A 117051-nucleotide genomic window follows, 5' to 3' on the forward strand; every position below is an offset into this window, starting at 1 on the left:
ATCTAAAACTATATTAGTGGCGCAACAATAAAGCTGCTAGCACATTTGCAAAGCTAAGCAGGGTCTGGTACGGTTACAAATCAGATGGGAGGGGGGCTGCATGTTGAGATTCATGCAATGCAAGGGGGTTGGGCTAGATGACTCTCAGGGTCCCTTCCAACTTTACAATTCTATGGTTCTATTATAGCTCCATATGATCGCACAAGTCACAAGTGGGAAACAATACGAACAGACGTACAGGGGGCCCAAACAAGAATGCAACTCAGTAGTTCTTCCAAATGAAGTCATACTTGGCAGGACTAAGCAGTTTATCATGTGTTTGTTCATGTCATATGAAGGCCAGTGAAATCTGCTGAGGATGCTTTGCCCCTGGTAGCCCTAAGATCACGCATCTGTTTTTCCTGGGTGATGAGAAACAAGGCTATTTTGCACCACACATCTCAAGCAAAGGTCAAAGCATCTTTCCAGCTTTGAGAAATATTTAGACAGGTCACGACCAAGAGGAATAATAGTAGAGGTTTCAGCAGAAACTCAGAATTTCCCCCATAGAACATAATAAACAAAAATTTGGATCCTTAAAAGGGCAGCAATATATAACATTATATATTCATATATTTTGCTTTGCTATATAACAGAAGCTTCAGACACTCTTTTAGATCAGCAGTCCCCAGCCTGTGAGCTGGGACCCAGAATGCAAACCTGCCTGATTAACTGGGATATCAATGAAAGTACAGGCTGCAGAACTGTGCCAGAAAGGGAATCCCTGGGCTGGCTTATGCAAACCAACTTTTGCAGGCCTAGCAAAGAGCAAATCTGTTAACATTACAAAATGGGTTGATAGTATGGAAGATGATAAGAATTAAAAATATTTCTTTCTTACCTGCACTGATGATAGTCGTTGTTTGGATGGCGGACTTTTATCCATGTCCGCAGTCACACAATCAATCAATCAATCAGTAGCTGAACCGGGTTCCACACAGTCACAAAAACAAATTAACCAAAACAAAAATGCAAAATAAATTGCAAAAAGTGCCAAACTTGATCTGTTCTGGAAGTCCGTTTGACTTACGAAATGTTTGAAAACCAAGGCACAACTTCTGATTGGCGCAGGTGGCCCGGAAACAATAGCCAACAGCGACATTGGACGTTCTGCTGAGCAGGCAGACATTGGGATTTTTACTGCACCTCCCCCAGTAACCTTTATTATGCCTATTTTGTTTAGATTAATTATGTGGAAGCCACTCATTGTGCTTTCCAATGTGTGCCCACCTGCCTATTTTAAGTTTTTAGTTTTGTAAAGTTTCCTAACGTCTCCAACATGTTGACCATGAAAAACTGGTACTATAAACACAAGAGACAAAGACCATTTTAACTCAGTGGGATTTTACTTCAGGATTTTACTTCAGGCTTGCTCTGTAATTCACAAATCTGTGATGTCCTGATGAGGTTGAAGACTAATTTAAAGGTTCTCATTCTTACTGCTGTTTGACCAACTTTAATCTCTGAACTTGTGCAATGGTCTTTTGGAAAGCTAACACAGGATCCAATTGTTGTGACAACTTGTCATCATTAAGATCTAGTTCAAAATGGCCCACAATTAAAATCTGATTTGAGAGTAACATGCGGGATTATTCATGTGTGTGTAAATAAATGATAAAACTGCCTACAGTTTGCAAGGACCCTTGACAGCAGACATTAAATTTAGCCCGCCCAGATCACATTTTTATTTCCTGTGAAATGGTCTGTAAAAGCTTCCATCTCCTTACTATACTAAGCTGTGTGCTCTTCAGGGAGTGGTGCTAATGTTAGGAATTCATCAGTTTGATTCCCCCACTGAACAAAATGAAGTCATCACTTGGTAAACTTCGGATTTTGAAAGTAAACTGTGTAGCAGTTCTCTGAATCAGTTCCAAGTACCTAATCCACATTACAGTGGACTGGAAATCAATCTGTCCTGGATTGCTGCATTGTGTTGTGACCTGGAATCGCAGCCTGTAATAGTCGCCCCAGGACTGTCCCATTTACAGCGGCTTTATTCTTTACTTCGCTGAAGGCTTGAGCAGCTATTGGACTTTATTCTTGCAAAAGCTGGTTCTGTTGTGTAGTTAGTGACAGGATTCAGCCTCTTCTGACACTGTTCATTACTGAACAGGCCTGACTTTTCAGAGAGAGAGAGAGAGAGAGAGAGAGAGAGAGAGAGAGAGAGAGAGAGAGAGAGAGAGAGAGAGAGAGAGGGAGGGAGAGGGAGGGAGGGAGAGAGAGAGAGATTTTTTAAAAAAAGCAAAAGAAAAGGGCCCTCTCAGTGGCTGCTCCCAGATTCTGGGACTCATAGCTGCCAAGTTATCCCTTTTTTAAAGGGATTTTCCCTTATGCTGAATAGGCTTCCTCGCGAGAAAAGGGGAAACTTGGCAGCTATGCTGGGACTCCCTCCCTGGAAAAGCTAGACTGGCTCCTTCCTTGCTGTACTTCTGCCGGCAGGCTTTTGGGAAGTGACTGCTTTTAATGAAAGGGCTGGTGCCGTGCTATTTTTTATATTGCAATTATTTGTATGTTTCAAACAGGTTTTATATATGTCTATACTCTTAATTCTATTAAGGTTTGTTGTTAGTGATTTTTGATTGTATCTGTAAGCTGCCTTGAGTCCCATCAGGGGAAAAGGCAAAGTATAGATAAATATATAACAACAACAACAACAACAACAACTCACACGAAACTTTCTACAGCGATCTGTTCATGTAGGTGCTGCGGCAAAATATACAAATAAACCTCTGAGAACTCTGGCAAGTGGCCATAGACATGGACAAGAATGGGGTAGAGGGCGCTGGGAGAAAAATAGCCTGTAAAAAAAAGAGGAAGAGAAACGAGACATTGCTAACACCACATAAACATGTGACCTGCAACAAACTTTGCTGTGGTGCTGGTGTGTGTGGGTTACATGAGCCTATTATAGGAAAAAGGAGAGGAGATGGAGATGTTTGGGGTTGGTGGTACTTACCGTTGTTCCTTTAGGTGTTTGCGGTGCCTGTTCAATGCCAGAGAAATGTGGGGATCGATGACCCACACCAGGGCCGGATTTAGGTATGATGAGGCCCTAAGCCAGGCACCCCCAAACTTGGCCCTCCAGATGTTTTTGGGACTACAACTCCCATCATCCCTAGCTAACAGGACCAGTGGTCAGGGATTATGGGAATTGTAGTCCCAAAACATCAGGAGGGCCAGGTTTGGGGGTGCCTGCCCTAAGCTACTGAAGGTAATGGGGCCCTTTGTATGTCCAGCTGTCCTTTGTCAACAACAAATTGTCGCTGTTTTTTTGTGCTGAAAATATGCTATATGGTAATTTATGGACCTAATAGGTATCTAAGGGACCCAGGTGGCGCTGTGGGTTAAATCACTGAGCCTAGGGCTTGCTGATCAGAAGGTCGGCGGTTCGAATCCCTGTGACGGGGTGAGCTCCCGTTGCTTGGTCCCAGCTCCTGCCAACCTAGCAGTTCGAAAGCACGTCAGAATGCAAGTAGATAAATAGGAACCGCTACAGCGGGAAGGTAAACGGCGTTTCCATGTGCTGCTCTGGTTTGCCAGAAGCGGCTTTGTCATGCTGGCCACATGACCTGGCAGCTATACGCTGGCTCCCTCGGCCAATAATGCGAGATGAGCGCGCAACCCCAGAGTCGGTCAAGACTGGACCTAATGGTCAGGGGTCCCTTTACCTTTACGTATCTAAAGCCATAATAGGATCAAAATAAATAAATTATGTATTACATGAAATCAATCAGTAGGCATAAGACTCATACCCTTAGTCTATGCTGCCCGATCACCAGTCTACAAGCACTCTTTAATATTAGATAACAGGTACAACAGCTTGACCTACATTCAACTCTGCTGCCCTGCAGCCTGCAGCTGCATGCTACATATTGCCATGAAACCAGTCCATGCAGAATGTAGGCACCCTATACAGTCGTACCTCGGTTTACGAACCGCTCGGGTTGCGAACAGTTCGGGTTACGAACTCCGCAAACCCGGAAGTGTTTTCGGCGCGCGTGCGTCCCGCGCATGCGCAGAAGCGGCGCTCGGTTTGCGACCTTTTCGGGTTACGAACTGCGACCCAGAACGGATCGCGTTCGTAACCCGAGGTACTACTGTATATAGAAATGAGCAAACCAGTGATATTTTAGGGAGCAGGCTAGCAGGCGGGGGCCCATTACTTACATCATAGGAGCCAACACAAGACAAAACACTGCTGCTGTATGTAGGTTTTATTTTGATTTTTTTTTAATATTATATTTTGGAAATGTACATCCAGGTTCTTTTTTTCCCTTTAATTTTTTTTGGGGCCCCGAAGAGAGTGGGGCGCTAAGCTATAGCTTGTTTAGCTTATACGTAAATCCAGCACTGACCCACACCCTTGTAGTGCTGATGTGATTGTGTGGCCTGTCTACAACATCCAAGCTCGGACACTGGTGGGTGGGTAGATAAGGCCCCACCAAACACCCCCCCTTTCTATTGCACATTTGTGATTATTTGTGCTCTTGATGTTTTCACGGTTGGCATGTGTGGCCCTGCTTTATGTACTGCAAAGGTTTCGGGGGCAGCCATACTGTACACAACCTGTAACTTCTTGGTGAAATCCTGTAACTTTTCATACAACAAATGTTTTTAGGGCCGGGGGGTGGTTGTTCCGCTTTTGTTGTATTGCAGCCCTTCCGGACAAGCAGTGACGTGGTAGCATCAGGGAACAAAGCAGAATAAATCCAACACTATTATTAAGGAAATGTTGCAGAATACACCCAGAATAAAACACCCTAAACGACCTCAGTCCAGTATACCTGAAGGAGCGTCTCCTCCACCCCCATCATTCTGCCCGGACACTGAGATCCACCTATAAGGGCCTTCTGGCGGTTCCCTCGCTGCGAGAAACCAAGTTACAGGGAACCAGGCAGAGGGCCTTCTCGGTGGTGGCACCCGCCCTGTGGAACGCCCTCCCACCAGATGTCAAAGAGAAAAACATCTGCCAGACTTTTAGAAGACATCTGACGGCAGCCCTGTTTAGGGAAGCTTTTAATGTTTAATAGACCATTGTATTTTAATATTTTGTTGGAAGCCGCCCAGAGTGGCTGGGGAAACCCAGCCAGATGGGCTGGGTATAAATAATAAATTATTATTATTATTAATATTATTATTAGTCTGGAGAGGTCCAAAGGCAGGAGCATGGCCACCACAACCGCCTTCCTGTTCACTGGTCCTGCTAGCTAAGGATCATGGGAGTTGTAGGCCAAAAACATCTGGAGTGCCAAGGTTGAGGAAGCCTGGACCAGAGCATGCCAGGCACTCCTGTCTTCCACTGCCTCCCGCAGTTTGGACAAACTCATGTTAGTAGTAGTTACAGATAGGTAGCCGTGTTGGTCTGAGTCGAAGCAAAATAAAAAAATTCCTTCAGTAGCACCTTAAAGACCAACTAAGTTGCATGCACACAAAAGCTCATACCAAAATAAAAACTTAGTTGGTCTTTAAGGTGCTACTGAAGGAATTTTTTTTTATCATGTTCGTAGCTTCGAGAACACTGTCCAACATCTTGTCCTCTGTCATCCCCTTCTCCTTGTGCCCTCAAGGAATGGAAAATTAGCTTGCTTTAATAGGCTAAAAGACAAATTGGAGGACAGTGCCTTCAACGTGTCAAATTTCCACATATCGGGACTGTGACTTGGGGAAGAGAGTTGGTCTTGATAATATTTTGGATGCATTGCAGTCTGGTGATTTTATAATAGGTCCGTGGGAGGGGGGGGGAGTTTCCACTGTGGCAAATTGGGAAGCAGATTATCGCAGGAGGAGGGAGCGGGGGCGACCCCAAAAGATGGAGGGTTGCAGCTCTCGAGTTGCATATTAAATATAATAAATCGGGGGTGACCAATCATCCTAAAATGCAGGATTGCAAAATATTGGAGCGGGAGGGGGAAGCCTTATTATTATTATTTGCAAGACATCTAGTCCAATAATTTTGGGGCTGAGTGGAGGTAGACCTGATAAACGCCGTGCAGTCCCAGGCAGCCTATGCCATCTCCGCTTTTGCAAACTGCAAACTCCTTGCGTTCCATGCATAACAAGACAAAACATGCAACCGCGCAGCAGCATCGCGCCCATTTAAAAGTGCCCGAGTGCAGCTGGGAGGAAAGGAGGTGTCTTTTAAAAGTGAGGAGTGGCGGCTGCGGTGGGAAGAAATGCTCTCGATTTTAAAGGTGGGCAGAGGGAAAGAGGTTGCAAGAAGGGCTCGGGGAAGAACAGGAACCAGAGCCTCTCCCTCCTTTCCTCCTCTCCGTCCCCCTCCGCCTCACTTGCAACGTGTTGCAATTCCTCTTAGCGCACATCCAGCTTGCCAAACCGCGGAAAAAGTTTGGAAGTCTTGGAGAAAGCTACTCTCTCGCTCCCCCCCATTTCCCTTCCGCCCACAACTGGCTGGGCAGCCTGTGGGGTTCGTGACGCAGCGTCTGAATTCTTAGAAGGCAGGGGAGGGGCGCTTTTTTCCCTTTTTTTTTTTGGAGGGGGGCGCATTCCTTGTCTCTCCCATCTCCTTGTCTCTTTACCCTCCCATCACCTTCGGAACAGGAGGAGGGGGAGAAAAGGACACTGAGTCAGCACGGAGAGAGAGAGAGAGTGCGCAAGGACGCAAAGCAGGAGAAGAGGAGAGGGAGATCAGTCCCAGCCCCCCACCCCACCCCACCGCTATGAAACTTCCCAGCCCCCCCTCTTCGCCACGGCCTCGCTTGCTGAGATGCGCCCTGGGCATCCTTCTGACCATTGAGCTCGGACTCTGCGCTCTTCTCCCAGGTAGGGCTGAGTTGGCCAAATGTGTTTGTTTTTACTCCTTTCCAAACTTGCAGCGTCTTTTGAGGAGGGCGGGAGGTTGGGGGTGGTGGTGAAAGGAGGTACTTGTAGATCTGCCTCTTTAAAAAAAAAGAGGGGGGGTCGGCTCCTCACAAAGTTAGCATGCACTCTTCTCTCCCCCCACCCCGATTTCACTCCCCCCGTTTTGGGCAGTTGTTGGGGCATTTGGGGGGGGGCGTGTATGCGAGCTTGCGTTTTGCAAACGGAGGAGGAGAATCCTGAATGGAACCAGATGTGGTTTGGAATTGCGAAGGGAGGAGGAGATGGAAGGGGCTGTTTTTGAAAGAAACGGGAGGGGGGCACACACTTGCACACCTCCCCATCAGCAAAAAAAAGATGATTTTCTCTAGTTGCAAGATCTGATCCCTGCTGCATTTTGAAATTAATGCTCTTGTTTCTGCGCCCCTGAAGTTTGGGAATTTTATTCTTTCACCAACTAGTTCTGCTTTGCAACCCTCCAGGCTTTTTGCATGTGTCCAGCCGTAATAAAAACCCCAACACACCACTTCATACCACCGGATTTTCCCAGAGGAATCAGTGTTTCCAAAAGTTAGAGCGAGTGCATTTTCCAAGCTGTGCATTTTCCATGCTGGCGTGCGTTGGTCTCCCCAATTGTGCCTCCGAGGAGGATAGCGATTTGGCCAGCAAGAACAGTGATAGGGACGAGAAATAAACTAATGAGAGGCATTTGTTGGTCCCCAGAGCTTTGTCAAAAGCTCGGTGTATTTGCCTCGCAAGCACACTGGCCTTGCAAGTTGGCCAGATCTCCAAAACTTGCTCCAGTGTCTGGACCGGTCAATTGTGCCAGACAGTGACATTTAAAGAAATAAATAAAATCCCTGCTTTTTGCTCCAGTTTCCATGCAGTCTGCAACCAAAGGATTAACAAAAACAAACAAACTTTGCAGCGTGATAAATTTCTAAAAGAACCCCATTGTGGCTTACAGAGAGAGAGAAATGCAGTTTAAAGTAAATCAGGAAGCCGCTGGGAAATGGGGGGGGGAACAGGAAGCTGTTGGGAAAAGGGTCAGGAATGAAGCAGTGTGGGGTCGGTGGTTTGTCTCAGTTTTGGGTGGGAAGTTAGAGCAAAAGATGCAATGATTGAATGGGACCAGCTTATATATGGCTAACTGCATAGGCTAATTTGGGTAGGAGATTGCCCACAATCACGTGCTCTTCTTTGTCTCCTCCCACCCAGCGGCTTGCGCACCTCTGCAGCCAGCCAGGTAACTGTACCTGCTCAACACTCGCAGAAACTTGTATTCCTGCCTCAGCCCCTGGGAAATGGGGAGCAGGGGGAATAGGCCACCCCAGTCTCGCAGTACGGCTGCTCCAATCAAATGTATAGCTCTGCTGCCTGCAGCTCCTTTTACAAGTAAAAACCAACCGGGGTAGATGGGAATTGTAGACGAAAACATCTGGAGGGCACCAGCTTGGAGGAGGCTGGTAAAACAAAGAATGCAAAGAGATGCCATAAAGTAGTTTGTTCCCTAATACGTTGGACTCGGATGTGGGAGACCTGTAGTCATAACTCATATTAAATGCCGTTGTTGCTTAGCAAGTGAAAGAAGCTGAAATGAAATTAAGAGCCAAGAGGTGCACAGAATGTGAAATGATGCGTTTTAAAAACACTGCAGGCTGCATACATTCCATACATTTAAAGCGCACTTAAAACACACGACTTCCCCCAAAGAATCCTGGGAACTGCAGTTCTTTAAGGGTGCTGGGAATTTCAGTTCCGTGGCAGGTAAATGACAGTTCCCGTAATTATTTGGGGGAAGTAATATGCTTTCAATGTATGGTGTGAACACAGCACAGTGTAAAAGGAAGACAGGTTCTAAGGCTTCTCGCTCTTGAGCTTTAAGATATATTAATGGACTTCTTTTGGAGCACTTGCATATTTCTAAAGGTAAAGGGACCCCTGACCATTTGGTCCAGTCGTGACCGACTCTAGGGTTGCGGCGCTCATCTCGCATTATTGGCCGAGGGAGCTAGCGTGCAGCTTCCAGGTCATGTGGCCAGCATGACAAAGCCGCTTCTGGCGAACCAGAGCAGCGCATGGAAACGCCATTTACCTTCCCACTGTATTTATCTATTTATTTATCTACTTGCACTTTGATGTGCTTTCGAACTGCTAGGTTGGCAGGAGCTGGGACCAAACAACGGGAGCTCACCCCGTTGCAGGGATTTGAACCGCCGACCTTCTGATCAGCAAGCTCTAGGCTCTGTGGTTTAAAAGCTGCATAACTATGTGGTACCTACTGTGGGTGGCCTGTTGCTTTTGAAGGCCGCTCTTTCAATGAGAAGTGAACTGTTGGCGTAACTCAGTCGTCCATAGGCCAACTGGCGTCCAACTGTTTTCCTAATTTAATGTGCTCAAAGATAGTTTCTTTCCGATTATTGAAAGCATCACTTCTGCCTACAATGTTGGATGGAGTGGAAGGATTTAGAAGCAAAGCTGTGAGATCTCTTAAAAAACCAACATGACAATTCTGAGTCTTATTTATTTATTTGAACAAAGAGAAGTAATGTGTGGGATGGGAGTCAGTAGCCTCTGCTAACCTCTAGGTTAGATTACTGCAATGTGTTATACATGGGGCTGCCTCTGAATACTGTTCTGAAACACCATCCAGGTTGCTCACCGGGGCAAGGAAGTTTGAGCGTATAATGTCATCCCTGGCCCGACTGCACTGCCTCTCCCCGATGCTTTTTAACATCTGCATGCGCCCCCTCGCCCAGTTTGTCCGGAGTTTGGGTTGCCACCTGCATGCTGATGGCACCCAACTTTATCTGTTGATGGACGGCCATCCTGACTCTGCCCCAGACACACTGACCAGGTGCTTGGAAGCTGTGGCTGGACGGCTAAATCTTTCTTTTCTTTCTTTTTTTTTTTTAAAGTTTTTATTGAGGATTTTCTTGGTTTACAAAGGTAATGCAGTCTCATATTTTTTTTTCCATTGTTATACATCAATCTTGCTTGTTGAGACATTAGGAGGAAGGGGGGTAGAGGTGGGTGGGGTGGGTGGGTGGGGTGGGATGCCTATGTTTCTGTTTTCCTAGATATATGTAGGCGTTCAGTGTCAGCGTTGTTTGTGCGGGTTCTCTGTTGTTCGCTTGTACTCCTTTGTTGCCGAGAGAGGATGGGGGTTGGCGTAGGGTGTGGTTGTTCATTTTTGGATGGCTGTGGTGGTCTTTGGTTTCTTGTGTGAGTGGGTTGGGTGGGTGTTTTGGTTAGTTTAACCATATTGATTTGAATGCTGACGGTGGATTTTTGTCATTATCCTGTTGGGCTGTGTAAGTGATGAAGGGGAACCATACTGGGGTGAATGTGTCTTCTTCTGTTTGTCCCCGTGCTAGTTTCAGCTTACTGGTTAGTTTTTCTAGTAGGGCCGTTTCCCATACTACTTGATACCATTGGTCCATGTTTGCTCCTGACAGGTCTTTCCAGTGTCTGGTTATGATGTTTCTGGTTGCTGACAATAGGTGGGTTATGAGTTCTTTGTAATCTGCGTGGGCGTTGTTGTCTTGAAAGATGTTTAATAAGGCCAGTTCTGGGGTGATTTCTAGTACTTGCTTGGTTATCTTACAAATTTCTCTTATGGTTATTGTCCAGAATGATTGGATTTTGGGGCATTCCCACCACATGTGGAGGTATGTTCCTGTGGAGGTGCACCCTCTCCAGCATTTTGGTGGGGTTCCTGGGTGTATTAGTGCTAGTTTTCTTGGGGTTAGGTACCACCTGTAGGTTAGTTTCATGGAGAGTTCTTTTCTTTTTGTTGATATGGATTTGAAGGGGGGTTTAGACCACATTTTGGTCCACTGGGTGGGGTTTATTTCATATCCTATGTCATCCTCCCATTGTTGTTTGATAGCGTTTAGGGGGTTCGTGGGGCTTTTGAGTAGTATTTTGTATATTGCGGATACCAGTCCTTTGCCGTGTCCCTTTGTCGTTAGTAGGAGGTTTTCAAATGTTGTAGGGAGTCTGGTTGCCGCTGATTTTATTGCTGGATTGTTTAGGAGTGTATGGATTTGGTTTTGTGCCAACCAGGGTATTTGGGTGTCTTCTAGTTTGGTTTGTATTTCTTGTGCTGACAGGGGTTTGTTGTTTTTATAGAAGTCGGTTAGGCGATATAGGCCTTTGGTTTGCCAGGTTTTTATTTGGAGGTTTTGTGCTGCATGGTGGAATACTGGGTGGTAGGTCAGGGGAATTAGTGGGGACGGGGTTGGGCACAGTTTGCCTATTTCTGTTTTCCATGCTCTGAACATGGTTTGTGTGTACCTGGTAAGCTTTGTGGGGATTTTCCTTATTTTGTTTGGGAGGAGTGGGTATGCCGTGGTGCTGATATTTTCGATTGTCTCCCTCTCAAGGTGTGTCCATTGTTTTGTCTCATCTTCTAGTATATATGGGATTATATGTCGTATTTGGTTGGCACTGTAATATGCTTGTATGTTGGGGATCCCCCAACCTCCTTCTGAGGTGGGGAGGTGCAGGTATTTGGTGCTTACTCTTGGTTTTTTGTGTGAGAAGATAAAGGAGTGTAGTTTTCGTTGCCATCTTTGAAGCTGGGTTGGGGGTATCCAGATTGGGAGGGTTTGGAATAGGTAGGTTAGTTTCGGGAGGGTGATCATTTTGATCGTGGCTATCTTGTCTGAGAGGGTGAAGTTCATGCTGCTCCATCTCTTTAGGTCTTTGTTTATTTGTTGCCACAGGGGTTTGTAGTTGTGTAGGTATAATTTGTTGAGGTTTTTGGTTATTTGTACCCCTAGATATCTAAATTTGGTATGACAGAGTTTTATCTTGGTGGTGTTGGTGAGTTTTCTTTGAATATGTGGGGGGGTGTTGAAGCACATGGCTTCTGATTTTGTAAAGTTTACTCGTAGTCCCGACACTGTTGCGAAAGTGTTGAGTTCTCTGATTAGGGAAGTTGCAGTGTTTAAGGGATCTGGTGTTGTGACCATTAGGTCGTCAGCGAATAGCCCTAGTTTGTAGGTTCTGCCTTTTATTTCCATTCCCTTGATGTCTGGGGCTGCTCGAATACGTATTGCTAGGGGTTCCAGAGCCAGGATAAAGAGGAAAGGTGACAGTGGGCATCCTTGCTTTGTGCCTCTTTGGATTACTATGGTATTTGAGTCCATGTTATTGATTCTGCATTTTGCTGAGGCTTGGGAGTATATTTGCTTTAGAGTTTGTAGGAAATTGGGGCCGAATCTCATGCTATTTAGTACTTCTAGTAGGTATTTCCACTCTAAGCAGTCGAACGCTTTGAGGATGTCTAGTGACATGATTGTTAGTGGGAGTTTAGTTGCCTTGCTATGTTCAATCAGGTTCAGTAGTTTCCTGATAGGGTCTGTAATGTTGCGACCGGGGACGAAGCCAGTCTGGTCTGGGGCTATTAGTTTGGATAGGAATGTTTTTAGGCGGTTGGCCAAGATTGATGTGAATATCTTGTAGTCTTGGTTTATTAGTGAGATCGGGCGGTATGATTCTGCTTTGAGGCTGTCCTTCAGGGGTTTTGGGATGGAGATTATTTTGGAGTGTGTCCAGGTTTGGGGGATGGATTTTCCTTTCATGATGTCGTTAAATAGGCGTGTCATGTACGGCATTAGGGGTTCTTTGAATTTCTTATAGAATTCTGTTGTGAAGCCGTCTGGACCTGGGGCTTTGTGTGGTTTCAGGTTTTTGAGGACTGTGTCTATTTCTTCTGGGGTGATAGGGCTGTCCATGAATTCCTGTTCTTCCTCGGTTAAGGTAGGCATGGTCAGTCCTGCTAGGAATTGTCTGATTTCCTTCTCTGATGGGTTATGGGAGGTGTATAGGATGGAGTAGAATTCTGCAAATTCTGAAGTTATTTCTTTAGGGGAGAATGTTATGTTGCCATCTTTTTTGGTGATGCAGTGTATTCTTGTTTTGAGTGCTTTTTTCCTACATCTGTTCGCTAATAGTCTGGAGTTTTTCCCCCCGTGTTCGTAGAAGCGTTGCTTAGAGTATAAGATGTTGATCATTGTTTTATTGATTTCTAGGGAGTCTATTTCTCTTCTTTTTTGTTCTATAAGTTTAAGTATTTTTTTAGAACCTGTTTGTTTGTAGCGAGATGAGAGAATGTTGATGTCTTGTTCTATCTTATTGATTTTTGAAGAGGTTTGTTTTTTGAGGAGTGCTTTTTCTTTTATGCACACTCCTCTGGTGACCGCTTTCATTGCGTCCCATAAGAGGGGGGTTGATGTATTGTCTACATCGTTTTCCTTGAAGTAGTCCTGGAGAGTTTTTGTGAGCCTCTCTCTAATTTCTTTGTTTGTAGTTAGGATGGGACTGAAGGACCATGATGGGGTGGTTTGCGTTCCCTCTCCTATTCTAATAGTGGCTTCTACTGGGGCGTGGTCTGTGATTTTGATGTTGCCTATGTTTGTTGATTCTACTAGAGGGATCAGGCCCTGTGTGAGCAGAATGCTGTCCAGTCTGGACCTTGTGCCATGGCGTCCAGATTGGAATGTATGAGTGGTGTCTCCTGGGTTTTTTGCACCCCAAATGTCATAGAGACCCCTGTTTTTTAGCATTTTTAGTAATTTATAAGAGTCCCTATTTATTGGGGGAGTTTTTTTGAGGAGGTTTGCCCGTGAGGTTGTAGGGTGAGTGTCTTTCAGGGATATGCCTTTCATATTTAGGTTGAGGTCACCTCCCAGGATTGCTTCCCCTTCCGTGAAGGAGAGGAATTTGTTTAGTGTCTTTTGGAAGAAGTCTAGTTGTTTCGAATTTGGGGCGTATATAGAGCCTATTGTCAGTTTAGTTTTGCCGTCTAGTGCCCCTTTGACAAAGATGAATCTGCCTCTTTTGTCCTTTAGGATTGTTGTGGCTTTAAAGTTTAGGTCTCTACTGAGTATCACTGCTACCCCTCGGGCTTTTCCTGAGCCGTTTGCCACCCACTGTTGACTGAAGCGGGGGTCGTTCAGGAGTTTGCTCCCTTTGGGTGGATTGTGTATTTCTTGTAGAAAGGTGATGTGTGGTTTCATGGAGTTTATGTATGTGGTGATGCGTTTTCTTTTGATGGGGTTTCCCAACCCCCTCACATTTAGTGTAATTGCTTTTAAGTTAGCCATCTTGCTTCTCTGTTGTGTAGGGTGATTACTTGCCAACCCGTCCGGGTCGTCCTGCCTCTCTCCTTGTGTTGTTTGGAGAACCACTGGAGTTGCGCTGACCTAGGGTGTGTTGGGTAGGGGAATAGTGGGGTTGGAGTTAGATTTGGGTTGAGGGGTGGAGGGTAGGTTGTAGAGGGTTTCCTATATGTAGTCATATAGGCGTTTGTTGGGGGAGTTTTGGACCTTTTGGCGATTAGCCGGTTGGTCCTGGGTCTCAGCTGGTGTGTGGGGGCATGTACAAGAACAAGCCGGCCCCCTTGTCTTTTGTGAAGGGAGGTGTCCAGCGAGACGATTTGAGGCGTCTTTGTGACGCCAATGACTTGTATGAGGTTCAAAGGCGATGTTGCCCGTGAAAACAGCAACATCTTTTGGGGTGTGTGTGTATTGGTACGCTCTAGTGCCACCGTTTTGTAGGTTAGGTATCAAATTTTGCCTGATTTTGGGTTGTGTTTTGAACGTTGTACGGGTTGGTTTTTCCTAGTGTGACTGAGGGGGGTAATGAGGGTGTGGGTTGTCGGGTGGTGGGAATGTAGTCGGGGTTGTCTGGACTGGTGTTGGGGGGTTTTCTGTGGGGATGTGGTGTTAGTGGGGGGGGGTGCTGTTGTTAGCTAATTTTGTAGCTTAGGGAGGGAGGGGAGAAGGGAGGGGGAATCACCAGTCCTGCGATTTGGGATGTATTCCGGTTGCTTCATTGGGTGTTGTTGTTGTTGTAGTTGTTGTTCCTCTGTGAAGAGTAGATCTGGGTGATCTTGGTCTGGTTTCTAGTGCTGACTCCTCGGCGGGGTGATTCTGTGCGTGTCCGTCTTTGGTTGTATTGATACGTCTTGTTGGGTCGCTTTCGTTGCCTTCCTTTTCGTTCCACTCTTGTCCATTTGTTTGCTGTTGTTTCATTGCCGTGGTCCTGATCCTGGCTGTTGCTTGGTGAGTCTTCCTGTTGCTCTTCCGGTGGAAGGTCAATTCCGAGGTCTTCCAGTAGTTGCTTGGCTTCTGGTACGTTGGTTGCCATGTGTTGTGTTGTGCTGGTTGTTACGATGAGGCGGAAGGGGAAGCCCCATCGGTATTTGTAACCTGCTTGCAGGATGCGCTGGGTGTATGGGCGTAAGTTTTTCCTCCGTTTTAGGGTGTCTTGTGATAGATCTTGGAAGGCCGATATGTTGTTTCCTTTGTATTGGAGGTTGTTTGAGTTTCTGAGGTTATTCCAAACCTCTTCTTTCTTCCTGTAGCGCGCAAAGCATACGATGATGTCTCTGGGGGGGGAGTCAGCTTTCGGCTTGGCTCGTAGGGCTCTGTGAGCCCTTTCCAGGTCGTGTATCTCGAGCTTCAGACCTGGGATTGTGTTTTTCAGCCAGCCTACAATTAGGTCGGCTGGACTTCTCTCTTCTGCATTTTCGGGGAAGTTGCGAAAGCGGATATTGCAGCGTCTGCTTCGATCTTCCAGGTCCGCTTGTTTGATTCTCATTTCTTCATTTTCTGTTTCCAGTTTGTTCAGTTTTTCTTTCATGAGTGTGTTTTCCTCCTGGTACTGTTCTATTATTCTCTCCTGCGATTGATTTTTGTTCTCTAGGTCTATCACTTTGGAGGTCAGCTCATTGATAAGAGCCTTCAGGGGGGTCACTGCGGTTTCTACTGCGGCTTGCAGTGCTGTTTTTAGTCTCTTTTCCATTTCTATCATTTCTTCTCTCATTTCATTTAGCGTTGCTGGGTGATCGGTTCCTTGGTGGGGTTGTGCGGCTTCGGCATGATTCGCCATCTCTTTGGTTGATGTCTCCTCGGTCTCTTTGCTGGTTTTGGTTTGGGGCTTGAGGTCTGCTTGGTTTCTTTTTGTGGTGTGATGTGTTGTGGTCAAGACTTGTGGCGTTGGTGGGTTTTGTTGTTGTTGTTGTTGAGTTGGTCAGGCGATGTTGATTGGTGGCTTTGGCAGAGCGTTTGGTTTAGGCAGCCATTTGAGTTACTTCCTGGCTGTGGCTTAGGAACTGCTTTAAGGTTTCTGTGTTCGTCTCAGTAGCGTCGCCGGGTTGGGGGGCGAGTAACTGGACTGATGGTGGTTAAAGTAGAGTGAGATGAGATGGAGGCGGAAAGAGAGTGAGGGAGAGGGAGAGAGAGGAAAAGGAGAGAGGAATAAGGAGGGGAAAAGGAACGAAGGAGGGAGGGAAGGAAGGGAGGAAGGAAGGAAAGAAAGAAGGAGGGAAAGAAAAGGAGAGGAGAAGATAGGGGTGGAAGGAAGGGAGAGGGTTTAGGCAGCGTTTTGTTGTTGTTGTTTTTAAGTTTAGTTGTTTTTTAGTTGGTTTTCCTCTTTTTTCCTCTTGGTTGGTGTAGGGGGTGGGGGAAGTGAATAAAGGAAAAGAGAGTGAAGATTATACAGGGGAAGGGAGAGGGAAGGAGAAGAGCAGGGGGACAACTGAGCAGGCAAATATGCTGTTGATATGGATAAGATCTGGATGCGGGGAGGGGGTTAGAGGAGGGAAATATGTGTATGTGGGATTAAGTAAAATGAAGTAAAGTAAGCGTTAAAAAAGATGAAAGAAGAGTCTGGATAGATAACACTTTAAAAAATGAGATGAAAATAAGGTAAAAGATAAAATAAAATGAGGGTGAGGATAGGAGTACCAATATGTAAGAGGGAAAATAGAGAGCCAGGGGACGTGGTGTCCTCCCAGGGGGTGGCTTTTTCTTGGTGCGCCAGTGGTTGCGGAGGTAGGCCTAGGCTGGGCCAGCTATTTTATGTGCCCTTCTTCTGCCTCTTTCTCCTCTTCCTCTCCTCTCCCCCCTCTCCCTCCTTCCCACTTGGTAGCTGTGGTTCTGGAGTATAGGTTTGGGTTTTCACCTGGGGGGGGGAGCAGTGCGATGGAGGCCTTGGTGGTGGTAGCAGCGACTATGGCCGTAGGGGGTAGGGGGGTTTCCGGGGGGGGGGTTCTTCCCCCTCGTTTGGCTTGTGGGTGGCGAGGGGTCCTCTTCTCCCTTTTCCCTTCCCCCCCCTCTCTCCTCTCCCTTCACCTTTCTGTTTCTTCCTCCTTGGGGTTTGATGCGGTGGCGGCGGCAGCGACGATGGGGGTGGTGTGCTCTTCTGCTTCTGGCGCGCCGGTGCCTAGCAAGGCTCCCCGTTGCGGCGGCGCAGAAGCTATTGGGTCAGGGCCTTTCTCTCCGGGGGGGGGGTCTTTCTCCTTCTTCTCCCCCTCTGGGGTGTCTGATGTAGCGGTGGCAGTGGCCGCGGCCGTGAGGCAGGCCCTCTCCGGGTCGCCACGTGGAGGGCGGTCAGAGGCCTCGGGGTCTCCGGATCTCGCCCGGTTGCTGGTCTGGAGCTCCCGACTGGAGCTCCCGTCTTCGGCCCGGCAGGCCCGCGGGGGAGCCTCAGCGGCTCTCCGCTCGATCCGCCGGGTGTCTCCGACACCCGCGCGGCTGTTGCTGGGGCCGTGGGTGATCGCGGCCGTCGCCGCGTTGGAGCTTTGTTGGGCCGCCGGCCGGGCGCCCTCAGCTTCGGTCCGGTGGGGTCGCCGGGGGGCCTCCAGCGGCTCCCCGGTTGCTCCACCAGGCTCTCCGGGCGCCCGTGCAACGGCGGCGGCTATCTCGGCGGTTTTTGAGGTCCGGGGGCTGGCCAGGCGGCACGGGCAGGCTGATTGCTCTCAGGAGCTATGCGTTGCCGTGCCGCTCGCCATCTTGGCTCGCCGGAAGTCCCGACGGCTAAATCTTTCGAAGACAGGGGTCCTTTGGCTGGGTCGGGACAACATGGAGTTGGGGGGGGGCAACTCCCATCTCTTGCAGGGGCGCAATCAGTGCCAGCGCCTTCTGTCAAGAGTCTGGGTGTAATCTTCGATGCCTCCCTTTCTATGGAGGCGCAGGTTACAGCTACAACAGAGGCGGCATTTTTCCATCTCCGCCATGCTAAGCAGTTGGTCCCTTACCTCTCTCGCCACTGTGATCCATGCGATGGTCACCTCCAGGCTTGATTATTTTAATTCACTCTATGTGGGGCTGCCCTTGAAGCTGACCCAGAAACTGAAGCTGACCCAGTCTTCGCCGCGGGATCACATTCATCCAGTGCTACACCAGCTGCACTGGCTCCCGGTGGAGTACAGGATCAGGTTTAAGGTGGTGGTTTTAACCTTTAAAGCCCTATACGGCCTAGGACCCTTGTACCTGGGTTTTGGGCGGGGTATAAATAAAAACTATTATTACCATTATTATTATTATTATTATTATTATTATTATTATTATTATTGGCTGGTCCAAGGTCACCCAGTACATTTCCTGGCTGAATGGGGTTTTGAACCTGGATTTTCCCATTCCTAGTTCAGCACTTCAACCCAGAGATAGGGAATGTGTGTGGCCCTTCCAGATGTTGCTGGACTCTAACTCCCATCAGCCCCAGCCAGCACAGCCAATGGTTGGGGATGATGAGAGTTGTAGTCCAACAACATACGCAGGACTACACATGTTCCCCCACCTCTGCTGTAACTGCTACATGACATTGGTTCTCGATAGATAGAATATTCCTTGGGCCCCTTGCTAAATTGAGATAATCTTAGTTACTTAAGAAGATAAGAACAACCTGTTGGATTGGGCTTATAATATACTAGCTGGCCCTGCACGCGTTGCTGTGCATTAGTCTATGAAATGGAGGGTAATAGCCCCCCTTCAGATCCCCCTGAGCCTCAGAGTCCCCCTGAGTCGAGGCGAGATACTGTGGAGAGGGCAGGTTTCATCCCTGTGTCTCCCTGTTCTGACCCATTACGTATCCCTGCTCCCTATTCCCCCCCCCCCAGGCAGGCCCCTACCTCCACTTGGCAATGTTGGTTATTTGGTGGGGGATTTTTTTGGGAGGGGGTTAGTGGTGCTAAATTGTAAAGTAAAAACCCCTTGCCGTGCCCCCAAGTGCGTTGCTGTGGGTTATTCCCCCCCCCCGGGCCTAGTGGGGGCCTGGCAAGGGCCTACATAAAACAGAGGCCATGCTGCAGCCTGTGATCCATGCGCTTGTCCTCTCCCCCCCCGGGGGCCTAGTGGGGGCCTGGCAGGGGCCTACATAAAACAAAGGCCGTGCTGCGACCTGTGATCTGGACGCTCACCCTCTCCCCCCCCCCCGGGCCTAGTGGGGGCCTAGCAGCCTGGCAGGACCTAGGGGGTCTGATAATGGCCGACTTGGTGGTTTCAGTTGCTTGGTTGGTGATGTCATTTGGTTTGTGGGTGTGGCTTAGATTTCACAGGAAGGGAGGGGTGGAGGAGGGTATAACGCCACTTGAGGGCGCTGTTTTACTTGGTGGAAAATCAGGTCTATACCTGCCCAGGTGTGTGATTTGAGGGATTTTTGTCCCCAACAACGCTCGGGGAGTGGCCTGGATCGTTGTGTCAAAATTTCAGGACGATTGGTCAAGCGGTTACGGAGAAAAGTGGAACATGCAGTATCACGATTTTTACATTTCTATATATATAGATATAGATTTAAGGATCTTATTCTTGTTGGTCTTTAATGTTTTTAGCAATTTGCTGCTCTTTTTTCTAGCAACCCTTAGAGCCTGCTTGAATTTTTTGTTGGCCAAAGTTTATGTTGCTTTTGTTCTCTTCATTTGGACAAGTCTGTCGTCCCCCCGTACCCCCCCCCCCGGAAGCTTTCTTGCCTCCCAAGCATTTAAGATAAAAAAAAAGTTCTGTACTGTACGGATTTGTAGGTTGCATTCAGACATGGGGATAATTGCATTAATTCTTTTCTGCTTTGAATGCTAGTGCTATGATCCTGGATGATATTGTTATAGAACTCTGATCAGCATATTACCACGTTGTGCTAAGGTGGTGGGAAAGAACTGTGTGCCGGGATTCCACCCCAAATTTCATCATGTGAAATTGCAATGCAAAATTCCCGCGGTTTCCTGGGATTCAGCTGGATTTCCCAGAAGTGGCTTTTGCGTTTTGTTGAAAGATCACGCAAAACACGAAAAATGTCAGAAGGAAACTGGAAAAAAGTGCTATCTTCTCTCCTAATTGTGAAGCAAAAATACAAAAAGCAAACAACAGCCATCACTGCTGTTTAAAATAGGGAAACCAGCATGATATTCCAGTCCGATAGTTGCGAACATTATTTTTCCAGAATTTGGAAGTTATCTCAGGACTGCAGGCAACAGAACAGAAGACTTTCTGGTTAGTCACCTCTCTGGTTCTGTGCATGGCATGTGAGCTCAGAAGAAGGCAGGCCAGTGGGGAACATACCTGAATATCAGTGATGTGGAAAGGCTTTTTGCGAAACATCTTGTAGTTGGCCAAACTAGCTATCAATATCAACATGCTGCAGTGGAACGTTGTCTGCCTATCACATTTGGGTACTGTAGGTCACACCCAACTCATACATTTCAAGCAGGGGTCAGCAAACTTTCAGCAGGCGGCCGGTCCACTGTCCCCCAGACCTTGTGGGGGGCAGGACTATATTGGGGGGGGGATTAACGAATTCCTATGCCCCCAAAATAGCCCAGAAATGCATTTTAAATAAAAGGACACATTCTACTCATGTAAATACACGCTGATTCCTGGACTGTCCGTAGACCGGATTTAGAAGATGATTGGGTCAGATCTGGCCCCCAGGCCTTAGTTTGCCTACCCATGATTTAAAGCACTGTTATGCCACGTCAAGCGTCATGGCTTCACCCAGAGAATTCTGGGAAATGGAAGTTTGTTAAGGGTGCTGAAAGTTGTTGAGAGAAATGACATTCCCCGTGACTCATCGGAGGAAGGGATGGGGTATAAATGTATGGTGTGGGCTTCAGCTTTTCCTCCATAGGAATTCCAGGATTCTCGACCCTTTCAGGCCACGCTCCACACTCCACCGTTGCAGCTTCTCTCCATGGATGTCCCTGTTGAATTTGCTCCAGTTTGTCCTCCATTTCTCCCAGGCTTTCCCTTAGTACAACCGCAGACCTGTTAAAAACTAGATTCGTGCACACTGACGGGCTTCCAGCTTGATTCAGTGCTGTAATGGCAAAGACGACACGACTCAAGGCAGGTTGAACTCAATGGGAAGGCGACCAAGAGCAGAGCTCGAGCGCTTCCTTTTATTGAAAGCTCGGGATGACAGTTAATCATTACAACGACAGTGTAACTTCTAGCCAATTACAACAGTGCAGTCCCATACAAGGTGATGTTTCCTGTAACGTCACAACCGGTCACTCCCTAAGACATCCTCCATAGCCCACGTGTTGTTTTGCCATGCCCTCTGTCCATGCTCCAAGCACATGTCACTCTGTAAACACCCCCTCCTAGTTCCCATTGTGTTGCCCTCCTTGGCTTGACCCATCTGGTTTGTCCTGATTCATCCAGTTCCGTCCAGATCCTCCTAGATCAGGGGTCCCCAGACTTACCGTGTGGCGGGCCGGAGGGCAGGGGAGTGCGCGCGCAGCGGGCCGGAGGGCGGGGGAGTGCGCGCCCGTGCGCATGCGCACACGCACACGGGCGGGAAAAAAATCGCTGAAAATCGCTTGTGCGCATGCGTATGGGCCTCCCCCGACCCGGAAGTGCACCAGAAATGACCTCTTCCGGGTCGGGAGAGGCCCATACGCATGCGCACAAAGGATTTTCGGCATTTTTTTGCCGTTTTTCTAGATCGTCGCTGCGCCGCGCGCCGTGAGAGCGGGCGGCGGCAGCGGGTGGTGGGGGTCGTCGCGGGCCGGATTGGAAGGCCGATTGGGCCGCATCAGGCCCGGGGGCCGTAGTTTGGGGACCCCTGTCCTAGATCCTTCTAGCTCTGTTGTGACCTGTTGCCCTGCTGACCTGAGCCTCTGACCTGTCCTTCTTCACGTGTTTCCCATTCTGACATTAGCCGGTTTGCCGCGCTAATGCCCACGCTCTCGGAAGATCGGTGTGGCTTGCCAGCACCAGATCTCAGTCATTCCCACACATGCCAGCGCCATTTCCTCGTGTAATCCCCACAATTCAGAATTTAATTTTAGTAGTTTGGTAGGGGCGAAAGTATCTCGCACTTGCACCCGTGTTTATGCAACCTCAGTCTTCTGTCTGCAACTGCAGCATGGATCTGCCTTGGGAGGGTGGATGGAAGGTCCCTATGGAGGCAATTGAACTTGACTGACCTTCTGGAGCAATCTGGTATGCTTTGTATAGGAAACCTTTTCTCTTTGGAAATCCAAATTGGCCACCAACAGTGGCCAGGTGTGTGGGCAGCGTTTTAAAGCACCATTTAACACCCATGAGTGTTTTTTTTTTTATAAAGGGTGTTGTTATTATTTGTGTTAAAGCTCTGAAACAGCTTGCAACAGAGGCTCTGGAGCAATGATTTTAACCCCCCCTCCCTTTAGGCTGTTTTTGCAATATAAATACACACAAACACATAACCCTCAGAGGTGCTTTATATAGTATGCAGCTTTTATTGATCTAAAGGCAGCATTTCCCCTATGGGATTTCGGGGGAAAGGGGTCTAATTAACTATAAAAATACTCCTTTTTTCTCTTTAAAACTTTGTATATTAATACGTGCCCGAAAGTGCAGTAGACCAGAGACCCATCTTTTACAGATCCTATGCCATTTTCAAGCAGTTGTCGTATTTCACCTAGATACAAGTGATATTGTTGAGTTTCTGTCATCACTAACTTATTATGTCTCCAAGTTGGCCACAGAAAAAGATTTCTGTTTTATTGGATGCAGATGATCCTACAATTCTATTCCAGAAAAAAATGGGTGTGAGGGTATTTTCTGAATATTGTTAAAAGGAAGGTAATGGTGTTTTCTAAGGTATTTAGATGAGCAGCTTGTTGAACAAGTAACAGTTTTAAATTATTTGGGAACAGATTTTCAACATTCTGAAAAGATCAACAAGAATATTGGCGTAGAAGAAGCTATTCAAATTCTCCTGCTTTTTTAAAAAAAAAACCAAACAAAAGGCCGTAACTTTATTTCTGCAGTACTTGGATAAACTTTGAGCTCAGTTACTTTATGAGATTCCGATGCTAATTTAAACCCTCTGGATGTTGTGCAGTGTAAATTCCTTTGACACGTTTCCTCTGTACCAAGTTGGGTCTCAAATCCCACTTTGCGATCCGAAGCTTCCATTCTCACACTCTCCTGGAGGAGACCATTGGCTCTGGCTGAATGGCTTGTTCCGTTTCGTTCTGCTTCATTCACTTGAAAGCAAGCTGGATGAAAGCCATCGTTTTAAGGTTATACGCTTTTGGCTTTTCAACCACATCAGTTATTAAGTTTAGGTCCGAGCAGAGTATTAGAACGTATTGAGGCGACGCCTGCTTGAAACTGGACCACAAAATAACCTTCCTGCAATGAGAAAATTGAGTCCCTGCAAAGATAGTCCTCTTGATAACAGTAGCATCTCATCTGCAGGATCTAACATATCCAAAGGACAGAACAGCCTTCTTGAGTGCACGACTGGACGTGCTTCCTTCAACAGCAGTACCTGTGTTTCTCCGAAAACAAGACACCGTCTAATATTTATTTTTTCCCCAAAAAAGCCACTATGGCTTATTTTCAGGGGATGTCTTATTTTTTCCCCTCCTTCTCCTGCCGTGGCCGGCATTGCAGCTGCACCTATTACTATGTCTTATTTTCCTTGAATGCTTAAAAATCCTGCTACGGCTTATTTTATGGCTACGTCCTATTTTCGGAGAAACAGGGTACTTGAGGGTTGTTTTAAGAGAATCCTTTCACAAAGTTGGATATAGAGTTTTCCACTTTCTCCAGGTCTCGCCACCCCCCCCCAAAAAATGCTATATTTTCTAATCTCAAAAGCGACTTCTTGGCTTGGGGTTAGGTCCACAGGATCTCTTCCTCCTAGGAAAGGAGCATCGTCTGAGAGGAGTCCTTTGCCACAGATGGAAGGAGTCCTTTTGCATTGATTCCCTTCACAGAACTACAATTCCCATAGTTGCCTGGTGCTTGGATGTGGCCATAATGTGGAACGTTGGTCGGGATCAGTGCCGGTTTACCAAATAGGCGGATTAGGCACTGGCCAATCGGCTCCACGCCTTTTAGGGGGCGCTGGGACAACGGATCAAAATAATAATTGATTTTGAAATACTGATCTTGAAAGAAAGTGACCATCAAGCTTTCTTGTCTCCTAAAATTTGTGAGGGGACCCCCCAAGATTTTGACTGCCTAGGCGCCTCCACAGGGTTTAATCCGGCACCAGTTGGGATTCTGCTCGCCGTTGACGACAGAAGAACAATGATCGGGTTGAGCCAGGAGCCAGCAGTCTGGAAGCAGCCTTAGCAATGCTGAAATTCACACTTTCAGGGTGTTGAAAAAAGAGATAGGCTAAGAACATGTTTAGACAGCATATTATGGCTCAGCGTCATACAGCCACGTCCGAAGAGCAGGAAATGCAATGGAGGAAAATAAATCCCTATCACCATTTTTTAGGCCTGCTCTGCCCTTTCAACTCCCTGCATGAGACTTGCTAGATCACAAAGGCAGGACTAGGACGTCCCGTATTTAGAGAGTATTAGGCCTATGTGCCTTTGCTGTTCCCTCAGGTAACTTGTCGTTGTGTTCCCCCCTTCTGTAAAAGGTTCTGAAACCTCAGTAGCTATAATTTTCTAAGTTCTCCTGCAAGTGGTAATTTTCTACTTTTAGCCCTTTGTCTGTTTTTAGAGTCAGCCGATCTCTCCCTTTTGGCCATAGGCACCAATTCTTTTTCTGGTCTGGACTGTTGAGTATGACCTTATGGTTTCTAAACTCATCCATACATGAGCATGGCGAAGCCTCGGGAGAGCTAACCTTTCCCAGAACCTGTCATGTCTAGTCTTTTGTTTTTCGGGGTGCTGACACCATTGCGTCCTTTTGTACCTGCACAGAAAGGGATTTTGAGAGTGAATGATTATGTATAATCTTTCTAAATCTTGACGGGTATGCCATATATATATGGCATACCTGCCAAGATTTCTCCAATGAAAATGTTGTTGTTGTTTAGTTGTTTAGTCATGTCCAACTCTTCGTGACCCCATGGACCAGAGCACGCCAGGCACTCCTGTCTTGCACTGCCTCCCACAGTTTGGTCAAACTCATGTTGGTGGCTTCGAGAACACTGTCCAACCATCTAGTCCTCTGTCGTCCCCTTCTCCTAGTGCCCTCCATCTTTCCCAACATCAGGGTCTTTTCCAGGGAGTCTTCTCTTCTCATGGGACTCTCTTCATGGGACTCTCAAGAGTCTCCTCCAGCACCATAATTCAAAAGCATCAATTCTTCGGCGATCAGCTAAAGTACACCAATGAAAATAGGGATGTCCTATTCAACAATAGCAACAGCAACAACAACAACAACAACAACAGTTCCCCTCCCATCTGACTGGGTTCTCCCAGTCACTCTGGGCAGCTTCCAACCTATATAAAAACATAATAAAACATTGAACATTTTAAAAAAAACTTCCCTGTACTGGGCTGTCTTCAGATGTCATCCGAAGGTTGTCTAGTTACTTATCTCCTTGGCCCGGTTGGTCACATAACTCCATACCCTCCAGGGTGGATAAAAATCAATGATTTTTTTGGAGAGAGAGAAAAAACAAACACAGATTTATTTTATTTAAATCAGATTTTAAAAAATTTAAATCAAATTCTTTGATTTAAATCAGATTTTTAAAATAAAATGCTTTTGGAGGAAAAATCTTTCCAAAGATGGTTTTCTATTTAAGTTACATTAGAGCCCAAAGGGTATTCATCAGGAAATAAGGATTTGTTTTAAGTTTTTCATGTGTGCTAAAACTCAGTCTAAGTTTTTTTTAATTGTTTAACCACATCAGTTAACGAACATGGATACATATGCTATAATGTTATTGTTTTAGTTAAATAAATTGTTTAAATTGTTATTAAGGAAATGATGATTTTTATCCTTCCAATAAAGTACAGCAGAAAGGTTGTCCAAATATAGGCAATAATTTCATAATTACCTGGCTTTTTATTTCTAATAGTATAACCAAATCAGTAATTTTTGAAAGAACTGTAAAAACAACTCTGAAAATTTATTATTCCAAAAATGAAACCACCTTCTGATTGTAAATACAGTGGTACCTCGCAAGACGAATGCCTCGCGCAGCGAAAAACTCGCTAGACGAAAGTGTCTTGCGATGTTTTCGGCGCTTCGCAAGACGAAGTTTTCTATGGCCACGCTTCACAAGACGAAGTTTTTCGGCTTTTTCCCCCCGCCGCGGCAACCCACGCTTCACGAGATGAAATTATCGCTAGACGAAGCGACTCACAGCACGAATTAATTTCGTCTTGCGAGGCACCACTGTATTAAGATTATATCCGCAAGAATGAGTCTTTCTGTAAAAAAGTGGTTTAAATCAAGTCTTACTGACTAGTAATTTAAATCGATTTGATTTAAATCAAATCCACCCTGATACCCTCCAACATTTCTCTGAGGAAAATAGGGACATCCTAAGGAAAAGTGGGAAATTCCGGGATCAAATCAGAAACTGCTTCTGTAAATTTGGGACTGTCCCTGGGAAACAGGAACACTTGCAGGGTTTGATATGGTTGTATCTTCTTGTGGTGTTAGTATGGCTTCCGACAGCAGGACATGGAAGTAATCGATTTCTGGTGATTCCCCTGTGGTGGGTTGGGTTCCCGAACCGTATGGAGGGGCTACAGGAGGAAAACCAGTTCCCCTCACATTCTGCTGACGGAAGTATTATGGTCATCTGAACAGCACATAGTATTCAATCTAGAAGCAGCATCTCATCAGTTGAAAATCTTAAGCCAGAAACATGGCAACATCCAGACTCCAGCTATGGCCTGGTTTCTTGAGAGGAACTTTGCTAAAGAGATCGGCTTGGTGCGAGAAGGTAATTGCAGGTTTTAATAACCGCTTGGGGTTTTAAGTAAAGCAGCATGTAAAATGCGGTTCTGCAAGAATGCACGTTTTCATATTCAGAGGTTGTTGTATACAGTACTATTCTGGTTGGCTACCCTTGCCATCTGGGGAACTGTCTCATACTTGATTCCTGCAGAGCTGTTTGCTACCAATATGGGGCTATCGAAAGCAGACCCCACCAAATCTGGGCACTATTTCACATAATGCCTGCTCTAAACCGGGTTTTCATTGCATTTCATGTATTTATCTATTAAATGGGTATACCAACCTTTCTCCAAAGATCACAGGGGAACATAAAATTACAAACAAGAACACAAAACAAACAAACAAACAAACAAACAAAAAGGCAAACCAATAACCACCACCCCCATGGACAATTTTAAAAGGCCATAGATTGTTTAATCAGCCAAAGGCCTGGTTATAGAGAAACGTTTTTGCCTGATGCCTAAAGGTACGTTGTGAAGGCCTCCGGTGAGCCTCCCTGGGGCATAGCTGCCAAGTTTTCCCTTTTCTCGCGAGGAAGCCTATTCAGCATAAGGGAATTTCCCTTTAAAAAGGGGATAACTTGGCAGCTATGCCCTGGGGAGAGCATGGTGCAAACGGGGAGCTACTGCAGAAAAGGCCCGTTCTCATGTTGTCACCCTCCGGACCTCTCATGGAGGCGGCACACAAAGAAGGGCCTCAGATGATTATCATTGCAGGGTCCAGGTCGGTTCATATAGGGAGAGGCGGCCCTTGAGAAATTGCAGTCCTGAGCCTTTTAAAGCTTTGTAGGTCAAAACCAGCACTTTGATTTGGGCTCAGAAACTTAATGGTCAGCCAGTGCAGTAAGCCCAGTGTAATATGTTCAAACTGTCTTGCCTTGGTGAGCAACCTGGCCTCTGAATTAATGGGTTGACCTGTGCTATCGGGAGGATGGTCCTGTCTGTTTCAGGGAGTTACTAACTACATGGAGGTTTATATATATATATTTGTTTTCATTTTCACAGACTCGGGGATATTCCTCATCTATAGCAGTGGTCTGCAAGGCTGCTTGGAGACTAAGGACTCTCTAGTGAAAATTTCCAGGAGCTGCAACACCAGCCTCCCAGCTCAGAAGTGGAAATGGGTTTCCCGGAACCGGCTTTTCAACGTTGGGACCATGCAGTGCTTGGGGGTCTCCTGGAAGTCTGCAAACTCCAGCGCGACAGCCCAGGCACTAGGCACCTATGAGTGCGACCGGGAATCTGTCAACATGCGGTGGAACTGCCGGAGCCTGGGTGACCAGCTCTCCCAGTATTTGAGCTCCAGGTTGGGGAACTGGTCACTGACACTATCGGAGAGGGGCGACCAGGCACGGGGAGGCCAATGGAAGATCTATGGCCACGATGAAGATTTGTGCTCCAGGCCCTATTCGGGTAAAGCCTCTATGAGAGGATTGAAACGTATTCTTTCTCCTTCTTTGCTGCTGCTGGTAGCACAGTGGTACCTGGGTAGTCGAATGGCTTGACTCCAAAACAAATCGGCTCCTGAACGCTGCAAACCCGGAAGTGAGTGTTCTGGTTTGCGAACGTTTTCCGGAAGCCAAACGTCCAACACGGCTTCCGATTGAGTGCAGGAAGCTCCTGCAGCCAATCGGAGGCCGCGCCTTGGTTTTCGAACGTTTTCTGAAGTTGAACGGATTTAATTTCGAGAACCAAGGTACCATTGTATGTGTTTCACGGGTTTGCTGTGCGAATTCAGAAGGCGGGTCTCTCAGCTGCACCACTGCTGGGTCTAGCACAGCAAAAGCAGTTCCTTCTACGTTCCGCACTGAGTTGTAGGAGTTTTCAGAGCTTAGGATTGCTCTGCAAATCATAGTTGAGTGGAGCATCAGAAATCGTAAAAATTTCCGACTGTTTGTAAAAGCCAAAGCCAATGGGGAAATGGTGCTGTGTTTATGAAAGATGGATCCTTGATTCTTTGCCTGTCTTCCGCGATTCTCACTGCGTTCCCACCATATTTTAACTGTCGCTCTTGAGTTTCATTTTGCCAAAGTCTGGGCCGTCGCCAAAGCCACCGACCACCATTCAGTCTAAATAACGCTTAACTTCAAACATCAGCCTCAGTTTGCATTGGAAACAGCTGCATAGTGAAATTGTGGTTTAAATTGCTTTAGTTTGAATCCAGGTTAAGTTGGTTGCCTTCTGGCTGTTTCCACACTGGGCCCTTGCTGTGAAATAGCTGCAATTTTACTCACTTTCAACGAGGAATCTGCAAAACATCTTAACAAAGCATCCCCCGCTTTATCTTTTCGTAAACCCCTTTGAGGCGCTTTTTTTTTTGCCCCCCACAATCAAGCGGTGTACAAATTTTACAAAATAAAATAAACATGTTTGCAGTTCATGTTTTGTTTTTATTCATAGCTCAGAAATTCTGAGTTTTTTAGCTCAATAGAACAGTTGTACATTTTCTCCAGGTTTAAATGATCCATTACATTACATTTTTGGCTGTTTTGGGACTACAACTCCCACCATCCCTAGCTAACAGGACCAGTGGTCAGGGATGATGGGAATTGTAGTCCCAAAACAGCTGGAGGGCCAAGTTTGGCCATGCCTGGGTTAGATCATATGGGCTTTGGAGATTGCTCAGCTGTTTTGTTGATTGCGTTCCAACCATTTCAGTCTCTAGGGTCTAGCTCTCCTCCTAGGAATCAGCTGTGTCACATTAAGCCTTAATACTACCTTTAAATCTGGTGTCCCCCACCCCCCACCGCCAAAAAAAGAGACTGCAGTTGAAGGCAACTGTGATTGGTAGTGAGGCAGGGAGAGAGTTTGTAATCCTTTATCCTCACACAGTGGTCCTAGAGCAGATTCTCTCTCTCTTAACTTATGGGGCTGGGGAAAGAGAGATTGCCCATTTGGCTACAGGGTATTAGAGTGGCTATTCCACTTCCAGCTTAAAGCAGAACAGTGATTGTGTGCTGCTAAATTGTCCCCGTCTGGGAGCACCCTTTGCTTTCCAGTGAGGAAAGTTAGCCATGACTAACAAAGGTTCCACTAAAATGAGCGCAGGATTAAAGTTCAACTAATTTAGCCTAAACTAAGATCATGGCCACTGGTCCCATCACCCCCTGGCAAATAGAAGGGGAAGAAATGGAGGCAGTGAGAGATTTTACTTTCTTGAGTTCCATGATCACTGCAGATGAAGCTCAACATCAAAAAAACTAAGATCATGGCCACTGGTCCCATCACCTCCTGGCAAATAGAAGGGGAAGAAATGGAGGCAGTGAGAGATTTTACTTTCTTGGGTTCCATCATCACTGCAGATGGTGACAGCAGTCACGAAATTAAAAGACGCCTGCTTCTTGGAAGAAAAGCAATGACAAACCTAAAAAGCAGAGACATCACCTTGCCGACAAAGGTCCGTATAGTTAAAGCTATGGTTTTCCCAGTAGTGATGTATGGAAGTGAGAGCTGGACCATAAAAAAGGCTGATCGCCAAAGAATTGATGCTTTTGAATTATGGTGCTGGAGGAGACTCTTGAGAGTCCCATGGACTGCAAGAAGATCAAACCTATCCATTCTGAAGGAAATAAGCCCTGAGTGCTCACTGGAAGGACAGATCCTAGAGCTGAGGCTTCAATACTTTGGCCACCTCATGAGAAGAGAAGACTCCCTGGAAAAGACCCTGATGTTGGGAAAGATGGAGGGCACAAGGAGAAGGGGACGACAGAGGACGAGATGGTTGGACAGTGTTCTCGAAGCTACAAACATGAGTCTTACCAAACTGCGGGAGGCAGTGGAAGACAGGAGTGCCTGGCGTGCTCTGGTCCATGGGGTCACAAAGAGTCAGACACGACTAAACACCTAAACAACAAAATTTAGCCTGGATGTAACCCTCTTTCACCAAACCTATGTGTGTTTTAAATTGCAGCATAAAACTGCTCTGTGATGTGGAACTGAACTGTTCTGCAAGAGGTTGCTTTTCTATCCCTCAAGGCTGCAAGGATAAGCAGAGATACATAGGCAGGTACCTGATAGAATCTAAGGAGCCAGACGGAGGACCAAATTTCCAGAGGACCAGGAGGAGTCTGGCGTTCCAGTGCTCTTTAACCTTTCTTCAAAATAAGTGCATGACAAAAATGCCCTTTTTGTTTAATTTGAGTAATTTATTTACTTCACGGAAATGAGGTGTTCTTTGGCAGAAAATTTGGGCTATGTTGATGCGGACTTTTTTGGAAGGAAAAAAAATACCATGTATTGCAAGGTGACCAAATGAACAAGAAACTCAGAACTTGGACCAGAGAGCAGTTTACGAATAGGAATGGAGTTGTAGCCCAAAACTCATAAGTCCAGTCAGTGTGTCTTTCTAAAAGGACAAATGAGCTCACAGAGGGCAAATCCTCACCACCTCTGTGTTGTTGATATATCAGGAGAGGAAGGGAGGAATCACATTTCAAAGAAGTTCTTGTTTTGCTTTGCCTCTTCCCAGTCTGCTTTTGATGTGCTAACTTTTCAGACAATGCCAAACCCCAAAACCTTGCAAACCAATTCTGGCTTGAATAGTCGGGAAGACCTTTTTTTAAGTGTCTCCTATTTTTGCCGCAGTAAACAGACGAAGCCTTTCGCTTTGGGAATTAAGGCCAACGCATGTACGTTTTCAAACCCTGTGAGAGATCAGTTTGCCTGCTGAATATTTAGAGGCTCAGATGCAAATGGTATTATTTGATGTCTTTGCTTTCTGCTAAGTTTGATGACCTTGAAGCTTTTTCAGCCAGCTGTGCTTCGGTCAGCATCCTGCCATTAACAAACAAGCCCTGTGTTCTGAACAGCCCGCTTGTTGCAGGATTTTAATGTTTGTTTTGGTAGCGCAGTGCGCGCAGATTCTCGTTGCATGTGGAAAAAATTTCATCATGTGCTCAGTGGAGCAGTCTGCCAGCCCAAATATGTGTTGGATTAATTTGAAGTCAGGTAGGGTATGCTGTGAGGGTGCACAGCTAGCCGGAGAAATTGTGGAATGGCGTGTTGAATCTTAACGTAGGGCTGCAAGAAGAAATCTTAATGTAGGGCTGCAAGAACATAGGTTGCCAAGGCCTTTGGGGTTAGATGATAAGCATTCTCTCTCTCCTTATCAAAGAAGGGCCCTCTATATGTTTTATCTCTCTCTTCTGTCCTTCTAGAAATTTACACCATTCAAGGCAACTCTCACGGGAAGCCCTGTACCATCCCTTTCAAATACGACAACCAGTGGTTCTATGACTGCACCAGCATGGGGCGTGGAGATGGTCACCTCTGGTGTGCCACCACACAGGATTACGGCAAAGATGAAAGATGGGGGTTCTGCCCCATTAAGAGTAAGTTGCTTCTATAGGGTGGGAAGTCACGGGCACTACTGATGGGTGTGTAGCAGCCAAATCACAGGTGTGAACAGATGGTTGTGCTAACTGTTCAAACAAAAACCGGTCCTCCTTTCTTAAGGCACCATGGGAGGTTTCCTTCTGCCTTCTAAGCCTTCAGGGTTTTGGTTTCCAAAACTACCCTTCTGTAAGTGTCCCGTTCCCCCCCCCCCACACACACACACACACATGCCCTGAGCAGTTGCACTGTTTTCTGTGATTCAGCCTTCCCCCTCAAGAGTTGGAGTATTGATGAATATTCCATGCTGGGACTGAAACAAGTAGCGTTCACCGTAAATACAGTGGTACCTCGACTTACGAATGCCTCGACTTCCGAAGGTTTTGACTTACAAAGTTGGCAAACCCAGAAGTATTTCCGTCGCGTGCGCGTTCTGCACCTGCGCAGAAGCGGTGCGGCGTTCTGCGCATGCGCAAAATGGATGCTTCGACATCCGAAGGTTTTGACTTATGAAGAGCGCTGCGGAACGGATCTCCTTCATAAGTCGAGGTACCACTGTAGATAAGATAGGCATGCAAGTGCTGCAGAAGTTATAGTACTGTATAGAACAGGCTTCCTCAAACTCAGCCCTCCAGATGTTTTTGGCCTACAACTCCCATGATCCCTAGCTAGCAGGACCAGTGGTCAGGGATGATGGGAATTGTAGCCTCAAAACATCTGGAGGGCCGAGGTTGAGGAAGCCTGGTTTAGAAGGACACCGTATCGTGACAAAGGGTAAACAATATACACATTAATTTGAGACTGTCCTTTACCCTCAGGGCTCAAAGTGAGCTAAATATCTTACAAATGTATATAAAATAAAACAGACATTGAATGGGTGCTTCCCAGAGTGCTCAGTTTGAAAGCTAAGGAAGGAGTGCAAGCCTATAGAAGACCGTATCGCCATTCCCAAACTGCTGTCCCATCTTCTCTTATTCCTGCTATAAAGTATAAGGTCTAGTCACTGCCTTCTCTCCCCTGCCCCCACCTCACAGGCCCTGTCACCCAACACAGAGGCTGGAAAAAGCCTTCCCTTAAACTCTGGAAAAGTGACTTGAAGTGTATAGCATGTTATTCTTTGAAGGAGAACTACCTGAAAATGAATCACAGGTGGCATTTAACTCCGAGTAGGTTTGTTAGGATGTGTAATACTGATCAGATAAGTGGTGGAAGCGGAGGGAATGTTCTTTCATATGTGGTGGACGTGTTAAAGGGTAAAAGAATATTGGGAAATGAACCGTAATGAGTTGAAAAAAATGTTTAAAAGTACTCCCCCCCCCAAAAAAAAAAACCCAGCGTCCTTTCTGTTGGGGATAATCCAGACTGAAATTCCCAGGTGTTAGAAAAGGTTATTTATGTATGCCAATACTGCGGCCTGTGTTTTGTTAGCCCCAAAATGGACAATAAGCAAGGTCCCAAACAAAGAAGAATTGCAACTAAAGTTGACAGAATATGCACAACTCGCAGACTTAACATATAGAATAAGAGAACAAGAAGGACATATGTTTAAAGAAGACTGGAAATCGTTTATTGAATATATGGGAAATAACTGTGTACAGCTGAAAACGCTGGCAGCATTAAGATAAATTCAGCAGTATAAATAAGTTATGATGGGTGTAATAATGGAATACTGAATGGTATAGTTTCTATAAAAACAATGAAGGGATTTATGATATGTAAAATGAACCGTGGAAAGAGAAGAAAGGAAGTCATTGATATCTCAGGGGGTGTAAAATGAGTATTTTAAATTGTAAAACAGAAAAATTATAAATTATAAATTTATATATATATATATAAAATCCTTCCCACCTCCCATTCCATTGTGGTCAGCAAAAGTGACATCTCGCCTTTGATAATACCAGATGGCTGCCTATAGGTTTTCTGTTGATCAGTATGCATAATGGTCACGTCAACTTGCAGTAGTCAATGCCCTTCTTCTTCTTTTGGCCTGTCCTCTTAGGTGATGACTGCGATACATTTTGGGACAGGGACCAGCTCACCAACAGCTGCTACCAGTTCAACTTCCAGTCCACCCTGTCTTGGCAGGAGGCTGGGAAGAGCTGTGAGCAGCAAGGGGCCAGCCTGCTGAGCATCACCGAGGTCCACGAACAGACTTACATCAATGGTGAGCAATGGGCACGGTGAACTGAGGGAGTCCCTGATGCCAAAAGTTTACAGGATGCCCCGACTGCCTTTCTCCCTGTGTACATGCACACCAGCAAAAGGCCGTTCCAGTCATCTTGGTTCTCCTGATCTACTTCAGTGGGTGGGAACTCGATTTGGGAAGGGGCTATAATGAGGACCGACTCTGGAAAAGTGGGCCAATCACTGTAGAACATACCGTATATGCCAGTGTATAAGGCGACTGGGCGTATAAGACGACCCCTTACTTTTCAAGTTAAAATATAGAATTTGGGATGTACTCCAGCCCTTTTTTGGCGGGGAGGGGAGGGGAGGCTGTCTTCTCCAGCACTCAAGTCTGCAGCCGGGGAAATGGTGGTTTGTTTGTTTGCTTGCTTAGTTTTTGAGAGGGGAAAAGAAGCCAGAGAGAGGAGAGGTAGAGAGGCAGAGACATCGAGGCTGGCTGAGCAAGCAAAAGGGGGAAAGAAACCATAGAGAGGAGAGAGATAGAGAGGCGGAGGCATCGGGGCTCACACAGCCAGCGAAAGACGCTGAGCAGAGCAGTGAAAGAGAGAGCGGAGAGAGAGAGAGAGACGGAGAGATCCCTTTGCTTTGCGCTGACAAAAAGAGAAGAGGCAGCAGCTTGACACCAATGAAATACACAAAACTGTGTCTCTGCGCTGATCCGGGTCGTGAAGCCATGAGGGCGCCGTTCTCCTTGGCGGGGAGCAGCCCCCTCCCCGGCACGCTTCTTTGCGTTCATATGGTCACTGCATACAGTGGGGATGCGGCCGCGGCCGTTTTTGAGCTCCCCCCACCGCATGCGGTGACCGGAGATTCTTGTACCCGGCGTATAAGACGGCCCCCCAACTTTTGAAAAGATTTTCCTGGGTTCAAAAGCCGTCTTATACGCCAGAATATACGGTATGTGCAAATGTGTTTCTGATCAGCGACTGATAAGATTGGGAGTTGCAATGCTGCGATCACTTGAGATTCTGCATCGGATTCTCTCTGTCTCTCTCTCTCTAGTACAGTCAAACCTTGGATCCCGAACGCCTCCCTTTTGGAACACCGAAAGCCTGGAAGTAAATGCTCTGGTTTTCGAACGTTTTTCGGAAGTCGCGCCTCTGTTGTCGAACATTTCGGAAGCCGAATAATGGGCTTCCGGAACAGATTACGTTCGACAACCGAGGTTTGACTGTATTGCTGCAGAAATTCAGAATCTCTGAGTATCGGAAAAGAAGGAAAGCTGGCAGGTTCTTGTTGCAAATGAGAGAGATAAGATCTGGGGGGGGAATCAGGCTCTGCTATGTGGTCAGCAGGGCAAGCATCCAAGATTTGGGGAGGTCTCCGTGGATGGAGGTTCAGTCAGGGACCAGGAAATGCTTGCGTTGCTGGATATCTTACGCTGAGAAGGTGGAGGATCTGACACCGAGACGTTCTGCCCTTTTCTTGTCTACACCAGGACTGCTAACAGGATATGGTTCTACACTCTGGATTGGGCTTAATGATCTGGACCTCAACGGGGGCTGGCAGTGGTCAGACAACTCACCCTTGAAGTTCCTTAACTGGGAGAGTGGTAAGTAAGAGAAATGCCAAGAGGATAGGTGAGATCCCAGTGAATTAACAAATGAGCCACATGGCTGGCATAGGCTGTTGGTATTTGCTGGAGACTAATTTTACGTGGGTGGCGCTGTGGTCTAAACCAGTATTTCCCAATCTTGGGGCTCCAGCTATTTTTGGACTACAAATCCCATCATCCCTGACCACTGGTCCTGCTAGTTAGGGATTATGGGGGTTGTAGTCCCAAAACAGCTAGAGACCCAAGATTGGGAAACACCGGTCTAAACCACTGAGCCTCTTGGACTTGCCGATCAGAATGATAATAATAATAATAATAATAATAATAATAATAATAATAATAATAATAATAATAATAATATATTTATACCCCGCCCATCTGGCTGAGTTTCCCCAGCCACTCTGGGCAGCTTCCAACAGAACATTAAAATGCAATAAATCTATTAAACATTAAAAGCTTCCCGAAACAGGGCTGCCTTCAAATGTCTTCTAAAAATCTGGTAGTTGTTTTTCTCTTTGACATCTGGTGGGAGGGCGTTCCACAGGGCGGGTGCCACCACCGAGAAGGCCCTCTGCCTGGTTCCCTGTAACTTGGTTTCTCATAGTGAGGGAACCGCCAGAAGGCCCTCAGCACTGGACCTCAGTGTCCGGGCAGAATGAAGGTCGGCGGTTCGAATCCCCACAAACAGGGTGAGCTCTCATTGTTGTGTCCCAGCTCCTGCCAACCTAGCAGTTCGAAAGCACGCCAAAAAGTGAAAGTAGATCAATAGGTACTGCTCTGGCGGGAAAGTAAACGGTGTTTCCATGCGCTGCTCTGGTTTCATCAGAAGCGGCTCAGTCGTGCTGGCCATATGACCTGGACAAACTGCGGGCAAACACCGGCTCCCTTGGCCAGTAAAGCGAGATGAGCACCGCAACCCCAGAGTCGTCTGTGCCTGGACTTAACTGTCAGGGGTCCTTTACCTTTACCTTTTTTAATTTTACAGACTCCTCTTTATCGAAAGCATAGATCCTTCCTGAATGAAAGCAAATGGATAAATGAACACGCAGGGAATTCTAATGTTTCCATCATATATACAGGTGAAACTTGGGAAATTAGACTATCGTTGAAAAGTGCATTTATTTCAGTAATGCAACCTAAAAGGTTAAACCAATATATGAGATTGATGCATGACATGCAAAGCAAGATATGTCAAGCCTTTATTTGTTGTAATTGTAGTTATTTGTATTTAGGTGGGTCAATTATAAATTGAATGTAATTAATGAAATGTAATAGCGATGTTTATTTTTGTATTATTGTAACTATTTGTTTTATTACTGTGGAATTTCCAAAAGAAAGCATTTGTAAAAATTCAAAGAAAAATAAAAAACAATAAGTTGCATTCCTGAAATAAATGCACTTTTCGACGATATTCTAATTTTCCGAGTTTCACCTGTACATTTAAAGCACAGGATTCTATCCAAAATCCTGAAAACGGTAGTTTGTTATGGGAATTATGGTTCAGTGAGGGCATGAGCTACCGTTCCCATGGGTTTTTTTTGGGGGGGGGAGCCATGTGTTTTAAATGTGTGTGTGCAGCCTCTGTTTTTGAGATCCAGAACTGATCTCAAGTGACATCCTCGGGCGTGGTTTTTCCTCTTGCCGCACAGCAAAGCATTCTCAAGCTGTGTTTTTCTGGGTAAATAACAGCCATAGTTGCAAAGGTTGGTGATCTCCTCCTGCCGCTCCTTGCAGATCAGCCTGACAACCCCAGTGAAGAAAACTGTGGGGTGATACGGACAGAGTCGTCGGGGGAATGGCAGAACCGTGACTGTAGCATGGCCCTGCCCTACATCTGCAAGAAGAAACCCAATGCCACTTCTAATATATACTTCTTACGTGAGTAATATAGAGAAAGCGATTGAATGGTTTGATATATATATATAGATATATAGATATAGATATAGATATAGATATATATAGATATAGATAGATATAGATATAGATAGATATAGATATAGATAGATAGATCTGAAAGCCGCCTATCTCGTGCTTGCCGTTCTGCAACCCCAACAGCCATTGGCCGAGCTGTTCTGATGTCACGGAATGTCCGTGGAACATGTGCTGACTGTTGGGAGTAGAAGTGAGTGTCGGGAACGGAATGCTGGAAAGAGCGCAGTTTCTGTGAGACAAGTGAAAGGGCAGTTTTTAACTGCGGTCTCTTTTTCAGGCTGAAGCTGAACGGAAAGAGTAGGTCTAGGGGGGGAAGCATGACTATAAAGCAGAGAGTGGGCAGAAGAAGCTTTCAAGCAGTGCTGTTGAGAGAAAGACAAAAGCCTGAGGGGGAAATGAAAGAGGGAGACATGGTGGAAAACATATTGCTGGATAAGCTTATCCACACTATACTGGCAGAGCTACCTGGACGCTCGGATAATTTCTATATAGAGTGGCTTCTTTCCGACGCTAACCCTAATGTGTCAGCGAAGGTTGCCAAATTCTGTGCTAGAGCCATAAAAATTCGGTCCAATCTAATTAGCAGTGTCCAAATATCCTCAGAACATCTTCAGGACTAGCTAAAGAGGATCCAGTGATATTAACTGCTGCAGTCTACCTCCCTAAGTAGTAATACTCCTTTAAATTAGTTTTATTTTAACCAATTGTTAAAACTTATGCTTATTGTCTATTTTTAGATATTCTTGTTTTCTTTTATTGTTTTATGTATCGCATATTTATGTGTGCTGGTCAAGAACCGTAATAATAAATCAAATCAAATCATATTGCTGGATTTAGGGGCAGGAATACATGGAGTTGGTTGGAAGGAAGTGGGCAGGCAATGTGGTTATGGAGGGAAAGTGCCAGGCAGTCCTAGAGGGTCTAAGTAAGGAGGGAGGGAGGGGAATTTTACACTTTCATTTGGATTGGATGCAGAGCCTGTAGTTAGAAGGATTTTATTAGCTCTCTGTTAGATGGAGCGTTTTGGATTCATATATTTATTTACTTTATACGATTTCTGACCTGGCCTATCCTGTAAGGTCCCATACAATCAAAACTAAATAAATGAAGGGAAAAGGTTTACAGTCGTACCTTGGAAGTCGAACGGAATTTGTTCTGGAAGTCGGTTCGACTTCCAAAACGTTTGTAAACCAAAGCACGACTTCCGATTGGCTGCAGGAAGCTCCTGCAGCCAATCGGAAGCTTCGGAATCCCCGTCGGACGTTCGGCTTCCAAAAATAGTTCGCAAACTGGAACAGACACTTCCGGGTTTGCGGCGTTCGGGAGCCAAAACGTTCGAGAACTAAGCTGTTTGAAAACCAGGGTATGACTGTACATGCAATGATAAAAAACAAGTTCCAATCAAACAGTTCCAATCAAAACTAGCACAGTATGGAAGAAGTGAGTCCTTTAAAAAAAACACCATTAATTGTCAGAGGCCAGAGTGAAAGAGGTGTGTCCCTTGCACACGACAGAAGCTAGACTGTGAAGACGCTTGCGGTAGCTAGTTTGTTTGTGGAGGGCATGTGTGAAATTTCTGCTTTCTGGGTTGCGGATCTTGGGTGTGAGCTCCTAATTAAAATATCGGCCCCACAACTTTTCCCGGATACTGCTTACTCAACGCTTTGCTTTCCCTAATTGCAGTGGAGTCTGATGTGAAGGTTGACTGTGATCCGAGCTGGCAGCCTTTTCAGACCAACTGCTACCGCTTGATCAGTGAAAAGAAGAGTTGGCCAGATGCCAAGAAGACCTGCTTGCGGAGCGAAGGAGATCTGGTCAGCATCCACACCCTCAACGAACTGGAGTTTGTTACCAAGCAAATCAAGCAAGGTAAGTGAAATATACTCGGAGTCAAGAGTGAATTTCATGCTCTTTATTCAGCTCATAGTCATCAAGGAGAAGAATAGAAGAATGGCTCTTTTCCCAAAACCATCTGCTTATATACATTATTTACACAATGGGCCTTGCGTGACTGGCTACTTCAGGGCTACACCTGTGGGCCAATCAGGTTGTGGATTGACTTCTGCCTGCAGCCTGATTGGCTGCTCCTACAGGCCAATCAGGTTGCAGATTCACTTCTACCAGACGCCTGATTGGCTGCTCCTGCAGGCCAATCAGGTTGCGGGTTCACTTCCACCTGGAGTTGGATTGGGTAGCTCCTGCGGACCAATCAGACTGCTGATTCTGAATCCTATTGTTCTAGGATTCAGCTCAGTACATAACAGTAAGCAATGCTGTGTCACAAGTGCTCTGTGTGTGTTTGCTTGTGTGTATGTGGATTATCTCTGATTTAACTTTTTTTTATGCGAGCAAAAGTTCAGTTGAATATCAAGCAGTGACTCCGCTGTAGAACCTGAGTTGCTCCTTTTATATCTGCACACACTTCCAAAATGAATCAAGCCTAGGATCAGCTGATTCTCTCTATTTCCAGGGGAAGCTGGCTGTGCAGAATGCTGATTGGCTGGCTCTAGTGACAATCACAAAGCTGCCTCCCTCCCATCTCGCCATCCAGATGTTTTGGGGACAATCTTGAAGCTATTCGCCTCGAGCACAGGGTGTTTAAAAAGGGAGTCTTTTAGAAAATCTGGATTATTATTTTTTAAGCACTGAATAAATGTTTAATAGATAAACATGCTGCGGGGTCTGGAAAAATCATTTTGAAATGTCGCAGTCTGGAGGAGCAACATCTGCAGTGGATCGAGGGGAGTGATGGTTACGGGGAGGAGCTACAGCAGGGAAATGCTCCCCTACTTCTGTAGGGAGCTATGTCTGCCTCTTCCCCAAGTTTCTAGTCCTCATGAGGATCAAGTGTTTTGCTAAATGCTTACAAACTGGAGGGAACTGGTTGGGCAAAGCAAGCCTGGGTGCATTCACTGTTAGATGAAGAGGATTTTTTTTTCTTCATTTAGTAGAAATCCCCTCTTCCCCTGCTTGTTTTGGCAGATGTCGAAGAACTCTGGATTGGCCTGAACGATCTCAAGCGACAGATGAGCTTTGAGTGGTCAGACGGCACGCCAGTGCAGTTCACATTCTGGCACCCTTTTGAGCCCAACAATTTCCGAGACAGCCTGGAGGATTGCGTGACGATCTGGGGACCGGTATGTGTAAGAGCTGGAAGGATACCCGTCACGAGAAGGGGGACATAGCTCTGAGCATACAGGATAGAACCCTCTTCGTATCTGTCGTGCAACACTTAGGAATGCAAGCTTTCATGAATTGAAGATTGCAATTGATTGGCGAAAATTATATTTGTTCACAGATTAAAATATGGCTCCTGGGCAAACACACACCTGAGCTGAGAGTTAACAAAGTTGTTGGAATTCAAAGCCTTAAAGCAGGCATTCCCAAACTGCGGCCCTCCATATGTTTTGGCCTACAACTCCCATGATCCCTAGCAAACAGGACTAGTGGTCAGGGAAGATGGGAATTGTAGTCCAAAACATCTGGAGGGCCGAAGTTTGGGGATGCCTGCCTTAAAGAATAGGCAATCTTGTGGGCCGTCATGCAATTGGGTCAGCTCCCTCATCCTTTCAATAGATTGGATGGGAAAAGACATTTAGAGATGACTCCCCTTTCCAGCTTGGCCGCAAAGCAAGTGTGTAATGCAAATGGTTTTTCTTCTAACAATAAGAGCCCGTGGACAACTAAATTGGGTAGTAGTGTCCAGGTGAAATCACAGTCAAGTGAGAATCTAGGGCCCAGAGGCTTAATTTGGCCCTAGGCTCCTCTCTGGCCCTCAGGACTGTCCTCAGGCCACACTCCCTCTTCCCAGGTCACAGCCCTCAGTGGTCCTGGAATAAACTCTGAGCATGCTCCTTGCTGGAGGATGGAGAGGGATGGATGAATGTGAAGAAACTAGTTTCAGTACTGGGCAAAGATAAAATCCACATATGTTGCGCTGCCCACGTTCCTTTCTGGGTAACCACCTAGCGATGGCATGTGGCCCCTGAACAGTTGCCCAGTTGGGAATATGGCCCTTGGGTCAAAAAAATTTTCTCCATCCGTATCCTACAATAATTATAGGTAGAGGTAAGGGATGCAGGTGGCGCTGTGGTCTAAACCACGGAGCCTCTTGGGCTTGCCGATCGGAAGGTCGGCGGTTTGAATCCCCATGACAGGGTGAGCTCCCGTTGCTCTGTCCCAGCTCCTGCCAACCCAGCAGTTCGAAAGCACGCCAGTGCAAGTAGATAAATACTTGAGGGCTTGAGGGCATCCTGATCAAGTTTGCAGATGACACCAAATTGGGAGGGGTGGTTAATACCCCAGAGGACAGGATCACACTTCAAAATGACCTTAACAGATTAGACAACTGGGCCATAGCAAACAATATGAATTTTAACAGGGAGAAATGTAAAGTACTACACTTGGGCAAAAAAATAAAATAAAGGCACAAATACAGGATGGGTGACACATGGCTTGAGAGCAGTACATGTGAAAAGGATCTAGGAGTCTTGGTAGACCACAAACTTGACATGAGTCAACAGTGTGATGCAGCAGCTTAAAAAGCCAATGCAATTCTGGGCTGCATCAATAGGAGTATTGCATCTAGATCAGGCATCCCCAAACTTCGGCCCTCCAGATGTTTTGGACTATAATTCCCATCATCCCTGACCACTGGTCCTGTTAGCTAGGGATCATGGGAGTTGTAGGCCAAAACATCTGGAGGGCCGCAGTTTGGGGATGCCTGATCTAGATCAAGGGAAGTAATAGTGAGGTCAGACCTCACCTGGAGTACTGTGTCCAGTTCTGGACACCACAGTTCAAGAAGGATATTGAAAAGCTGGAATGAGTCCAGAGGAGGGCAACCAAAATGGTCAAAGGCCTGGAAACTATGCCTTATGAGGAACGGCTTAGGGAGCTGGGTATGTTTAGCCTGGAGAAGAGAAGGTTAAGGGGTGATATGATAGCCATGTTCAAATATATAAAAGGATGTCATATAGAGGAGGGAGAAAGGTTGTTTTCTGTTGCTCCAGAGAAGCGGACACGGAGCAATGGATTCAAACTACAAGAAAGAAGATTCCACCTAAACATTAGGAAGAGCTTCCTGACAGTAAGAGCTGTTCGACAGTGGAATTTTCTGCCAAGGAGTGTGGTGGAGTCTCCTTCTTTGGAGGTCTTTAAGCAGAGGCTTGACAGCCATATGTCAAGAATGCCTTGATGGTGTTTCCTGCTTGGCAGGGGGTTGGACTGGATGGCCCTTGTGGTCTCTTCCAACTCTATGATTCTATGAAATAGGTACCACTCTGGCAGGAAGGTAAATGGTGTTTCTGTGCGCTCTGGTTTCCCTCACAGTGTCCCGTTGTGCCAAAAGTGGTTTAGTCCTGCTGGCCACACGATGCGGAAAACTGTCTGTGGACAAACACCGGCTCCCTTGGCCTGAAAGTGAGATGAGAGCCACAACCCCATAGTTACCTTTAACTGGACATAACCATCCTGGGGTCCTTTACCTTTTTTTAAAAAACAGAAGTGATAATCTTGAACATATGTTTATTTTCTTATGGAGTTTCCCCCCTTCCCACTACTTTACCTAGGAATAGCTTTTGCTGCAATTCTGATTAAGTAAAACAAGGGTAGGGAATGACACTCAGGACTGATCAGTGGAAAGTGAGGGTGTATAGGAGGAAATCAGATTGAAATGGAGGAGCAGGCAAGATGGAAGATGGAGTGTCGCTGCAGAAGAGCACAGAGATAAATAGCCTGGGTTTTTTTTAGGGGGGGCAGGGCAGGTTGGGGAAATCAAAGGCTTCTAACCTATGGAGAATTATTCCAGTAAGACAAGGCTGGGAAAGCCTTGGCCCTCCAGATGTTGTTGGACTCCAACTCCCATCTGCCCCATCCAGCATGATCAGTGGTCAAGCATGATGGTAATTGTAGTTCAGCAGTATCCAGAAGGCCGCAGGTTCTCCTCCCTGCGATAAAGGACTGAATTGGTCCTGAGGCTTTTGTGTGTGTTTTAGTTTATTTTTTAAATAGAATAAAATTTCATCAGTGCGTCCTTCAATGGACTTATTTATTTCCTGTGCTCATTTTAGGAGCTCTCTTTTGCTGGACCAAGGTGGGATTAGGGCAGAACAAACTGCAAGTAATTCTAGTGCTCAAAAAAGAACATATGGGTGGTGCCCCCACAGTTGTATAATAATTTAAATAATTTGAGTCCAGCAAGATCCGAAGGGCACTAGGTTGGAGAAAGGATGGACTGGGCATAGGCCGGAGGGCGGAAGGCTTACATTTTGGGGTTAAATGTTTTGAAACTGCTGCCTGCTGTGGGGAATTCTTTTTCTTGAGCTGGGATTTCTCTGCCTCTCTCTGTCCAGGAGGGGAGGTGGAACGACAGCCCTTGCAACCTGACGTTGCCTTCTGTGTGCAAGAAGCGGGGCCGCGTGAGCCAAGGGAGAGAAGAGGAGGACCATGGCTGCAGAAAGGTAAAGAGAGCAATGGTGGCATTGCATGCAAAGGTAACAGGGCCGAAGGCTGCAGGAAGGGGAGAAGAGGAGGTTGGGAGTTGTGGTCCAAAGGCTGCCTCTTGGGTAACAGGCCTCTACAGGTTGACATATGAGCACTTCTGGAGAGGAAAAGGATGGTGCCCAAGGCAGGTGAGGTCAGGGCCGGCGCATCCATTTAGGCGAACTAGGCAGCTGCCTAGGGCGCCAAAATGGAGGGGGCGCTGGCCAGCCTGCCTGCTGCCCACCGGTTACTGCCTGGGGCCGCCTCCACTGCGCATGTCACTGTTGAGCGGCTTCAGGCTGTTATCCCAAGGCGCGCAAGTGCCTCCGGAGAGCGGCCTGAAGCCGCTCAACAGCTGCAGTGGAGGTGGCCCCAGGCTTGCGCTCCCCGCGCGAAGCTCCGGAGGCGCGTGGGGAACGTGAGCCTGGGGCTACCTTGCCGCGCCTCTCAGCTGTTTTTTGTTTTATTTTTATTTTATTTTTTATTTTTCTATTTAATTTTTTCTATTTTTATTTTTTCTATTTTCTATTTTTCTATTTTCTATTTTCTATTTTTCTTTATTTATTATTTTATTTTCTATTTTCTTTATTTTTTATTTTTTATTTTATTAATTTGGGGGGGGGGCAGAAGGTGATCTTGCCTAGGGCGCAAAAAACCCTAGCACCGGCCCTGGGTGAGGTTTCTGACATACGAGTGACTGACGTAGAGAAGCCTCTGTGTTTTCAAATGCTGCTTTGGAAACACTCATTTGGAGCAGAATGGTGAACAAATAAGAAACCAGAAGTTCGTAAACAATGCTTTCTAAAATAAAAGCAAGATGCATGTCCTGTACTCGGCTTAAACTAAGCCATTGCCCTTTGAGAGAGACAGCACACCAGCTGCATGTTGTCTATCTAGATGTGGGCTGTCCAGATAGACTTCCTTTTTCCAGTGGAGCCCAGCTGTCCAAGGAACATCTCCTTTCCAGCTGGCCAGGGCCGGAATGTGCTCGCCTTTCTCCCTCTGCAAGAACGGTGCAAGCTGGGAAGGGGACATCGAACGTTTCTGTATTAACTGCTTTTAGCTAAGGGAATTTTGCCATTGCCAAGGGCCCTGTGGCACCAGCTGGGACGGGGCAGGAATGTTTGTCTGTGTCAGAGCAGGGTCCCAAGGTGTGAGTGTGGGGCAGGCAGCTCAAGCTGCGACTTAGTCCTGCCATGGGTCACAGAAGGGGAGGCGGAGCTGGCAGATCTAGTTCAGGGAGGGGGGTCCTGTTGCCGTCCGTGTCGTGCAAACTGACACAGCTCCACACCCGTTGTGCACACTTTTAAGCCCAGGCCTTCCTGCTTTTTGACGAGCACCTTGCAATTGATGGGCCACACCCTGCTCTTTAAAAGTAGAGGAATGTTGTTATGCCAAGCCACGTATCATGCTTATGAACCTTCAAACTCTGCATCCTGTATTTTGAGCTGATGCCCAGACCGTGTGCAGATTTTATCAATAAAGCTTTTGGACTTTCCCCGAGCTGAGAGTCCCCAAGGCTTTCGTCCGAAGGCGGGAGCAGCAAGGGGAGACACAAGAAATCTGTAAGATTCCTTAGAATGCTGTTTTTGAATTGAATTGATGTTTGGGTGTGGAGGAGGATGACAGAGAGAGGAGAAGTGGCTGAAGTTTGCAAGCATTGGTCAGTTTGTATGCTTGTTTAAATGCTCCCTTTTAAGTAAACCCACTGTTCAGCTCTGAGGGATGAGGGTAAAATACCGGCTTCCTAAAAGTTGAACCCAACTTCTTATAAACATTAAATGGCAACCTTTGGCTTTGGACAGCTGGTCCATTGACTTAGCAGATATGGGCAGGAAGTAAAGCCGCATCATTCCTCAAAAGTTGGGGTGGGAGCTCTGAATTGCTTTCTAGGATCAGAATGCATTGGGGTTGTCTGCACCTTTGAAACCACCATGTCACTAGTTGCAGTAGACACTGGGCTAGTTTCTGGGTCTTCTAGCACAGTGGTCCTCAACCTTGGGCCTCCAGATGTTTGGAGACTACAATTCCCATCATCCCTGACCACTGGTCCTGCTAGCTAGGGATCATGGGAGTTGTAGGCCAAAAACATCTGGAGGCCCAAGGTTGAGGACCACTGATCTAGCAGATGCTTCTAAAGTTTCCCTTGTAGATGCTTCCTTCGTTTTTTTGTCACCTGGCTTTTGCTTGGTTCTTTTCCATTGTGTTTGCTACCTTCCCGTTCTGCTTTAAGGGAAGTTTTGTGTGCCTTTTTAAGAGTCCGTATGGTGCCCTCCAGACGTAGCTATGCCGGCTGGAGCTGATGGAAGTTGTAGCCCAGCAACATTGGGGTGCTTTAGTTGAGATTCCTGCATTGCAGGGGGTTGGACTAGTAGAGGACTCCCAAGGGTTCCCTTCCAACTCTCAAGAATCTAACATCTGGAGGGCGCCAGGTTGGCAAAGGCTGATAAATACCAGCCAAAGGTGTGGTTCTTTGAAAGGAGAGTCATCTGAACTGCTTTGAGTAGCTCAGCTGCCATGTGGGCCATGCCTCTCTCTCTCTCTCTCTCTCTCTCTCTCTCTCTCTCTCTCTCTCTCTCTCTCTCTCTCTGTGTGTGTGTGTGTGTGTGTGTGTGTGTGTGTGAGAGAGAGAGAGAGAGAGAGAGAGAGAGAGAGCGCATTTCTTGGACTCCATGCAGAAGAAAACCCCACGTCTTGCTTCCTGGTTCGCAGTGCCTCTCTCCCCTCCCGACACAAATCACACTCCCCCCCCCCCCCCGCTCTCAAGCCTCAGGACAAGGAACTATTCTTGAATAATAATACTTCCTCTAAGTCACGAACATAGCTGAGTGTGTACACAAGTGCTTGTCAGCCCTTTGCCAAGCCCTTTGCCTAGATCTGCAAAGCTACAGAAGCAGCAAAAAGTCGTGTGCCCACATGGGAGCCCATAGGTGAAGCCTGCCAGTCCCGGGGGGGGGGCGAGGCATGGATTGTTGGGGTTCTGGGTGCAGTGTTCCCATGCCCTGCAGACTTGTATACACCTTGCGTTTTATGAATATATTTAGCCTCTTGAAAACCCCAAAGGAAAAGGATCCTGGCTGTAGAAGAAAAGACCCACCAAATACAAAGAGGGACCAGCTGCTTAGACAAAGATGCTTCCCAACTTTGTTTTACTGCCACTCACCTAGGCAGTCTGTTACAGCAGAATTTCCTTCTTCTCAAGTAGTTTTATTACGAAGTGTGAAGTGTTTTCTCCTTGACGATAAAGAGTTTCCTTGAAATGTGTCTGGAACCGTAGCTGTCAGTGCAGCAGCTGTCTTCTCCGTTCCCCTTCGTTGTTTCTGCTGCATGCTGAAAGTGTGCACCTCTTTTCCTCTGCCTTCTGACACCTTACGTCAATATAGATATATTTAGGAGGCAGCCTGTTCCTTCGATTTGCATTTGCTTCAAACCGATTTGCCTGTTGCATTTTAAACCAGTGCTTCTCGAGCTACCTGATGTGGCAGATAGATAGATAGATAGATAGATAGATAGATAGATAGATAGATAGATAGATAGATAGATAGACTTTATTTCGGCCATAGGCCCATATTTAAATACCAACACAGAATAATATACATCGTACAACAGAATAAAATGGGACAAAATAAAACAAAACAAATTGAATTAATTCCATTCATATAAATCCTGTTCATATAAATATTATAAATTTCATTTACAAGGTAGGAACAACTTAACATAACACTTAAGTTCATCAGGTCACCACTATAAATCAACCACTTGGACGGAATATAAATAATCATAAAGTAACCCATTTTTCCTCTTATAGAATAAAACTGCAATCAAATATCTGGCTACAAGGAGTGATCTGCTCGGATCGTTGTCCTGTAGCAGATATATTAACTGAGATTCCAGAGTCTCAACCAAAGTTTCTGATATTAAGGGGGATAAAAATCTGGTCCGAGGGACCATGTGCAATGGGCAACAGAATAATATATGATGAAGGGATTCTATAGTTCTGTTGTCACATGCACACAGAACTGAACTCTGACCTTTAGAAAACCTGTTATTCATAACATTGGAAGGAAGGACATTGAATTTTGTCTTAATAATGGCAAATCTATGGGCCGCGACTGATATAGATGGCAGATAAGATGGGATCTGCGGAGAGGGCACTATGCCAAGGTTCGACGGTGAACAGGTGCCGCTTCCCATTCTTATATTTTGCTGGAGGTCCATCTCCTCTAGTTTTGGCTTGAGAGTTCTTTTAGCTGTGACAAGGTCTAATTTCAACAAGTCCGATGAGGACAGTCCATAGGACACAATTTTAGTATGGATCATTTTTGCCCAAGGACTAGGAAAATCGTCTCGCCAGAGACATTGCATCAAATAGAGATTCGGAAGCCTGTGTCACAGAGACAGCCAATAGCATAGAATACGCCTCCAAAGAGTGTTTTCTAGAGATGTGATTTTTAACTCTAAGCGAATGGCTGAATTACTAACACACTGAGGCAGTTTTAGCAGACAAGAGTAAAAAGAGAAAAAGTGCAAGCCACTGGATAATAATTTATTACCTATACCCCGCCCATCTGGCTGGGTCTCCCCAGCCACTCTGGGCGGCTTCCAACAAGAGATTAAAAATACATTAAAACATCAGTCATTAAAAACTTCCCTAACAGGGTTGCCTTCAGATGTCTTCTAAATGTCAGATAGTTGTTTATCTCTTTGACATCTGATGGGAGGGCATTCCACAGGGCGGGCGCCACTACCGAGAAGGCCCTCTGCCTGGTTTCCTGTAACCTCACATCTTGCAGCGAGGGAACCACCAGAAGACCCTCAGAGCTGGACCTCAGTGTCTGGGCAGAACGATGGGGGTGGAGACGCTCCTTCAGGTATACTGGGCTGAGGTCGTTTAGGGCTTTAAAGCTCAGCACCAACACTATGAATTGTGCTCGGAAACGTACTGGGAGCCAATGTAGGTCTTTCAAGACTGGTGTTATGTGGTCTCGGCGGCCACTCCCAGTCACCAGTCTAGCTGCCACATTCTGGATTAGTTGTAGTTTCCGGGTCACCCTCAATGGTAGCCCCACGTAGTAGTCGAAGCGGGAGATAACTTCTGGACTTCTCTTTTCCTTGTCTCCCTTCTTTCCCTCCCCGTTGTCATCATTCCAGATGTTTCCTCCAGCTGTCAGAGGCTCCCAATCTGGTTGCTGGCCCGCAGAGCTCAACAAAAGCTCCAGCACCCCCTATCTTTTGTCCTAAAGCAACCAAGATGGTGTTTTTGGCAAGAGGTGAGCCCATCTGCCGGAGCTGTCTAGCGGATGCATTCCTCGCAGGCAGCATTGCGAACTTGGATGAAGGCTGGCGTCCAGCAGGTCTCTTCCTCCCCCTCCCTCTCTCCTTCCCATATATCCCTGTTCTTTTCCAGCATGGTTTTTTTTAAAAAAAAAACAACAAACCACAACATGCTGATATTTGGTTCTGTATTCTCCCAACTGGTTTCCTTCGTAACTGGGAGGATCCAGCCATAGGCCGTTTATGTTAACAGCAGAGCCCAGAAGACCAGCTCCTAACCCCCCATTAAGTAGAGTTCCCTTTCTAAATCTGCAGCCAGTTGTTGAATATATGAGCAGGAGTTTTCCGCTAGAGTAAGATGATTTGGAAGCTATGAAATCTCTTCCTTCAAAGAGCTTCAAGAAACGATTGGAAGCTGCAGTAGAAAAGACGTTGCAAGGAAGAGAATTCTCTCGTTGCACGCACTTCCGCCTCCATCTTCCCTCCCTCCCTCCCTCCCTCTTGTCATTATGGGTTGAGAAATGGTCCATAAAGGTGAAGCGGAAGAGTGTGCAAGGGAGAGAATCTTCCTCTGAACAAGAAGAGGGAGATGGTTCTCATCCTTGGGCTGCAGAATCAGCCCAGGGAGGCTGTTGGGATATCTGTGTTGAGATTGGGGATAGCTGATGTTGTGCCCTCTAGATGTTGTTGGACTACAACTCCCATTATCCCCGGCCATTGGCTGTGCTAGCTGGGGATGATGGGAGCTGGGGATCTCATAGCCGTTGTTTTTCAGCTGTGGTACTCGTACCACCCAATGTGCTGTGAAGCATCGCTGGCTGAAAAATCCTTGGGGTTAGGTGACCCTCTGGGTCCCTTGTGACTGGATAGGTCTGTGCATGGTCCAGATGTCTCCCTAGCTAAGGCGTCCTAACTGCTCTCCTGTTTCTTTCCTTCTTGCCCTGGGTCTTCTTCCTTGCTCATTTGAGCCCTTCTCCTTTTAGCCCTCCTCCTCCTCCTCCTCTTGTGGCTTGCTTGCTGCCTCCTTACGAAGGCTTCTCCCACGCTGCATGTTGGTAGTGGCGAGCCCTGTGGTTGCCTTCAAAAGGAGCTTTTTCGGATCTCTGAACGATTCCCCCTCCATCTGCCTGACGAATTTGAGCTGCCTTGGCATGAACGGCCCCTATTGTGCTCCCAGCTTAGGAGAGGCTCCAACATCAACAAACCAGAGCTATGAAAGCACTCTGCGGTGGGGTTTGAACTTCTTCCCTTTTCCCTTTTTTCTCTTGCCGAAGGAAGAGAGTTCGCTTTCCCTTCTTAGACCCTTCTGGGCACTGGTAGTTTGGGTTAGGGTGGGGGGGATTTCGCTGCCTTCCAAGCAGCTTTGATGTGTTTTTCTTCCTCCTTTCTAAACTCTGCAACTTCCTCTCCTTGTGCTGTGGCCTTGAAAACTAAGCGAGAGCCAGGCTAAGTGGAGAGGGCAGACACCGATAATGGAAACCCGTTATTGGGAAACCCATGACCCACAGGCCAGGTCCACACAAGTAGTCACTTCCTTTCTTTCCTGTAAAAAGGATGCTGCAGAAATCCAAAGGGTTGCATCCAGTGCTAATTCTGCTCCAAGCAGTCCCATTGAAGTTAATGGGCATGCCTAACTTGCACCCTTTAAATTCAGTGGGTCTACTGTGGGTGGGATGGGAAGGGACTGTGAAGCCATCTAGCCCATTTCTCAGAAAGCGCATCCTGCATGACAGTCAGGGATGGGAGAGGAATTCACTGCCTTGGTTGCCCTTCTTCCACATTTGTTTGTTTATAATAATAATAATAATAATAATAATAATAATAATAATAATAAAATTTATTATTTATACCCCGCCCATCTGGCTGGGCTTCCTCAGCCACTCTGGGCGGCTTTCAACCAAATATTAAAAACACAATACAGCATTAAACTTTAAAAAACTTCCTTAAACAGGGCTGCCTTCAGATGTCTTTTAAAAGTAAGATAGTTACTTATTGCCTTGACATCTGTTGGGAGGGCGTTCCACAGGGCTGGCGCCACTACCGAGAAGGCCCTCTGCCTGGTTCCCTGTAACCTCACTTCTCGCAGTGAGGGAACCGCCAGAAGGCTCTCGGAGCTAGACCTCAGTGTGTGTTTGTTTGTTTGTTTGCCACCCTTCATCAAAAGATAAAACACAAGTAAATAATTAAACCAAAAGAACAAAACGATAACCCCCACCTTCCCACAGAAACATTTAAAAGGCCGTAGACTATTAATCAGCCAAAGGCCTGGTTGAAAAATATAAAATGAAGGCACCAGGCAAACCTCCCTGGAGCCACTACAGAAAAGGCCCACTCTAGTTATTTTATTTATTTACTAAATTTATATATACATTTCAGTGTTGAGGATTTTATGCTCTCCTGTGATGCCCTGGTGCTTAGTTTTTAATAAAGAACAGTTTCTTATTTCCACTACATTGGGGTTCTTTGTTTTCATTGTTTGTTGTGCTTTTATTACTGTAATTTTTATCCTGGTTTGTAAGATGCTCCGGTTTCTGTTTTGAAAAGAGTGGGGTGGATGTGAATATTATTATTATTATTATTATTTTCACAGTAAGAGGTCAGGGTGCTTAGGACTGCAGCCAAAGGTGCTTTTGCTATACGGTGTGACTATTTGATATTTTCTCTTGGGATGGTAACATAAACAGTGATTTTAACAAATGCCTGCCCTCCTTTGTTGAGAGCTTAGGTTTGCATACTTGGTAGTTGTGGTCTCTTAATTAAACTGCATTGAATTTCATCTCCACCACCACAAGCATGCAGCCACCATTAGCAATGTGCTGAGCTAAGCTTCAACGGATAATACTTCTTTTCCCTTTAAAAAGCAGTCGTTGGGATGGTCTGCCAAAAGCTGGCCCACACTCAGCTCGCAGCAGTAGATGGCAAGTGGCTTGCCTTGCTAAGCCTGGATGGTGGGCTTAACAAAGCACTGTTTCGAACACAGGTTCAAATGATCATGTGGATGGGTCTAAGCAAGGAGGGAACAGAAATACAGTTGTACCTTGGAAGTCGAACGGAATCTGTTCCAGAAGTCAGTCAGACTTTCAAAACATTCGGAAACCAAAGCACAGCTTCTGATTGGATGCAGGAAGCTCCTGCAGCCAATCGGAAGCCACAGAAGCCCCGTCAAACGTTCGGGTTCCAAAAAATGTTCACAAACCGGAGCAGTCACTTCCGGGTTTGTGGCATTTGGGAGCCAAAACGTTTGAGAACTAAGCTGTTCAAAAACCAAGGTACGACTCTGCATAGAAAGTATGTGACTCCTTTCCAATTTGCAATGTCGGCACATCATTCAGGGGTAATGTTGGTTTGATAAATTTGTTCAGTGAGGCCATGTCACAAGTAAGGTGGGATGGAATGCCCAAATCTTTCTCATTTTCACATATGATCTTTCATATGTTGGGTCTGTTCCAATTCTACATCGATCTGTGAGTTTACTTTTTTATATAGAAAAATCCATACGAAAATCATATTTACATAAACCTTTTTTTTAAGCATTTATGCATTTCTAAACATATTTTATGCTGCCCTATGAATTTTTTCATCATATTTTGGAATGGCTTTTGAGCTGAGAGCTACATAGCAAAATTTGGATATGCATGAAATATGAAGAGTGATTAAATTTTGATCTGCACATCAGTCTGGGAAATGGGATCAGGCCAGGGTGTGTTGGAATTCGCAATTCTATTTTTACACTCAGCGCCCTTGAGGACTCTCACGCTGCCATCTTGACTCAACAGCAGCTTTCCCTTGGTGGAGAAAAGGTTATCTTCAGAGGCGAACTATCAAGCCATTTGACTTAGGTGTCCTTCTGGAATAATGGATCATGTGAATGAACAAAGATTGGAACTACAGTTATTCTGCCCGAGGACAGAATTCTCTCTAGTTTCATCTAAATTTGGGGGAAATGTTGAATGACATTTGCTGTTGACTTTTTATTCACAGCATCACCAATATATACTAAAAATGCTCACAACAGCAAGAGAGTTTGTGATCACACACACACACACACACAAAGACCCCAGAATGGGAAGATGGTAAGCTTTCTCTCTTTCTCAGCACTCAAGCAGAGCACCGGGAAGGAGTGACAAAAAAATTAAGACGCCCCATGGGGCCCACAATGACAGCTGTTGTGGGTGTTTTGAAGCATACTGGCCACTGCCATTTCAATCCCGCCCTCCCTGATATTGCCTGATGCTGATTTCCTGGCCTGATAGTCCTGCACAGCCTAAAAAGGCTCTTGTATCATGCTATAACCACCTAGCAAAGCAAAGTAACACTTTGGTCAGATTAAAAGTACTGTGCTAGAAATTGGCTTACTCTTTGCAATTCTCTATTTTATTTTATTTTAGCTTTTCAGATTTATACATTTCACTAATTTTACAATCGTTTAAACATTTCAGGACTTGACTTCCTTCCCCCTCTTTCTGTGGTTCCTTAAATTTATTTTAAATACCTTCTGCATATCCAAATTAACTTAATTTGCTCATTTATCCATCTGCTTAAAATATATACTCTTATAAAACTGCAGGTTATTGCAATAATCCTGCCAATGTTCTTATCTGTTTACAATTTATCTAGTTATAGGTAGGTAGCCGTGTTGGTCTGGCGTAGTCGAAACAAAATAAAAAAATTCCTTCCAGTAGCACCTTAGAGACCAACTTAGTTTGTCATTGGTATGAGCTTTCGTGTGCATGGTATCTGAAGAAGTGTGCATGCACACGAAAGCTCATACCAATGACAAACTTAGTTGGTCTCTAAGGTGCTACTGGAAGGAATTTTTTTATTTTGTTTTGACTACAATTTATCTGTAAATATTCAATAAACCATCTCCATTCTTTTATAAAAAGTTTATTGTCTTGATTTCTTATTCTCCCAGTAAGTTTTGACATTTCTGCATATTCCATAAGTTTTTGTATCCATTCTTCCTTTGCCGAGTCTTTTGCTTCTTTCCATTTGGGGGCAAGTAACATTCTTGCCTCTGTAGTCACATACATAAATAAATTTCTATACAGTTTAGGTAGTTCTGTCCCTATAATTCCCAAGAGAAAAGCTTCTGTTTTTTTGTTTTTTATACAAAGGTTATTTTAAACATCCTTTTCAATTCATTTTATATCATTTCCCAGTAAGCATTAACCTTACTACCAGACCACTACATATGATAGAAAGAACCTTCTTTCTGTTTACATTTCCAACACTTATTTGATTTAGATTTATACATTTCGTTGACGTTTTCTGTCACGTTTTCCCCAGGGTTGGAAATGGCAAACTCCATCTTGCTATTGGCTGGGAGATGACCATGTGACATACAGTGAGGCTCGGAAGGTGTGCACAGATTATTCGTCTACTCTGGTCACCATCACCAACAGGTGTGTCTTCTGTTGTAAGCCGTATGGAGTTTTTATACAACAAATGTCTTTTTAGAAAGAAAAAGAAGAAAAGAAATTGGAATGGGTTTTCAGATATTCTGCTGCAAACACATAGAGGGAAAGGCTAGGCCAGGGGTCAGCAAACTTTTTCAGCAGGGGGCCGGTCCACTGTCCCTCAGACCTTGTGGGGGCCCGGACTACCGGTATAGTTTTTTTGTTGGGCGGGAATGAACGAATTCCTATGCCCCACAAATAACCCAGAGATACATTTTAAATAAAAGCACACATTCTACTCATATAAAAACACGCTGATTCCCAGACCGTCCGCTGGCCAGATTTAGAAGGCAGTTGGTCCGGATCCGGCCCCTGGGACTTAGTTTGCCTACCCATGGGCTAGGCCAAGCACTTAACCTCTTGTTTATCTTTGGAGCTGGTTCTGCCTGGCTGCCACATGGCAAAAAGCAACAGGTTGCTACGGTAGACTGGTGACTAGGAGTGGCCACCAAGACCATATTACACCGGTCCTGAAAGACCTACATTGGCTCCCATTACCTTTTCGAGCACAATTCAAGTGTTGGTGCTGAGGTTTAAAGACCTTAAACGGCCTTGGCCCAGTATACCCGAAGGAGCGTCTCCACCCCATCGCTCAGCCCGGACACTGAGGTCCAGCTCCAAGGGCCTTCTGGCGGTTCCCTCACTGCGAGAAGTGAGGTTACAGGGAACCAGGCAGAGGGCCTTCTTGGTAGAGGCACCCGCCCTGTGGAACACCCTCCCATCAGATGTCAAAGAGATAAACAACTACCTGACATTTAGAAGACATCTGAAGGCAGCCCTGTTTAGGGAAATTTTATTTGATGTTTTATTCTGGTTTTAGTGTTCTGTAGGGAGACGTCCAGAGTGGCTGGGGAATAAATAAATTATTATTATTATTATTATTATTATTATTATTATTATTATTATTTATTATTATTATTATTTGACCGTCAACCTCTGGAGGAAAGATCATGGATTGGTGGATTTGGTGAGGAAGTGACTGACTCATTTCTTTGTCTCCCTGGCCAAGGTTTGAACAGGCCTATGTGAGCAGCCTAATTTATGGCTGGGAGGACGAATATTTCTGGACAGCTCTACAGGACATAAATGAAACGGGCTCCTTTCATTGGCTGAGCGGGGATGAAGTCACCTACACACACTGGAATCGCAACCAGCCCGGTAATAGATTTCTCTCTCTCTCTCTCTCTCTCTCTCTCTCTCTCTCTCTCTCTCTCTCTCTCTGTGTGTGTGTGTGTGTGTGTGTGTGTGTACACCTAGAGTTTGTTTACATCTTTTAAGTGGTTTAGTATGTGTCCTGATATCAGAACCAGAAAGAAGTCTTCCCTGCAATCACAGTGGGTTATGCATCCCCCCTTTTTTATTTTAAAAAAGAAGTTTTATTTTGCCTTCCCCCACAGTATGAAACAAATTTGGCTTGACTGTCTGAATTGTCTGCGCTTTCTTTTTCATTTTTGAATAAATTTTATTAGGGTTTGTAGAGAAAAATACAAAACTTAATATCAAATACCTTTTCCTTTTTTTTGTCCAAACTAAGACTTTGATCTAACAACAATAAAAACGTAAAGGGGGGGGAGGAAAGAAAGCAATGAAGAAAGAAAAAGAGAGAAATAAATAAAAATAGAAAAGAAGATAAAGAGAGAAACAATAATCCGTAAGTCAAGAAGAAACCTTGGTTTGTTGCGGTTTGTTTGGAGCTAAACAAACCATAGTTCCTGGTTCAGGTATGAGGTTAAATTAGGGATTGTGACTGGTTTCCTCACCCATTCGTGGGGAGAAGCAAAGGGGGTGTGATTTGTTCATGTACAGTAAACTCTGGTTTATAGCTTACCATGTTTCCTGCTTAGTAGGGGTTTGGACTGGATGGCCCTTGTGGTCTCTTCCAACTATGATTCTATGATGTGTGCAGCCATTATATAGTTTAGTGGTTATTGCATGATTTTGCCAAGCCAGATGGAAACCGTTTCCTTTGGCTTAATTTTTTTTCTGGCCTATTTCCCCCTTCCCATGAGCCTTTCAGGTTATAACAAAGGCGGCTGTGTTGCCTTGGCCACGGGGAGTGCCATGGGACTATGGGAAGTGAAGAACTGCACCAGTTTCAAGGCCAAATACATCTGCAGGCAGAACTTGGGAACTCCCGTGAACCCTGAGCTTCCTTCACCTCATCCCACCCCGAGCCTCACGGGAACTTGTCCAGCGGGATGGGTCACCAGCCCCAAGTTGAGGCATTGCTACAAGGTATGTACAAAACGAGGGGAGGCAGCCAGCCAGCCAGTTCATGCCCAAAACTTTTAATGGAAAGTGAATCGTATTAGCTCAAATTGGTTTTGGATTTAACATTTGTCACGGCAGTTTGGGCTTGTAATGCTCGAGTTGTGAAACGGCTCCCTTTTTTCTTGGGCAGGTGTTCACCTACGACAAACTGCAGGAGAAGAAAAACTGGATCATGGCCCATTTGTTCTGCAACGATCGGAAGGCACAACTCTTGAGCATTGGCACTTACGAGGAGGAACATTTTATAGCCAGCACACTCAACAAGATATTTGGGTGAGGATTGAGTTACAGAAGCAGGAGATGTATGCTTCTGGGTGTTGTTGTTTGTTGTTGTTGTTTAGTCGTTTAGTCGTGTCCGACTCTTCATGACCCCATGGACCATAGCACACCAGGCACTCCTGTCTTCCACTGCCTCCCGCAGTTTGGTCCATCTCGTCCTCTGTCGTCCCCTTCTCCTGGTGCCCTCAATCTTTCCCAACATCAGGGTCTTTTCCAAGGATTCTTCTCTTCTCATGAGGTGGCCAAAGTATTGGAGCCTCAGCTTCACGATCTGTCCTTCCAGTGAGCACTCAGGGCTGATTTCCTTCAGAATGGATAGGTTTGATCTTCTTGCAGTCCATGGGACTCTCAAGAGTCTCCTCCAGCACTATAATTCAAAAGCATCAATTCTTCGGCGATCAGCCTTCTTTATGGTCCAGCTCTCACTTCCATACATCACTACTGGGAAAACCATAGCTGGCAAATATATCAATGTGTACTCAGGCACACTTGAATGTCCCTTGGTATGTAAGTGCACTTTTGGTTTACATGCCTACAGTGTGATTACGTTTTATATAGACAGATAGACAGCCATCCGCCTCGTCCTTTGCTTTGATGCTTAGGCATTGTTATCTCAAAACGATACAGTTGAAACCCACATTTAAAACCCCACCTTTTTTAAAAAAAAAGGAAGATGGAAGCTGCAACAAAAAGTTCAGAGGTTCTGTTTCCTCTTGAAGCTTGTGAAGAATCATAATGTTTTTATCTGGTGGTTGTGAATGGGTGCAGATAGGGAGAGAGTGAGAGGGATCTGCTGAACTGAGAAGGAGCGTGGCTATTTACTAAAAGGGGGAAGTGGAAATGATGGGTTCAGGTTTTGCAAATAAAAAATAACCCCCTCATGGTTAATCAGCAGTCCTTGATATTTTTTTTCAGGGGGAGGCAAGCTGAACAGGGCCTAGACCAGGCATCCCCAAACTTCGGCCCTCCAGATGTTTTGGACTACAGTTCCCATCTTCCCCGACCACTGGTCCTGTTAGCTGGGGATCATGGGAGTTGTAGGCCAAAACATCTGGAGGGCCTCAGTTTGGGGGTGCCTGGCCTAGATGGTGCTCTGTGCATTTTGATTCTGAAACCTTCGCAGTTACTTAGCTTGGCCTGTCACAGCCGTGAGATGCTGCTCTTCTCCTGTCACCATGGCTACAAAATGGAGGGGGAAGTTGGTGCCTCCCGGGTGTTGCTGGACTACAACTCTCATCATCCGTGACAACTGGCCATACTGCTAGGGCTGATGGGAGTTGGGAGTCCCAACAATATCAGGAGAGCCACACACGTGCCCCAACCCTGCTATAAGCAGCTTGAATCAGTTGAGCCAAATGGGGTGGCGGGTGGGTGGAGGGTCAAACCTTGGGAGCTTTAGTCGAACATCACATCTTCACACAGTTACATTCGTGGAAGAATTGAACCCCCTACCTGACCCATCTTCTTTTCGGGTGCCTTCCAGGGCATCAGAACCTGAAATCCATGAACAGCATTGGTTTTGGATCGGCTTGAATCGCCGGGACCCTGGACTTGAGAGGAGCTGGCGATGGAGTGATGGTCTTGGGGTGAGTGATATGTTAGCAGCTCAACCTATTGAAAAGGCACTGGGAACAGAGATTTGCATGTTTGTATGTGTGTGTGTGTTTTAACAAAGTACTCCTGTTGGGAGATAAGTAAGTAAAATAGAATGCCTCTGCTGTTATTTAGAGCAGGGGTCCCCAGACTACGGCCCCCGGGCCGGATGCGGCCCAATTGGCCTCCCAATCTGGCCCGCGACGCCCCCCGCCGCCCGCTGCCACTGCCCGCTCTTGCGGCGCACTGCGCGGCGGCGCACTTCCAGATCGGGAAAAAATTGCTGAAAATCGTTTCTGCGCATGCGTATGGGCCTCTCCCGACCCAGAAGAGGTCATTTCCGGTGCACTTCTGGGTCAGGGGAGGTGCACTTCTGGGTCAGGGGAGGCCATACGCATGCGCACAAACAATTGTCGGCGATTTTTCCGGCCTGGAAGCGCGCCACCGCGCCAGTAAATGGGTGTGCGCATGCGCACTGGCGCGCACTCCCCCACCCTCCGGCCCACTGCGCGATCGGCGCGGCGGGCACCGGCCCGAAGGCGGGTAAGTCCGGGGACCCCTGATTTAGAGGGAAAAGAGGACCAGAAGTTGTGTATTGATGGAGAAATAGGAATCTGACAAAAAGTCCCAAGAGTTATTTTCTCAGAACTGTATCTGAACTGATGCCTATTCTTTGATATCTTAAAATTGTCACCTCTTCTTTATTTCAGAGATTCTTTTCTGTTTGCTCTGTCTTTGCTGATATTTTGTCGATACGGAATTCATTAGAGATGCAAATAAATAAATGCAAACTTCCAACGTTAAAAAAACAGAGTTACTTTGTCAGATGGCTTGCTGTAAATCACGGCTCTCTTTTTACTATTGTACTAAGGCTTCTTCTGTTAAGGAGCCACCATAAGAAACCCAGACCTCTCTCGATGCTTGCTTGTTGCCGAGGTAGAGGAAAATGCCTTTGAGATCACGCAGAGCACAGTGGGGAGTGCGGATTCCTTCTGGTGGGGGAGAGAGGAAAGCATTCATGTCACTGCGCTCAACTGAGTTGGATGAGCCAGTGACCTAAGGCTTCAGTTGCCTAAGCAGGACATTTAGGGATTAACTTGCCCTCCCCCCCCATCTTTCTTTGGCCTTCAGTTCTCCTACCATAACTTTGACCGCAGCAATCATGACGACGAGGACATCCGGAATTGTGTGGCGCTGGACTTGGCATCCTTGCAGTGGATGCCTCTTCAGTGCGATGCTCAACTGGACTGGATCTGCAAACTGCCCAAAGGTGACCGGGGATGGCGATGGGATGGCAGGGAAGGGAAGAGTTAGCCACAGTAAAGAACTTAGCAGTCGCCTCTTTCATGTCCACATATCTTCAAGCGCGAGATTTTGAAGGAGGATTCTTGAGGTAATGTTCAGCCAACTCAGTAATGTCCATCAAGCGGAGGAGAAGCTGCAGAGTTAAGTACCTTGCCTGGGCTTCAGGAGGGCTTTGTTTACAGCTTAATATGTTCGTGGGTCACCACAGTGTGCTATGAGTTAATTTTAATACCATTTGGCCTGCCAGGTTGAGGATTCTTTTGTGGCTGACCTCTTTGGGGGGGGGGGTTATTGGGGTTTAGTGCCTGCTTTCATTTTTGCTGCTGTTTATTTTTGCTACAGTTGATTGCATGGCTAATGTTTTGGTCTATGTTACTGTTTTGAGAAAATGCTATAAGCTGCCCTGAGCCTGGCAAATTTCTACGTGAGTGTGAGGTGTCTAAAGATCGTCGTATTAAGTGCATCTGTTTCTTGTCAGTTCCTCAAATAGGATTGTCTTCCCAAGATAACTTGGTGTCCCTACTTAATGGGTATGTCAATATTTTTAGAATGACGAAGTTTCTCAGCACCACTAGTTCATACTAAGATTACTGAACCCCCCAGGGACATTCTGTCTTCCTTCTGGCGTTTCTGTTTGACTTCCACCCCTCTCCCCACAATCTAACAACCTTTCTGATTTTTTTTCCAATTAATGTTTGATTATTTCTTTGATACATGGTTGAATGTGTATAAAGACAAGTAGCCGCATTCCAATAAACAAAGGCTGAGGGTTGCTCCTCCTTCATAACCAGCAGGGGTTGCAGTATAGAAAGGTTAGGGGGAAAATCTTACTTTCCCGAAGTAGCCTTTCTTCCTGAATCAGGAACTGAAATGAATTCTGGGCCCTTGCTCACTTGCTGATTGTGTGCTGTTGTTTAATAGGCACTGATGTGAAAGAGCCAGAGACAACCGTTCAAGGTGAGTGAATATTTTTCCCCCTGCTCATCCCATGTGGCAAAGCCTCTTTGTGCAGAGATCGCTCTGTCTCCACCCTCGCCCCACTTGTGGATGCAAAAAACGTGTGTGTGTGTGTGTGTGTGTGTGTGTGTGTGTGTGTGTGTTTTCTGGATGTGTGCAAGCTAGAGGAAACACGATGCCAACTTCCCGCCTCTGCACTGTTGGCATCATGCTTTTAGAGCGGCGGTGCTTCTCAAACTTGGGTCCCCAGGTGGACTACAACTCCCATTATCCCTAGCTAGCAGGACCAGTGGTCAGGGATGATGGGCGTTGTAGTCCCAACAGCACCTGGCGACCCAAAAAGTTTGAGAAAGGTTGTTTTAGACTAGAGACTCAGCAGCATGGTGGTCTTGTCAAGGATTGGTGGAGTGCTGCTGCCATTCTTATGTGGCACTGCCCCCCCTTGCTCTCTCAGCTGAGGCGATGTGGGGTCTGCAGTTGGGAACGTGGGCTATGTGTCCCTGGGAAAGGGAGTTCTGTTTTATCCCAAGGGCAGCCTATGTCAAAAGCAGGCAACAGAAATATCAGCTAACTGAATAGATAGAGTTGGATTCCTCTCAGCTATAGGCCTGCAGAGGTCAGGTATGTGCTGAAGAAGCCTGCACTCATGTGCCTAGCTTCATCCAGGTCTAGAATTACGATAGCTATGCTGGAGGCAGGATGGAAAAAAGGGTGACTGAACCATCTTGACTTCTGATTATCTTACTGAATAAAAGAATGTTTTTGATGTAGGAAAAAGGCAACAGGGCTCTGTGTGTGTGTGTGTGTGTTTGTGCATAATGTGATGGAGGTTTACAAAACCATGAGTGATGTGGCGAAACTGAGGTCCCATGAGGTCTGGCTAGCGCTAACTTTGGCTTTGTTTCAGTGCCGGGTTAAGACCTGGTTATTCTCTCAGGGTCTTTATGAATTGTTAATTCTGCAGCCTACCATGATGGTATTTGCAGCTCTGCATTTTAAGTCAGACGCAGTTATTTATACTTTTGGCTGCTCCTGCTATATTCGTGTAAACGTTTTGAATGAATTGTGTGCCCTGCTCAGAGATCAATGTGATGCAGAGCAGGCTATAAATATTTTCAGAAACGAATAGTGGAGGCATTCATCTCCCAGCCTCAACGCCTGGGGCACCTATTCTTGAAACTGATAGTAGTAGTAGTAGTAGTAGTAGTAATAATAATAATAATAATTATTATTATTATTATTTTATTTATACCCGCCTATCTGGCTGGGTTTCCCCAGCCACTCTGGGCAGCTTCCAACACAATACTAAAATACAATGAAACATCAAATATTAAAAACTTCCCCAAACAGGTTTAAGAAAAACAAACAGTGCTTCTTTACACAACACACCATTAACCTATGAAATTCATGACCCCAGGATGTTGAGATGGCATTTAGCATTACAGTGGTGGTACATTGGTTCTCAAACTGAAGTCCGTTCCTAATGCAAAACGGATTTATCCATTCCAGTCTTTTAAAAAACAACCCCTAAAACAGCAATTTAACATGAGTTTTACTATCTAAAGAGACCACTGATCCATAAAATGAAAGCAATAATAAATGTACTCTACTATAAAATAAATAAGACAGTATTGTAGATGATAAAAATTAAAATTGATTTTTTCCCCCTTACCTGCATTGTTTGACATCTGAAATGTTCAAAAACCAAGGCGCAGCTTCTGATTGGTGCAGGCACCCCAGAAACAATAGCCGACAGCCACCTTGGATGTTTGGCTTCTGAGAAAAGTTCGAAAACCTAAACACTTATTTCTGGGTTTTCGGCATTTGGGAACCAAGGCGTTTGAGTTCCAAGGCGTTTGAGAACCAAGGTACCTCTGTAAAAGCCTTTAAAAAAGAGATTGGATACATTCATGGAAGCTCTCCAACCTCCATGCCAGCTGGGATTGCAGCACCCATATTTCAAGTCATCTAATGTCCAGATGCTGGGATTAAGCAACAGAGCAAGAGTGGCCGTGAGTTTTTCTTGGGGCATGTGTGCTACAATGCCAGGGTGGCATTAATGAATAAAGTAGGGACTTGGGTGGCGCTGTGGTCTAAACTACTGAGCCTCTTGGGCTCACCAATCAGAAAGTTGGCGGTTCGAATCCCTGCAATGGGGTGATCCCCCGTTGCTCTGTCCCAGCTTCTGCCAACCTAGCAATTTGAAAGCATGCCAGTGCAAGTAGATAAATAGGTACTGTTGGCGTATTTAAACTGAGTAACTGCGCAACGAAAAGCATTCTGAGGAGACTGCAAACAAAGTATAATTAGGAGTTGTTTTAATTAAAGAAAAATAACAGAAGTTACATGAACTGTAAGAACATTACAGAAGCGTGACCTGCCACCCAGGGTACTGAGAGAGGTACGCAGCCCTCCTTATATACTGTATCCGATTGCTGACACGCCTTAAATCAATACAAACTTAACATCACCTGTTGTACTGCCCCACAGCTGCAAAACTAGGTCATTACATTTCCTTCTTTCTTTTAAAGTGATACATATTTCTGTGGAACAGTAATGAACCTTAAACTGTTAAACCACTCAACAGGTACCACTGTGGCAGGAAGGTAAACGGTGTTTCCGTGCGCTCTGGTTTCTGTCACGGTGTCCTGTTGCGCCAGAAGCGGCTTAGTCCTGCTGGCCACATGACCCTGAAAGCTGTCTGTGGACAAATGCCAGCTCCCTCGACCTGAAAATGAGATGAGCGCTGCAACCCCATGGTCACCTTTGACTGGACTTAAATGTCCAGGGGTCCTTTACCTTCTACCTTTTTACCTAATGAATAAACATGGTACTGTGTTAGAATCTACACAGTTTGGTCAACCTGTCTGCATAAGCAAACAGAATGCATACCTGCCAAATTCCTGCCTGAAAAATAAGGGATCAGACCTGAAGTAGCACTGCCGCCATTTTGGAACTGGGCGGAGCATGCTCAGAAACGACTTTTGATGCTGCTCTGCCCTGTTCCAAAATGGTCGCCGCACCAGAAGTCGCGCTGCAGCCATTTTGGAACTGGGCAGAGCAGCATCAAAAGTTGCTTCTGAACATGATCCACCCAGTTCCAAAATGGCCGCCGCGCCAGAATAAACCGGGGAAAAACAAAAAATATCCATTTTTGTAGGCTGGGAACAGCTGGAAAAACGGGGGTTTCCCGGGGAATACGGGATACTTGGCAGCTATGCATAGAATGTGCCTTCTGAATCTCTGTTGGAAGAGAATTAGGTTGACTAGTTAGCTGCGCTGCAGCTCTTCTGACAGGGGGCCTCTAAGGGAAATACGAGGTTTTGGTGGTATTATCTGCCTTAAGCAATCTCCCCCTGGAAAGCTCCACGTTTCCCCAGGGTCTCTTTAACACATCCCGTTTCTCCACAGCGAGCAATGAGTGGGTGAAATACCAAGATGCTGAGTACAAGTTCTTTGACCATCATTCAACTTGGGTGCAGGCTCAGAGGATCTGCACTTGGTTCCAAGCTGAGCTGGTGTCAATTCATAATCAAGCTGAGCTGGACTTCCTGGGTCAGAACTTGAAGAAGGTAGGGAGCCACCTGGAATGGCAATGGGTTTGGGCAAAAAGGAAACAGTTTTTAAAATCCCATCCAGTTGTGGCAGGGACCTTCAGGCAGGAAGGGAAGGTTGATGGGTAGTGGAGACTAAATTGGGTCTTCCCAAAGATTTAAGGAAAATTTACTAGGTGAGAAATGCAAGATGGCCTCCAACTTACAATAATCTTAATACGTTTCCCCTAAGGAATGTGCTTTTGGTGTATAAATATGAGTATTTTTGTGTCAGGGAATCCATTCTAGAAGGAAAAATATGTTAAAATTACTATTAAGTGGTTGCCGTCTTTCATTTTTTCCACTTACCAAATTTTCCTCGGAATCCTGGTACTTTGTTTCTACTGTTAATTTATAGAATCGAAGCCTGTCTGCCCCAGTTCCTTTAGATGCTTGTTATTTCCTCCCCAAACAAAAGTGAGAGCTGCATATAGAAAACAATGAAGGAATTTAACATTTTGGCCTAGCTGCAGTTAGACAGCATCAAGCTCTCAAACTTTTATACAGCGGAAGCTCACAGGGCTATTGCAAGGGTTTTAAAGGAATTACTTTTCTTTTAGTTTACGAATATATGTATATTGTTCTATCACTCAAAACATAATTGGCTAGACGTTAAATGCCTGCCTAAATAAAAAAATTTCAAGATGGTAGCAAAAGCATAGTGAACTGCTGCTTATGACCTTCTCCACTCAGTTAGTGTTTCACACAGTAATAACTAATAATATAAACAAACAAACAAACACAGGTTTGTTGTTGTATTCCAAGTGCTCTTCATTTGTTTATTTTATATATAAAAATAATTGTCTACTGCAATTTAATTAAAAGTTTCAATGCTCTTTACAATTAAATACAGTAAGAACGGAAATAAAAATAAAAACGGATAATCAGCTGTTATGGATAATTAATAGTCTCTGTATAAGCCGGGCGTCAAATAAAACTTCCCAGCAAACATTTGACAGTTAACATAGAACATGGGTAGGCAAACTAAGGCCCGGGGGCTGGATCTGGCCCAATCGCCTTCTAAATTGAGCCCGCTGATGGTCCAGGAATCAGCATGTTTTTACATGAGTAGAATGTGTGCTTTTATTTAAAAGAAGAAGAAGAGTTTGGATTTGATATCCCGCTTTATCACTACCCAAAGGAGTCTCAAAGCAGCTAACATTCTCCTTTCCCTTCCTCCCCCACAACAAACACTCTGTGAGGTGAGTGAGGCTGAGAGACTTCAGAGAAGTGTGACTAGCCCAAGGTCACCCAGCAGCTGCATGTGGAGGAGCGGAGACACAAACCCAGTTCCCCAGATTACGAGTCTACCGCTCTTAACCACTACACCACACTGGCATCTCTGGGTTATTTTTGGGGCATAGGAATTCGTTCATTTCCCCCCCCCCAAATATATATATAGTCCAGCCCCCCACAAGGTCTGAGGTTTTGGGTTGATAATCAGATGAGCCTCACCAACTCGTGGGACAACTACAGATGACCTCAGTGATTGAACTGGGATATAATAATAATAATAATAATAATAATAATAATAATAATAATAATAATAATATACTATTTATACACCACCCATTTGGCTGGGTTTCCTCAGCCACTCTGGGCGGCTTCCAACAAAATATTAAAAATACAATAAAACATCGGACATTAAAAACTTCCCTAAACAGGGCTGCCTTCAGATGTCTTCTAAAAGTCAGATAGTTGTTTATCTCCTTGCCATCTGGTGGCATTCCACAGGGCGGGCGCCACTACCAAGAAGGTCCTCTGCCTGGTTCCCTGTAACTTCACTTATTATAATGAGGGAACAGCCAGAAGGCCCTCGGAGCTGGACCTCACTGTCTGGGCTGAACAATGGGGGTGGTGATGCTCCTTCAGGTTTACTGAGCCGAGGCTGTTTAGGGCTTTAAATAATAATAATTTTAGGTGTTCAGGCGGCCCTTGCAGTACCCTGGACCTAGGTTTTTCAGTGCTGTGTAAATCAATACAAGGACCTTGAACCTGTCGTGTCACGTGTTGACGGCTATGTGTTCCCATAGCCATCGCATTCTGCACCAGCTGGAGTTGCCAGACCAGAGCCAAGGGCAGCCCCACACAATGTGCATCGTAGTGATCCAGCCTTACGGTCACCGGTGCGTTGACAGCAGTGGTTAGGCTATGTATTGTATCGCAGCAATTCTGTAGGGTAGGCAGTGGGTCCCAGCACTAAATAACTGCTATGCGCAGGCAAAAACAAAAGGTCTTGGGACTCCATGCTGGTATCGTTGCACAAAAAGGGCCTGGTGGGAGGCAATCCGAAGATTAAGGACAGTCTTTTTGTTCTCCCACCTTGACATTATTGCATATAATTCCTCCTTTGGCCAGTTTTCAAGGGGACAGGAGCAGCACTGGTGGATTGGGCTGAGCACCTATGAGAACGATGGACGATTTCGGTGAGTCTCTTTCTCTGACTATTAAGTGTCTTCTGTCCTAGAAGCATTTTTTTGGTGTGTCTTAGATTCCTGCTTGTGTTCAAAATGCAGAAACCTCCCCAATGTGTTTGTTTGCCATCTCCAGGTGGTCTGATTATTCTCTGTTGAACTTCATCTCATGGGCACCGGGAAAGCCACGGCCTATCACCAAGGACAGGAAGTGTGTATACATGACTGCTAGCCGAGGTGGGTAATGGGCATGCAGACATTGGCCTGATATTCCTAATCAACTTACAGATCAACATTCTTCCCTATGGCCCTTTGCAATCTCTATGACCAGCCACCTGATAATTCCTAAAAAATATTCCGTCCCTCCAGACGCCCATCAAACCCTGAACTTCTGGCTGATGTCCCTGAAAACATATAGGGTAGGCAGTGGAAATGTTAAGATCACTGGCATTCTAGCTTATTATTGTGATGTTTTTAAGCAGTTGCCTAGTCTTTAGAGTTATAATACAGTGGCACCTTGGTTCCCGAATGGTCCTGAACAAATCGGCTCCTGAACGCCGCAAACCCGGAAGTGAGTGTTTTGGTTTGTAATCATTTTTTGGAAGCTGAACATCCGACGCGGCTTCCACAGCTTCCGATTGAGCGCAGGAAGCTGCGGCAGCCAGTCGGAAGCCGTGCCTTGGTTTTCGAACCGTTTCGGGCGTCGAACGGACTCCTGGAACGGATTTTAAGTTTGAGAACCAAGGTTCCACTGTACATGAACACTCACCATTTAAAAAAAAAAAAACAACTATCAGACAGCTGGATAAAATAATGTTATGCCCCAAAGGGAAAGCTGACCCAAGTTTGGGGTTTTTCTGTGTTGGAATTTGTTTATACAAATTTTTGGGACAGGCTATGATGGCTGCTGTTTCTTACTGTGAGATGGCTGCTGTTTCTTACTTTTAAGAGTGCCATTGTAACCAAGCAAAATATAGAATCTGCTCTCATTCTTCTCCTCTCCCCTCTTCTGCAGAGGATTGGGGTGACCAGAAGTGTTTCACCGCTCTGCCTTACATCTGCAAGCGCACCAATATTACCACAGGCTCCTTGCCACCCCTGCCAGCGCCTACTCCTGGCAGCTGTGCCCAGGGCTGGCATGCTGTCGGCAATAAGGTACTTGGAAGTGCTTTCCCTGGCCCTGGACACCATCATTCTTGGGGAGAGGGAGGAGTCTGCCAGGAATGTTTGTGTGCCAGGTCCCCCTTGAACTGGATGGGGTGGTGGTGTGGAAATAACTTGAAATGGACAGGTGGTGGTATTTGGAAGGGCAGAAATTTGGCTGAGGGACATTCCTGGTCGAGAAAACCACTTCCCCCCTCCTGTTTGTGAATGTATGAGAGTCAGTGTGGAGGGGAGTATATTGAGTGTCACATTTAGGACTGATGAGACATGGGTTCAAATCGTTTTCCGTCAGCCTTGCTTAGAGGAGTGAGATTTCAGATAGATAGCTGTTTCATCTTGCAAGTCTGCCTGCGTGGTTGTGTGTACAGTGGTACCTCTGGTTAAGAACTTAATTCGTTCCGGAGGTCCGTTCTTAACCTGAAACTGTTCTTAACCTGAAGCACCACTTTAGCTCATGGGGCCTCCTGCTGCCGCCCATCGCCGGAGCACAATTTCTGTTCCCATCCTGAAGCAAAGTTCTTAACCCGAGGTACTATTTCTGAGTTTGTAACCTGAAGCGTTTGTAACCCGAGGTACCACTGTAGTTCGATTTCCCCTTCTCCAATATGCCTCAATATCTTTTACCTTCTTACCTCCTGGTATTGTTGCGGAGAAGGGAAACCATCTTTTTGGGAGGAAAGGACGGGATGAAATTGAAAATAAACAAAATAAATGTGAAAGTCACAGGAGGGGAAATCCCCTGCCAGAAATCTTTGCTGTTTATAAATCTCCTTTTCTGTCAACTTTATAACACAGTGCTTTAGGATTAACAGCGAAGAGCAGGTGACTTGGCAAGAGGCGAAGCGAAGGTGTGAGATTCAGGGGGGCGTGCTGGCAACCATCGCCAATTACGTTGAGCAAGGTAAGGGCCCTTTGTTCACAAGACAACTCTGTGTGTGTGTGTGTGTGTGCGCACACACGTGCGCACACAAAAACACACACACAAACACACACACACATTGCCTCGCCTCTGGGAACTGATCGGCTTTTGGCCCAGGCAAGTGTCTTCCATGAGCCGAAGAAAACCCAAGGAATATTCAGGCATTTGCCTGAACATGTGAAAGGCTAGTCTGCGGACTTATTGTCCTGAACACTGGACTGGAATGGACCCTTGGCTTGAGGGCCTTCTTGGCAGTGGCGCCCTCCCTGTGGAATGCCCTCCCTTCAGATGTCAAGGAGATAAAGAAGTAAAGAACTTTTGGAAGACATCTGAAGGCAGCCCTGTATCAGGAAGTTTTTAATGTTTGACGTTTTGTTATGTTTTTATATGTGCTGGAAGCCGCCCAGAGAGGCTGGAGCAACCGAGCCAGATGGGCGGGGTATAAATAAAACCAACATCGTATTACTGGAGTGGTTGCAAGAAAATAAGAACAGTCCATCATAATATATGGAGGATTAATAGAGAACAGAGTGCCCCTGAGAAAGGACAGAATGTATTTCCCTCACCCACTGAATAAGCATTGTCTTTCCCTCGCCCACCTTGGAGGCAGTTAGAGGGCGCTGGGACGCCTCTTTTTAGGGGAAGCACTTGATGGCAGAACTGAACTCTGGCTTTGTGGCCTCTAGTCCCTATGAAAACAAAGCTTTGCACCTTCCTTTGACTTCCTCCAGTAACGTGCCCCCCCTTCCCACTTGCAGCCTTTATAACCACTCTTCTCCCAAACGTGACCTCTGACCTGTGGATCGGCCTCCAGGATGCAAAGAAGGAGTTCCAATGGGTGGAAGCCGAGCCTGTCAGCTTTGTGAACTGGGGTCCTGGTGAGCCCTCCGGATGCGGGGCATCCACAGCTAATGAGAACCCGGTGAGCCAAACCCTGGGGAATCCCCTCACCCAGTTTTGTAGCTAGCTCTTTGGGGAGCCTCACTTTTTCGTGGGGATGCTGCGTGTTTCATAGAATTGTAGAACTGGAAAGGGATCACGAGGATCATCTAACAATGCAGGAATATGCAGCTGTCCCTTACGGGGATCGAACCTGCAACCTTGGCACTATCATCACCGTGTTCTAGCCAACCGAGCTATTCGTCTCTTTGTTTCCTATGCCAATACCTTTTCGATCAGGGTGGTCCAACACATGGCCCACAAGGCAATCTTTGGCAGCCCTCGGCAACTTCTTAAAGCAGTTTGAGTAGCCAGCTTTTTGCTGTTGCTGTGAGGCGCGTGTGGAAACAAACAGCAAAAGTGCTTGTCGTGTCTCAATCTTTGCGATGCCAAATGGGCCTCTAACATTGCCCTGGGCCACACCAACAAGGCAGTTGTGAGGTGAGTGTTTTTATCATCTGGGTAGCCCAGGACCTCCAGACACACAGCCCAGGCTTGCACCCCAGGTAGGTCACTTAGGTGCCAACACAGCGGTTTGATTTCACCCCTGGAGGCACACTCCATTGCCTCTCGAGACAGACGGATGCCAACAGTATCCTTTGATGGCATACTAGAGGCCACTGAAACATCTTGTTGCCAGTGAGTTCTGCAGAAATATTTAGTGTCTGCCCTCAACTCAGTGCTGGCGTTCTGCGCCAGCTGCAGATTTGCAACGGTTGTCAGGGGCTGCTGCGTGTAGAGGTATGTTGCAACTGCATACCCTCAAGACTGGATGGAGCCTTGCACACTGCTCTAGCTGATGGCATGCAGTGAACAGCCTTCCCACTGTTCCAGTGGGCACAGGTGAGTGACATGCTCTTGGTTCTGTCTCTTTCAGACCAACTGCGCTGTGGTTTGGCATGGCATCCCGCCCCAGTTCACTGGCCGCTGGGATGACAGGAATTGCCTGGAGGAGAAAAATGCCTTCATCTGCCAGAGGAGGAAAGGTAAGAGTGCAGGAAAGATGCAAGTGGGGAACGGGGGGTGGGGAGGGTCAGGCGCATACCCAGGGGCGTACCCAGGATCAAAACTAGGGGGGGGCAAGCCTTGGTCGTTCAGGGGCGGGGCCAAGGCATGGGAGGGGAGGGGCCACAAAGCGGGAATGTGGGCGGGGCTACAGGGCCAGCGGGCCTGATGACTCGGCGGCAGCAGCTGCAGCCGCTAAATGAACCCCCTAAACTCTCTCACACGAAATTCCCCTGCTCTGAAGACACAGCTCCCATCCATTTACGGCCTAACCACCCCCCTGAAAAACCCATTTGGGCCCTGCTTTCCCTCCTCCAGGTCCCCCCAAAGCCTTTCCAGTTCCCACCCTATATATCTGGGATGGGGAAGGGGCTCAGAGGTCTGCTAGTCCTGGGGCACCATCCCCCCGTGGCCTGGGAGGATACCGGGGACACCCCCCCCCCGCCAAGCTGAGACCCTCAAAGAAGAAGCTGCCACCGCCACCTCCCCATCGCAAGGGAACAAAAGATGGGAAAGGTGGGGTGGCGCAGCGCAGGCGAGCGAGCCCTCCTCAGCTGCGACCCTACAGCGGCGGTGGCTCCCCCGCCCTCAAACCCCTCTCTCGGCAGGGGCAGCAAGGGAGAGCGGCTGGGGGGCGCATTGGAAAGAAGGAAACAGCAGCCAATGCCTGGAGAGGGCAATGCACGCAGGGGGGGCGGAGAGCTGTGCCGCTCCCAAGGCGGCTCCTTTCCTATTGCCTGGGGTGGGGGCGGCGAGGAAGGGTCGCTGCCGCTGGGCTACTCCTGCCACCGGCAATCCAGCGCAAACGCCCCCACGCAGCTTCCTTTCAGCAGCCGCGATCACCGCCTTTGGGCGCCGCCCCCCACTCCTCCTTTGCGGGCTTCTGCTGCTTCTGCCCGCTGAGGCTGAACTGGCTCCTGTCGGTGCACTTCCTCTCCCAGCCCAGGAGGAGTCTCAGTAGCAACTGGCGGTGCGGAGGGGGAGAAAGGGGGCGATTCCCAGCCCGCGGTGCCGACGATTGCAGTGCAGCCTACCGGGAGGCAGAGCACGGCAGCGGCTGCAACCAATGCAGGGAGCCGCGTCTCCTTCACTTGCCAGCCCAGCAGAACTCTTAGGCAGGAGAGGTTGCCGCCTAGCAGGGCTTTCCATTGGGAGGCACGAAGGCTTTAGTGAGCGGGGATTGGTGCAAATGTAGGCAGGGTGGGCTGAGAGGAGGAACAGCCGCCAAGGAGCCGCGGCACCAGCAGCGTTTCCTCCCCCCCCCCCGTCAACAAGCGGGGCGCTGGGTATTTGCTTCCCTAGTCGGGCTCACGGTTTGGCCTTCTAGGGGGGCAGCTGCCCCTCCCTGCCCCATGCTGGGTACGCCCATGCGCATACCTGCCAAGTTGCTGTCAGAGAAATAAGGGACCGGGCCGGAAGTAGCAGACCGGAAGTAGCGCTGCCGCCATTTTGGAACTGGGCGGAGCATGCTCAGAAGTGACTTTTGATGCTGCTTTGCCCAGTTCCAAAATGGCCTCCGCGCCAGAAGTCGCACTGCAGCACTCCGCTCAGTTCCAAAATGGTCGCCGCGCCAGAATAAACCGGGGGGAAACAAAAAAAAATCAGTTTTTTCAGCTAGGAACAGCTGGAAAAACGGGGATTTCCTGGGGAATACGGGAGACTTGGCAGCTATGGTCAGGCGGTCTGCAGCTGTGCCTGGCACAGGGAGGATTAATGTGCCTTGGCAATTATTCAAGGTGCCACTGTTTCTCGGACCTCCCTGCAAAGAGCTGCGAGTGAGAAAGCAGCAAGAAATGGCTGGTGGTGGAAAGAAGCTCCAATATGCTTTTGAATTAAACCAATACTGCTACGTTAATGGCTCTGGGGCAGGGTGGGGTGGAAATGCAAGCTACAATTATGCCAGTTCTAAGGAGCTCTGGTCCTCTTTCTTTTCCCCCACCCCCAGATCCTGCCCTGAGCCCTTCCCCAGCAACCTTCCCCCCTGCTCCCAACTCCACCCTCTCGTACTTCAACAGCACTTACCGCATCCTGCAGAAGCCTCTCAGGTGGCAGGAAGCCATGCTCCTGTGCGAGAGCCTCAATACAAGCCTGGCGAGCATGACGGAGCCGTACACCCAGGCTTTCCTCACCCAAGCAGTGAGCAGCCTGCGAGCCCCGCTCTGGATTGGCTTGTCCAATGAGGAGGTAAGGCAGCCAGGGGGACTGGCTAAGACATACAGAGCAGTGAGAGTAAGGGAAGCAGGGCCGGCCCTGCCATTTGTCAGGGTGGTGCTCCTGCTTCAGACAGCACCACTAGATGAAGGCAGGCCTCAGTGTCCAAGTGGTATAGCAAGACCTTTTCGACATTGTTGGCCCTGGTAGGCTTTTGGGCTCTGCTTCAGGCGGCAAAGTGTCTTGGGCCAGTACTGGTGGACAGGTGGGGATCAGATTTGGGAGTGGCACAGTCGCTAGAGCCAGTAGCCAGAGCTGCAGAGGTCAAATGACCTACAATACACCCTCCTTGATGGGAGCCCACGTGTCAGGGGCTAGACTGAGGAGGAATGGTGGGGACCGCACCCCCCTTCTCATGAACCTTCCTGAGAACAGGACACTATAGATTTACGACAGTGGTTTGCAGAAGGTCATAGTTCAGAGGCTGCAGAGGGGAGAAGATGGGAAATATTGGGAGAGGAACAGCAGGAAGAAGCAGCGCCAGGGGAGAGACAGCTGACAGACTCGAGTGTCTTTGGAAAGCATTCCTGACCTCCCCCCCCTCCCAGGACAAGGCGGGCATTGAGGGCAGTAGAACAAAAAGTTCAGAGGCAGAAAACTCAGATTAGCGGACGCAGGGGTGACGTAGAACAGGAGAGATGGAGGGGGTGGGACTTTACTTGGAGCAACGCCATTATCTAGGGGAGACCGCATTCCTTTGTCTCTCTCTGTGACTATTGAATAAATTACTTGGTAAGAACTTTTATTGTTTATCTGCTTCTTGGCTGCCACCGTGGGAGGGATAGGATTCCCCGAAGCCTGACACCAAGAGTGTCAAGGTGGGACCAAGTGTAAGGCATGAGTCACTGGAAAAGGAGTGCTTTCAGAGCTGGGTCCTACTCCTGAAATGTCTTAAAATGAACTATCTGTGCGGGACACGGGATGGACGCCGAACAAATCCAGAATATTTCACAAGCCTTACAAGTGCACACCTCCTGATTGCTTGGATTTTATCTCCATCCAGTCCCGGTTACAAGCTCCCCCCTCAGAAATCTTATTCTGTCTGGTCCAACTTGGCAGGTCTTTTATTGGTTTATTGGGTTGCTTTTAGGGGAGGCGAAGCTATACGTGGTTCACAGAGGAGAGCCTTTCCTACACAAACTGGCAGGCCGGAGAACCGCAGCAGCTTGTGGGGTGTGCATACATGGATGTAGATGGGACCTGGAGGACCGCCGGCTGCGACACCAAGCTTCAAGGGGCCATCTGCAAAATGAGCACAGGTGCTGTATCTGGGAGAGAACTGTGCAGGGGCAAGGAGGGGATGCTCTAATACAGGCACCCCCAAACTTGGCCCTCCAGATGTTTTGGGACTACAACTCCCATGATCCCTGGCTAACAGGACCAGTGGTCAGGGATGATGGGAATTGTAGTCCCAAAACATCTGGAGGGCCGAGTTTGGGGGTGCCTGCTCTAGTAAGTCCTGAGCCTGAATGGAGAAAAGGCCCAGACATTTCTTCTAACCAGCTCTTCTTTTTCAGGGGCCCTTCCCCCCCACAAGTGGAGGTACAATGGGAGCTGCCCTAAATCTGTGGAGGATTCTTCCTGGATCCCCTTCCGGAATCACTGCTATGCCTTCCACATGGAAGTCGTGCTGGAGCAGAAAGAAGCTAAGAAGAGATGTCAGAAAGGTAAAGTGCTTCTAAGAAGCTCAGAGGGAGCAACCTGCGCCAGTTCCCATGCTCTAGAACATGGCTTCCAGCGCAAAGTCACGTTTTCTTTCGCTCTGGCTTTGCTCTTTGTGTCTGGTTTCTTTCCTCCTTCTTTGTGCCTAAAGCACACGCCAGCATTTGGCTTGGAAGTGGACTGCTGGAGGTTTTCTTCAGCAGCATCCACCTGCCTGCCTATTCCTCCACTTGGGACTGTGGAGCAGTTCTTGTAGGTAGGATAATAATTTCAAAAAAGCAAAGTCATTAATGCACTCATATCTTTACAGTGGTATCTCGCAAGACGAATGCCATGCAAGACGAATTATCTGATGGTGACTCGCAAGATGAATCCGTTTTGCGAAAAATTCGTCTTGCGAATCGCGGTTTCCCAAAGGAATGCAATGAAATTTAATTAATGCGTTCCTATGGGCAAAAAAAGAAATTTCAATGCGTTCCTATGGGGAACCGCGATTTGCAAGACGAATTTTTCGCAAAACAAATTGACTCGCGGAACGAACTAAATTCGTCTTGCGAGGTACCACTGTATATTTATCACACACAAGCAATTCCCGGCAACAATAATGGAACATCAGAGTAATAACCAAATACCAGAGCTGAAGGAATCTGATCACCCCTACTTTGTGCCTGTTTTAGTACAGAACAGTGTGCACACACCATTGGCAATGCGTTTCTGTAGAAATCCCAGTTGCTGCAGACATGCTCTTCTAAAGCCCTGGCACCTTTCTCCCTAGAAAGTCAGAGAACTGCTAACTCTAAGAGTCCTTTTCTTTCTCCTGCAGAGCCAGTGCTCGAGGGGAGAGCAAATGAAGTGCAGTTGATTGGCAATAAGGCAATCAGCAGAGCTTTTCTTTCCGTTTAAGGGTCCTCTTTGGTTAGAAGGTTTCGCTACAGGAGCTAGGCAGGGAAAACTTGTGTGGCCTTCAGGCACATAACATGCGGGCACCTGTGATTCTGTCAACCAAACTCAGTATCCTGAATATGAGTATTTTTGGCAAGTTTTCCATGGAAAGTTTGTCCGCAATGTGTAAGAGACCGAGGAATGAATAAGAATTACCTGCATCAAATCCCGCCTCTCATTCTTATGACACACAAAAACAGCATCCTTTCTCCAACATGAAGGACAGTAATACAGTGGTACCTCTGGTTAAGAACTTAATTCGTTCCGGAAGTCCGTTCTTAACCTGAAACTGTTCTTAACCTGAGGTACCACTTTAGCTAATGGGGCCTCCTGCTGCCGCCGCGCCGCCGGAGCACAATTTCTGTTCTCATCCTGAAGCAAAGTTCTTAACCTGAGGTACTATTTCTGGGTTAGCAGAGTTTGTAACCTGAAGTGTTTGTAACCTGAAGCGTTTGTAACCTGAGGTACCACTGTATTGGCTCACCTTACAGATCAAATGAATATATGAAAAGGGTGCTTAATTTGCATATCTTTTTTTTTATTCTGGTGACAAAATTTGAGCTTCCTTCATGTGGACGAGGGTGTCGTTCAGAGAATGCACAGTGCGAGAGGCTCTCGGCTGTACCCTTCTTGTCCAGTACAGTGGTGCCTCACTAGACGAATTTAATTCGTTCCATGGGTCTTTTCTTATAACGAAAAATTCGTCTAGCGAATCCCATAGGAATGCATTGAATTTTTTTTGATTTTTTTTTTTTTGCCCATAGGAATGCATTAATTGAATTTCAATGCATTCCTATGGGAAACCGCGATTCGCTAGACAAATTTTTCGTAAAACGAATTCGTCTAGCGAGGCAACCTCCGCTAGAAAAAACCTTTCGTTAAGCGGAAATTTCGTTAAGCAGGGCATTCGTTAAGCAAGGCACCACTGTAAAACTTTCAGGCTTGTGCATCTGTTTCTACTCTTGTTCCATCATCTCCCGCTTCCCCCACAGTTGGAGGTACTGTGCTGTCCATCCTAGACGAGATCGAGAACCTATTCGTGTGGGAGCATCTTCAGGCTTATGAGAGCCAATCCAAAGGAGCTTGGCTGGGGATGGCCTTTAACCCCAAAGGTAAGGCTGGCAATGTCTCGATTGATTGGCACATAGTTAACAGCACATTATTGTCGTAGGAAATGAAGAGCAGCGAGGAGGGAGCGTTTGGGGCAGTAAATGAAGGGTGGCGTTAATACATGAACTGAGACCAGGCATAGGCAAACTCGGCCCTCCAGATGTTTTGAGACTACAATTCCCATCATCCTTGACCACTGGTCCTGTTAGCTAGGGATGATGGGAGTTGTAGTCCCAAAACATCAGGAGGGCAGAGTTTGCCTATGCCTGACTGCGCCTGAGGAGCAGTCCAGTCTATCAGTTACCCCACATATGGATCTTGGCCAGTTTGATTCCTATTCATTAAAGTCTATAATCTGCACCCAGAGGAAACAGCAGGCGGAGAGGAGAGGGAAATGGAAGCAGTGATAAATGGGGGGGGGGATATGCAATCATATGTATTTAAAAGCATTTCTAAACATAGTAGGTGGCTTATAAAAAAAGGTAAAGGACCCCTGACAGTTAAGCCCAGTCACAGACGACTCTGGGGTTGCGGTGCTCATCTCCCTTTACAGGCCGAGGGAGCTGACGTTTGTCCACAGACAGTTTTTGCAGGTCATGTGGCCAGTAAGCCGCTTCTGGCGCAATGGAACACCGAAACCAGAGCAGCGCACAGAAACACCGTTTACCTTCCCGCCAGAGCGGTACCTATTTATCTACTTTCACTTTTTGGCATGCTTTCGAACTGCTAGGTTGGCAGGAGCTGGGACAGAGCAACAGGAGCTCACTCCGCCGCGGGGATTCGAACTGCCGACCTTCTTATCGGCAAGCCCAAGAGGCTCTGGTTTAGACCACAGCGCCAGCCGCGTCCCTTTAGGTGGCTTATATCCAGCCATTTTTGCCCAGCAGACTACACTGTAATCCGTGCAACTTGTTTCCTCTTTTGGAAAAAAGAATTTTTGATGCTTTTCTGCCATCCAGCAGAGGTGCTCCCTCCCTCTCCTCCCACCCCCCACCCCACAGCATGTTTCTCTTTCCTCTGCAGGGGGCACACTTGTCTGGCATGACAACATGGCGGTGAACTATTCTAACTGGGGGCAGGATGACACAGGACCGAGCATGCTCAGCCAAAACAGCTGCTACTGGATCCAGAGCAGTAACGGGGTGTGGCACTTAGGCTCCTGCTCCAACGTAACCATGGGAGTCATCTGCAAGACAGCCCGAGGTAAGCGGGTTGTTTTGAAGGCCTTGGAGCTAAAATGTGGGGCGAGGCCTCTAATGGTCATGGGTCAGACTTCAGCATCGGGGAATGAGAGGAGGAGTTCGTTGGGGTTTATTAATGGGTCCTCATCAGTACATTGTAAGGGCCAGTTGCAGTAAATCAAACATGATCAACAGCCAGTGAGGTGGGCTCAGAGAGACTTCAGGGGATTGACCTTACTTCTCTTTTGCTTAATTACAGAATCCTGTATATATCTTCATGCATTGAGACTTTTTCCTAGTCCACTGTTGTGGTGGTGGTTTTTGGATAATGCTGATAATTTAAAGAGAAACAGTCTTGACCAAAGACAGCCAGTGTGCTCTTTGGGAACCTGGCCCTCTTGGGGGCCGGGTGGTTTAAACAGAATATGTTACACATGGATTGTCCTCTGCAGACAGACTTTGGTTGTCCCAAAACTTTAGATAGAATGAAATCGTTTCTTGGGTCAGCTTAGGCCACTGTGGGAATCTGCAGAGTTCTATGGGTTCATGAAACTCTTCATCGGCTAGTGAAAAGCAAGGCAGCTTTCAAGTAGATAAGAGAGGGAGTTGGGTGACTTGTCTAATCTAATATTTTCCATTCTGCCTAATGAAGAGTTCTACGAAGCCTGGAAGGCATGCAAACTCTTAATCTTTCCTAAATTGGTTCAGTAAAGGTATTACTCTAAATATGTTTGATTAATGTTACTTTATGGAGAAAAATGAAGGACAAAAAGAGCTAGAAAGTAGGGTTGCTCTACCAGTGGACAAGGGGACAAGTGTGGTTAAAATTGAAAGAGAGGAAATATTACGGTATTACTTTTATTATTATTTTTATGGGTTGAAAGGGAAATGCAGCTAATGAAAGTCAAAGAATGCAACAGCAAAGCATGGAGGGGGTTGCTATGGAATGGTTTGAGCTCTCTTCAAGCAACATATGAAACAGTACTAGGAACAGGCAAATTAATGACACCCTTTCTCTCTCTCTCTCTCTCTCTCTCTCTCTCTCTGTCTCTGTCTCTGTCTGTCTCTTCCTCCTGCCACTGGCTGGCTTCTCTTTCCATGGCAGCGGAAGAAAGCAGCCTCTCCAGATCAGGTACGTACCAAACTGGAAACTGGTTGCAGTGTCTCCTTGTAGGTGAGCCTCCTGACACTCCTTTGAACACCAGTCCTGAAACAGATGGACTCCCAGTCTGTTAAACTGGTTGTAAAACCAGAGTCTTGTGCCTTTTGCACTATAGAAGGGAGTGAGAATTTGAAGCAGGAAAGCTAGACCTGCTTCAGTTGCAATGGCTGGGCACAAGTGAATTGGACAGCCCTACCTCAAACAGCCTCTCTCCTCTTTTGTGCTTGGAGCACAACCTGCCCTCTGCTACTTCTCTGCTACCTTACCTGAAGCGGGAGGGGAAGCCATTGGTGGAAGGGTCCCAATGGACCACCCCATGGCAGGAATCTCCACCAGGAATTCTCACCAGGGGAATTGTGGGGGCCTGTAACGCAGCACCATAATTCATTGTCTGAAAAGGGCCTGTAGTACCGTATGCTACTAAGGGACATTCTGCCAGGGCCTTCTGCTACCTTCCCTCCAAGGTAGGACTTGGATCTGCCTTTTGTTTTTTAAAAAAGACGAACTGCCAAGGGAGGAGCCAGCCCATCTCAGATTTGTAAGCATGCCCTTTGGGAAGTCGCAACCCCTCTTAAGACCCTGCAAATACTTGAACGGTATGTTCTCAAAACCTCAATGGTTTTGCATAGGCAATTGGTGATGTTGCTCCATCCTAGGGGTTGGCCAGGATGGACCCTGCCAATGATGCAGGCCCGAGGGGGCACAAATATATGCATCTCTCTGCCCTGGCTTGGAGTTGTCAAGGTTGCAAGGGACGGGGTGTGTGTGCTGATGCAGCTCCTGGCCAAGGGTGCAAGGGAGCCTAGGTATGCCTCTGGGTGTACACAGTATCATAGAATCATAGAGTTGGAAGGGACGCTGAGCAATGCAGGAATATGCAGCTATCCCATACGGGGATCAAACCTGCAACCTTGGCATGATCAGCACCACGCTCTAACCAACTGAGCTACCCATGCGTTCTCATATTTATAGAACTTGTATCTTGAGCAGAATTCATCATTGCAAGGGACTTTGTTTACATTTAAACTGAACTGTTAGGTAACTGGGGACCTAGTTTATTTTATTCATTAATTTTTTTCCTCCCAAAGGAGTGCAGGGTGGCAAGCAACAATTTAGATGGAGGAATGAGCAGAGCTTCTAGTAGTGAGTGGGTAGCGCTTCAGTGCTCTGCATACTTTCTTACTCCTCTCCCATGATTAGAGAAGCTGAATAAAATTTGCAAACCGAATTTAACATCTGTTTATAATATTCACCCCAGAATTTGGTTCTTTGGCACACAAAGGGGCTGTTTTTCAGCACAGACCGATCTGCAAAAGTTGTCTCTGCGGCAGAGAAATCTTAGGTGGGGATTTAGCGAGATTTCCTTCTTTTGAAACCCAAGTGGCAAGAGTTTCCCCATTTCGATGTGTCTGCTCAAAATTCCGCATCCCACTAAGCAAACTGAAACTAATCCTGCCCAGTTCCGTGCACAAAGTCTCCCCCTTGCTCTTCCCTCTCTTTTGCAGCTTTCCTGGAGAACACAAAGGCCATTGCGGTGGTTATCCTCTCCTCCTTAGCACTGTGTGCACTGATAGCAGTCGCTATCTATCTGTACAAGCGCCGGCGGACCTCGGAGCGAGGGGCGTTTGAGAGTGCCCGTTACAGCCGTACCAACTCCAACCCCAGTGAATCTGCAGAGAAGAACATTCTGGTGTCTGATATGGAGATGAATGAACAGCAAGACTAGTGTTGGAATTGGCGAGCCCGGGGTGGGGGTGGGGTGGGGAGGGACGTGAGTACCTGTCATAACATGCCATCTCAACAGCAAGCCCCCGAGGACAGCATAGGGCAACAGCAGGGTCAATAGATAGGACTGTGAACTACTAAGGAGATGTGGAGCAATACTAAAAAAAAAAAGGTCCCATTTGTATGTGACACTAGAAGAAATTCAACCTTGGCCTTGTACGTCTGCCCTTCTCAAAGAAGAGCCATGGAAGAAAAGGGAAGGTGGTTCATTTGCTGGAGAGAGAGAGCTAGAAAGCCTCATTTTGGGTGAAAAGGGAAGGTGGTTCATTTGCTGGAGAGAGTGAGCTAGAAAACCTCATTTTGGCTGAAAAGGGAAGGTGGTTCACTTGCTGGAGGGAGCGAGCTAGAAAACCTCATTTTGGATGCTGCAGACTCTGCAGCGCAGCGTCTTCTCCACATTTCCTTAGAGAATGAAATTGCAAGCATTACTTCTTCCTGGTTCTAATATTAAAACAGGGAAGGGCTTTCAGGGTTCCCCCGTGTTCTTCTTGGTAAGAACACGTCTGTCTTATTTTGGATTACTTTTTGAAGCCATAAGAGTGATGGGCTCTTGAATTCCTAGTAACGGTGGTTCGATCTTCTATTCCTCTGATGCCGAGATACCCCGAGATAAATTCTTCCCCAGCCATGCCACTACCATAGCAACCATTCTGCTGTTAAATTCTGTTGCCATATAGAGGGCCTTTCTGCGAAAACGACTGAAAGTGGTGCCACAAGCATTTTCACAGCTTCAAAACGACCTCTTGGTGACAAATGAGTAACGGGTGTGAGCTTGGGGGTGGTGAAGAAGACAGGAACGTTGCTATTTGCCTCTGCCTCTTTTAACGATGACTTTGGCTAGATATGCACTTCCTTGCAAAGCTCAAGCCTTCAAAGAATTGAACATCATTATCAGCCCTTCTACAAACTGGTGGTTTGGGGAGTTCACCAAATGGCCCTGGGGGTTGTGTCATTTCCCACTGATCACGAAACGAAACAATGCATCGAGCAGGTAAAGTGCGGGGATGAGACAACTGCATTTCAAACAGGAACAATGAGCATGAATTGTTGATTCGAGGCAAGGCCTGGTTTCCCCCCCAAGACCAAAATGTTGCGGTCTGAGCACTTAAAGAGAACGCATTGTCTCTGCAACAGAAACACTGCCCTGAACTTAAAATGAGAAACAAATGCATATTTATTGCCGAAAACAGTTTTTTTGCAGAAAGGTCCTCGGAACAACAGCATTTCTTGAGTGGAAAACTAATATACTGGCACTTGTTTTTTTAATTTTAATTTTGTTTTTGTTGTTGCCTTGCTGGATAAGAGGTATACTCTATCAAAGTGAATGTTTGACAATTATACCTTCTTTTGAGGGTATTTTGTGTCTGTGTGTAGAGGTGATGGCCAAAGGTTCTACAATTCCCCCCTTTCCCACTTAATTTTCAATCATTCTAAGCAATGCAACAAACAGGACACTAAAGTTTTCTTGCTTCCAGAATAAGTATACAACCTGGGCTTGGATAGCATATGCTAGGAGCCTAGTGAGAGACCCTGGGTGAAAGAAATGTGGAATTAAGGGTGAACAAATCGAACGGGATGCTGTGGCTGTCATTTTGTCCTTTGCTTCCAACTAAATAACTTTGGAACAGTGGCTGTGCTAAAGATGATAAAGGGAGAATGGTTCTTTTCTGCTACTCAAATAATTATGAGAATTGTTGTATATATATAAAAAAAATCTGGTAATTTTCACTTAAGCTGGATATTAAGTGTTCATAAAAATGTTTACCTTTGTCTCTTTAATCTTTAGGTACCCGGAAGCTGCCATACCAGGCCATGGTATGGGGAGTTTCTGAGACAATCTTAAGTTTTCTAGTTCCTTTTCCCTTGATGACTGCTGCTTGTTTCCCGGGCATCTTTTTGGTTTAGATAAAGATGTTCATACATATTGATTTGTGGCTAATGCTAAACAACTTCTCTGCTCAGGGGATCATTTTTCAGGGCTGAATTTGAATGACTTTGCCCTGGACTCCACCATGAGATGTGTGAAATAACAGTTCCTTCGATAATATGTAGTGTGCCTTCATCTCTCTCATAAGTAGCCACAGGCAAGCCTTGTGTGTCTGGGCAGTTAAGCTCCCAGGCAAAAGGCCGATTTCTGGGCTTGAGTGCTGGGAACCTCTCATTTTTACAAATGAAGCACCAACCCTTTTGCAGCAATATTGAACAGAGGATTCCAATGCAGACGTGAAAATGGTTCGGGGGCATGAGAACTCAGTATCCATGTTCACTGAAATGGATATTCTCTGAAACCAAAGCTTCTGCCCCAAGAATGTTGATGTGCGGTATGAGCACTTCTTCAATGTTTTGACAAAGGAATTGTCATGGAAATACCTTCTGCCAAGAAGGCAAGCCTGCTGGTCAATATATATTCAGGAATTAAGTGCAATAGCAGGCCTGAAAGGAGGGAAGGCTCTTCCCAGATTTATATGCTGCTGCTATTCCCTCAGACTCTCCCTCCGTAATTAGGACAGTACCATAGCTACCCCTAAACAACAGTCTTGACAATGTTATTTCCCTCTCTGCTTTCAAGGTGAATAAAACACAACCAGACAACTATCATTGCGTTCCGTACAAGGAGGGAAGAGGTATATCCCAAAATAATGAGAAGTTTCCTTGTTTGTTTGTTTTTTGTTTGTTTGTTTGCAATTACTGGAAAAATGCCTCAGATTAAATGCATTTCCTATCACCCTTCTGAATAATGTGAAAAGGTGCTGGAAAAGAAACTGGCAACTTTTAAAGTAATCACTTTTGCTTTTTTAAAAAAAAAGCCTTCTAGAATCTTGGAATAAAGCTTCATTTCCCCATCCGTTTCAGCAACAGCAGACTCTTCATCTTCTTCCATGGTTTTCAGTAGTCGCAAGAAGCCAAAAATCTCTCTTGCCCCTCGACATTTCATTTCTTGCTTTCTCAGAATTTACCATTCATTGTGCAGTGCGTCATTTTAATTAAAGTTGCAAAAATTCAACTTTGATTGATCCCAATTTTGGTAATGGCAGAAATTCCTCTTCAGTACCTATATTTGGACTTAAGGTGAATTTCAAGAACGTCAGTCTTGCAGTCTTTTGAGATGAGCGAAATGTGGGCTCAGCCCAATTGTTCAACTCAACTTGTCCCAAACCTTTTAGCTTTCCCATCGCCCACCTCACAAACTGCTCACATAGCCTTTAGGAGAGCAGCCAGGGAAGCTCATTCTCAGCTAAGACAATCTGAATGCTAGTGGGCTCCACCCAATGTATCAGCCACTGATTTGTATCAACATGTGGAGAAACCTCTGGAATTAAACTCTTAAAAACTCTAATGCACATGTCTAGATAGAAGACTGGAGTGGTAACATCACCAGGAAGGGAAGGAGGTTAAGCACTGCTCTCTTTTTGAAACAGAGGCAGAAAAGTTGTCTTTTGAGCTACAATTCAAAGTACTACGCTGGACCAGTTAAGCCCTTCAGTGCTAAAGCACAATGGACCAAGCAAACCTATTCTGAAAAAGAGCACACATCCGTTTGTGAAAGGGGAATGCCCTGGCTATCTGATATTCACCTGTGGGGATCTCCCTCCAAAACAACAACCTGTTCACTTACAACGTACTGATCAAATTTTTTAAGAAGAACATGGGAGGGGGTGCCTGAGGAGTGAACAAAAGATTAAATATTTTTTATTAGGGCTTGCCATTCAAAAGGAAGGCAATAATGTTATAAGACTGATCATACAACAGTACATCAATACATTTACATTTGTGTGCCATGAAATGTCCTGTGAAAAGGCTGGGCATACAACAAGTTAGTTTTAACGTACAAAACATTGCTTTTATCTCCAAGGAACCCTGACCCCAAAGGCGCAATGTAGATATATCTATTTTGCCATCTCGGATGGTTTGCAAGAGGTCAGTCAGAAAGCACACACGCAACACACGCATGAAACCCTAGCCAGTGTTTTAAATTTTGATTTGAGTAGCTGGGGGCCAGGAAGTAGGAGAGATTAAAAAGTTTACACTCTGCAAGTTGCTGTTAATAACCCATGTTGTTTCAAAAAGATTGTCAGTCAATATTGCAACTTAAAAACGAAACCAAAAGGAAAAAATAACCACAAGAATCAAACCACACAAACAGCCAAAACAACCCCAGACCCTTAAAAGTCTTGATTTCAATGGGTGACACGGAATATGAATGGCGTACATACTTATTGTGGCCTGGTGTTAAGAAAGAGTGAAAGTTGAAGGATGTGAAGAAGGGCTCTCTGTCAGATTCCCAAAGAGGTCTCTTCCTTAGATCCTCTTTGAGAGCTCTCTTAGCCACTGTTGCCAGAATTGGCTGAATCTGCAAAGATGGAGGAAATAAATCACTTCTTAGAACGCTTTTCTGTATAATGTGGCAATTGCCTTAAATGCATTCAATAAACTATTACTCAAAAGAGCAACGGAGGCTCAAATGTTCACCATAAATCCAAATTTAATTACTTATCTCCAGAGACTTGTTTTGACACATTTCATAAAATCAAGGAGCCAGAGAGCCCAAAAAGTAAGGCATCCAAGGTGCCAAATTTAGTTAACTCCTACTTGCCATATGCTAGGACTATCTGAAAGGATGTGGTTATATGTTATGTTAGGAAATGTGACTCAAATAAATGAAGGGCTGCTTTAAGGAGGCCTATACTGGTGTCAGTCCCCCATGACTGCTGTAAACAATGCAAGAACTGTAGGTGTGCAGGCAATCTGGTCATGGGGAAGAAAAGGGTGAATGATGACCAGTGAGACCCTTTCAAATTATATTTTCCTATTATTGTACAGAGGGAAAAGTTGTCCTCCTAACAGTGCAATTCTAATAACTGTGTCTACTCAGAAGTAAGTCGTACTGAATTAAGTGGAGCTTACCCCAAGTAAGTTGGGTTATGATTGCAGTCCAAAGCAAATGTTTTATTTCAGTTTAACTTTTTCACAGCATAAGCTTGCACAACCATTACACAAAGAGAGATGGGACTCAAGAAGTCAAGGGGATGTGCAGAGCACAGCTTCAAATTCTACTGAGGCTGCAGCGCTCAGCTCCGAAATGTGATATTATAAAGGAGGGAGATCCCCTTGGTACATGCAGAATGCATTTCACCTCATCGCTCGTTAGCTACACTGGACACCATGAGTTGGGGCATTACTGGGGCATAACTGACCATGCTAAATAGCTGTTTGCCACATTTCTGTAACTTAGCTAAATATAAGGGGCCTCTTGATTTGAATGTTATTCTTATCTAGGAAATTCAAAAGGGGTAGTAGCCATGTGGGTATGTTGATGGAAAACCAACTGTCTCTGGACACCTTGAAGATTGTGTGTGTGTGTGTAACACTGCTTTTTTCTGGGAGTACACAGGTGTATGCATACCCCTAAACATTTTGTGAAACTAAGTTTGGCCTCATTGAGGGGCAGTATTTCAACGTGAGTAGGAAAATGAGAGTACCCCTAAACATTTCTTAAGGGAAAAAAAGCACTGTATATATTATAAGCAGTGGAGCATCACAGCCCTTGTGTGATAGACGTGTCCTTGCTTTCAGACATACCCCTAATATAAAACAGACAAAAGCGGAGGAAGAAGACCCTGCCACTAACCCAGATGCAAACTCTCTCTGTGTGTCTACTCAAGCATTACTATTACAAATCCTAATACAGTGGTACCTCGACTTACGAACAACTCGACAACCAAATTTTTCGACTTATGAATGGGGGTAATGGCCGTGCGCTTACGAATGTCTCGACAACCGGAAAAAAACCGCGGCGGTTTTAGATAGGGCTGCTTCGACTTACGAATTTTTCCGTTTCCAATGCATTCCTATGGGAAATCGCGTTTCCAATGGCGTTTTTCGACATGCGAATTTTTCGACTTTACGAAGGTGCCTTCGGAATGGATTAAATTCGTAAGCCGAGGCACCACTGTAAAAGCCAACGCCTACTCAAGATGATACGCTACAATAGAATAAGCAAAACAAGAATGAAAACGCCCAGAAACCAATGGGGAGAAGCCACTGTGAAATTGCTGTATTAGAATTTACACAAGAAAGTCTTTGCTTGAGCCAAGACAGGCCTCAATCGATTTTATACCCACTGTTGATGTTACTTAACAAAGGAAGGGTTATTGTTCGCCATTATAGTATCTGTTTGTTTAAGCCTTGCATAGAACTACCAGTGGCCTTGAATCTTACAGCTTTTTTGCACCATTGCATATCCACCTAAGTGTGTATATGTTATACACACATACAAATATACACAACTATACCTGCTGACTGGATTGTTCTTCCTGCTCTAGTCTTGGAAAGCACAATAAACCTGCTAGGCTGTAATCTGAACTAGGAGGGTTTCTCTCTCTCTAAGTAAACGTGCATAGTATTTACCAACAATGAACGGGTCTAAATGGCACAATAGGACGATACCTCTATTAGCATTCATTAAAATGTCACAATGTAGCAAGCAAGATGGGGAATTTCAACTTTCCTGAAATGCACTGTCAAGCTCAAAAAGTGGGGTGGGGGGAGCTGTGCCTCAAAGCGAAGTTTTACCTTTGCCACAGTATCAAGCTAATTTCCAGGAGGTGGTACCGGTAAAAGGGCTTTTAAAGCTCAATCTTCTATAAGAACCCCTGTGAGATTTACTCCTAGGTAAGTAGAGGATTGCAGACTTGTTAACACCATGCTGAATGCAAATCGGCTCAGATTGCACCAGGGGCATCTATTTGCCTATTTCCAGTGCTTAAACAGAACCCATAGGCTCCCTTTAAGACCGAGAAAGGGGTCTGTGCAACTGGTTTTTCCCATTCCCATTCCCAGTGGGAGAAGCAGCTACCAGCACATAATATGATGGTTGCAACAGCATCCTTGTTGGACATGTGGGTGAAGCTGCACTCGGGCTTCAGTCCCTACTTGTTTATAATACAACCACTATAACTCTCTCCCCCTGCTTGCCAATTAATTCCTACACTTTCGGGCACCTTGAGCTCTCCTTTGTACAAAGCAAACAAGGGGTAGGAAACACTTCCCATTTTCATAAAGCCCCATGGAATATAATTCCCATTTCGACAAACCTCCAGTTCTTCTAACATTACACAGCTTCCCTTTGTTATTTAGAGAAACCAGAGTATCTTCTGCAGTGCCTGTTTTCAGTTACTCTTGTGGCTTAATGAGACACTTGCACCTCTGATTAGATGCACCGTAAGGGAATCTAGCATCTTGGTAGATCTAAGATTCCTTTATGAGGAATATTGCAAAAAGTTACTGAGAAATAGTAGGAGTTGCTGTAAGCCCTACATAAACCTACTTTGGTTTTCCTCTGTTCTAGGCTGTCTTGAGAGCTAGGGGAAAGGAAAAAAGGATTAATACATGTTGTTCCTGATAACAGTGACGAGAGACACAGTATTTCAACAACAATGTTGTTGGCATGGCCTGCGGAAAAGGCACTTTAAAGGAGGACAAAGAAACATCTTAAAAATCCAAGATAAGTGGGTAAACCACACCATTGCAGAAATGTAAGGTACAGTGAAAATAATGTTAAAAGAGATAATCAGTATGTAAATGTTTTGTTTGTCTATAAATGAAAAAAATATGCTTTCTTTGCCCACAGCCCTATGGCTGGATGCCTTTTGAAGTGCAGTCCTATATAGGGGGGAGGGGGGAGGTTCTGTAGGGTCTTCAAGCAGAAGACAGCAGGTTTGAAAAAAACTTGGAAAGACACCTAGAATTTTGGCCATTTAGTATACGATGTCACAAGTAAGGCATGCATTTCCGCTAAGGTAAAGGTAAAGGGACCCCTGACCATTAGGTCCAGTCGTGACCGACTCTGGGGTTGAGCGCTCATCTCGCATTATTGGCCGAGGGAGCCGGCGTATAGCTTCCAGGTCATGTGGCCAGCATGACAACGCTGCTTCTGGCAAACCAGAGCAGCACATGGAAACGCCGTTTACCTTCCCGCTGTAGCGGTTCCTATTTATCTACTTGCATTTTGACGTGCTTTCGAACTGCTAGGTTGGCAGGAGCTGGGACCAAGCAACGGGAGCTCACCCCGTCACAGGGATTCGAACCGCTGACCTTCTGATCAGCAAGCCCTAGGGCTCTGTGGTTTAACCACAGCGCCACCTGGGTCGCCGCATTTCCGCTAAAGTACTTACCAATAAGCACCCGTAGGTTCAACTTTTTTTATATATGTGTACCTTACATATGGTCATATTAAAGCTATTGGCCTGTTTAAGGCATCCTGGATATTTATGACGTGTTAAGACATTAACGAGGAATGTAATTTTGTAGCCAAGTCACTTTATTTATTTCTTTGCTCGCTTGTTTCTGATGTCATAAATGAGACGCATGAGGCAAAGGGAAGAGCACTTGTGTGGGGCAATGAAGGGGGTGAAAGATATGATAGTGCCTGAGAGCCGGCCCCATGCAACCCTGTAAGTAGCAAAAAGGGGTCATAAATGTGTAACTGATTTAGCAGTTATCTGACAGGACCTAATTACCAAATGGCCAAAGATGCTGACAGATACAGAATTCATGTACAGCTATGGTTGCTACAAGTGCACACTGAAGACAGCCCTTGGAAACAATCACATTGCAGCACAGAGTTTTTATGGCAGTGTTTATGGCCCTGTACTAACATCAGATTAGCCAAGAGGCAGAATAGAATGCCCTGCGATAAAAGCTGAAGAACTGGCATTAACTAGTTTTAGGCTGCAGTCCTAAACGCACTCCCAAGTGCCCACTGGTCAGAGTAGGACTTACTTCTAAGAACATGTGTAGGATTGGTCTATCTCATAACCAGCATGGTAGGGCAGTTGAGTCCAACCGCGTGATGTGATTCATCTCACAGATGCTTCATCTTTTATAGCACAGCTTGGGTATTTTCAGTAGAAAATATAAAAGCAGCAAAGGGAAGATGCAATAAACATGCCACAGGGGACAGAGGCCAATTTCTGCTCCTTGGAACATGACTCTAAGAGTTTGGGTCACTTTTACATCAAACGCTGCATACATAACTTATCACAGCAATCACTGATGGGAGGCTAGTGAACCTAGGTTGCTGTGTATAAACAATGAGATGGAATTAGATATCTTTCTCCCCTTACCCGATCTCTGGAGGCTTGGTTGTAGTTTAATCTCATGAGTTCTGCAAACCTTTGCTCATACAGGTGAAGCAACAGCACAAGATAGAGGCCTGAGTTCATCAGTTCATCCTGGGCCTGTATGTGGGGGTGGGGAGTGGGGAAATGCTTTTGAGTTTCTGGCACAACTGGATGAGCATGCTAGCTGCAACTCCACATGACCCCAGTTGCCTTCCATGAGCTTCTGAAGCAAGGAGGCCTTTTCTATTCATGGAGGCTCCCTGCAGATTTCCAAAAAAAAATGCATTGCTAGCCGCAGGGATGGGGAACATTTTTCTGCCTCCGTGGGTTCTGCATGGCATTGTTGGGTGAAGCAACATTAAATCCCAGCCATAAAAAGCCAGAAGTTTCCCTCCATGTGTGTGTGTGTGTACACACACATACTATTATTCTCCATCCAAGCTATTGGCATGGCCCCAGTTCAAGGACATATTTCAGCCAGGCAGAAACCCTTGAGAGGACACAGATAAGAGGCAGCAAAGGGTCAGGAGAGCAATTTGCAGAGGGTGCGTGGTTTGGGGAGAGTCCTGAAAGGCCGCATTCGCCCCCTAGGTCTGAGGCTCTTCAAGCGTGCCTTGTTGTCTGCTTGCATTTCTTTCGCCAAAGCTTGTGTTCCCTTTTTGTTCATATTTAGGCAAGATTTCCATTTTCTGAAAATGCCTGCTTGTCTCCAATGGCTTCCTTGATTCTTCTCATTGACCATGACGGCACCCACTTGGCCTACATATTCATTCTAGCTGAGCTTCTAATGTTCTGGTCTTATACAGCCTTCTGGAGAGATGACTCTCTCAGCATTCCCTTTCAACTTCCCTTTTATCAATATCCTTATTTTCTAAAAGTTTCTCCTTTGGAAGCCAAACGTGGAAATTGTCAACTTACATCTATGTTGACTTTGACAGCTTCACGACCATCAGTTCAGCAACACTTACGTCTCGCACTAGTTCCTGGATGCCACTTAATATTAAGTCCAGAGTGACCTCCTCTCTCACCATTTCCATGACAAGCTGTTATAAGGCACAGTCATTGCAGGGCATCTAGAAATGTTACCCCTCTGTTGTGGATTTACCTAGTCAATTGAAGCTGCCAATTTCTACAAAATGTCCTCCTTTGGATGCCTTATTCATTTCATTCTCCACTTCATTAGTATATCCCCAGTACTAAATGCCTCTTGGGGGTCAACACCCTGATTCCGTAGAGAAGTCTGCCCCTTTTGTGATTTCTAAATTGTTGGACGGTGCTCTTTGAGGTATTATTTGGGAAGTTAAGGTAAAGGGACCCCTGACCATTAGGTCCAGTCGTGACCGACTCTGGGGTTGTGGCGCTCATCTCGCGTTATTGGCTGAGGGACCCGGCGTACAGCTTCCGGGTCATGTGGCCAGCATGACAATGCCGCTTCTGGCGAACCAGAGCAGCTCACAGAAACGCCATTTGGGAAAATAGAAAAATTCCTTCAGTAGCACCTTAAAGACCAACTAAGTTTTTATTTTGGTATGAGCTTTCGTGTGCACACAAAAGCTCATACCAAAATAAAAACTTAGTTGGTCTTTAAGGTGCTACTGAAGGAATTTTTCTATTTTGCTTTGACTCAGAACAACACGGCTACCTACCTGTAACTAGAGCCATTTGGGAAGTTAGACATTGCTTAAAATATGAAAACTGAGTAAGTGCACATCTTTCCCTTGAACTTTCTGTTTTCCATGAAGACTTGCAGGTCTTTGTGCAGCAAGAAGTTCAGGTTACCTGTTTTGTTTAATACCCATAGCCTGTTCTTGGACCTTACAATGAAAGGCAAGTAAGAAACGGTTCAGATGATGACCTTATAAGGGTGCCCATTTGGTTTCTTACCCGAGACTGCTGATGATTCCTGTAATAGTCGTTCACATTAAAATCGTCCAGATCTACAGCAAGGCTCTGCTTACAGAGTTCACATGTTTTCACTGCACCAAGTTCAGCACCTGAAGAACAAAAATTCTTTGCTTTAGCTTATATGCAGCACATTATTTGCTGTAGGTTGAAAAAATTCCACATTCCACTGAATTCCACATTCCACTGAATATCACATTCCACAGAAATCTGCTCTGCTCAAGGCTCTGTGTATACCTTGTGATACAATATTTGACACCAGAGGTACCAGCAGGATTTTCTGGCCTCTGTACACTACCGTATATGTGGATTGGGTACTCCACCCTACATGCAAACGAAGACAGAGAGTAGTGGCCCAAATATAAGACGCACTCCCCCCCCCCAAAAAAAAAAAATTAACTGAAAAGTTAAAGTGCAGCTTATAGTCAGAAGCGAGCGCTGTGCACACGCCTCCCAAAACTACCACCCTGAATGGGGGTGGCCGGTGCTGGCTTGGGGAGGTAATGCCAGGAGTGCTGGGAGGCGGGCACGCAGCACACTCGAAGCCGAGCGTCAGCTTGGGGAGTGGGGTGCTGAGCCCTGGCTGCCCCCCCCCCGTTCCCCATCCAGGGCGGTAGCAGGCCACACCCGCAAACGAGCCTTGATTTTAAAGCTGCTGCTTATTTGCAGGTGTGTCTTATATTCGGGCCAATACAGTACTTCGTTTCATTTGGAAATCTGTGCCCGCTTCTGCAGGTAGGGTGGAGGGACAAAAATAAATAAATCAGGAGCCACACACAAGTGATAAGATGTCTGACAGAAAGAATGCCAACAAATGAGGATTTCCCCATAAATTTCAATAGTTTAATCTTTTGAATCCTGCCTGCCACAAGAGCCTGGGGGTGTCCCTCAATGTTGTTGTTGTTGTTGTTTAGTCGTTTAGTCGTGTCCGACTCTTCGTGACCCCATGGACCATACATAGCACGCCAGGCACTCCTGTCTTGCACTGCCTCCCGCAGTTTGGTCAAACTCATGTTCGTAGCTTCGAGAACACTGTCCAACCATCTCATCCTCTGCTGTCCCCTTCTCCTAGTGCCCTCAATCTTTCCCAACATCAGGGTCTTTTCCCTCAATACCAACCCTAAACCATTTCTGTAGAACATTTATAAATTAATCATGGGTTGCCATTCAGTGCTCGACTGTAAGTACACTTCAGATGGTAGGGTGGCAGTAGCATCAAGAGAGATTTAAGATTTACAGCAAAATGGTTCTGATGCCCATTCTCAGATAATTTAAATATTAACTTGTTAAAAAGCAAGCAGCATATCCTAAGAACATATGTTGTGGTTATTTATTTCTACTTCACAACTACCGTATAGAAACAACCAGCATAGGTCGAATAGCCACTCGTGTATTTTATTTCTGAGGGAAAAACAGACTTGATCCTTTGATACCTACATGAAATGATATATACGAGTCCTGACTTGAGCATACCAGCAGCAACAAACAACCCACCCCTATGAGTCCCCTTGGGTAGGAAACAGCTGCTGTCTCCCTCCTACAATCAACCTAACAACCTTCCTTTTTTTAAAAAAGGCAAGAGACTAGACTACACTACAGGGTTGGCATACACCACTGTCTCCCAGCTCACCCCACATTTTAATATATTATTATTTATTTTAAAGTATTTATACACCACTTATTAAAAAAATCTCTAACCACTAGTCCACTTTGCAGAACTGATGTAAACTACTCTTTCTCAGACACAATATCCCACCACCAGCAATATGGATGGGTATTATTTGCATAGGCTGGGTCAGTTTTTTAAAGCTCATGTGCTCAGGAAAAAATAGTGCCGCCTGGCTGCAGCTTCAGGGATTGCTGTGTCAGGGTGAACTTTCGACTGAAAAATATGGTGGGGGTCCACAACTCAGCCAATTTCAGTTTCTCCACTCTGTCTGTATACCCTACCAGAATGTACATTCTAAAAAGAGAATGGTCAGAATTTTTTTTGTCTGATTCCATTAATTCTCATGACCGTTACCCAACTTCTTGTCAAACTTCCTGCCTCTTCTGGATCTGATAGCATATTATCAATCTAATCCAGGGGTCAGCGAGGTTTACCTTGCCTGGGCCAGTTCACTCCCGCAGAGATTGCTCCATGGGCCGGATCACATCTGTGCAGACGCCATTTCCGGTATCTGCGCATGCACAGACGCGATATCTCCGTGCTACGCCTGTTTAGCGCAGCGCACGGGGACTCGCAGCTGAAACTTAGTTCAACACAATGGGACCATGCTTAGCTCGGCTGGTAGAGCACAAAGCTCTTAATCTCAAGGTTGTGGGTTCGATCCCTGTATTGGGTGAAAGATTCCTGCATTGCAGGGGGTTGGATGAGATGACCCTTGGGGTCCCTTCCAACTCTACAATTCTATGATTCTATGTTCTCTGTCACACCTGAGGGCAACAGGCAATGCTGCTGAGCAGACAAGACACAGCTTGGAGCAGCAGCTTAGCTTTGTTTTAAGTTAAAGGAGAGAAGACAAGAACCTTCACTGAATTGTAAGAATCACTCCCCCCCCCCCGAGCCCAAAAAGTGCTGCAACTTTTGCCTGTCCCCACAAAAGCTGCTGATATTTCTCTCCCCCCACATTTGTGGGGAACAAGTGGTTGTACAGAGGTGCAGTGGGGGAATTCTAACCAGCCACAAATAAAGTCACAAACCTAAAGTTGTTAGATTTGTTTCCAACAGTCCTCAGCACCTGGGCAGCAGTGTCCCTATTTGTTTGCTGGGTGATACAGGATAACCAATGAACTCTTGCTTGGCCCTGTTCATTTCTGTGCATGATGCCACTGTTGAAACCCAAACAAGGTGTGAACATTTGAAATATCTCTTTTCCTAGTCATCTGCTGCTGATGCTCTTCATCAGTAGGCATTCAATGACAAGATCAACTAGCCCAACCATAAACTATTAAGCTGTGGTACCTGGCTGGAACACGCAACGGACACAAGGATGCTTGCTTTCATGATATTTCTTCTAAGTGTGCATGTACTGTTTGGGTGTACAATTTGCAAAATTTGGAATAATTTTCTCAGAGAAAGCACGTAAGGATCACAGCCTATTGTTTTCTTGGTTTCGAGATCCTTTTTGATGTGCTGAAACTAAAGAAAGTCATTCCTAGTTACTTTTTCTTTGCCTGTTCTATCATGCTTTCCCATTCCAGTAAGGTATTACATGATTCATTCTCCCTGCTTTTGCCTGATGTAACCTTGTTATACCATTTAACCCCAGCATAGACCAGACTATCAAGGATGATATCATTAAAGAAAAATAAGTGTAGTTATTTCCACTGCTACATCATATACACATGTGTCTTGGGGGGAGGGGAAGCATTTTCAAAAGCTGTTTTACTTTAAATAGTTCCACTTTAATGGGGCCATTTCCAATGAGTTGTATGCAGAAACAAAGGTAATGAAATTACATGTTTGGTAGTTATGGAGGGCTTGGTTTTTTTTGTCCAGTCTCCAAAGCCAATCCATACTCTGAGTAGGCATAGAGTACAGGAGGATATTCCTTTGGAAGAACTACATGTAAAAGTCCCTCCTTGCTGAGACCGTAAATAATTTTACTGAAGCATGTTAGTAAACCATCTTGCAACACATAAAACACTCTGATAACTTTTCTGCTGTTGAAAAAAACACTATATATTTTAACCAAATAGTTTTAAGTGAACTGAACCTATAGAAGCCCAGTTATATGCATTTTTCTCTCATATAAAACATTCCAAAATTGTGGCCTTTCTCCAACTGATCTTGGTGGAGTTTATATATGTTTATTGAGACATCTTTCTGACACATCAAGCCTAGGCATGTCTACTAAGAATAAAAGTCTTATTAAGTTTAACGGAGCTTACTCCCAAGTAAGTAGGTATAAGATTGCAACCTCAGTATGAAAAAAGCATGTAACATTTTTTGCTGAGGTATTCTTAGTGGGAGTTATAAGGTTTCCCCAGACATGTACATAGCACCTGATGAGCAGCCTAGTTCAAGACTGAGCAAGTCCTATTTCTGCCAGTTTTGATTGTTGCTGGAGTAGAAAGGGAACAGTCAAGCATTTCTAAATCTAGTTTTGCTTTGATGTCAGCAGGCAGTACATACAGTGTGCCTGGGCCATGATGGAATTTTAAACTAAATTACATGCTAATGTTCTTTCTTTGCTTAAACTTGCAGACTCACCTGATTTGATCTTAGCCTTTAACCAGGTCTTTAGACATTCCTGATGGACAAATCGAAGAGTCCCGCCACACCCGCACGGTTCCAGCAGCGGATTGGTTAAGGATCCCCCAGCTATCTGACATATCCGACACTGATCTCCCTCCTCTTCAGAATCTTCTGCTAGGAGACTGGAGATACAGCAGAGGTTCCATAATTCAAAAACAGTGGTCTGGAGGAATGACCTTCAATAGGGCATGCTTGTAATAAAATTTATGGAGGGGGGGGGGAGAAGAAAGCAAAAGGATTCCTTCTAAATTCCCTCTCACATGGTGGGTGAGATGGTCCTACTAGGCCAGGCTTCCTCAACCTCGGTCCTCCAGATGTTTTGAGACTACAGTTCCCATCATCCCTGACCATTGGTCCCGCTAGCTAGGGATCATAAGAGTTGTAGGCCAAAAACATATGGAGGGCCGAGGTTGAGGAAGCCTGAACTAGACATATACTCAGTTCAATGGATATACATAACTGAGGCAAGGGAGGGTGTTCCCCTATTGCTAGATGCCGCACCGATTAAGGAATATCTGAGCAACACTTCCAAGGCCATCTCTAACGTGAGTTCCTTCCTATCACTGCCTTGTCCCACCTCTGATCTGCCACACAGGTAGCTCTTTCTGTTTTTCATCTATTGCAATTTAGATTGAAATGTAACCTTCTAGAAAAGCCTACTACAATACTGTAGGAGTAATATACATGCCAACAAGCAATTCTATGATTCTATGTAGGCTGGAAGATTACAAACATCCACGTTTTCCCCCCCTTACCTATGTGAGACCACTGAGAGACATACATAATCAGATGGAGTGAGGTGTCACTAATGACACTCGTCTGTATCAGGAAAGGCAGTTCAGGTGCTGAACTGTGATTCGCAGCGCCTGCTGTGGCTGCAGAGGCCCGTAACTTGTAGCTGCTATCTCCCGCGTTGCTTGTGCTGCACTGGTGGCACCGAAGTGACCTCTCCGGGGTGGAAGCTTGGGCAGTGTGTATGAAGGTTCTGGGCTAACCAGATGACAAGACTGATGTGGTCCAAAAGAAAGCTAGTAATTGGCACCAGCTTAGCTGGTGATTCTCTAGCGGTTCGAAATCAACCCCGGAGGCCTACTCCATTCGGTGCTGAAAGATAAAGTCCCACTGAACCTGAGTCCCAAATATCTGAAAGAGTGCCTCCTCCTGTATCAATCTGCTCGGTTATTATGGCCAGCAAGAGAGGCTTTTCTTACAATTCCACCACAAAGTGAGGTATGAGCAACAGTGGCATATAAGAGTGCCTTCTTGGTAGTGGCCCCCTGGCTGTGGGTGTAAGAGGTGCATCTTGTTCTGACAATATAGTCCTTTAATCAGCAGCTAAAAATGGACCTCTTCAATTGGGCATTTGGGGAAGGATGGGGCTGCAGGGTCTGTGCTGTTGGAAGCTTGTCAGCTCCTTCTGTTAAATGCTGTTTTAATCACGATTTTAAATGTTTTATATTTTGATGTTATATTGTTTATCTATGTAGGTGCCCTGCCCTTGGGCTATTGGTGAATGGGATTTTATAAATGCCAAAAATAAATAGATAGAAATAAACATTGTTCCATTTCAGAGTTTCCCGAGTTGAACTCTAGCACTAAGTACGTACAGGTTTTTAACTGCCTCAAAATGGCTTCAGACCAGGCATTTGATTTCGGTGGCAAATTCCCCTCCTAGTGATGTATCTTAAGACAGAAAAAGTACATTTGTCATAACTGCCCCTCCAATTATATACTGCTCACCTCTCTTGCAACTTCTTTAGCTTCTCAGGGTCTGTCTCGGGCTTACTAATCTCCTTCATACTTGGTGAACTGCAAGTGGTTGCACTGCTCACAAAACTGCTCTGATTTCGCAAATCAGATACTGTCAAGAAAATTGGTACTTGATCAGGGAGAGGGCCAGCCATGTGAAGATGTGCTGTGAAGTTTGCCCGGAAAAGAGATGGATGGGAAGAATCTGTGGATGAGGAGGAGCTGTGGGAATTCAGAAAATTGTCTTCATCATGAGAAGTGGTGCTTGGAGAAAGGCTGCTTAGACCATTGCTTATACTATCTTCCAGAAGGCTACTATCCTCAAAGGTGCTGATTGTAGGTGATGAAGACTGACAACTTTCAGTAGCTGAAAAGGACTCCCTGATTCTTATAGGAGATAGCTGTCTACGAACAGTGAACCTGGGGCTTCCACTCAGCTCTGTGGTTTGCATAGAAGCTGCAGCAACATCCACATTGCTTGTTGTTTCAGTTCTGTTTATAGGTTGTGCTAAGGATCCTGGGATATTAAATGCAGAACGCATAGGAGGCCTCTGAACTGTTGGCCTAGCTGAACTAATGAGTCCAGTGTAACATCTTTGATTGGTCTCAAAACCTTGTCTTTCTCGACCACAGCCGTTGTTCCCTGACCAGTCTTCGGTCGAACCTAAATTGCCAATGGTCTCATTGGCTGCTGCGCTTCTTGGTCTGCTTTCAGCATGGGGGCTTTTGGAATTCTCACCTTCATTTTTGTGGGCCTCTTCCGAAAGGTTGTTTTCTTCAAGAGCATGAGGGTTCCTTTGGTCTCTGGTTTTCCTTTGCCCCGCTGAAGGTTGTTCAGCTGCTGCCTCCACTGCTCCACTGTGTTGCCGTGGCAATCTGTGGGAAAGCTCAGCCCGCCTAACATCACCCGCAGCAACTCCCATATCACAGTTCGGCTGCTCGGTCTGTGCTACGGGCATCCCACTGGCTCTGTTGTTCTGATCAGGAAGAGGAGACTTACTGATATCATAGGAAATAAACTCTTCTTCTAACTCGTTAACGTCTTCAGTGTCATCATTCTCTTCGGGAGAACCTTCCACATTTGCACACAACAATGCATAAAAATCATCTTCTCTGGGCCTTATGGGAGTATTTTTAATGGGGGGAAGGTTTGAGTTGCTTGGCTCACTTGATAACGAAGGACCATTAGCAACCTGAACAGTAGAATCCATTACGGCAGTTGGGGGCTGCTGAGCTGCTGTTAGAACATTTCCTTTTTTGAGATCCCTATCTAGGCTTTTGCTGTCTATGTTTAGCTTAGAGGTCTGGATTAGGGTCCTCTTTTCTGGAGATTTCTTCTTAGTCTTGAGAACAGGGCCACTTCTTTGTCCTGTGACATCTTGCGAGTCTGCATTGAGAGCAAGAGTTGCTTTCAGAATTTCTTTGCCAAAGCACTTTATTTAGTTCTAGTGGTGTCCACAAACTGATCACACAAGAACCACCAGTGGCAAATATATTTCCCAGATCCACCTGGGGATTGCACGGCTCCTCCCCTTAAGCCCCCCCACCCCAAACATTTTTTTTTTAATGGCTATAGTGCCCCTTAAATTTATAGGTGTGGTATCTGGAAATGGAGTGAGGCTTCCTTTAGCCTTTTGGCAAATTGGGGCTTTCTGCAAAATGGGAGAGAGGACATATATTTTCTTTGAATCTCCCTAATGAAAGAAGTAGAGTGTTCTTCAGAGAAGACTTTTCCAATGATTTATCCAAACCCTGTAAGGCTCATTGGGTGGGGGGAACCCTGTATGGTTTGTTGTTTTTTAGATTCAGCATAGTCCAATGGACTATGCTTGAAGAGACAGAACCTCAGTTCCCTTCTTTACCATGAACACACTATATTGCCTTAAATAAACCATTCTGTTTGCCTCCTGCAAAATAAAAAATGAAAAATGGCTGTGTACAGATGATTAGTGATACAAAAAAGTGATGCCTTATTCTTATTAGCTCTGATTCAGAATCAGTAGTTTAGGAACTGTACAAAAGGGGGCCAACAAAGAGCCACAATTGAAGGGGGCGGGTGGAAGCCTGTTTCACTTGTTTTAGCAGCTTCCAATAGTAGCTGCTTGCCCATTAATCATTGTAAGTACAGTAGTACCTTGGGTTACAAACACTTTGGGTTACAGACTCCGCTTACCCGGAAGTAGTACCTTGGGTTAAGAATTTTACCTCAGGATGAGAACAGAAATTGCGTGCCAGCGGTGCGGCGGCAGTGGGAGACCCTATTAGCTAAAGTGGTACCTCAGGTTAAGAACAGTTTCAGGTTAAGCACGGACCTCCAGAATGAATTAAGTACATAACCAGAGGTACCACTGTACCTGCATGTGTGTGTTTGTGTATACAGAGACAGACAGACAGACAGACACATGGCAGTGAGAACAATCTAAGCCCCATTCCATGGAGAGACTTCTTGTTCTCCTCTCTACATACATGGTAGATCCCCACTGCATGCACGGAGCTTTTCCTTGTCCACAGACGAGGCCTTTGTATCACTGGCGCTCCATGCACACTTTTCGACCAGCTGAGCTGTGATCTCTCAAACCAATTCAACAAAAGGCCAACATCAAGGTGCAGCAGCTTTGATGTTTAAACCAAACTCTCCTTTGAATTCAATCTAAACAACTTCATCTTCAGTCAGGGGAGAACTCACTCACATAATAGTTCCACATATGCCATGAAACAAAGATGGCGCTCTGGACCAGGGATGACTTCTATAAACAGGAGGTATAAACTTAATGCAATGCGGAAAAAGAGTTTCTCACCAGCACTCTTGGTAGTCTTTGCTATTCCGTGCAGCACTGGTGTTTTCCTCCCTCTTGCTTCCACTCTTTTCATATTCTCAGTGTCTGTGTTTTCCAGAAAACTTCTCTGGTTCAATCGCTGTCTTCTTGATAAAATTGGCTTCTGGAAAGCTGATAAACATTGTTTTAGGCAAAAAAAATTTTTAAGGAACCTCTGGCTCATGAATTATGGGTCCACGGAGACTAAGTTGTAAGAGAGCACAATATATGAGACTGCATAACATTTGCACATGGGACACGGCACAGGGAGTACATGTCTTAGCTTGCACTTTCTATGTGTAAAACTTCACTTTCTGTGAGTGAATTTGTAAGGACTTGAAACTGTTCTCTTAAACCAACTGTGCTTTCTAAATCCTGGGTGTTTATTTCCTCCCTGCATAGTAATGCTAAAACAGAGGGGCAAGGTGTGTGGTGGTGGTGGTGGTGGGGAGATAACTGACATGGCATGTAGAAGAATAGGGTATGTTTCATAACTATTCTTTTTTGCTACCTCTTCCCCAAGGTGAGAGACTCTTTCTTTAAGGTAAGGGGGTGGAAGGCAGCAGAAGGTAGGGCGGGGGCAGCCTGTGAGTACAGTTGAGAAAAGCTTGTTCGAGACAGGCTGTCCACCTCAATTGTGTTCACTCTCTGTAACACAGTCAAGTTCCACTGCTTCAAATTTCCTACCCATCCCTAATCACAATTACACAATGAAATGAAACACTCATGTCAAACAGCACAGCAGTAAAAATCAATACTATCCCAGCCTTAAAACAAATAAACTGATCAATCTAGAGCAGTGTTTCTCAACCAGTGTGCCTCCAGATGTTTTGGGACTACAACTCCCATCATCCCTAGCTAGCAAGACCAGTGGTCAGGAATGATGGGAGTTGTAGTCCCAAAACATCTGGAGGCACACTGGTTGAGAAACACTGATCTAGAGGACCTGGGTGGATTAAAAGACACTAAAAATAAATAAGGCAATCCTCCCTTGTGAGGGAGTTCTAAAACCTGGACACTGCAATAAAAAGGTCCCATCTCTAGTGATCACCTACCTAACTTCTGGTAGTGATGATGGGGGAGCAGAGAAGAATCCCTGAGGATGAGCACAATACTGTACTTAGGCAAGTTCATGTGGCAGAAGGCCATCCCAGAGGGGTCTCAAACTGTTTGGGGCAGAAGTTGAAACCAAACTTTGATTTGTGCTTGGAAATCCGCTGGGAGGTAGCATACATAAATTTACCACTCCTGGTTGCCAGTTAGCAACCCAATCACCATGTTTTGAAGTATTTGTTGTTTCTGAACGTTCGTCAGGAACAACGCCCTGTGTAATGTACTGCAGCAGTCCATATCAGACGTCCCCAGGGGATGGTTAGCTGTGCCCCAGTTATCTCTGTGCCACCGGCGCAATAGCCTCAGGTGATGAAAGGGGCTTTGCATTTAAGGTTCCACCAAGGAATCCAAAGACAGATCTAACAGCATCTCCAGACTGCAAACCTCCTCCTTCAGAGGGAGCTCAACCCTTCCTACAGCAGGTTGAACAAAATCTTCCAGGTCAGATGAATCTGTCAGCAAGAGCACCTCTGTAACATCTGTATTGTACTGAGCTGGGTTTGGCTGCCTTATTGGATTTGACTCTTTCGACTCCAATCCTTGCCTGCTCACCTAGAAGCCTTCAAATATCTATGCCCTCTCTAGGACCCCTTGAGCTTGCGAACACCACTGGCTCCAGCTCCACACATCCGTTTCTTTCAATTAATAGCTGAGAACTTTCTCCATACACACCTGAAAAATCTTTTTTGGGGCCAGGTCCACTTTTTTCTGTTTTTTTGACGCATGTGCTTGATTTCTGCTTCTGCTTAACAGATGTTTTGTCAATGGCAGGAAATTTAGCTTCTGCTTTGTTCCCAAGAGCCTTTATAGCAGATTTCAGTTCACATCCAGAAGATTCTTCGGAGGAGGTCTGCTAAGGCGAAAGGTAGTTAATTTATTAACAGAATCTATTAACAGAAGCTACATCCCAGTAGAAGAAGCCTCTTATTTAGCCTTTGATGTATAGGAGCTTATTGTGGCTACTCGGTAGTGAATCTCTGTACTAGAAATTCCTGAAGAATTTGGTTTTTGTGAGTACCAGTGAGATCTGACCAGATCCGCATCATCTGCACTAAGGTGCAGATCAAAATGTGGGTGGGTGGGTAGGTATTGTTTTTGCTTGTTACTGTGGTATGTATTTTTGTGTTTTTATATTGTAAACCACACTGGTATCCTCAGATGAAGGGCAGTATAATTTTTTAAAAAAATAATACAATAATAATAATAATAATAATAATATTCATTGGCATTTGCAATTTCTGAATGTTCTGGTACAGTTCTCAGCTCTGAAGGATAGCAAAATACACATTCAAAAGTGTGTTTTGAGATAAAATTTCTTTAAAATACATACTGAAAGTTTATTTTTGTGTGGATTTATTTTACGATGATGATCTCAGGGTCCAGGTAGAGGTGATTCTTGAGGTATTGCAGTCCTAAGCAGTTTAAGGTTTTATAGGTGAAAAACAGCACTTTGAATTGGGCCTGGTAGCTAATTGGCAGCCAACGCAGTCGGTCCAGGATCGGTGTAATATGTTCAAACCATCTTGCCCTGGTGAACAACCTGGCTGCCAAATTCTGCTCCAGCTGAAGTTTCTGAACCATTTTCAGAGGCAAACCTACATACAATGCTTTGCGGTAATTGAACCTAGAGGTTACCAGAGTATAGGCAACAGTAATTAGGCTATCCCTGTCCAGATAGAGGCACAGAAGATCCACCAGTTGATGGAAAGCACTCCATGCCGCTGAGGCCACCTGAGCCTCAAGCGACAGCAAAGGCTCCAGGAGTACTTGCAAGCTACATAACCACTCCTTCGGAGGGAGCGTAACCGTATCACAAGGAGGCAACCTCAAATCTATCTAGGGAACCACCAACTAACAGTGCCTCAGTCTTATCTGGATTGATTGAAATGGATCTAAAATATCAGTTTCCTCCAAGAGCGCCTGGATCTAGTCCACAACCACCTGCTCAAGAACCTTGCCCCAAAAGGAGATAAGCAACTGGCAGGTAGTTACTTAGATTTTCTGAGTCCAGGGAGGGTTTCCTGAGGAGTTGTTGCACCACACCCTCTAGCAAGGAGGTATTAATCACTTCCCTGGTCCAGTCAGCTATCCCCTCCCTGCTAGTTTTTATCAGCCAAGAGAGACAATGGTTCAGAGCACCATGTCCACATCTTTGAGCCTTATGAACTGAAACTCACCCAACACAACAGGACAGCAGAGTCAAGATCCCAGTGGATGCAAGTGATTTTGTCCTCAAAATGCTTTGCAAACAAGTCACAGTGAGCTACCATTGGTTCTACCACCTCCTTCGGGCCAGAATGTAAGGGGCTTCACACTACCCAGAAAAGCTCTACTGGATGGCATAGTGGGGATGCAATGAAGGATCAAAGTATGCCTCTTTTTGCTGCCTTCACTGCCACTAGGTGGGCTCGATGATGAGGCCTCACCAGTGTTCAGTGGCATTCGATCAGATCTTTCCTCCACTCGCATTCAAGCAGAGATAGGCTTGTTTAAGGTTTCACAGTGTGAATAGATTAACTTTTACTCTGCTGCTAGCAGAGGGGTATTAAATTAGGCAAATGTGTGAAATTAGCCTGTTTCATTTTCAAAACTGTACAATGAATGCATTGAAAAATAATGAATGCAGATGTTAAGGAAATAATAAAGGCTTTGCAAAGAGCAGATAAAACAGTAGATACCGTAGATATGTACATTTGCATGCTGGCGTATTGGTTCAGAAGGCAAAGAACAGCTAATTAAGTATATACTAGAGTATTTCTCCAGAAAGTAAACGCTTGATGAAAGCATATGAATAATCACCCAGTCCCCAGGATAAATATAAATGCTATACAGCGCATCTTATTTGTCACAGATACTTACATGGGGAAAAAAATTAGATAACAAATTCCTAGCAGCCATATTTTTTTCTATTGAGCTCCTTTTCCTGATATGTTATTTGTTTAACAACCAGATGGGCTGATGTAGTTCTGAACGCTGGAGTGGCTAGGGGGCATTATCAGATTACTCTTATCTTCTACTTCAGTGATGGCAAACCTATGACACGCGTGTCAGACGTGACACGCAGAGCCCTCACTGCTGGCACGCGCCCCATCAGACCATTCACGCTGTTGTTGTTTTTGGTTTGGTTTGGTTAAATAATTAGTTTTTGGTTTATTAAATACAGTTATATATTACAATTATACATTTTTCTTATTTAAACTATAAATATTGTGAAATTATGGGATTTTTCTCGAAGTGACACACCCACCCGAGTTATGCTCAGTTTTTTGGCGAATTTTGACACACCAAGCTCAAAAGGTTGCCCATCACTGTTCTACTTGATTTTTATCTCTGAAGTTTACAATCAGCTACCTGTCTATTAGTGGGGACTCTGGAAATCCATGGCCTTTCATAAGTACGCACAGCAGAGATGGACGATATACTTGTCTGTCTCAGTTCTTGTCTGGCGTGTTGCTCTCGTTTCTTCTCAGACTGCTCTTTAGTCTGTTCTTGTTTTCTCAGGCAAGCCTAAGAAACAAGCACAACTTTGTCTGAAAAGAGGTTTATGTGAGGGACTTAAACAGTGCCGGATTTACGAATAAGCTAAACAAGCTATAGCTTAGGGCCCCACTCTCTTGGGGGCCCAAAAAAAAAAAAAAAAAAGGAAAAAAATGAATATACATTTCCAAAATATGAGATAAAAAAACAAATAAAATAAAACCTACCTATAACAGCAGTGTTTTGTGTTGTGTATGGATCTATGATGTAAGTAATGGGCCCCACCTGCTAGCCTGCTCCATAAAATATCACTGGTTTGCTCATTTCTATATATAGGATGCCTACATTCTGCATGATCAAATGGCTTTAGATACCTATTAGGTCCATAAATTACCATATAGCATATATTCAACACAAAAAACAGCGACAATTTGTTGTTGACAAAGGACAGCTGGACATATAAAGGGCCCCATTACCTTCAGGAGCTTAGGGCCTCATCAAACCTAAATCCGGCCCTGAACTTAAATGATGGTGCACCTGATGAAGTTACCCTCATCCCTGGTAGCTTTGTGTTTATGTTCTTCATGAAAATGGCAACACAGTGGATAAACGGCCCTACCTGATACTCTGAATCCATCTTGTGCTGCATCTCTCTCAGGTACTGAGCATCACTGATAAACTTCTGTCTTTCTTTTGCTTCGTACATGGCAGTACTTCAGGAAAACCTACAGATAAAACAGACTGTCACAAAGCAAGTGTTGATCTTAGGGCATTCTCTACCCTTCTGATTACGATGGGATACAAAAGCAGCTCCCAAACCAGTAAGCTGATGTTATCCTTTAAACTTTTGGAAGCTAGCCACCAGATTCCTATTTAAACCAGAAAGGAAGCCCAACCTAAAATATAGCAATATTGGTAGGGTGCTTAGTGGTAGTTTAAGGCTTAGAGATGGAGGGTGAATCAAAACCAATTTAAAAGAAAAAAATATGAGCTTGCAGTCTTTCACAGATGCATACACACACTAAAGCACAAAGCAGGGAAATCACATGCACATTATTTCCTTATCTGAAAATAGTAATCTAGCTTTTGAAAGAAGTTACAAGGTGCATAATTACAGGATTCAGGTCAGTTCCAGGAATCAGCTCTGACCTGTAAATCCACAAGCTACAACTTGAGGCCAAAAGACTCAGTAGACACAACCTACAGCAAAAATATAAATATAAATATTCCAACCCACCCCCTCTAATTGCTTGATTTTTAAGAAAGGCCATGTTTGGGAGAGTGGCTGACCTTTTTAAAAAAACCTTGTTATTTCCTGAGCCAATATTTAGCTGGTTCCCAATGGGCAGTAAAATCAATTATCTCTAGCTCTAAACCTTCATTAATACAGTATGTTGATGTCAGGTTAGCAAAGGGCCAAACTTAATTTCCTAAATAAGATTGTAAATCTAATGGCTGTCTGGGCTAACACTTCAAAGAACGAGGTGAACTATCAAGATTAGGGGAGGGGAATCTTTTTTCTCTTGAGGGCCACATTTCCATGGGGAGATTCTATCGCTTGCATTCAGGCTGGTGGTGGGTGGGGCTGGAGCCAAAAGTGGAGAGGATAGCCCTTTGCTCTCTGTTTCTGCTACTCCTCCACCCACTTTGTCTCTGCCACTCCCCTTTCCCCTTCTTTGATGCCAACATGAAATGAGGCTCCTAGCTCTAGACTGCCCACTAGTGATCAAGATAAAGTGTTTTTAACGTGGCATTTTAAATTGTTGTAATTTGCCATGCGACCTTAGGGTGAACAGCGGGTAATAAATTAAATTAATAATGATCATAGTGATGATAATTAATAATAAATGGAAGGTGACTATCAATTTTGCAAGGTAAAATACATTTAGCAAATACTTATCAAAGATTACCCAGAGTGATATCCCAGACAACAGAAGGCAGGTAATTTGATCGACTCCATATTCTCTAGGGCATCATTTTAAAAACAGGTAAGGTTGAAAAGGATGCTGCTGTTTGGCTCCAAGCAGAACAAACCTTATTTTTTACAATTAGAGTTTGTTTGTTTTTAATATAAAGAAAAACAAATTATTATCTATACAGTACTGTCACATGGGTAGATGCATAAATTATACTATTTAATGCAGTGCTTTTTTTCTTTAAAAAAATGTTTAGGGGTACTCTCATTTTCCTACTCATATTGAAATACTGCCCCTCAATAGGGCCAAACTTAGATTCACAAAATGTTTAGGGGTATGCGTACCCCTACGTACCCCCCAGAAAAAAAGCACTGATTTAATGTATCTATGTCACAGCATAGAAGTATTAAGAGTAACACAGTGAATATAAAACTACTTCTTTTCAACTCTGCCAAATAATTTATACATCTTGTAATTTATCCTCACAGCAAATGCAATGCGGGCAGAGAGAAAGCAATTCTGATTTTTTACTTATTAAAACAATGTAGACTGCCTCCCATTTAAGGAATCCTGAAGCAATTCGCCCAATAAAATTCCAATACTAAAATGTTAAAGATATATAAAAATCAAATAAAGATTAAAATACACAATCTATCTAAATAAAATCAACATCAAACCATAAGCAATGTCAAGGACATGCACAATACGTGTTCTTAGCAGTCTTTAGCATCGTACTCTGGGTGCTTCCCATGTAGCAGTGGGAAGAGGGTATTCCAAAGAGAAGGGCTCTATTTGTTGCTTCTGTGTCACTGCTTACAGAGAAGGCCTGTTTCTAAGTCAGGCTAATGCTGTACCTGTATACGATTTATAAGAGAATGAACACAAAATGTCATTTCGTCCCAGGGACTTGCAACTTAATTGCCAATGACCATGGCTGTGATATCCCTCGAATGGTATCAGCAACTATAACACCACCAACATTGTTCATTACACAACTGTTATGCGGCAATTTTTAGTGATGCCTTTAAGTCTCAATAATACCACATGAGAACAATATCCAGACACTGGCACCAAGCTAGAGCAAGAATGCTCTCAACTGAATCATCTGTTTACTTAGGAACTTTTTTACAATCTCACAAGCCAATTCCTGGCTTTGGGATAATCTGTGGTGTTTGCAGGGATTCCTGTGGTTCATTGCTAGTCTTAGACTTGTTCAGCTTCAGCTCATTTCTGCTGCTTTCTGTCAGCTTTTCCCAGCTGGACACTCTTCATTCCCTAGATAATCAAATTATCATTTTGTTGGGTTCCTGGACGCATTGGGGTTAAAAGTGGCAAATGAGTTGCCCAGGCTGCCTGGATGGCAATTTATCTTGCCACCAAGCATACAGGGATCACGTTCAGCGGTTTTTTACCAACATTTTCAAATCTAAACTGATGGCATAGCGGAAAATCTGTGGGAAAGCCAGAACGACCATAAATTAACTGTGTTCTTAAAGCAATATTCGGATTGTGGCCACAGAGGGCAGTTGTCCTAGTTCAGCTACGTATTTGACATGCAATCCATATTCACCAGCAACTGATGGGGGAGGCCTTACCAGAATGTAAATTTCAACCAACTTTTCTGTAGTCTCAGCTCCCTGATACTTGTCCCTAACAGGGCTTTTTATGTGGTAGCCCCAGATTGTGGAACTCCCAAGTTTTGTTCACCAGGCACCTGCATTGTTATTTTGTAAGGTACCTTGTAAAATCTACCCTCTTCTCTCTAGCATAGATTGGCAACCAAGAAGTCTCAGTATCAAAACTGGGTCTGAAACCATTCTGAAATGGATCCACGTTATTAGTTTCATTTAAAAGTGTATTCAGTTCATCAGCCACCATCAGTTTGAATACTATGCCCACTCCCAGGAATATATGAAACTGTCATATTATTAACTAGGTCGGTAGGGTTTTCTAAAATGTGTTTGCCTCTGTCAAAGAAGGGGAAAGATCTCCTCTGACAAAGATGCTCTTTCTACCATGCTAATAAGGCTAGCCAATGTCCAATGACTTACTATTCATTAGCCAACAAGGGCAAGAGTCAAGAAGGCATATTATGGCTCAGACTTCTTCAAGCACATGTCTGCCTAAGAAGATAAAAAGCAGACCTTCCTGTATGTTTCATAATCCCTGCCTTAAGTTTGAACTGACATTTACATAGCTCAGGCTAAGTGACTGGAAGTCCTGAAAATACAGCCATACTGTGACAAGGCCTTTGAGACCAAAGAACAAATATCAAATTGCATCCCCCCGTTTCCATAAATCAGCGTTTCTCAACTGCTGTTCCGCGGCACACTAGTGTGCCGCGAGACGCTGGCTGATGTGCCGCGACGTGCGGCGACGAGAAGGGCGATTTTGCAGCTGCAAACTCCACCTCCCTGGGCGTCCTATTTCTTTGCCCCTTCTAGTTTCCACAGACCAATCAGCTTTCATTATTTCCATTTTCCCCATGCCTCACGTGACAGGATCATCCCAGAATCCTTTAGCCAAGATGGCAGCCCCCAGCAGCTAATAGTGCCGCACGTGTGTCTCTTTTTTGGAAAATCGAGCGGACTTCAAGTAGCTACTTTTAAAATATTCAATCTCCATCATTCAAAAGGTAGTTTGTTGCTAATTCACGGAGGCATGAAGACCAAATCGTCCTCTCACAAGTCCGAGAACACGCACAGGGTAAGATACGGGACGGCGGGGTCGGGTGGGGTGGATCAGAAACCCGGATCTTTTAAGAACTCGGCAGCGCTGACCCGCCGGAAAGCAATATTTGGCAAGTGTTTCTTACAGTCATAATTATAATATAGGGCGGCACAGAGTTAATTTTTTAAACTTTTTTAATGGTGGTGTGCCTCGTGATTTTTTTCACGGAACAAGTGTGCCGTGGCCCAAAAACATTAACACATATTTGTAAGGTCTTTGCTTACTTAAAATGAAACACAGTAAAAAATAAAACCCTCTCTGGCATTATTTTGAAATGAAACATTAGCTCATTGGCAAGAAACATTCAGATTGACAAAGAGTTCAGAACTAAAATAACTGCCATGTCCTAGACTCCTGTTTAGGTAAAGTGATATTAAGATTTTCCTTTATTAATTGAAACTCAAAAGATTAGGTGTTATAAAATGTACTTTTGTGTACATGACCCAGTAAACAAAAATACACGTGAAAGCAGGTTTCTCCACATAGAACTGGACCAAAAACTTAATAGCACATGTGCAATCCTATGGCTTTACTCCCTGAGATACCTGTACCTATGTAGTATCCCATGGGATTCCATATGGTAACCTATGAACAACTGCAGGGCAATCCTATGTATGCTACTCATATGTAAGTTCCAGAGTTCAACGATGCTCGTTCCCAGGAAAGTGGGTATGGTATTGCAGCAGTTAGTCACTGTTTCTTGGTGGTGTACAACCTTCTGCTGATCTCATGCTTCTCTAAGTCAGAGCCACAATGCTGTGATACTAAGATAATTTAGAAATGAAAAATGCGTAACCAAAAATATTTCCTCCACTTCAAGCAACTCTGGAAAAGCAAACCATTCATCCATTCTCCTTCACCTTATTTCAGTTCCACACAATAAGGGTCATCGTTTGTTAATGGATGCTGGAACATCTGCAATTCATTATTTGTTCCAATTTGCTTTTCTGTGCTCCTTAAACCAGTGGTGTTCAACCAGTGCGCTGTGGCACCCTGTGGTGCCTTGAATGATGGCCAGGGGTGCATGGGCGTACCCAGGAACAAATCTAGGGGGGGCAAGCCATGGTCGTCCAGGTTGTGACATTTCAGCACGGAAAAGGCGAATGAAACCAAAATTTTATTATATATAATTATAGCAGTGTTTTATTACGGTAGTTATTACAATTATTTGCTTGAATTTTTTTTAAAAAATTATTCTAATTACATGTCTTATACTAATATCATTTTTCTTGGGTTTGAAGAAAATGTTGAGGTTTGTTTGGTGCGGCCTTTTTACGTACCTGGACTAAACAAACTGACAGTTGTGTGGTATAGTAATGCATATACAGTCCTGCCACCATGTACACTGGTTAAAGCAGACTACTGTGCTACACAAACTCTTCACCAGGAACAAAACTGAATTCAATAACCACATCTTTTAAAGATGTAGGAAAATTAAGGAGTACTCTCACCGGAAGAGAGTATGGTAGGGTGCCCCTCTTTCCCTCAGAAAATGTTGAAGATTATGGTGTTAAGCGACCCCCAAGCTACATGTCCTCCTGGTGGTCATCTAGTCCCGCCCCCTGTAATGCAAGAACATGCACCTATCCCATATGGGGATTGGGCCTGCAAAAATTTGGCTTTATCAGCACTACTATCCTGCCAACCAATAATATGCAGCTTGCCCAAACGGGGATTGAACCTGCATCATAGGGGTTATCAGCACTATTATCCTGTCAACCCAGGAATAGTGCCTCAAAGTTTGGATGGGACCCTGGGGGTCATCTAGTCCAACCCCCTGTACCGCAATAATATGCAGCTTTCTCATATGGTGAAAGAGCAATTGCCAAAACAAATCTGATAAAAGGGGCCCGAGGCTATGCACAAAGAGGGGGTAGGGTAGGATTAGGCTACGAACTGCTGGCTACGAACTGCCAAGCCCTTAAGCAGCAGTTCAGCCCAACACAGGACTGCACAGCGATCAGGGAAACAAAGAAACTAGGATTAGAGTGATTTAGCTGCTGGCTAGAAAGGGACGTAGAGGGAACCTTTACGATGCAAAAACCAACAGAGGTGACCCAGCAATCCTTCCCTGTCCCAGGGAATGGTCCACACTGAGGATGAACACTGCAACTCTGCTCTCCGCTGCCGGCTGTTTTTTTGGCTGCGTGGGAGCTTCCCCCCCCCTTTTTTTGCTTCTCTAGGGAGGGGCAGCTGCACCCCCCTGCCCCATGCTGGGTACACCCATGCAGGGGTGCCAAGGGCAACACTGGCCTCTGTCCCTCTTACCTTCCCTCCCTCCTCTGAGGCCCTCTTGCGTCTCTGCCTCCCAAAGGCTTGCTTGTTGCAGTAGCCCTGGCTACAAGCTTCCCAGGTGCATGGGGCCTGAGGGGCTGGCCAGGGGTTGCTTCCCAGGTCCCTGTGGGGCAGAGTGAGGAGACACTTTTATTTGGGGCAGGGGGTGCAGCTCAGAGACCAGGGGTGGCAGCTGTGGCTGCCCAGAGGACTCCCAAGGAGAAGGGTTCGAAAAGGGGTGAGGGGCTGCCAGCTGTACAGGCAAGGGGTGACCTAACTGGGCCTCCTGAGCCAGAGAAAGAATGTACAGTCATACCTCGGTTTAAGTACGCTTCAGTTTGAGTACTTTCAGTTTAAGTACTCCGCAGACCCGTCTGGAACAGAATAATCCACTTCCCGTTACTTTCAATGGGAAAGTTCACTTCAGCTTAAGTACACTTCAGGTTAAGTACAGACTTCCAGAACCAATTGTGTACTTAAACCGAGGTACCACTGTCGTTGGTCAAGGGAGCCGTGGATCCAAAATGGTTGGAAACCTCTGCCTTACTCTAAAGCACTCACACTCAGGATCACTGCAGCTGCTGTTCCCCTCTCATTGCGGCACTCTACTGTGCAGAATTGGTTCTCTGGAGGCAGGTTTGCCACACTATGTACAACAAAAGGAAAGGGAGGAGGGAGAAGGAAAGGGAAACGGAGAGGGGAGGAAAGGGCATGGAAAAAAAATGAAAGATGATTATTTAAGAAAGAAGGCAGACAGGGCGTTTAAGTCAACCAGGTACTATGGTTCTCTGAAGTCTAAACATTCTGTTTCCCTTGGCATTCCCAGTGACTTAACAATATTCTGAGAACTATGACATGTCACAGGTGGAAACAACTCCCCTAACAGATACTTCTGTCCAGAGTTACTAAACTGAGCAGGATGCTCAATAAACACGGCTATAAGTTGGCCCTAGAGATTACAGCAATGAATAATGCCATGAGAAAAAGACATACCTTTTGCATCTTAAAAATGTGGCTATAACATGCAGGATAACCACACCAAGAACTAGATAAAATTCAAGTTTATAAAGTTTGGAAATTAAGAATATTTGGATAGCATATCTTGAGTCCAAGGAATTTAATTATCATGGGTGCTATCCATTTGGTAACTCAATGCTGGCTAAATTAATACAAGTTTGTAGAAACAGAATAGTTCACCCCTGGTTGCTGTATTGAAAGGTAATTAGTTGCAAAACCACTTTCAATGAGATAGAAATAAATCAGTAGAAGAATTTTACTAGTAAAGAAATTCTCGAAACAATTTTTTTTAAAAAAAAATCCTTCCAGTAGCACCTTAGAGACCAACTAAGTTTGTCATTTGTATGAGCTTTTGTGTGCATCACACTAGTAGAAAAAGACATTATGGCAGCCATGGGTAGCAGAGTTTATGGTACAGTGGAGAGGATTTGGGGTCACTAACTTTGCCAAAGAAGCAGGAGGTGCAAGTCTCTCTTTAACCCTGCATACAACTGAGGCTGGGGGGGGGGGGGGAGAGGCACTCAGACTGAGGGATGCATCTAGAGAGGCGCTTATTGTGGAACCATAACACCTAACCCCCTCTTCCCTTTAACCAAGTTTCACCTTTCCCAAAGAAAACCCGGTTTGTTAAAAAGCTGTTGTGAGCTACCCTTTTGCAACATCTCCAGGACCCATTTGTGATATGAAACATCCTAAGTGAGGACACCTAGGCATATTAAGAGAACCGCTGATTGTGCTAATATTTTACAGAACAGAGTTGCAGGGAGAGCCAGAGGTGGGGAGGAAGAGGATGTCCAAGATGCTTAGAAGATGGGAAGGCAAGTCTGTCCTGTCGCTCCCCTCAAATTGGGAAGGGGATAGGGTCTCCCTCACATATATAAGAAAAATAAAAAATGGCTGCGTAAAAAACATTTTATATAATATAGGGGAAATGTGTAATTTGGACCAGAGGCTGCTCCCCAGCAGGGTGTATCTCGTGTGTGTGTGTGCACGCGCGTGTGCGCGCACGAGCACGCCTGTGTCTTTCTCTCTGTGTATGTGTGTGTGCCTGTGTCTGTCTGTATGTGTCTGTGTCTCTGTGTGTCTGTTTGTGTGCATGCGTGTCTGTCTGTCTGTGAGTGTGTGTCGTTGTGTGTGTGAGTGAGTGTGTGCCAGTCTGTTTTTTTGTGTGTCTCTCTCTGTGTGTGTCTGTGTTTTAGTCTCTCTCTCTCTCTCTCTCTCTCTCTCTCTCTCTCTCTCTCTCTCTCTCTCTCTCTCTCTCTCTCTGTGGGTGTGTGGTGCACCTGCTTGTGCCCACCTGTGCCTGGGTCTTCTTCCCTCTGCAAAAAGGGGGAGCCACCACCAACATGACCATGGGGAGAAGAGACCTCCCCCTTAGCCGCCTCCCCAGAGGAGGAGGAGGTCGGGTTAAAGCCGTGCAGATTTAAGAAGGAAACCCGGGCGCCACCCACTTCTCCCCGCGACGGAGAGGCCCTTCCCTCCTCGCAGATGAGTGGGGGGGGAGGCAGAGTCAGTGTCTCCAATAGACGGGAATGGGGGCGAATATTTCCCGCGTTTGCCCCGCAAACGGGCTGACGAAGGGGAATTAGTGTGGGGGTGTCGGTTAACTCCCCCCCGCCCCACCCCAAGGGGAGCCCCTCCTTCCCTCCCCCCTCACCTTTCCTTTCCCCCGCTGCCGCCCTCACGCGCGCTCTCCTCCCTCCCAAAGCGCCGGCGGGCAGCGTCTCTCCCGTTTCCCTAGCAACCTCCACGGTTCCGGTTGGGAGGGGGCGGGGAGGAGTACGCACGCACGCGCGGGCCGGCGAGCGAGCAGGCGCGCTCCCTCCCGGCGTCAATACAGTACGTGAAAGCAGCACAGAGAGCTAGGAAAAACAAGAGAGCGGCGAGTCTGTCTGATAGGACTGCCGAGTTCACGTGGCATGAACATTATTCTTAGAATCATAAAATTATAGAGTTGGAAGAGACCACAAGGGCCATCCAGTCCAACCCCCTGCCAAGCAGGAAACACCATCAAAGCATTCCTGACATGGGCGTCAAGCAAGCCTCCGCTTAAAGACCTCCAAAGAAGGAGACTCCACCACACTCCTTGGCAGCAAATTCCACAGCAAATTCTTATTCTTATTCAGGCCTCCCATGTGCAAACTGCCCTAACTATAATGCTGTTACTATTAAGACACGTACCTGGGAAGAAATCCGCACTGAACTCTGTGGGACAATATTTCTAGACACGTGTAGGGATACTCTGTAATAAGGTAAAGGTAAAGGGACCCCTGACCATTAGGTCCAGTCGTGACCGACACTCGGGTTGCGGCGCTCATCTTGCATTATTGGCCAAGGGAGCCGGCGTACAGCTTCCAGGTCATGTGGCCAGCATGACTAAGCAAGCCGCTTCTGGCGAACCAGAGCAGTGCACGGAAACGCCGTTTACCTTCCCGCTGTAGCAGGAAGTACTGTATTTATCTACTTGCACTTTGACGTGCTTTCGAACTGCTATGTTGGCAGGAGCTGGGACAGAGCAACGGGAGCTCACCTCATCGTGGGGATTTGAACCGCCGCGTCCCACTCTGTTATAAACCAGTGGAATAATACTTTGTTTTGTTTTGTTTGGGTGTGATGGGGCAACGGTGTGTCCGTCTGAAAACAATGTTTATTATTTGTTGGTCTGTGGTAAATTCATATACCGCCCTTCGTCTGTGCACCATAGGGCGGTCTAAAGTATAGAAACACAAAAATACATCAACAAACAATAACTCCGGAATCCACCACACAGAGGGAGCTTTAAAGGCCATAGATTGTGTAATTAGCCAAAGACCTGGGAGAAGAGGGATGTTTTCGCCCAGCACCTAAAGACATGTAATTAAGACACCAGGTGAGCATCCTCGGGGAGAGCACCCCGCAAGCAGGGAGCCACTGCATAAAAGACCCCGCTCTTGTGTTGCCACCCTCTGACTCTCTTGTGGAGGGGGCACGGTGTCTCAGTGTCTTCATTATGTAAACTAGTACTAATCTGTCAACATAATATTGTATTATACCTTGTAATTGTCATTCGCATCCTTCGGTCTTGAGAGACAGTGTGGAAGGGAGTGCGCCATCGGGGGGGGGGGTGAAGTCAAACCATTGGAGAGTTACAGCGCCTGCTGCAGCTGCAGAAACCCATACAG

General features: G+C 45.7%; 2 protein-coding genes across 5 annotated transcripts; one reads left to right on the forward strand and one right to left on the reverse strand.

The window, feature by feature from the left end:
- The first annotated feature begins 6279 nt into the window (after positions 1-6279).
- Positions 6280-83441, forward strand: MRC2 (mannose receptor C type 2). The gene is made up of 30 exons (XM_035136405.2): positions 6280-6819; positions 27806-28213; positions 31957-32130; positions 34131-34295; positions 35757-35870; positions 37608-37751; positions 39489-39674; positions 40788-40942; positions 44159-44266; positions 54852-54967; positions 56031-56179; positions 57039-57256; positions 57423-57565; positions 59055-59157; positions 60296-60434; positions 61391-61426; positions 64838-64998; positions 67378-67445; positions 67570-67670; positions 68449-68588; positions 69393-69498; positions 70275-70438; positions 71333-71441; positions 73406-73644; positions 74762-74930; positions 75189-75338; positions 77268-77387; positions 78409-78588; positions 79672-79698; positions 81234-83441. Exons 1-30 carry the CDS (start codon positions 6717-6719, stop codon positions 81452-81454), a joined length of 4416 nt encoding a protein of 1471 aa, XP_034992296.1. The 5' UTR covers positions 6280-6716; the 3' UTR covers positions 81455-83441.
- A 1737-nt stretch (positions 83442-85178) lies between these two features.
- MARCHF10 (membrane associated ring-CH-type finger 10) lies at positions 85179-115612 on the reverse strand. 4 transcript variants are annotated; one of them, XM_035136407.2, is made up of 12 exons: positions 115548-115612; positions 113435-113519; positions 106573-106678; positions 105828-105983; positions 103149-103326; positions 101346-101495; positions 98539-99934; positions 96754-96920; positions 92520-92629; positions 90639-90752; positions 88841-88874; positions 85179-85864 (listed from the first exon to the last, which is right to left on the reverse strand). In XM_035136407.2, the coding sequence occupies exons 3-12, from the start codon at positions 106657-106659 to the stop codon at positions 85836-85838; spliced, it is 2421 nt and encodes an 806-aa protein (XP_034992298.1). In that variant the 5' UTR covers positions 106660-106678; positions 113435-113519; positions 115548-115612; the 3' UTR covers positions 85179-85835. The 4 variants fall into 4 exon arrangements, with proteins under 4 accessions (XP_034992298.1, XP_034992297.1, XP_060138269.1 ...); XM_035136406.2 differs by having other exon boundaries at positions 103149-103329; XM_060282286.1 differs by lacking the exon at positions 115548-115612 and adding an exon at positions 115188-115516 and having other exon boundaries at positions 103149-103329.
- Between the last annotated feature and the right edge of the window lie 1439 nt (positions 115613-117051).

The sequence above is a fragment of the Zootoca vivipara genome, chromosome 13 (genome assembly GCF_963506605.1).
Source record: "Zootoca vivipara chromosome 13, rZooViv1.1, whole genome shotgun sequence".
NCBI lineage: Eukaryota > Metazoa > Chordata > Lepidosauria > Squamata > Lacertidae > Zootoca > Zootoca vivipara.

Coding starts and splice junctions, on each gene's coding strand:
- MRC2 (XM_035136405.2), top strand. CDS start 6,717: ATGAAACTTCCCAGCCCCCCCTCTTCGCCACGGCCTCGCTTGCTGAGA. Junction 57,566..59,054: donor ACACTCAACAAGATATTTGG/GTGAGGATTGAG, acceptor GGTGCCTTCCAG/GGCATCAGAACCTGAAATCC. Junction 73,645..74,761: donor TTGGCTTGTCCAATGAGGAG/GTAAGGCAGCCA, acceptor GGTTGCTTTTAG/GGGAGGCGAAGCTATACGTG.
- MARCHF10 (XM_060282287.1), bottom strand. CDS start 106,659: ATGTACGAAGCAAAAGAAAGACAGAAGTTTATCAGTGATGCTCAGTAC. Junction 103,330..105,827: donor GAGTCCCCACTAATAGACAG/GTAGCTGATTGT, acceptor CTTTCGCCTTAG/CAGACCTCCTCCGAAGAATC. Junction 90,753..92,519: donor GGAATCATCAGCAGTCTCGG/GTAAGAAACCAA, acceptor CCCCACATACAG/GCCCAGGATGAACTGATGAA.